At 42.9% G+C, this 144179-nt stretch overlaps 1 protein-coding gene across 2 annotated transcripts; it reads left to right on the forward strand.

Annotated features, from left to right (window-relative positions):
* The first annotated feature begins 52704 nt into the window (after positions 1-52704).
* On the forward strand, positions 52705-115280 carry TMEM74 (transmembrane protein 74). 2 transcript variants are annotated; one of them, XM_075827988.1, is made up of 2 exons: positions 52705-52855; positions 111454-115280. In XM_075827988.1, the coding sequence occupies exon 2, from the start codon at positions 111512-111514 to the stop codon at positions 112307-112309; it is 798 nt and encodes a 265-aa protein (XP_075684103.1). In that variant the 5' UTR covers positions 52705-52855; positions 111454-111511; the 3' UTR covers positions 112310-115280. The 2 variants fall into 2 exon arrangements, with proteins under 2 accessions (XP_075684103.1, XP_075684104.1); XM_075827989.1 differs by having other exon boundaries at positions 52705-52798.
* The last annotated feature ends 28899 nt before the right edge of the window (positions 115281-144179 follow it).

Genomic DNA, 144179 nt, shown 5'->3' on the forward strand with positions numbered 1-144179 from the left:
CGGCACACTGATACCAACAGGGACTATTCAAAGGGCATGCACTTGTGCACATTGGTATAACTACTAACGGCTATTTAACCCTATCCATGCATTGAAAATTTTACCATTTATGTTGGTTTTGTCTGTATGTCTGTTTGCTGTAATAGCACATTAAAGATTATAAATACAATTTATTGGTAGTTGGGAAATAAGGTCGTTTCTGCCTCTGCATTCTTGTTGTTCACGTTTTGTGTATTCAGACCCGGTTATAGCTGTGACCAAGCCGCTGAGGCTCCAATTGGGAACTCTTCACTCCGAACTGCTGTCGTTCTATGTCCTATCCAAAGCCATTAACCCTGTGTTGCTGGGCCTGCCTTGGCTCCGACTACATGCCCCAGTCCTGGACTGGAATTCTGGAGAGGTTCTCCAGTGGGTCCCTGACTGTCAAAGCCGATGCCTGGTGCAGATTCGTTCGGTTCAGCCTTCGCTGCCTCGGTCATTGGCAGCATTGCCGGGTGATTATGCTGTATTTTCGGACATCTTCAGCAAGAGGGAGGCGGAGACATTGCCTCCACACCGGGCGTATGACTGCCCTATTGAGCTGACTCCTGGTGCATCCCTTCCCCGTGGTACGGTATATCCTCTCTCCTTGCCAGAGACTCCTTCCATGTCCGCCTATGTGAAAGAGAACTTGGAGAGGGGCTTCAAACGGAGGTCTTCCTCCCCGGCAGGAACCGGGTTATTCTTCGTCAAAAAGAAGGATGGTTCTCTTCGTCCTTGTATGGACTACCGAGGTCTCAACCAGATCACTGTGAAAAATAAATATCCGTTGCCACTGATCTCAGAACTGTTTGATCCTATACGTGGTGCCAAGATTTTTTCCAAACTGGACCTGCGTGGGGCTTACAACCTAGTCAGGATTTACCAGGGTGATGAATGGAAGACTGCATTAAACACCCGTGATGGACACTTTGTGATATCTAGTAATGCCCTTCGGCCTGTGTAATGCTCCCGCGGTCTTCCAGGACTTTGTTAATGACATTTTCCGTAACCTCCTATATGTTTGTGTAGTAGTCTACCTTGATGATATCTTGATTTCTCCAGATCCTGTGACTCATCAGAGACATGTCCGTCAAGTTTTGCTGCGGTTAATTGAGAATCGTTTGCACGCTAAGTTGGAGAAGTGCGTGTTTGAGAAAGATGCTCTACCCTTCCTGGGCTACATCACCTCGAATCGAGGTCTCGAGATGGATCCTGAAAAGGTAAAGTCCGTCCTGGAATGGCCACGCCCTCAAGGCTTGAGGGCCATACAGCGCTTTTTGGGATTCACCAATTTTTACAGACAGTTCATCCAAAACTTCTCCTCACTGACTTCTTCTATCTCTATCCTCACCAAGAAGGGCATGAACGCCAAGGTGTGGACTCCTGAGGCAGAGTCCGCATTCAATAGCCTGAAGAATGCCTTCACGTCAGCCTCTATCCTCCATCATCCAGACTTTCCCTATAGTTCTCGTTGGAGGTGGACGCCTTCTCTGTCGGTGCTGGTGCACTCCTGTTCCAGAGAGCCTCCAAGGGCAAGTCAATGGTATGTGGATATTTTTCTAAGCTCTTCTCTACCGCAGAACGCAACTACTCGATTGGGGATCGGGAGATACTGGCCATCAAATTGGCTCTGGAGGAGTGGAGACATCTACTAGGGGACGCAGCTCATCCTTTCCTAATTTTTACAGAACACAAGAATCTCACCTATCTCCAGACGGCCCAATGGCTGAATCCTCGTCAGGCCAGATGGTCGCTGTTCTTTGCAAGGTTCCAGTTTGAGCTCCATTAAAGCCCGGCTGACAAAAATGTGAGGGCCGATGCCTTGTCCAGGTCTTTCAAGGCAGAAGACACCATGGAGATTCCACAGAACATTATTGATCCGTCTTGCATTGTCTCTGTCAACCCCCTGGGGACATTCCTCCAGGGAGGACTTTTATGCGCCTAGCTGACCGTGGAAGAATCGTCCGCTGGGGACACTCCTCTAGACTGGTCACGCGGGGACCCGTAAGACCCGAGATCTGATTGCCCATCATTTCTGGTGGCCCACGCTGCCCAAAGACATTATGGACTTTGTGTCTTCCTGTTCAGTGTCTGCAACTAACAAGGTCGCTCACTCCAAACCTGCTGGCCTGCTCCAGCCATTGCCTGTGCCCGATGCTCCCTGGCAGCATATAGCTATGGACTTCACCACTGACCTACCACTTTCTGTGGGATGCAGTACTGTCCGGGTGGTGGTGGACCGATTTTCGAAGATGGCCCACTTCGTTCCTCTGACCGGTCTTCCTTCTGCTCCTCAACTGGCCAAGCTTTTCATCCAACACATCTTCCGCTTGCATGGCTTTCCGCAGCATATTGTGTCTGATTGGGGAGTTCAGTTCACCTCGAGGTTCTGCACAGCCCTCTGCGGACTCCTAGGTGTAAAGTTGGACATTGCCTTAGCCTACCATCCTCAGTCCAATGGTCAGGTCGAGAGGATCAATCAGATCTTGGAGAACTACCTACGCCATTTCATCTCCAAGCAGCATGATGACTGGGTGCAGTTGCTCCCGTGGGTTGAATTTTCTTACAATAATCACACCAGCGAGTCCACAAGGAAGACACCGTTCTTTATTGTCTATGGCCAACACCCACGAATTCCTTTCCCGGTGCCTGATACATCCGAGTTACCAGCTGCTGACACTGCTTTTAGGGACTTTTTGCAGATACAGCAGCAGAGTCGATCCTTCATCCTGCTGGCAGTCGATCGCATGAAACGTTAGGCGGACACAAGAAGAAAAGAACCCCCTCAGTTTCTCCATGGCACGAAGGTCTGGCTGTCCTCCAGAAATATCCGACTGAGGGTGCCATCTTACAAATTTTCTCCCAGGTACCTCGGACCCTTCGAGACCCTTCGGCTGCCTCCTACCCTCAAGATCCCCAACTCCTTCCATGTCTCCCTCCTGAAACCGGTGGTTTTTATTTGGTGGATTGGAGGGGGGTTGGTCCTGAAGAGAGGTCCAGGGAGCCAGAGGAGAACCTCAATGCTCCTACCCTTCTGAAGAAGTTTCTTTCAGGCTCTGGTCCCAAGAAGAGGGGACATAAGAGGGGGGATACTGTCATGCCCATGGCCGCAGGCCGTCAGGCTTACTCACCCCCTGACGCCTGCTGCCATGGATCTGCGAGCGCTGGCCCCAGTCTCCTCCTCAGGAGACGCCAGCGCTCACTTCCGCTGAGCTCGGCCAGGTCCCGCTCTTAAAGGAGCAGCGCGCGCACTGGACTTTTATGTTTAATTAGCCCATAGCACCCTGGACTCTAAGAAGGGGCCAACCCCTTCCTCCTATACCTGAGCGTTTTTGTCATACCATAAGTTTGTCTATGCAAATAGTCTCTTAGTGTTTCCCAGTTCCCAGTGTTCCCTGTTCCTGTATCCTGTTACCTGTATCCAGTGCTATCCTGGTCAAGTGCCGTGCTGAGCTGAAGTCGTGCTGTTCTGTATACCACGCCTGTCCTGCTACACCACACCTGACGTCTACCTACTGCCTAGTCCCAGCCGAGCCTGCTTTGCTACTGTCCGAGCTGCCACAGATACCCTATACAAACTATAGTCTGTAACCGGTGCCCTGTTGGCCAGCTGCCATACCGCCAAGGCGGTACGGTCCAGTGGGTCCACAAACCCTATGTGACACTGAGCTTTGTTGTGGTGCTGTATATATGTACTGAGCTTTGTTCTGGTGCTGTATTTATATGCTGAGCTTGCTTCTGGAGTTGCATATATGTAATGAATAAAATTGTGTCAAACACTGTAAAGTAATGCACCACGCACGCACGCACGCATGCACGCACGCACACACACACACACACACACACACACATACACACAGTGCCTCCTGTAGATAGTGCCCCTCATAGAGACCTCTGTAGATAGTGCTCCCCATAGAGCCCCCTGTAGATAGTAGTGTCCACTGTAGAGAGGGCCCCCTGTAGTATCCCCTGTAGATAGGGCACCCTGTGGTGTTATTATTATCGTTCCTTGTAGATAATACCCCTGTGTCTTTCCCTTGTCTTTCCCTGTAGATAATGGCCCCTGTGGTGTCCCCTGTAGATAGTGCCCCCTGTAGCGTTCCCTCTAGATGGTGCCCCCTGCATCATTCCTTGCAGATAGTGCCCCCTGTAGCGTTTCCTGCAGATAGTGCCCCTGCAGCATTCCCTGCAAATAGTGCCCCCTGTAACATTCCCTACAGATAGTGCCCGATGTAGCGTTCCCTCTAGATAGTGCCCCCTGCAGCATTCCTTGCAGCTTGTGCCCCCTCTAGCGTTTCCTGCAGATAGTGCCCCTGCAGCATTCCCTGCAAATAGTGCCCCCTGTAACATTCCCTACAGACAGTGCCCGATGTAGCGTTCCCTGCAGATAGTGCCCCCTGCAGTGTTCCCTGTATATAGTTCTCCCCTGTAGTTAGTGCCCCCTCTATAGTCCTCCCCTGTAGTTAGTGCCCTCTATACAGCCCTCCCCTTAAGTTAGTGCCCCCTATATAGTCCCCCCTGTAGTTAGTGACCCTATATATTCCCCCTATAGATAGTGCCCCCTTTATAGTCCTCCCTTGTAGTCAGTGCACCTATATAGCCTCCCCTGTAGTTAGTGCCCTGATATAGTCCTCCCCTGCAGTTAGTGCCCCCTATATAGTCCTCCCCTGTAGTTAGTGCCCCCTATATAGTCCTCCCCTGTAGTTTATCTTCCCTATATAGCCCTCCCCTGTAGTTAGTGCCCCCTATAGATAAGGCTACCAACACTGCCCACAGTAAAAGAAAAAAAAACATTATATGCTTACCTGTCCCGTTTGCCAGGAATCCCCGAGAAGAACGACACAACAGCGCGATGACATCATCGCGCCGACTGCATCATTGCTAAAGCGCCGAATGTTGAGGCACCATGTGCCTCACCAGGGCAGCGCTAATCAACCTAATTGTATCCACGTCCTAAGGACGCAGATACAATTGAGCGCAGAGGACCGGTTCCGGTTTCCCGCTTCACCTCGGTTCTGCGAACCGGCTAGAATTTTAACAACCAGCTCGGGAGAATCAGAGGGAACTGGTCAGATCCCTCCCCTGCTGTTGCCCCATCGGCACCCCTGTTACGCTATAACGGGATGCTGATAGTTTCCATGGCAGCCGGGGGCATAACAAAAGCCCCTATGTCTGCCATCAGTGCATGCTTATTAGGCCCTGCCAGAGGCAGCTTTACACCGAGAGGCATAATAAACTGCAACACAAAAGTATTGTACAGGGTGGGCCATTTATATGGATACACCTAAATAAAATGGGAATGGTTGGTGATATTAACTTCCTGTTTGTGGCACATTAGTATATGGGAGGGGGGAAACTTTTCAAGCTGGGTGTTGACCATGGCGGCCATTTTGAAGTCGGCTATTTTGTATCCAACTTTAGTTTTTTCAATGGGAAGAGGGTCATGTGACACATCAAACTTATCGAGAATTTCACAAGAAAAACAATGGTGTGCTTGGTTTTAACATTACTTTATTCTTTCATGAGTTATTTACAAGCTCCTCTTTGTTTATGGGTGCCGGGTCCGAGCATTCCTAGATTAACAGTTTCCTGGAAAGTGGATTGGTCGTCGTGGGCCAGTTGATTGGCCCCCTAGGTCTCCCGATCTGACCCCCTTAGACTTTTATCTTTGGGGTCATCTGAAGGCAATTGTCTATGCTGTGAAGATACGAGATGTGCAGCAACTGAAACTACGGATACTGGAAGCCTGTGCTAGCATTTCTTCTGCGGTGTTGCTATCAGTGTGTGAAGAGTGGGAGAAGAGGGTTGCATTGACAATCCAACACAATGGGCAGCACTTTGAACACATTTTATAAGTGGTCAGCAACTTGTAAATAACTCATGAAAGAATAAAGTAATGTTAAAACCAAGCACACCATTGTTTTTCTTGTGAAATTCTCGATAAGTTTGAGGTGTCACATGACCCTCTTCCCATTGAAAAAAACTAAAGTTGGATACAAAATGGCCGACTTCAAAATGGCTGCCATGGTCAACGCCCAGCTTGAAAAGTTTCCCCCCTCCCATATACTAATGTGCCACAAACAGGAAGTTAATATCACCAACCATTCCCATTTTATTTAGGTGTATCCATATAAATGACCCACCCTGTAGTGTAATATAAAGATATAAAATGATTGCATAGTCAAGTCCTATAGTGGGATAGAAAAAAAGTTAAAAAATAGTTTAATAAAATTACTAATAAATAAATGAAGATTCCCTAGTAAAAAATAAATAAAAAAAATCGACTTTTTCCCCTTACAAAATGCTTTATTATGAAAAGAGAAAAATACAAAAGCTACACATAATTGGTATTTCCCTATCCGTAATGACTCAAACTATAAAACTGTTATGCTACTTAACCCGCACAGTGAAGGCCGTAAAAAATAAAATAAAAATCCCCGCCGGAATTGCTGTTTTTTGTTCATTCCAAAAAATGCAATAAAAAGCGATTAAAAAGTGGTATGTACCTGAAAATGATACCAATAAAAACTACAAGTCGTTCCACAAAAAATAAGCCCTCACACAGCTACATTGGTGGAAATATCAAAAAGTTATGACTATTAGAATATGGCTATTAGAAATAAATACTTTTAAAAAAACAGTGTTTTTATTGTGCACAAGTAGTAAAACATAAAAAAACGATATAAATTTGGTATTGTCATAATCATAATGCTCCGCAGAATAAAGTTATTATGTTATTTATACCACACGGTAAACTATGTAAATTTAAGAAGCAAAAATTATGACAGAATTTCCCATTACCCCTTAAAAATCAATATATTATATGTACCCCAAAATGGTGCCATTAAAAAATAAAATTTGTCCTACAAAAAAGCCTTCACATAGCTTTGTCTACGAAAAAATTCAAAGTTATGACTTTTGAAATGCAACGATCCAAAAACAAAAAAAATTAAAGGGAATCTGTCACTAGATTGTCGGGCACTACACCACCATCATGTCGTTATACTGCTGGGAAATAGCGTCCTAGAAATGCTCCTCCCAAAACTGTCCATTTTAGGAATTTGTCTAAAAAGAAGCTAAACTATAGCATGAGCTGTATGTAAATTGCCAGAGGAGAGCCCCGAGATGAGTCCAGGTGTACCGGCCTCGGCTTCATCTGAGCACTAAGCATGTGCAGAATGCCGATGGATGCACACTTCTTTTTAGACAAAATACTAAAATAGACAGTTTTAAGAGGGGCATTTTTAGCATACCGCCCAACTTTCAAGCACTGAAAAGAGGGACAACCGATGCGGCCACGCCATGCCTCTAACCCCACCTAATCCCTGCCCATACACACTCAATTAAGCCCACACAGAATATTGTCCAATATTGCCCCTCACACAGTATCATGCTCCCATAGTGCCTTCCCACAGTATAATCCCCCTTATAGCTGCCCCCACAGAGTATAATGCACTATATTGCCCCCACACAATATAATGCTCCCGTAGCTGCCCCCACACAGTATAATGTCGCATAGTGCCTCTCACACAGTATAATGCAAATAGCTGCCCCATTACAGTATAACGTCTACACAGATGCCCCCATATAGTATAATGCCCCATAGCTACCATCATACAGTATAATGCCCACACAGGTGCCCCCATACAGTATAATGTCCCCCACAGGTGCCCAATACAGTATAATGTCCCCCACAGGTACCCCATACAGTATAACGCCCCCTTAGCTGCCACCATACAGTATAATGCCCCCACAGCTGCCCCTATACAGTATAATTCCCCCACATCTTTAACCACCTTTATGTCTTGGCATACAAGAGCAGAAGTAAAATGGGGGGTCACCCTTTGAACGTATCACTGGACATCCCAGTACCTTCTATGAGCAGACAGCCCAAGGTCCATCTACTAAAACATTAAATAGTTAAAGGGGTATTCCCATGATGACTCAGTGTGTTCTATGTGTAAAATAAATATCCTTCCCGATTACATTCTATTTTAGCAAATGTACCAATTTTCAGTACAATCCTCAAAAACATATGGCAACTCATTGTTTTTCCTCTGTTACTACTGGGCACGTCCTCCAGGGGTTCTTCACTTGACAGCCATTTGCACTATTTGCCGTCGCTTGCTTTCTATTAAATAGCTGACTCCCCACACATGCGTGGTATCCCCTTCTTCACTGCACAGGGCGAGCATAAGCAGAGAAGACTGTGGTGGTGGGGGATATCTTAGTTTTGAAGCCACTTTCCGAAAGTGGTGACAAAAGGAAGCAGGGTTTACCGGAAGGAGTGGGGCCTCTACCAGAAAGACAGATTTATTATAATTTACACCAGAAACAGGCATAAGTTATGGTGCAAAGCTACACCTACACATAGCAGGCATACATTTGCATTTCTGTCGCATGGACAGACAGAAATGCGGCAAATATACTAAGAAGTATGCACCTTTTAATATATTTCGCGCATTTACCGCGGATGTAAATCAGTTTAAGATTGGCATTTAAAACGCCAGTCTTGATATATCCCCCCCTGTATCTACTGTCTCTCTTTCATACAATTGCTATGCACAGCTTGACTGTTTGACAGCTGCAGCTGAGCATGCACACAAGAAGATCCATTTGAACCAATAAAATAAATATAGGGCATGCATATAATAAACCTTTTACCTGTAAGGAAGGAGATGCCTGCACCGAGGAGGAGATGAAAGTCGCTTCTGGAAACTGTAGTTCCCAAGTTAGAATCGGCGGCCACGTGGTTAGGAGCAACAGGAATAAACCGTTGGCTCTGTAAAGAAAGCTACACAAACAGGAGAAGAGGGATCGAAATACGTAGATGGAAAGTTGAAAGTAGCTTAATTTGTACATGAGGTAGTTAGTTTCTGAAGTGTACTGTCCTTTGGGCAATACAATTGATCGGGGGATTCTATCTAAAAAAAATTAGGATTTAAAACTTTTGTTGAAAAAAAAAAGTAATGGTAAAAAAGATCAGTAATGAAAAATAAATTGATTGATGCCTAATTACACTCAATGGGAAAATTAGTAGGAATCCATGGTCACGGATGCAATGACATAAGCTTGTACACTTTTCACAATTAAAGACTATGGACACCTTTTGATGGGCATTTTTTTTTTTTTTTTTTAATTAACAGGTCAATCAGTGTGTTTGGTGTAAATTTTAATGAGTTTTTACTTAAAATTTGTTTTACTTTTTGAGATACAGCTGATCTGTATTCTCTATACAGAGCAGCTGTGGCATTTGCTATGACCTAAATCTGTCAGTCCCACGGGCCAGACTGATTCAGTGACAGCGGGTCCTGCGTGTCTGTGACCAGTGGTGTAACTACCGCTGTAGCAGCCGTAGCGGCTGCTACAGGGCCCACGGCATGAGGGGGCCCGTGCCACCCGCTGACACGCCCCCCCATATGCCCGGCAGCGCCACTAGCAGCCATTATGGCTGCTGCAGCGGTAGTGCCACTACTACGGGGCCTGTGCCGCCGAGCCTCTAACATTTATGGGCCGGGCGACATGGGCCCTCTCATGCCCAGTAGCATTGCCAACACCGGAGGGGCCCCAGTAGTAGCAAATATATGCATAACATATACATGCATTAGCGCTGAATGGCCGGGCACGTTCCGCGCCCGACCATTCCGTGCCTTACAATGCCGTGCCACCTGCATCGTTCAGCTCCAGCAGACCTGCTCAGAAGAGAGCAGATCTGCATTGCCACCAGACGGCACGGGAACGGGATCATGTGAGTATGTAAAGTTGTTTTTTTTCTACTAAAACTGTGAGTGGCATTATCTACAGTGGGGGCTCTATCTACAAGGGGGTCTATAAGTGGGGAGGTGGAGCACTATATACAGGGGGAGCTATATGTAGGGCACTATCTATAGGGGTGGGCTATATGTGGGACACTATATACAGGGGTGGTCTATATGAGGATCACTATCTATAGGGGGAGCTATTTGTAGGGCACTATCTGTAGGGGTGGGCTATATGTGGGACTAGGGATGTCACGATACCAGAATTTGGACTTCGATGCCAATACTTAGTTTAGTATTGAGATTTCGATACCAATTCAATACATTGCCAACAGTAATAAAAACAAAAGTTCTTCCGTTTTCTGATGTGAGGCGCGTAGTGTGATGATGAATTTAACATCCATGTGCCTCACATTAATAATAATTAATCCCATCATGTTTCTCAGTCATAATGGGTTAATGTGTAAGGTACATGATGGGGTTAATTACTATTAATGTGAGGCACATGGAGGTTAAATTCATCACACCTCGTGCCCCACAATAAGTGATAGAAAGCCGTTTTTTTTTTGTTTTTTTTACAGCGTACACATCATAAATAATGCAAAAAGATCGTTGTGCAGGTTATTACGCCCGCGCCAATACCCAATATGTGTATGTTTTATGTATTGAGACTTATTTTAATGTTTATTGTAAAAAAGGTGTATGTGTATTTTTTTTAAATTTAACATTACTTTGTTTTTACTTTTTTTTTTTTATTATTGAAAGCCCGAGCCGTGCTTTCTATCACCCAGGTGCAAAAAAAAGTGCAGGGGTGCCACAAAAAAAGTGCACAAGGATGCGGTCTATCGCAGCCCTTCTCTTAAAAGAGAGAGGCCCCGCAGAACCATTCCCCAACCCTCCAAGCCTTAGGCCAAGAGGATCGAGGATCGATGATCCCCAGTGTCCACCTTGGAGTCTGCTTCTACTTGCACCTCCCTTCCGAAGAAGGGAGGCCGGGTTGCAGGGGAAAAAGGAACCAGAAGGCCACACATTTTCCCCCTAGACCTTGGAAGGGTCCCAAAAGGGCACCGCATCCGAAATCCTGTGACAAACACACAGTGAAAAACAACATTAAATAAGTAGATGTGCGCTGTGATACAGCCTGGACATCCGCCAGGTATAAAAATTCCTCATCTCCCAGCCAGAAGGCCGGGAGAATAAAGGTGTGTGCTCAGAAGTGTGAAAGAGAGTGCGTGCAAATGTGCCTTCACTCAGTGGGTTCCCACCCCCAGTGAGTTAAGGCACCCCAGGGTCACCAGCCCTGGGGCACAAAGCAACTCGGGCTTCCAAACTACCCGACCTCCTGACCTCGATCCGGCGGTCGCCTGGTCACCTACAAATGGTACCTTTAAACCAAATGTGTACACCAGAGCGATGACCGTTGTGGTTCCCTGCCCTCACCTCGGCGTTCTGTCATCCCCATACGATGGTCCAAACTTCTACTGGCAGGGATGATTACTAAACTCAGCTTGAGCAGGTACTACACTTGATCTTAGCCAAAAGACCGAGAAGCGAGTTTGTAGGAAGAACTACCGCGGTTAGGACGCAATGAACAAAACACACCTTCGGTTTGGGTAACTTTTTTACTGCAGCGAGCAAACAACAATAACTTCTTCACGATGGAGCAGACAGGGAGCCTGAGGTTGAGGACTTCGATCCCGCTGGAAGTCCCCCGGAGTGAGGTTTTGCCTGACCCCACGTTGCCGGCTTGGCTACGGACACGCCGCTGTCAGTCACGGCGGGAGCTACCCGCTACTGACAGCCTACCCTAGGGTAAGAGTCACACTCTAGGCCCACGGATCGCGCCGTGGGAATCAGCGACTACCGTACCTACTAGCACCGTCACGGGTCCTTGCGGAGCTATCCGCTACCTTTCATGACAAACCCTCTCTCTCCTCAGTCGGTGGTCCGAGCGGTGGACCACCTAGGACGCAACTGAACTGGCGGGCTGACGCTACGGGTTACACGAAGTCCAGCTAATAGTCCAACAAAGTCCCGTCAACCCGACCGTTCCTTCTGTCTGCTCCTGCTCCAACAAGCTTCATAAATAACAGTTCCATGCAGGGTTACATGCAGTGTTTTAGCAATAACAGTTCCATGCAGGGTTACATGCGGTGTTTTAGCGATAACAGTTCCATACAGGGTTACATACGGTGCTTTTACTCTGGAGGACACGCCGCGACACTGGTGCGGTGAATATGATAGCAAGTCCGCCTGTCTTTGGGCTTAGCTCAGGGTGAATTGTTTGACGGTAGCTAGCGATGGACGTCACAGAGTGAAACAGTCCTGATTAGGACAAGGGCCCTATCTTCTAGGGCGGGACTCTAGTCCTTGATCTGGGGTCTTGGGGTCTGAGCACGGTACCTGTGGCTGTTGGCACACTCCTTGTGCTCCGGCCGGTCCTCTGTCCTTTTTCTAGCCCTTAGGAGAGCCCACGTTCTGCCAGGCTCCTGCCTTCTCTTGCCTCCTGAGGTCTCCAGTGACAGCTCTCACTGTCACGGTCACTGGCACGGTCCGGACCCCTGTTCTTCCCTGCTGGTCTCTCTCGTCCTCTTCCCGTCCTGCTCCTCTTACACCTCTCCCGCTCTCCCCCACTCCTTCTTCGTGCCACTCTTTACTCCGCCCCCTCTCTTTTTGTTGCCCTCTCTCCCTTCCTGCCGAGTCCCTCCTCTTGTCCCGCCGTGCAGACCTCGCCTTCCTTGCCGTCGGGCGCATGCGTCATGGCTCTCGGCGGTGCGGCCGTTGCCATGACGCCACAGACGCTCCTTCCTCCTGAGCCACCACCTCTTCAGCGCCCTACAAGCCCGCGCTCCTGCGCCGTCCTCCGAGAGGGGTAAGTCCCGTTGTAACCCTCACAAGTTTTTACTTTATTTTTAAACTTTAATGTACTGGTATATATCTATATGCCAGTACATTAGCCTGTGTACTGATAGTACACAGGCAGTTGTTAGGACATACCTAAGTATGTCCTAACAACAGGAAATATGGTAGTACAGCCCTCAATTTCTGTGACGCAATCCAAGGGGCATCCCCCCTTCTCACTTCCTCTTGAACGCTGCAGTCAGCTTTGATTGCAGCATTCAGGGGAACAGCGGCGGAGATGAGAGGTTTCTCTGATCTTCGCCGTTATAGAGCGGGGCTGCGGCTGTGTAATACAGCCATTGCCCTGCTCCTGACAGGAAGTGCGCGCGCGGTCAGCATGAGGTGATGCGGCCGGCGCTGCACTATAATAAGCGGCGGTGCAGGCACTGAGGACAGAACAGGGGGGTGTTTTGCAGTGTGCCCGCTATGTTGTGTCTTTAGTGCCGCTGCCCATTAGTGCAGCGCCGGCCGCATCAAATCATCCTGACGGCACGCACATGTCAGGACTCAGGAGCGGGGCAATGACTGTACACAGCCGCAGCCCCGCTCTCATATACATTCATGTGTTACTAAACTGAACTGTGCGGACGCACAGCTAAGGATCGAAATACATGAAATAAATGAAATAACGGTATCGAATCATTTGGGGATGCAGAGTATCGAAACAGTATCGAAATTTCGATGCATCGTGCATCCCTATGTGGGACACTATATACAGGGGTGGGTTACCTGTGGGGCACTATCTACAAGGGGCTTTATGTAGGGCCCTGTCTACAGGGTTGGGCTATATGTGGGACACTATATACTAAGGCATTATCTACAGAGGTGGGCTATATGTGGAGCACTATCTACAGGGGGAGCTATTTGTAGGGCACTATCTACAGGGGTGGGCTATATGGGGGACACTATATACAGGGGTAGGCTATATGTAGGGCACTGTCTACAGTCGTGGGTTATATGTGAGGCACTATCTAGAGAGGTGGGCTATATGTGGAGCACTATATATAGGGGAAGCTATATGTAGGGCAGCATGTTGGCTCAGTGGTTAGCACTATTGCCTTGCCGCTCTGGAGTCCATATGTGGGCACTATCTACCGAGGGCTGTATGTAGGGCACTATCTACAGGGGCTTCTATCTAGGGCACTATCTACAGAGGCTATATGGGGGGTCACTATCTACAGGGGGCTATGGGGGCACTATCTACAGGGGGTATGGTGTGTGTGTGGGACACAGTGTATGGCGTTATTATAGTCAGAGGTGCAGTGTATGTCGCTATTATATTTAGAGGTGTCGAGAATTTTATCTTCGTTTATAGGTGCAGAAATGTTTTAAAAGTGAGAAGCTGAAGATATCTGAGTGGAAAACTGCAGAAATGGGTCGTGGCCGTGAAAAATCCATCATAGAGGTCTGGACCGGAGGGAGAAGAAAAGAGAAAGAGAACTAGAATCTAGACGTCACCGGTGAGTCTCTAATCAGTAATGTAGTCACTGTATGATCTGCAGCGAGATGATGGATGGTATGATTTTTTTTTGGTGAAACAGTATCTCCCAGCATGTCCTTACCATTGTTCCGACCATGCTGGGAGCTGTAGTTTTACGCCGTGAGAAGCTGAAGATATCTGAGCGGAAAACTGCAGAAATGGGTCGTGGCCGGGAAAAATCCATCATAGGGGTCTGGACAGGAGGGAGAAGAAAAGAGAAAGAGAACTAGAATCTAGACGTCAGCGGTGAGCCTCTAATCAGTAATGTAGTCACTGTATTATCTGCAGCGAGATTATGGGTGGTATGATTTTATTTTTTTTGAAACATCGTCTCCCAGCATGTCCTTACCATTGTTCGGGCCATGCTGGGAGCTGTAGTTTTACGCCGTACAAACCTATACGGCAGGGGTTGCACTAAATTGAGCTGCATTTGTTCTGGTGTTGTATATATGCACTGATCTTGGTTCTGATGCTGTATTTATGTACTTAGCTTGGTTCTGGGGATGTATATATGTACTGAGCTTTGTTCTGGTGCTGTATTTATGCACTGATCTTGTTTCTGGTATTGTATATATGTACTGAGCTCGGTTCTGGTGCTGTATTTATGTACTGAGCTCAGTTCTGGGGCTGTATATATGTATAAGCTTGGTTCTGGAGCTGTAATTATATAGGATATATTTATAATAACAAAATTGCACGGCAGGTGGAATTGTTTTCAATTCATTGTATATATAATAGTCCTGCCTTCCAGTCCACCTTTCCATGTTTGATGGACATCCCCCTGGCTGATACAATTTTCTCGTATGCGCCATTGCCTTGTACTACTTTGGGGGCTGTGTGGCACTATATACAAGGGGTGGGCTGTGCGGCACAATATACAAGGGGGGGCTGTGTGGCACTATATACAAGGGGCTGTGTGGCACTACTATGAGGGGGGCTGCGTGCCACTATATAGAAGGGGGGGGCTGTGTGGCACTATACACAAGGGGGGGCTGTGCGGCACTATACGCATGGGGGAGCTTTGTGGCACTATATACAAGGGGCTGTGTGACACTACTAAGAGGGGGCTGTGTGGCACTATCTACTAGGGAGGCTGTATGGCACTATTTGCAAGGGGAGAGCCGTGGCTCTATCTACAGGGGGCTGTGTGTGGTGCAATCTACAGAGGTCCGTGTGTGGCACTATCTACTAAGGGGGTGCTGTGCGGCACTATCTACTAAGAGGCGGGCTGTGTGGCACTATATACAGGAGAGGGGGGCTGTGTGGCACTATATACAGGGGGGCTTTATGGCGATATCTACAGGGGGGCTGTATGGCACTATCTACAAGGGGGAGGTGGGGGGCATTATCTACAAGTGGGGTGTGACACTGTCTACAGGCAGGGCTGTATGGCACAATCGACGGGGGGGGGCACTATCTATAAGGGGCTGCGTGTGGCACCTGGGGGGGGCTCAATCAAGAGTTTTCTATAGGGCCCAGTTTTTCCTAGTTACGCCCCTGCCTGTGACATGCAGGATCTACCCGTAATCTATCACATATAAGTTATGAACTTAGATGTGATGGATAACAGGACATGTTGTCACTGAATCCCTCAGTCCCGTGGCCCTGACGGGAACAGGATTGAGCTCTACATACAGCTTCTCTGTATACAGAACAGTTGTATCTCAAAAAGTAAAACTAAATTTGAATAAAGACTAATGAGAAAGTTACACCAAACACACTGACTGACCTACTTATTTAAAAAAATGCCCATCAAAAGTTTACATGGCCTTTAAGCCCATGTTATTACATTTTACCATATGGTAAAATTATCATGAGGTTTTCTTGCAAGTAAATTGATCCTATAAAATAAATCCAGTAAACCTGCATATTTCACAAAACCTAATCCTCCAATAGTATCATTACAAATGTAAATAGGTGGAGAATTTAGTTGCTTGTGGATTCTGTCATTGACTTCATCTGGCCGCCATCCATCAATCTCCTCAGTAATTCAGACACTATTACTGCACAATTTGAGATGTTGCCAAAACATGTTTTTCATTTGTAATTTTAATTAGAGAATCTATAAAACTCTCTCTGCAACTCTTCGATGATTAATCAGTTTGTGGCATAAACAGACAAAACTTGAGCGTGTGACTAGAGCAGAGGCTGCCTGACTTCTCTTGTGTATACATTTCAGTCATAATATATGAAAGGGAACGTCTCATATATGTAATTTTAGTTTCATTAATTACATGAGTATGTAGAAAATAAATAATATGTCTGTTATTTATGTAAAAAAGGTTTCAATTATTTTTAGTTTTACAATTTTCAATGGAGGCGGACATATAGGAGACACACTTTTTTTGTATTGTCCGTACAGATAGTACAGCAGGGTGTGTTTGCTTTATGGTAGCGGAAATTAAAATGAGCCAATTGACTGAGAAATGTCATAGATTATTAAAAAAGTCACAACTTTTTTTTATCTTTCTATTGACAATCTGTATGAGGTCTTTTTTTTTAATGCATGACAACTTTCTATTTCATTTTTTTGGAAGACCACAAAAAACAGCAATTCTGGCACTGTTTTTTTTTAATTTATTTTGTACGATGTTCACCACACAGTATAAATGACATGTTTGCTTCATTCTGTGGGTCGATAAGATTATGGCCATACCAAATGTCTATAGTTTTCTTATGTTTTGCTACTTTTATACCATAAAAAATATATTTTCTAAAAAACAATGATGTTTTGCTGTTGGCATATTCTGGGAGCTATTACTTTTTTATTTTTCTGTTGTGTCAGGGCTTATTTTTTGCAGGAAGAGCTGTAGTTTTTATTGGTACCAATTTGGGGTACATGTGACTTTTTAAAAATTTTTATTCCCTTTCTCTAGAGTCAAGGTGACCAAAAATAAGCATTTCTGCTTGTTCATTTTTTTTTTACAGCATTTACCGTTTGGGATAAAAATACTTTTTCTTTTAAATTTTTTAAGTCCCACTAGGGAACCTGATGGCCTGATCTTCTGATCGCAGGTATAATGCATTGCACGACTTATTTAGTGCAATCTACTGTATTATAACTGTCAGTTTTACACTGACAGGCAGCCTATTAGACTTTGCCTCTGTCAGGGCCTAATAGGCTTCGGCACATGGCAAACCCAGGGGCCCACTATTAGGCTTTAATTTGCTATGGCAACCCATAGAAACCACACAATTGCTTGTGGGGGGAGGTGGCAATAGGGTACAGAGGAAGCCCCCTCCCTCTGTAAATTTAAATGATGCTGTCACTATTGACTGCGGCATCTACGGGGTTAAACGGCCGGAATCGAAGCTTGCTCTGATACCGGCTGTTGCATCGGGAGCCCAGTTGTATATTATAGCTGGCTCCTGCTGTTGAAGGTACAGGCTCAAGTCTTGAGCCAACATCACCGCATCCCGTAACTATAGAGAAAATCGTGGGAACCACTTCCCTCCCATCACGTACCTGTATGTCCTGGAGCAAGAAGGGGTTAATAAATATTGATATAAATTAAATATGAAACAAAGCTAATAGCAAAGATTAAAAAACCACAAATAATATTTTATTGGCAAAAGCCAAAAATAATGGGAAAAACAGGTACTCTAATAAATTTTTTTTAAAAAGTTTGAATACTGAGTTAATAAAGCAGAGGTTTTTTTTCAGGTGTCTCCCCTATTAGCCAGAACAGAGAGCATCCATAATGAGGCGCTCTCTTTCTCTGGAGGACCCTACATGTCTGTGAATCATTACAGACAGCACATTGATTTAAATGGGAACTGTGTAATACTTATTTTCCCCTCCGATGGCGCACCAGGTGAATTGAACACTTGCTGCCAGGATCCCCTACTGATTGCGCCTGATTTTTGTGAAGAGCTTATGTTCAAGGGACCCTTTTAACATAATTAGGGGGACAGCCCTGTATGATGTCCATATGCCCTAATAGGCCAGTAGCCTCAGGGGGAAAAAATGGCCATTAAAAACTGATCAACTGTCAGTTTTTCATGGCTGTTTTGCATCAGTGTCTCCAAATTTTCATCCATTTCCAGTCCGTCTGTCTGTTTTTAATGGCCATTTGACATCCATTTTGCATCCGTTTTTCATGGCCGTTAAAAAAACTGATGAATTTCAATGGTCAAGCTTTTTTTGTCCCAACCCCTTGAAAACACCGAAAGGAAGGTCATTGTCATGATTGTTTTACAGCGCCCCTGTAGATGATTGCACACAGATCCCCTGTATATGATGCCACACCCCTCCATGTAGATTATGCCACACACCGCTCTGTATATGATGCCACGCATCTCCCTGTATATGATGCCATACACCTCCCTCTATATGATGCCACACAGCTCCCTGTAGATGATGCCACACAGTCCCTCTGTAGATGATGCCACACAGCCCCCTGTAGATGATGCCACACAGACCCCCTGTATATGCCACACAGACCCCCTGTAGGTGATGCCACACAGCCTCCCTGTATTTGATGCCACACAACTCCCTGTATATGATGCCACACAGACCCCTGTATATGCCACACAGCCCCGATGTAGATTATGCCACACAGACCCCCTGTAGATGATGCCACACACACCCTCCCTGTAGGAATTTTCAGTTACTGTCTCTTAAAATTCTGGACAGTCCCGGAAAATTCACTGCAGTTGACCACTATGTACAATGCCCCCTGTTCTAGCGCCACACTACCCTTGTAGTGAGCGCAACAATACACTACATTTTACTTTCGTATACCCTACATACTCACTGATACAGCGCCGTCTCTCGTCTTCTTCAGGTGTGGTTTCTCGTCTGCATGGGATCTGCCAAGGCGGCGCGATGACGTCATCGCGTCGCCTTCGCAGAACCCGTAAAGACGTGAGACCACACCTGAAGAGGACAGTGCTGCTTCGGTGAGTATGCCGCCGATTGCCAGCAAGGGAACTAGTACTTCCCTTGCCAATCCCCATGTCACAGATGCGTTTTTAACGGTTGTTACATGTATTGACAGCCGCTAAAAACTGATCCATTGACTTCTATGGGGGCCGTCTGGCCGTGAAAACGGCCAAAAATAGGACATGTCCTATTTTTGGACGGCCATTATACACGGGCCTAAGGGTTTTCTAAAATAGTTGGATAAATAAACTTTGAATTTCAAAAAAAGAAACGTTTTATCTTCACAGAATCAATAAATTCTGGTTGTCACGTAGAATCTGAAGCCAAAACACATTTTTCTTTCTTCCATGTGAAGTGCAAATTGTAAATGTGACCTCGCAATCTGTTCTAAGTGTTGCTATGGAATCTTTTATTTCCAGACTAAGCAATGACACAGAATCATAGCAGCTTTTACATTAACTATACAATGAAGATGAATGTTTACACCAGCAATTAAGGTTGGGATTAGCACTGATATTTGTCCTGAACGCTTAAAGTGACAGTTACAAAAACAGGGCATAATATTTTTGCATCGAATAGCATGCGGCATGGTAAAAATAACAGAGGATTGTGAAGAATTAAAGGGGTGATTAAGATAATCTGTCATAGGGGTGTTGGGGAGAGTTCCCAGCCCTTAAAGGGGACTTCAATTGTCAGGGTATAATTTTGTATACTTTTTGTATATGCCAGTGTTTGGTCTATTTATTTATGCCTTGTGCCTTTAGGCCGGGTTCACACAGGGTTTTTATAGGCGGAAAATCTGCCTCAAAATTCCGTTTGGAAGTTTGAGGCAGATTTTCCTCTGCCTGCGTGCCGATTTTCACTGATTTTTTCGCCCGCGGCCATTGAGCGCCGCGGGCATAAAACGCAGTGAAATACGCTTTCTCTACCTCCCATTGATGTCAATGGGAGGTCAGAGGCGTAATCGCGTGAAAATAGGGCATGTTGCTTCTTTCTACCGCGAGCCGGTTTTACCGCTCGTGGGAGAAAACCGCCTCCGCGGTATGGGAGGCATTTTCGGCCGATTTTTGGCGAGTTTTGCAATGCGGATTCCGCGTCAAAAAACTCAGTGTGAACATACCCTATTGTGTGCTATTGTGCTGTTTTTGCCCCTGGCTGGCGCTCTGGGTGAGGATTGGTCTGTCCGGCCTGCTGCATTTATGTTATTTATGTGGCCAGTCCGGACCGTTTACTTATGTTGTGCTGTTTATTTTTGCATTGCACTATAACATTGTGACGGTTTCTTTGTACACGCAGGTGATGGTTGGCTCACTGTGTATCTAAATTCCTTGGCCCTGAATTGTATGGGCCAGACGCCATCTTTGCCTAAGTTTCTACTATGCAGGGGGGCACGACGGCAGAAGTCATCGCTGTCTAAGTGTCATACTGTCAAAGTGTCCTGGCAGTTATACATGGCAGTTGCACAGGGTCAGTGACAGGTAAGCTGCATTACCAAACCAGACAAACTAGCCCACGCTCTCAATATTAGATTTCTAACTATCTGTAAACAAACATGTTTGCCACCGCTCTCATCATTATAGCTGCTCTTGGTTTTCAATCCTATCGCCCATTTAAGACTTGCCCAAAAACAGTCCGCATCAGTCCTTCTCTCCTGGCCTCACCTCACATGTACAGCTCCCATTCACTATTCACTTTTCTCAGTCAACTTAACCCATCTCATCCCACTGCCCAACATAAAAAACGCTCTCATAAATCACAGAACCATCTGCTGTCTCTCTCCATTCTCCTGCTATTAGCTGCAGGGGAAATCTCTCCCAACCCTGGGCCTCCCTTTTCTTCTGCCAAGCTCAACCACTTACCTGCCACACATAGAAACCCTGCAAATCTTCTTGCCATTCTTTGTATGTCTTCTCTTGTCTCTTTTAACTGTGCTCTCTGGAACTCTCGGTCCGTGTGCCACAAACTCACCTTTATTCATGACATTCCTTTCTAACTCTCTCAACCTTCTGGCTCTTACAGAAACATGGCTACACCTGTCTGACACTGCTTCCCTTGCTGCTCTATCTTATGGTGGTCTCCAGTTCTCTCATGCCCCCAGACCTGAGAACAGGCAGGGTGGAGGAGTAGGTATACTTCTTTCCCCACACTGCACTTTCCAGGTCATTCCCCCGGTCCCCTCACTCACATTTCCCTCTTTTGAAGTCCACACCCTCAGACTCTTTCACCCTTTCTCCCTCAGAGTGGCAGTTGTCTACCGCCCACCGGGCTCACCCCGCCAATTCCTGGATCATTTTGCTGCCTGGCTTCCACAATTTCTATCCTCTGAAACACCCACTCTCATCATGGGTGACTTCAACATCCCCATTGATAACCCAATCTCCTCATCTGCCTCCCAGTTTCTATCTTTAACCTCGTCCCTCGGTCTGTCACAACTTACTAACTCTCCTACACATGAAGACGGGCATTCACTTGACCTGGTCTTCTTCCGGCTCTGCTCAGTTTCTGACTTTATTAACTCTCCTCTCCCGCTTTCTGACCACAATCTTCTCTGCTTTACTATCAAATATTCTCTGCCTCCTCAGGTCATCCCTACGTATCAGACATACAGAAATCTACATGCCATTAACACTGTGAAACTCATAGACAGTCTACAGTCCTCATTGTCCCCTATCTCTTCCCTCTCCTGTCCCAATCTGGCTGCCAAACTTTATAATAACACTCTCAAAAATGCATTGGATGAAGCAGCCCCCACTACACTCCGAACCACCCGACAAAGACGACGACAACCCTGGCACACGCCTCAATCCCGCTTTCTTCAGCGGTGCTTGAGATGTGCCGAACGACTGTGGAGAAAATCGCATTTGGATGCAGATTTCCTCCATTACAAATTTATGCTCAAAACTTACAACTCTGCCCTTCACCGCGCCAAACAAGTCTACTTCACTTCTCTCATCTCCACACTATCTAATAATCCAAAACGCCTCTTTGATACTTTTCACTCCCTCCTTAGTCCTAAAGTGCAGACGCCAATCACAGATCTCAGTGCTGAAGACCTGGCCAATTATTTTAAACTTAAAATTGACAACATCCGGCATGATATTATCTCCCAGTCCCCTAGTAACATCGATCCCCTTCCCCCCGCACTCCCTCTTCTTCACTCTCAGCATTTGACCCAATAACTGAAGAAGAAGTCTCAAGGCTCCTCTCTTCTTCTCGTCCTACTACCTGCCCTAGTGATCCTGTCCCCTCACACCTCCTCCAGTCCCTCTCCCCAGCTGTCACTAGTCACCTCACTAAAATATTTAACCTCTCTCTTTCCTCTGGTATCTTTCCCTCCGCTTTTAAACATGCCATTATAAACCCATTATTGAAAAAACCAACACTTGACCCATCCAGCGCTGCCAACTACCGACCAGTCTCTAATCTGCCCTTCATCTCCAAACTCCTGGAACGCTTGGTCTACTCTCGCCTTATCCGCTATCTCTCTGCTAACTCCATTCTTGACCCCTTACAATCTGGTTTCCGCACTCTACACTCCACAGAAACTGCCCTTACTAAAGTCTCAAATGATCTCTTGGCGGCTAAATCGGACGGTAAATCCTCTCTCCTGATTCTTTTGGATCTCTCTGCAGCCTTTGACACTGTAGACCACAAACTCCTACTTAACATGCTCCACTCTATTGGCCTCAAGGACGCGGCTCTCTCTTGGTTTTCCTCCTATCTCTCTGACCGCTCATTCAGAGTGTAATTTGCTGGTTCCACTTCTTCTCCTCTTCCCCTTGATATCGGGGTTCCTCAGGGATCAGTCCTAGGTCCGCTCCTCTTTTCTCTCTACACAGCTCCTATTGGACAAACCATCAGCAGATTTGGCTTCCAGTACCATCTCTACGCTGATGACACCCAATTATATACCTCTTCCCGTGACATCACCCCTGCTCTAATACAGAACACCAGTGATTGTCTGTCCGCTGTCTCTATCATCATGTCCTCTCTCTATCTGAAACTGAATCTTTCTAAAACTGAGCTCCTTGTGTTCCCACCATCTACTAACCTCCCTAAACCTGATGTCTCCATCTCTGTGTGTGGCACTATCATCACTCCTAAGCAGCACGCCCGCTGTCTCGGGGTTATTTTTGACTCAGATCTTTCCTTTACTCCTCACATACAATCACTTTCACGCTCCTGTCATTTTCACCTCAAAAATATCTCCAGAATCCGCTCTTTTCTTACGGAGGAAACTGCCAAAACTCTCATTGTTGCTCTGATTCACTCTCGTCTTGACTACTGTAACTCATTACTAGTCGGTCTTCCCCTCACTAAACTCTCCCCTCTCCAATCTATCCTCAATGCAGCAGCCAGGCTCATCTTTATGACCAACCGCTACACCAACGCCTCTAATCTGTGCCAGTCACTGCACTGGTTGCCCATCCCCTTCCGAATAAAATTCAAACTTATTACTCTCACCCACAAAGCTCTCCACAGTGCTGCACCTCCTTACATCTCCTCCCTCATCTCTGTCTACCACCCTACTCGGGCTCTACGTTCTGCCAACGACCTTAGATTAAAATCCTCCATAATCCGAACCTCCCACTACCGTCTCCAAGATTTCTCTCGTGCTGCACCCGTCCTCTGGAATGCGCTACCCCAGACAATCAGATTAATTCCCAATATCCACAGTTTTAAATGTGCCCTGAAAACACATCTATTTAGACAGGCCTATAACATTCCCTAATCTGACTCCTTTCCATGGCCCTCCATTTAGATTAGTCATCAGAATAAGATTCCCTCACACTCCTTCTCTTCATGTCCGTCATACACGGATACTGGCTGGTGACCGGCTCATGCAGCTTTATGTTACCACCGCATGTGTATAAAAATTGCCGGACTATTGTACAGAACAAACACTATTACACTTTGTGTCTCCCTTATGTCCTCATAGATTGTAAGCTCTTGCGAGCAGGGTCCTCACTCCCCAGGTTTGAATTGTAAATGAACTTTGTCACTATGTAATGTCTGATATTGTTTGTTTCATGTTCCCTCTAAATTGTAAAGTGCTGCGTAATATGTTGGCGCTATATAAATAAAGATTATTATTATTATTATTATTATTATTACTACTATGTCATAACAGTTGTATCCATTGTCGATGCCTACGCCATGTCCTGACGCTGGAGGCATTGCCTATCCCATTAAAACAACGGTGTTTCTGCCAACCAGTGTTCAAATGTTCGACAAGAAGAATAGGAACCTGGCTATCGCTGTGCTGAGAGCTCACGGAGAGCTACTGGGTAAAGCGAGCTGTGGAGCTGCTGGAGAAGCGATGGGCACGAGAGGTTGGGCCTGAGTCTGTGGTGCTAAAGCCAGCTGCGAGTGATGGGCCTATCCGTCGTGTTCAAGTGTCGTGTGAGCAATGGTGGGTGATGGGCTGGAGCCTTCCCTTGTGTACAGTGTGCCTGAAGTTGCCAGACCACTACTGTATTAGGGCAGCATAAACCTAGTGACAGATTCTCTTTTTTAAAGGCCAGGCCTTTTTTGGGTTTTTGGCTTTTTTTTGAAGAAAGAGGGATTTTTTTCAATGGTACCATTTTAGGGTACATATAATTTTTTTGCGTTTTAAATGCACACAGTTCACAGCATAAATGAAGTTTAAACGTTATTCTTTTGGTCGGTACAATTATGGCGATACCAGATATGTATAGTTTTTTGGGGATTTTATTACTTTTTTACAAAATAACCCTTTTTAAAGGGAATTTGTTTTTGTATAAACGAAGTCAATGGATTAATAAAAAAAGTTATGGCTCACGAAATGGGGCAACACAAAAAAAATGTTTCAATAAAAAGTAAGTGCTTATTTATGGAAAGTGGTAAATGGTCAAACAAACTATAGATATTTGCTACTGCCAAATTCGTAGCAACCCGTAGAATAAAGTTAAGATGCCGTTTATACTGCAGGGAAAACGCCATTAAGCAAATCTAAAAAAAATATGGTGAAACAAAAATTAATCATTTATATGTACTCAAAAATGGTGCCATTAAAATATACAACTCATCTTGCAAAAATCAAAAAACGTTTGGGCTCTTAGGCCCCATGCACACGGCCGTGCCCATAATCATGGCCCACAATTGTAGGCACGGCCGGCAGCTGACAGCCTCTCGTATTTTCGGGTCGTGCTCACATACAAAGTATGGGAGCACGGCCCGTAAAATGCAAAAGGACGGACATGTTCCAAATTTTCCGAACATTTCTACGGCACGGACACCCATCCGTAGCGATACAGATAGGTGTCCGCGCCCAATAGAACCGAATGGGTCCATAATTGCCGGCCATATTACAGTCCGCAATTACGGAGAGTTTTTACGGACGTGTGCATGGGGCCTTAGAATGTGGTAAACTAAAATAAATTACTATGTCATAAAGGATCACAATAGGCCGCGACCTGGAGGTGTTAAGAAACAGTTGAAACTGACAGGACAATTCAATGGCCCACATTTATAAATAATGGCGTATTTTGTGCTAATGAACTTGAAGACATTACAGTAGTTGGCAGGTATTGCAGCTGATTTATTAAAAGTCACATGCCTCTTAATAAATCTGGTGCATTTAGAATTATTTGACTGTTTTGAGTCTCTTTTTACACCTACTATTTGTTAACCATTTGATAAGAGTCTACAAGAACATTTAGATCTTGACCACCGCAATTTTGTCACTTTTTTTTTTTTGAGTGAAAAGACAAATGTCACAAATTTTGCCGCAAAATTGGCCCAACTTTAGATGTAACTTTTAAACTTGTGGAATTTCCTATAGAATCTGTTGGTCTGCATCGTGGTTTCTGTTTATAACAGAAACCACAGTGTAGTGCCATATCCGTCATATGATGGATACCACCGCCACGCCAAACAGATCCTATTGACTTATAAATGGGCCCCGTCGGGTCCCTTTGCGGTGTCTGTCATTTTGACGATCATTTGTCAGTCAAATCTGCAACGGAAGCTCTGACATACGGACATAGACTTCCTAAATGTGGGCCAATAACTTCTATTTTACCATTATACTTACTGCTCTTTTTTGTTTTGTTTTATCATTCAAGGTGTAAATTCTTGCGGAGATGAAAGAGGATAAATGTACTCTTTTTAACACCGTTTTTTCATTCAGCCAAAGAACATTGTAGAGAAATACTGAATAGATCCAGGAAGAAAAATAACTTGTGAAAAATACAGGTGTCCTAGAATAGTATACGGCTGAGGTAGAAATAATGTTTTTCATGTACTTTTTGTGCCCCAGCTGGGTGTGATATTTATTCTCTGGCTGCCGCGTCATATACGTTATATTCAGTACATCAGCTGCTAGACTTCTTAGCAAAGCAATGAGAGGACATAGGTCATGAAGGTTAATCTACATATTTAATAATCCACTAAGTGCCTGTAAAGCTTTAAATAGACGATTTCTAAGGTAACTTGGATTTTATTTTTTTTCCTCAACACATGCCAGGGATAAAGTTAGGAGTCAAAAAGTACAGCTAGATAGTGTACTGTATATGTATTCATTTACCATTGAGGAATGAAGAATATAGCACTTCCTGGGGAGGCGTCAATTGTGTCTCCCTCCGCCAGCTACAGCAAAATGGGCGGGGCTTAGGCTATTTTGTCTCCTATTGGGAGGCAGCTTGTCCCGCTATTCTGTCTGCAATAGAGACCAAGCAAGTCTAATAACCATCAATTAATGTACATAAACCCTGCCCCCTTCCAACGACTATTGATCAAGCGGTCCCTATTTCTTTGCCCTATTTCTTCTAAATTATCTGAGATGGCCATTTCCTTTCTATTATTTTTCTCCCATTCATTTGTTGGTTTAATATCTCTTTAAAGTGTCGTCCCCCCATAGATTGCCATTACATGTGCAGCATTGCTTTCTGATGAGAATCATAGTATTTATTTTTGTTTAAAAAATATATTAATCTTATAAGTTAGGCCGGGTTCCCACGTAGCATAAACGCTGCAGAATTTCTGCAACAGAATTCTGTGCGGAAATTCCACAGCATTTACAGTAGCAGCAAAGTGGATGAGATTTAGAAAATGTCATGCCCACGCTGCGGAAAAAAACCGCAGTGCAAATGTTAATAAATTCACCTGCAGTGCAGAATTTAATTCCACAGCATGTCAATTTATGATGCGTTTTCCTTGATTTTCTGTTGCGGGTTTTCCCCATTGAATTCAATGGGGATGCAAAACCCACAACAGAAAACCCAGTATTGTGACTTTTGCGGCGTATTCTCAGCGATTACGCCACAAAAATCGGACATACGGAAAATAAATAAAAAATCATGCTTAACCAGAACCCCCTCCTCCTTTCTGCAGTCCGGCCTCCTGGGATGATGTTACTTACTATGTGACCGCCGCTGCAGCCAATTACAAGCTGCAGTGGTCACATCGACTGCAGCATCATCCAGGGAGGCCGGACCGGACTGTGATGGAGGGATGCGTCGCCATAACAACGACCTACGTAAGTATGAGCGGTTTTTACTGCTGCTTTCAGCAGTCTAAATTCCATACGAATAAACACAACTTGAAGAAAGGAGACTGCACGGCACTCACCGCTTTCCAAAGGTGCTTTATTTCAACAAACAGAGACAGGCATAACAACGGGAGACACGGACAAGATAGCTGGCCTATGGCCGTTTCATGTCCTCCAAACGTTTTCTTAAGGCCTCCATGTGGTGCGGTTTTCGGATGGAAGATGCTGCGAGTTCCAGGTCGGATACGCTGCGTGGCTTTTATGCAGCGTATCCATCCCATGGGAACCCGGCCTTAAACTTTCGCCATGCACTTCAGCATTATGGGTGGGACCTATAGCACTGCTCATACTTTTCCTCCTGGTACATGAATATAATGTCAGAAGTAAGGACCTGCTAGAATTACTCTTACAAGTTCAGGGCGGTAGAAGAGAGGAGCGATTTCATCATGTTGATTCATATGTCATTCACGGGCCTGCAGAAGTCTTGGAAGATATGGATGGTTTCTGATTAGTTATATTATTTTATTACTTCTAATTAATTTAGCCAAAGTGGAAGCTGAAATAAACACAAAATATTTAAAAACTCCTTCCCCCACTGCAACTTACGAATAGACTGAATTTTTTTTTTTTATAATTTCTTTTTCGTAGGGATGTTCTAGATTAAACTGCATGCATGTCTATACAATTTACACAACAAACAGCCCTCAGGAAGTACAAATATCACATATTGAACTTTCTTGTTCAGATACCAATGTATTTGTCTAAAAGCCAAGTTGCATGTGAGTTAGAAACCGGATAAGCTACTGGAATCGGGCTTGGGAGGTGGAGAGAGCCTGGCGACAATCTGGTCCTCCACAGGGTCAACCCAACTTCCTCTGTCATCATAATTACAGCTGTGTAAAGCACCACAGCCCCTGATCCTGAATGGTGGTGGGATGGGTGCTGGGGTGGGAGGCTGATGGTCAGCAAAAGGTGGCTCGTGGTGGACTATGTACACCACTATAACATTGGGCCGTAGGTTTAACTTAAAGGTCCTGGGCCCTGCAAATAAGAGAGAGCTAAACAGGAGCAGATTATTGCAGGTCTGGCCATGACAGTGTTTTGGACCATATAGGCGGTCAGGGTAGGGTTAACTGGAGGGTGAGCAGTGTCTGATGGGTAACCCCCTATGGAGCAGGGGAATAGGAGGAGGTCTTAGGTTGAGTAGCTGTGTTTTTATCTGTCGCAGCAGCCTGCAGTGAGAATGTTGTGGATGACAATCATTGAGGTAGTCTTATCGGAGATATCGTCAACCCTTTCCAATTAAGTGATATGGTCAATGGATGGTGTTGTGCCCCCTGGGGTGGTCCCAGGGAACAGGTTTAAAAAACAATGATTTGTCTTCACCAGAGTCAGTGCGGTGCAAATGGGGAGCAGGTTTTATGGTACTGCTGGGAAGATGGCCATCCAAAACCTCCTAACTGGACAGTACTTTTTTGCTGCTTAAATAGGTATTTCCAGTTTAGACACATTTATCAAAAATGTGGTCCACCCGACACCCATTTCACCAGGTGGGGCGGCCGCTTTTAAAGTGGGCCGTGCGGCTCCCCCCATTCTACTCTATAGGATTTACGGAAACAGCCGAGCATGCGCTGCTCGACTGTTTCTGTGTCTCCCATAGAACAGAATGGAGAGCAGCCCCCCTCCACTAGTCCCCACCTGTAATCTACAGATAGCAGACACCACACCAGATGCAATGGGAGTTGGGTGACCCCCTTTCTTGATATTGGTGCAGGTCCCAGAGCTAGGACTCGCATCTATCAGACATTTATGGCGTATCCGGTGGATATGCCATAAATGCCTAAGTTGGGAATACTCCTTTAAATGTTTCTTTATGTTCGTTATGTTAATGATGCTTTTCCATTGCTGAGTTATATTATGCAAAGTAATTTTGTAAGTTAGTTACTCAATAAAGGGGCTGCTGTGGCCATTATTTTTCCAACGTCACACAGTGTATGAAGTCTTAATTTCAAGATGGGGTAGATAATTTAGAGAACATGGATGGATATTTGCTTCGCCTAGCATGTCTACATTACCGTAGTCATGTACAGTAACTGGGCCCATCGTACTGTCATGTACCATTTATAGTACTTGTGTCCTCTTATGTTGTATAGGGGCCATTAGAGCCCTCAGACTCCAGGGTCCAGGTGTTACTGCATTTTTGCACCCCCTATTGTTATGCCCCAGTATAGGTCCCTTTCTCATTACTTATTTATGTGGTGACACTGTCAGGGCAAACTTCCTTTTCCCTGTTATTTCACACCGATAGCCACCTCTGTAAATTGGAAACTGAGGGCATGCGTGGAAGAATTATACCAGGCAGACAAATGTTGGTACAGATCCTCCCACAGTGAAGTAGGAAGTGAAGACTAAACTTTATTGAACAAAGAAACACAAAAGTCTCCTCCCTAGAGATGTGGGACGTGCTTAAGCCCCATTGGCTCTATTCAGCTGTAAGTTCATCTGTACACTCCTCTTGCATTCCAGGGGCGGTGTCTTCCATAGGCGTGTTCCTCATACAGCCTCCATTGTTCCGTGGATTCAATTTCTTTGTGAAATATACTGATATATATATATATATATATATATATATATATATATATATATATATATAAAAGGATAATATTTTTGCAAACAATATACATGGTAATGATCCCTGACAACACCATTATTATAGTGTTTGCTGGATCTTTTATGTTGTTTTGCTAAATAAGTTTTCTCAGGTATTGGATTTAGAGATACACTCTCTTTGGTTTAAATGTACTTTAATAATACTTAATTCAGAATAATTTATCAGCCCAGCAGAGTGCAACATTGTCTATCATTAAGGCTCATTCCCTAACTGCACAGGAGAGCATTATTTTCTGTATAATACTTCAGTTATCTAACTACGGCCTGTATTAGAATGGGTTAACACTATAAAGAAAGCTGAATCAGAGTGATAATTATTGTGGATAAATAAATATTAGGTCCCATACACATGACAAAGCTCAGATGGATTCCCTGCGGCCCGTACTACACAGCCATAGGTTCTTCTGTGCCGCAGTATGGTTCAACTGGATGGAACCGTCAGTTTTTGTGTGCCTCCAAATAAAAAAAAACCAGTATGGCAGGGGCGTACTCAGGATTTTGTAAAGGGCAGGTTCACAGCCATGCCTGCAGAGAAAGTGCATATATACACAAAATACATATACAATATAAAATACACACATATATATATATGTATATATATATATGCTGTATATATACACGCACATGCGCCCATATAAACACTGTGACACACATACAAACACACATACGCACATATACACTGTGACACACGTGTATACATACATGCATTCACACACACACACGCACACACACACACACACCATGATACAAACATGCACATATAGACACGCTTGCACATATATATTGTATACACACTGTGACACATACACATATATATATATATATATACATTCACACACCAAAACATATATACTGCGACACACATACACGTACGTACGTATGTACGTACGTACGTACATATATATATATATACATATATATATACATATATATATATATATATATATATATATAGTCACACACATATACACAATGTGACACATACACACACCTTCTGCTAAATATTTGTCACAGAGCGGCTAGGCACGGGACAGCTCCAGCCAGCAGTGATGTGGAGACACTGGATCTCTTGGACTACTGCCTGTATTTGATGCTGTCGGCCATCTGCTGATGAAAGGTGAAGATCTCCAATTTAATGTTCACCTTTCACCAGCAGATGGTAGATAGCATTACAAACAGACTATTTAATGTACAACAATCTGAGAAAAGCTGCAGGGATAGGCCAGGTGTGGTGAGTGCACAAGGGAGAGGTTTTAACTCCATAAACGTATGGCCCTTCAGTATGGGATCATAGATTGGGTGTTGTGTATAAGCAATAACTGCTATTGCTATGCAGTAGGCAACTACAAAAGCTGGGTTACAACCCTTTTTAGGCATTGTTCCCTAACCAGTGACTATTGTAGCTCTCATGCCCCCTGCATGTGGTTCCCCAGCTGATGGCACTTGTATGTAATATTGTGCACTAGTGGCATCAGGGAGGTCATAGCATTACTAGAACTTAATGGGGTTTGCCTAGTTATTTAAAACATTGTCCACGGTAGGAGGGATGCAAAGAAAAAAAAAAAACATTGCTCACCTCACGGATCCCAGTCGTTCCAGCACCGCCGCTTCTGTTCCTCCCTGCCGCTGTGTATTGATATAGCTGCAGCGGCAGCAATGATCTGCTTGTATACCCACATGATAGCTGCAACCAATCACTAGCCTCATAGGGTATACGGCACAGGATCGATGAGGCCAGTGCTTGGCTGCGGCGATCACGTGGGTATACGAGCACGTCATCGCTGCAGCTATGTCAATAATCAGCGGCGGGGAGAAACGGTGTGGTGGCGCTGGAACAACGAGGTTCTGTGAGATAAGTAATGGCTCTTTTTCAAATGTTTTTTTGATCCCTCCTACATTGGCCAATTTTTTAAATAACTCGGAAAAACCCTTTAATTCAAAACCATATCACTGCCGGTTACCACTAGAGTAATAGCCATATCACTTGCTTGTTTCTTTAATAGACTTTTTCCCTTAATATTTGGCATGGCTCATCACTATCTGTCATGTTTGATAGTGGCTTACGAACAACAAAAGATTAGGGTCCTCTGGTTTAAGGGTTATGATATTGTTTTAAATTTGTTAATATTATATTACAATGTTTTTTATTTATTTTTATTTATCTTTTTGTTATATAACAGCCAGTTTTTCATCTTGCTTCCATTAGCTGGGGAAACAAAAAAAAAAGAAGAAAATCACCATGGTTACTATTACATGTTCATAGTACTCCAACAAACTACCATGTAATATATTCATGTAAATCTCCCGAGTCTAGGGACAACCAATCTGTATACTTTCAACTGAAGCCGTGAAATGTTATGGTAGAATTGTTGCATTTTTCATTGCATTTTTTTTTTTTTTATAATTCACCACCTATTTAATGAGGCACTATAATAAATGTATAAAAAATATGTTGTAGATATGTAATAAACACATTACACAAAAGTTACATGTTTTTTATTAATTTGTTTGTTCTCTATATCTACTTTTCTGGGGTTTGTCCTATGTTTAATTTCCTCACCCTTGAGCAAATATCACAGCAAAAGGTTTAGATTTTTTTCTAGGATTTTATTATAATGGAAATCTACGGATCTGACTTCAGATCTCATTACTACGATGTGATAATTTTCTCTTTGGGGCCACCGTCCTATGTTGAGACCTGCAATAGTTTATATGGTTGTGTTGTAGAAGCCATTACAAATATGAGTTGTACCCAGTGGCGGATTAAGTAGACCATGGGCCCTGGGCTGTTACCCAAACTTGGGCCCCCCTTCCTCACCGCCGCGCCGTAACTATTTTTGACACTACTTTTTTGGGCAAGCATTAACAGTGTTACGATTTCCCTTGTCACAGGGCTGTGTCCCTACATACTGAGAGTATCACACTGTGCAGGGACACAACCTCCTGACAAGGGGAATTGTCTATCAGTCCTGGACTGCAGAAAGACTTTTTGTGAAATACAAGGATTCCTATAATAAACATGTCAGGAGAGGTGACAGATTCTCTATAAATCTAGTGACTCACAGGTGACGACGTCTCAGATTCTAGTGTTTTTTTTCCTCTTTTCTTCTCCATCCGGTCCAGCGCTCATGACGACTACTCCCGGCCATGACTCATTTCTGCAGAATTTGCCACTCAGACGTCTCCTCACTTTTCCAACATTTCCACACCTATAAACGAAAATAAAGTTATCATGGTGCCACATACTGTGCCCCTAAATATAATAGCACCAAACACTGCGTGCCTGAATATAATAATACCACACACTGTAAAACACCACATACACACAGCCCCCTGTACATAGTGCCACACACAGCCCCTGTAGATATTACACACCCCCATAGATATCACAATACACAGCCCCCTCTATATATCACACATCCTCCCCGTAGAGAGCGTTACACACAGCCCCATATAGATAGTGCCATACAGCCCCCTGTAGAGAGCGCCACACAGCCCTCCCCCTCTTGTAAATAGCACCAAAAAGCCCCCCCTATAAAGAGCGCCACACACATACCACTGTGGATAGCACTACACAGCCCCCCTTGTATATAGTGCCACACAGCGCTCCCCCTTGTATATAGTGCCACACAGCGCTCCCCTTGTATATAGTGCCACACAGCGCTTCCCCTTGTATATAGTGCCACACAGCGCTCCCCCTTGTATATAGTGGCACACAGCGCTCCCCCTTGTATATAGTGGCACACAGCGCTCCCCCTTGTATATAGTGCCACAAGGTTATGTACACATTTAAAAACTTTATATCATAATTTTATATATATATATATATATATATATATATATATTACCCAATTACCCTAATATAGACATGTAATATATTACAATTTACGGTAAACAATGACGATTACAAATAAAAGGTCTATTTTAGGGTAAAACTATGTTATTACCAAAAAATATAGCTGAAACGTAAAAAAGCTTATTTGTTTACTATTATTTTCAAACTTTATGAATAAAAATTGTAAAATAGCAAAAAAGGTGTGTATAAAAACGATAAGAAACGAAACCTGCATTGTCTACGGAAAAAAACGTCGCAAAAATCACGTCGTTTTTATTTATTTTTTATAAAAATGTGTGTTTGGTGCAACTTTGTAATTACGTTTTATTAAAAAATATTTTTACTTTTTGAGATACAGCTGCTTTGTATCCTGTATCCGTCAGGTCAGCAGGACTGACAGGATCAGTGACACGCAGGATCCACCTCAAATCTATCACATCTAAGATTATAATTTAGCGCAGGGCCCGTTTCACTGATCCCGTCAGTCCTGCTGACCTGACGGATACAGGATACAAAGCAGCTGTATCTCAAAAAGTGAAAATATTTTTTAATAAAACGTAATTACAAAGTTGCACCAAACACACATTTTTATAAAAAATAAATAAAAACGACGTGATTTTTGCGACGTTTTTTCCGTAGACAATGCAGGTTTCTTTTTTTTTATCATTTTTATACACACCTTTTTTGCTATTTTAGAACTTTTATTCATAAAGTTTGAAAATAATAGTAAAAAAATAAGCTTTTTTACGTTTCAGCTATTTTTTTGGTAATAACATAGTTTTACCCTAAAATAGACCTTTTATTTGTAATCGTCATTGTTTACCTTAAATTTTAATATATTACATGTCTATATTAGGGTAATTGGGTCAGCGCTTGCGTTACAACAATGATTGGCGGGGGGGGGGGGACGGTTTTTATTGGGGTGGGTATTTTATGTGTATTTATTATTTCATTTTTTTTTGCACTTTACTTTCCTATTTTTTTATTACTGTGGTCTGTTCCTCAAAGGTCAAAAAAGACCTTTGGGGAACTTTATATATATTTTTTCTTTCTTTTACACCATGTTTTTCCACTGTAACTGGAGCTGCACAGCAGCCCCAGTTACAGGGGAAATCAGCCCTCTCATAGTGACGATTGTCACTAATAGGGCTGTGCTGGGTCTAGTTAGACCCAGCAGCAGCCTGCCACTAACGGCACCCGGCGATCATGTGACCAGTCACATGATCACCGGGAGGAATAGAGACAGCGCCGCTGCTGCTGTCTCTATTCCTATACACAGCGTTCATTGAACGCTGTGTAAGAAGACATCGGAGAAGACAGAAGCAGCGAAAGCTGCTTCTGTCTTCTCCTCAGGGTCCCCGGCAGTCATTGACAGCCGGAGACCCGACATTCAGCTGCCCGATCGCGCGGGCAGCAAGTTAAAACCCGAGCCGTAGAAAGTCTATGGCTCGGGTTTTAAGGACCCGTCCCTGACCGCTGGCCGTAAAAATACAGCCAGCGGTCGGGAACCAGTTGGGCAGGAGGATAAGCCTGCTGTACTGACCTCAGCGCCGGTGACCGACCGCCCGGCTCTTGTCTTGCAGATTCGGAGTAACAGAACAGCCGTCCGTCGCTGTTCTGTTACTCAATGGCGGCGGCCCGCACTTGTCAGGGAGGCGTGTCCTACCCCTTTCCCGGCCAATTCCCTGCTCCTCCCCTCCTCATCTTCGTTAGTTAGCAGCGCTAGCGCGCTGAATAGGTACCTTTGCAAGATGTGCGGTTCGGGCTGCCATGGGCCCCCTGGGAGCCTCGGGCCCCGGGCGGCCGCCCGAATCGCCCATATGATAATCCGCCACTGGTTGTACCCCTAGGGGATTTCTGGGAATCAACATTGATGGCCTGTACTTCGTATAGACTATCAATGTGTAATCGATAGGGTTACAGACCCAGGACCCATGTCAATCTGCAGAACTACAAATTAATGGGTTTGACCTGTATTGGCAGGTACAACTGCATGTACAGGGGAACCGCTGAGATTGGATAAACATTAGTTCGGCTGATTGAAAGGGGTCCTGTGGGTCAGAACACCGCCCATCACACATTAATGGCCTATCCTAAGGATATACCCCATTAATAAGGTCTAGTAGGTTATTTGTAAATCATTCCATAAGAAAAAGTCTCTAGTGACAAGTGATTTTCTCCATAGCGAGCTCCAAATGGGGTTGTCTTCAGCCGAACCTTTGCATCCATTTCTAGGCCCCCAGGGGTTCCTATAGTACTCTGGTGGGTTAGTCAAACCCTGTACCCAACTATTGCCTATAATGCCTAAGTTTTTGGGTTACTTTGTTCTGGTGTATTTGGTTTGTCCATTGAAAAATCTAATTGGCAGCCGGACTCATATCTTGCTTTGAAGGTGTAAGAATTAGGGTATGTTCCCATAACAGGTTTTTGGAGCTCTCTTATTGTTTTTTTTTTTTTAAATGGCAGAAAATAATGTTGCAGAATTGTAGCAGAATTGTTGCAGAATGTAAAGTGTTGTTTGAAGGTGTATTTGACAGTGTTTTTGAATTAGCTTTATACAGCTAAAAAAAGCGCAGAAAAAAAAGGGGGGAAATAAAAGCTTAAAAATACACTGGCATTTCAAAATCTTCCACAAAATTCCTGAAGATGTTTTTGCCAGACAAAATCGCAGTGTGAACTACCCCTAATAAGCTACAGTGTGTGTGAAGCCAGAGACACAATAATGAGCCTTCTGTTCTACCAGTTGGAACCCGAATTAATAAAGTGACCATGCGGTGGCAGGACAGGCTCACAGACATTGATAAAAGTGTGCGCTTTAAAACAATGGGGAACAAGTATCAATGTTCTCATAAGATGCATCATTTTATTAGACGTTGTGAATAACTCCAATTGCGCCACATTTATGAAACTGGTGCACAATGTGTCAGAAATTTGGTGCAACTCGCTGGACCTGTTAGATGCTTTTCTCTTACTTCAGCCGAATTCGGACGAACGTGGGGAAAATCACGTCCGAGTTGCCCTCGTGCGGCTCCCGTTTTCACGGATCCCTATCGAGGGATCCGTGAAAACTGAAAAAAAAAACGTTCTAATTTTCAACGGACCCTTCGCATGGTTTGTTGAAACAACGGCCGTGTGGGCGGCCCCATTGAACTATATGCGTCCGTGTGACGGCCGTTGTTTTAACGGCCGTCACACAGACATATACTATGGTCGTCTGAATTCGGCCTTACACCTCCTCATAGCTGACATTTGCTCTGTGTGATCCCCAGCCAGAGTGCGGCTATGATTGACATTTGCACTCTGGGTGTAACAGGCAAAACGGGAAAAAACTCTGGTCATGGTCATTTAACCTCTTGGATGATGCGATCAATACTGATTTTGGCATCTAAGGAAACGTAACAAATGGACAGGGCATTGTGATCGCGTGGCTGATGATTTGAAAGAGTCAGCCCGGGCCTTACTTAGGCTGGATTCACACGAGGTCATTACGTCCGTAATTGACGGACGTATTTCGGCCGCAAGTCCCAGACCGAACGCAGTGCAGGGAGCCGGGCTCCTAGCATCATAGTTATGTACGATACTAGGAGTCCCTGCTTCGCTGCCGGACAACTGTCCCGTACTGTAATCATGTTTTCAGTACCGGATGTAATGACCTCGTGTGAATCCAGCCTAAAGCTCCCAGGGCTGTCCTGTAGGGTATTTTTTTTTGCCTTAACAGGCAGTAATATATTAGACTATACAGATATTGAAATGCATTTTAGTTAAAAAATTATCTAAAGTCAAAAGTAAGTAAAGTAAAAAAAATAAAAAATAAAAAATATAATGCTAAAAAAAATAATATAAATGTCATAAAACCTCTACATATTTGGTATAACCGTTATCTTTAGTTGTGTTGAATGGTGAAGAGTGTAAAAATGAAAATTAAAAAAACAATGGAGGCAATTGTGTTTTTATTGACCCACCGCTCAAAAGAAAATGAATAGAAAAGTAATAGAATGCTAACTTATATGTACCTCAATATGGGGCAGAAAATACAGCTTGTCCCACACACATTGTCATACATGTACGAAAAAAAAGGAAAAAAGTTACAGCTGTCAAAATGAGGGGAGGCAAAAAATCAAATGAAAATCTCATCTGTAAGGCCAATTTTTTTTTTCCTAAAGGGGATACAAGGGCCAGATTGGAAAAAGGAGCTAGGTTCTGCAAAGCTATGACGATACAGCAAAGTTAATGAGGCTCTGTCACCACATTATAAGTGCCCTGTCTCCTATATAAGGAGATTGGCGCTTAATGTAGGTGACAGTAATGCTTTTTATTTTAAAAAACGATCTTTTTTCACAAAGTTAGGAGCGACTTTAGTTTATGCTAATGAGCTTTCTTAATGCCCAAGTGGGCGTACTTTTACTTTCGACCGAGTGGGCGTTGTACAGAGGAGTGCATGACGCTGACCAATCGGCATCATGCACTCCTCTCCATTCATTTACACTGCACTAGCGATATAGATATATCGCTATGTGCAGCTACATACACAAGCCCTAACATTACTACAGTGTCCTGATAATAAATACACATGAAATCCAGCCGGGACGTCATGTGTACTCACAATCCTGACACTTCTGACTCTTTTTTTGTGAGATTGAAACCAAATCTCGTTTAGCTCCGTGATCTCGCGAGATTTGGTTTCACTTGCCAGAATCTCTCAAAAAAAGAGTCAGAAGTGTCAGGATTCTGAGTACACATGACGTCCAGGGTTAGGGTTAGTGTATGAGGCTGCACATAGCGATATATCTATATCGCTAGTGCAGTGTAAATGAATGGAGAGGAGTGCATGATGCCGATTGGTCAGCGTCATACACTCCTCTGTACAACGCCCACTTGGTCGAAAGTAAAAGTACGCCCACTTGGGCATTAAGAAAGCTCATTAGCATAAACCAAAATCACTCCTAACGTTGTGAAAAAAGATCGTTTTTTTTAATAAAAAGCATTACTGTCACCTACATTACAGCGCCGATCTCCTTATATAGGAGATAGGGCACTTATAATGTGGTGACAGAGTCTCTTTAAAGACTGCAAGTGGAGTTAGGCTTTAATTGAAAAATGTTTTAGAGCAGGGGTATAACTATAGGGGGTGCAAATGGGCCCCTCTGTCACATACAGTAAGGAGACACCTGTATTATAAATCCACATGGTAGGTGGGGGACCTTGCTACAGATTTTGTATTGGAGCTCAGGAACTTCATGTTACGCCTCTGCTGAGGGTCATTCTGCCATATACAGCAGTGCTATAAATGGAATGCAATAGTTCAGGGGGCCCTGTTATAGGTTTTGCATTAGTGCCCAGGAGCTTCACGTTGCTGGAATGGGGAGACTGTGTTCCTCACTGATTGCTGGTCCCGGATATGGGGTAATTCATAAAATATTACTACATCACAGTATTCACAATCAATATTTGACTATGAAAGGACATTAAGAGAAGGACACATCTGGTTGTTTCCATTGTGAATGTAGTGTGTCACTATGTAACCCCTTAAGGACGCAGGGTAGTTTTGGCCTTAAGGCTCAGAGCCCATTTTTAAAATCTGACATGTTTCACTTTATGTGGTACTAACTTCGGAACGCTTCTACCTATCCAAGTGATTCTGAGATTGTTTTCTTGTGACACATTGGGCTTTATGTTGATGGTAAAATTTGGTCGATACATTCATTGTTTATTTGTGTAAAAATAGCAAAAGTTAGAGAAAATTTAGAAAACTTTGCATTTTTTATTTATTTAAATGTATCTGCTTGTTAGGCAGATGGTTATACCACACAAAATATTTACTAATTAACATTACCTCATATGTCTACTTTAGCTTGGCATCATTTTTTGAACATTCTTTTATTTTTCTAGGACGTTACAAGGCTTAGAACATAAACAGCAATTTCTCATATTTTCAAGAAAATACTTTTTTTTTTAGGTACCAGTTCAGTTCTGAAGTGGCTTTGATGGGCCTATGTATTAGAAACCCCCATAAACACCCCATTTTAAAAACTAGACCCATCAAAGTATTTAAAACGGCATTTAGAAAGTTTCTTAACCCTTTAGGCATTTCACAGGAATTAAAGTAAAGTGGAAGTGAAATTTGCAGTTTTTTCACAGAACTTATTTGAATTGGGCTGTGAATTAAAACAAAACTATTTTAGTTCTGGCTCAAAATTTCTTATTTTCACAAGGAATAAAATACCCCATTTTGTTGCCCAATTTGTCCTGAGTGCGGCAATACCCCATTTGTGGTGATAAACTTCCATTTGGGCCCACGGGAGGGCTCAGAAGGAAAGGAGTGCTATGTGTTCTTTGGAGTCCAGAAATTGCTGGATTGGTTTTCGGGTGCCATGTCGCATTTGCAGAGCCCCAGAGGTATCAAAGCAATGGAAACCCACCAGAAGTGACCCCATTTTGGAAACTACACCCATCAAGGAATTCATTTATGGGTGTTGTGACCATTTAGACCCCACAGTTTTTTCACATAACTTATTTGAATTAGGCCATGAATTTAAAATTATTTTTTTTCCAATGAGATATAGTTTTGGCTCCAAATTTCTTATTTACACAAGGAATAAAATACCCCATTTTGTTGCCCAATTTGTCCTGAGTGCGGCAATACCCCATTTGTGGTGATAAACTTCTGTTTGGGCCCGTGGGAGGGCTCAGAAGGGAAGGAGCGCTATGTGTTCTTTGGAGTCCAGATTTAGCTGGATTGGTTTTCGGGTGCCATGTTGCATTTGAAGTGCCCCAGAGGTATCAAAGCAATGTAAACCCACAAGAAGTGACCCCATTTTGGAAACTACACCCCTCAAGTAATTCATTTATGGGTGTTCACTTAAGCCTTCATCTAGAGGTGTAGTGAGCATTTTGACCCCACAGGTATTGTGTAAAAAATAATGTGCAGCCGATGGTGCAGAGTGAGATTTGAAATTTTCTTTACATATATGCCATTTCAGTGTCCGATATAGTGTTCCCAGCATGTGTCACCGGAGACATACACCACATAAACTATAATGCGGATTCTCCCGGGTACGGCAATACCCTACATGTGGCTGTTATCTGCTGCCTGAGCACACGGCTGGGCTCAGAAGGGAAAGACGAGGGGGATAAGCTTTGCGGAGTGCATCAGGGTAAATTAAAAATCAAGGGATGTATGATAAATTTTAAAACACTCTTTCATACAGAGCCCTGGTTTTTCAGGACACGTGTCATATTTATATATTGTGTCCTACCTTATCCCCCTCTTATAGCAGACTTTGCACCTCTTTTGATTCTTTCCCTTCTTGCCAGTTTGGGGAACTTCACCTGGAAAGTGTTGCCCTGGTACGATGCGTGTTGCCTCGCTTCCAGAAGTACTGGGTAGAACTTTCCTGGAATTTCAAGAGGTGGTTATCAAGAACCTAATCTTTGGGGACAAGGAAGGGGGGGCCCTTCCTTGTCCCTAAAGATTAGATTCTTGATAACCACCTCTTGAAATTCCAGGAACGTTCCCCTCCGGCCTGCACATCGATGTAGCATGTTCGCATTGTACAATGCCATCTATATGATGTGCACGGCCAGCTTCTTATACCACACCCTCGATTTCCCCATGGCGCTGTAGGGCTTCAGGACTTGATCTGACAAGTGCACCCCTCCCATGTACCTATTGTAGTCCAGGATACAGTCTGGTTTGTGGGTCTCTGTACTGGTACCTCGTACAGGTACATGGGTACTGGTGTGGCCATGTATTGTTGTCAATACAAGGACATCTCTCTTGTCCTTGTACTTGACACACATTATGTTGCTGCTGGATTGTGCCCTGCTCTCAACTCTGGGACCCGCACCTATCTCTAGAACGGGGCCCACTAAATCCCGTTTTACCTTGCCCGGCTCTTGCTGCTTCCCAGCCACTTTCTAATTAGGTGGTCGGGAGCTACAAAAACAGTTGAGCATGCTGAGCTATGCTGTTTCCATAACTCCCATTGAAGTGGCTTTGAGTTACAGAAACAGTGTAGCATGGTGAACTATGCTGTTTCTGTAGCTCCTGAGTTCTGGAAACAGCGTAGCTCGCCGTGCTGCTGTGTTTCCGTAACTCCAATTCACTTCTATGGGAGTTACGGAAACAGCATAGCTCAGCGAGCTCGGCTGTTTTCATAACTCCCAGCCACCTAATCAGGAAGTAGTCGGGAAGCAGCGGGAGTCAAGCAAGGTAGAACGAGGTAGAGGGAGCCCCGTTCTAGAGATAGGTCAGCGTTTCCAACCGTCCGTAGATTAACAGACAGTCCGCAAAAAACCCAGTCCGGCAGATAAAAAACACTGTCCGGGATTTCTTCCGTTCCCGCCAATAATTTGCACTGCGCATGCGCCAAAATTTACATGCGCAGATGCAGTGCAAACAAGAAGGGAAGTGGACCTGCGACTGCCCGTCCCACAGCCGGCAATTAGAAGGAGACATGGAAATTAGCGTAGGAAAGCTACAAGCAGGGCTGGGATTGGTGTGTCTCACTTTCACTCCCAGTACATAATGAATGCAACAGCAGCGGCAGCCAGTTTGACTCTGAGCCTCGCTCTGACCAGTTACCACCCCCACGCAGCAGACAGACCTCGCAAGGGGGAGAGGCGGAGACAGCGCCCGCCGTAATTTAATTGATCCCCATTTTTTGCGGGAGGATTTGTGGGGTGGAATTAGAAAAAACTGTAATTCCTCCATTTTCTTTTGGGTTTCGTTTTTACATCTTTCACCATGCAGTAAAAACAACAAATTAACTTTATTCTGCTGATCAACATGATTACGGCGATATCAAATTTATATAGTTTTTTTTTAATGTTTTACTCCTTTTACAAAGAAAAAACTATATGTTAAAAAAAAACAAATTTGTGTTGCCATATTCTGAAAGTCATAACTTTTTAATTTTTTTCATCGATTGAGTGGTGTGAGGGCTTATTTTTTGTGGCACAACCTGTGGTTTTTATTGGTACCATTTTTGATACATAAGACTTTTTGATCACTTTTTATTACATTTTTTTAAGTTGACCAAAAAACAGAGTTTTTTGACAAGTTTTTTGACACGGAAACCGTGCCGCAAAACTCGTCAAAAACGGCCCTAAAATGCCTCCCATTGATTTCAATGGGAGGCGGGGGCGGTTTTCTCCCGCGAGCGGTAAAACCGCCTCACGGGAAAAAGAAGCGACATGCCCCCATTGACATCAATAGAAGGCAGAGAAAGCATATTTCGCTGCGTTTTTTGCCCGCGGGCGAAAAACGCAGTGAAAATCGTCATGGAGGGAGAGGAAAATCTGCCTCAAACTTCCAAACGGAATTTTGAGGCAGAAATTCTGCCTGCAAAAAACTCAGTGTGAACATAGCCTTATATTTTTTCCGTTTACGGCGTTCACTGATAACGCTATATTGTAATAGTTCTGACTTTTACAAACGCAGTGATACCAAGCTTTTTTTTTTTGTTTTTTTTTTTTACATTACTTTAAAAAAAATGTTAAACGTTTTTTTTTTTTTACTTCTAATATTTTTTTCACTACTGAAAGCTTTATTTTACTTTTTTTTAGTCCCCCTAGGGGACTTGAACCAGCGATTGTCAGTTCAATACCCTGCAATACTAATGTATTGCAGTGTATAGTCATTTTTATGGGCTTCTGTTAAGCCCTCCCAGAGGCAGGGTTTAACAGAAAAAGAGTGAATGTGTAACGTCCGTGGTCGCTGACCACGAACTCCTCTCATCCTGCTGACGCCTTTCTCTCCAGAGATGCGAGCACATGCGGTCGTCCTGTTCTGCAGTGACCACTAGGGTGCACACGCGAGCTCAGTCCAACCTTAACCCCTTCCCGACATTTGACGTATCCATACGCCAAGGTCGGTAGGGGAAGTATAGAACGGGCTCACGGAGTGAACCCGCTCCATACGATGCGGGTGTCGGCTGTTTGTTACAGCCGACACTTCAAAGTAACGAGCGGCATCACGCTCGAGCGCGATCCCGCTCGTTTAACTCGTTAAATGCTGCTGTCAATAGCGACCGCAGCATTTAAATCAGAGGTCTCAAGCACGCTGCCCGCGGGCCGCATGCGGCCCCTGGGGCTGTCATCTGCGGCCCACGGGACACAGAGCCGCTAGTATAGGCTCTGATCCGAGACTCTGGAATTCCCTGACATCGCTGTCCACATATGAACAGCGATGTCTGGGGATTCCCCAGAGCCGGAGTCCCATGCAGAGTGCTAGTACAGGTTCTGCTCTGGGACTGTGGAATTCCCTGACATCGCTGTCCATATATGGACAGTGTATCAGGGTCTTCCCCAGAGCGGAGTCCCGGGCAGAGCGCTAGTATCGGCTCTGCTCCAGGGATTCTGTGGAATTTCCTGTCAACGGTGTCCATGTTTGTACACACGATGTCTGGTGCTTCCCCAGAGCGGAGTTCCGGGCAGAGCGCTAGTATAGGCTCTTCTCCGGGACTCTGTGGAATTCCCTGACATCACTGTCCATATATGGACAGTGTGTCAGGGTCTTCCCCAGAGCGGAATCCCGGGCAGAGCGCTAGTATCAGCTCTGCTCCGGGACTCTGTGGAATTCCCTGACATCGGTGTCCATGTTTGGACACACGATGTCTGGGGCTTCCCCAGAGCCGGAGTGCCGGGCAGAGCGCTAGTATCGGGTCTGCTCTGGGACTCTGGGGAAGCCTCTGACATCGCTGTCCATACATTGACAATGATGTCAGGGGCTTCCCCAGAGCAAGAGTCCCAGTGATGTCAGGAGCACAGCTGGAGTCCCAGGAAGAGCCTACTAGCGCTCTGCCCGGGACTCCAGCTCTGGGGTTGCCCCTGACATCTCTGTCCATATATGGACAGTGATGTCTGGAGCAGTGCTGGAATCCCATGCAGAGTGCTAGAAGCGGCTCTGCTCCGGGACTCCCACTGTGGGCAAGCCCCTGACATCACTGTGGCAGCATCTGCAGAGGGCACTGTGGCACCATCTGCGGAGGGCACTTTGGCAGCATCTGTGGAGGGCACTGTGGCAGCATCAGCGGAGGGCACTGTGGCAGCATCTGCGGAGGGCACTGTGGCAACATCTGCGGAGGGCACTGTGGCAGCATCTACGGAGAGCACTGTGGCAGCATCTACGGAGGGCACTGTGACAGCATCTACAGAGGGCACTGTGGCAGCATCTACAGAGGGGGCTGTATGGAGTTCTCTACAGTGGGGGCTGTATGGCGCTATCTACAAAGGGGGCTGTATGGCGCTATCTACAGGGGGGGCTGTATGGCGTTCTCTACAGTGGGGGCTGTATGGTGCTATCTACAGAGGGGGCTGTATGGCGCTATCTACAGAGGGGGCTGTATGGCGTTATCTACAGAGGGGGCTGTATGGCGCTATCTACAGAGGGGGCTGTATGGCGCTATCTACAGAGGGGGCTGTATGGCGCTATCTACAGAGGGGGCTGTGTGGCGCGATCTACAGAGGGGGCTGTATGGCGCAATCTACAGAGGGGGGCTGTATGGCGCGATCTACAGAAGGGGCTGTATGGCGCGATCTACAGAGGGGGCTGTATGGAGCGATCTACAGAGGGGGCTGTATGGCGCGATCTACAGAGGGGGCTGTATGGCGCGATCTACAGAGGGGGCTGTATGGCGTTATCTACAGAGGGGGCTGTACGGCGTTATCTACAGAGGGGGCTGTATGGCGTTATCTACAGAGGGGGCTGTATGGCGTTCCCTACAGGGGGGTCTGTAGGGAACGCCATACGGCCCCCCTGTAGGGAGCGCCATACAGCCCCTCACTGTAGGGAACGCCATACAGCCCCCCCTGTAGGGAACGCCATACAGCCCCCCCTGTAGGGAATGCCATACAGCCCCCCCCTGTGGATAGCGCCATACAGCCCCCCCCTGTAGGGAACGCTATACAGCCCCCCCCCCTGTAGGGAACGCTATACAGCATCCCCAACACCCCAAAAAAATGCGACCTACAGTGTGAGAAGACAAAAGACATGTATCCCCTATCCACAGGATAGGGGATACATGTGTGATCGCTGGCAGCGATAGGGAGAACGGGGGACCGAAAGTCCCCCAAGCTCTCCATGACTAACCTCTGACTTCCGGCGTCTGCGCAGCTCAATAAAAATGAAAGGAGCGCTGGTCACGCATGCGTACAAGCGCGACCGGCGCTCCATTCATTTCTACGGAGCTGCCGACACAGACCCCGGAATTTCGAGGTTTGTGATGGAGAACTTCAGGGGACTTTCAGTCCCCCGTTCTCCCTATCAATGCCAGCGATACACATGTATCCCCTATCCTGTGGATAGGGGATACATGTATTTTGTTTAATGGCAGAGCGGGGAGATACCTCCCTGCTCTGCCGTAGTGTTCAGTGGCGTCCCGCTGTAGCAGCCATAGCGGCTGCTAGCGGAGCCTCCGGCCATGGGGGGGGGCCTGTGCCTGCGGGCGACACGGGCCCCCTCATGCCGCGGGCCCCGTAGCAGCCGCTACGGCTGCTATAGCGGTAGTTACGCCACTGATTGCAGTATATCGTGCAAGTGATCTAAAGATCGCTAGTTGAAGTCCCCTAGGGGGACTAATAAAAAAAGTTAAAATGAGGTCAGCATCTACAGAGGGCACTGTGGCAGTATCTACAGAGGGCACTGTGGCAGCATCTACAGAGGGCACTGTGGCATTATCTACAGATGGGACTGTGGCAGTATCTACAGAGGGCACTGTGGCAGTAGTTACAGAGGGCACTGTGGCAGTATCTACAGAGGGCACTGTGGCAGTATCTATAGAGGGCTCTGTGGCACAATCTATAAAGGGGCTGCCTAATCTTGACATTTGTGTGTCTGCCAACTGAGCTGCTGGACTGCATTTAGTGACACTTAAACTGTAAAACTGGATTGTGGAAATAAGCACGTGGAGAAAACTCACAAATTTCCGTTAAGGTATTATTATAGTAATGTAGTATTATTATAGTAATGTAGTATTATTATAGGAATGTAGTATTGTTATAGTAATGTAGTATTATTATAGTAATGTAGTATTATTATAGGAATGTAGTATTGTTATAGTAGTTCAAATAACTAATTGATTAACAATAATTTTGTAATGTATCAAATTTGAAAGTAATGCGGCCCGTCAACTTCACATTTTTTCTATATGCGGCCCACTTACCCGGCTGAGTTTGAGACCCCTGCACTAGGGTAATAAAGTACCTCTCGTTTTTTCACTTATATCTACGGAGTGCTGCCTATTTTTTTTGCTTCTATCTATCTATCTATCTATCTCATATCTATTTAACCCCTTCCCGCTCCTTGACGTACTATTACGTCATGGCAGCTGTATCGTTCGCGCTCCATGCCGTAATAGTACGTCTCGGGAGTAACGGCCGTTTCGGCCGTCCTCCCGACACATACAGGAGCTGTGACGCTGCTGTCTTGTTCAGCAGCTGTCACAGCTCCTACAGCGGGGACCGATCGCTGTGTCCCCGCTGATTAACCCCTTAAAAGCCGCGTTCTATAGAGATCGCGGCTTTTTAGGGGTTAAGCTGCCATCGCCGGCCTGCTACGCGATAGCGGCCGGCGATGGTGACTATGGCAACCGGACACCAAACAATGGCGTCCGGCTATGCCATAGACGGAAGCCTAGTGGGTCCTGACAACGTCAGGACCCACTATGCTTGCTGTCAGTGAGTAGCTGACAGTTCTAATACACTGCACTACGCATGTAGTGCAGTGTATTAGAATAGCGATCAGGGCCTCCTGCCCTCATGTCCCCTAGTGGGACAAAGTAATAAAGTAAAAAAAAAGTTAAAAAAAGATGTGTAAAAATAAGAAAATAAAAGTTTTAAAAGTAATAAAAGTAAAAGTCCCACTTTTTCCCTTATCAGGCCTTTATTATTAATAAAAATATATAAACAAACAAATAAACTATACATAATTGGTATCGCCGCGTCCGTAACGGCCTGAACTACAAAATTATTTTGTTATTTATCCCGCACGGTGAACGCCGTAAAAAAAAATATTAATAAACCGTACCACAATCACAATTGTTTGGTCACTTCACCTCCCAAAAAATGGAATAAAAAGAGATCAAAAAGTCGCATGTACCTAAAAATGGTACTGATGGAAAATACAGTTCGTTACGCAAAAAATAAGTCCTCGCACGGCTTTATTGATTGAAAAATAAAAACGTTATGGCTCTTAGAATAAGGTAACACAAAAAGTGAATGATTGTTTACAAAACGTATTTTATTGTGCAAACGCCATAAGACATAAAAAAAAACTATAAACATCTGGTATCGCCGTGATCGTATCGCCCCGCAGAATAAAGTTAATATATCATTTATAGCGCACGGTGAACGCTGTAAAAAAAAAAGTATACAAAAACAATAGTAGAATTGCTGTTTATTAGTCACCACGCCACCTAAAAATGGAATAAAAACTGATCAAAAAGCCGCATGCACCCCAAGAAAACTGCAATGGATTCCTCAAGGGGTCTAGTTTCCAAATTGGGGTCACTTTTGGGGGGTTTCCAATGTTTTGGCACCACAAGACCTCTTCAAACCGGACATGGTGCCTAATAAAAAAGAGGGCTCAAAATCCGCTAGGTGCTCCTTTGCTTCGGAGGCCGGTGCTTCAGTCCATTACCGCCCGAGGGCCACATGTGGGATATTTCTCTAAACTGCAGAATCTGGGCAATAAGTATTGAGTTGCGTTTCTCTGATAAATCCTTTTGTGTTATAAAAAAAATGGTATAAAAAGAGTAAATGTCACCTCTACTTTGCTCTAAATTTCTGTGAAACACCTAAAGGGTTCATAAACTTTCTAAATGCTGTTGTGAATACTTTGAGGGGTCTAGTTTCTAAAATGGGGTGTTTGATAGGGGTTTCTAATATATGGGCCCCTCAAAGCAACTTCAGAAATTAACTGGAACCTAAAAAAATAAATAAATGAGGCAATACTTCGCTTCTTACATTATACTGATAATGAGCCGTGCCCACTCCGAGATGACCCCAGTTTTGACCGTTTGTATAAACGGAGACCCCTATTAGACCGTTCCAGTGCCCGGTTTTCCCAAGCATACACCCCCGAGAAGTGTTTTTCTATTGATGAGTCCCTGGTACATTTTAAAGGGAGGGTTCAATTCCGCCAGTACCTGCCAGGTAAGAGGGCAAGGTATGGCGTGAAGATGTATAAGCTGCGAGAGTGCATCAGGGTATACCTACAGATTTAGGATATATGAAGGAAAGGCCACCCCCAAACCAGACTGCATCCTGGACTACAATAGGTACATGGGAGGGATGGACTTGTCAAATCAAGTCCTGAAGCCCTACAGCGCCATGCGGTGAGGTATAAGAAGCTGGCCGGGCACATCATACAGATGGCTTTGTACAATGCGTATGTGCTACGTCGATGTGCAGGCCAGAGGGGAACTTTCCTGGAATTTCAAGATCTAATCTTTAGGGACCAGGAAGGGGGGGCGCATCGTACCAGGGCAACACTTTCCAGGAGAAGGTCCCCAAACCGGTGGAAAGGGAAAGAGTCAAAAGAGGTGCAGAGTCTGCTATAAGAGGGGGATAAGGAAGAACACAATATACCAATGTGACACGTGTCCCGAAAAACCAGGGCTCTGTATAAAAGATTGTTTTAAAATGTATCATACATCCCTTGATTTTCAATTTACCCTGATGCACTCCGCACAGCTTACCCCCCTCATCTTTCCCTTCTGAGCCCTGCCGTATGCCCAGGCAGCTGATAACAGCCACATGTAGGGTATTGTCGTACCCAGGAGAACCCACATTACAATTTAAGGGGTGTATATCTCCGGTGGCGCATGCTGGGCACACTATATTGGACACTGAAATGGCATATACATATATAAAATTGCAAATCTCACACTGCACCATCTGCTGCGCATTATCTTTTACACAGTACCTGTGGGGTCAAAATGCTCACTACACCTCTAGATGAATGTCTTAAGGGGTGTAGTTTTTAAAATGGGGTCACTTCTCGGGGGTTTCAACTGTACTGGTACCTCAGGGGCTTCTGCACACATGACTTAGCACCAGAAAAGCTCCAGTAGGCCAAATGGTGGTCCTTTCCTTCTGAGCCCTCCCATGGGCCCAAAGGGCAGTTTATCACCACAAATGGGGTATTGCCGCACTAAGGACAAATTGGGCAACAAAATGGGGTATGTTGTTCCTTGTGAAAATAAGAAATTTTGATCAAAAATGACATCTTATTGGAAAAAATATCATTTTTTTCATTTCACAGCCCAATTCAAATAGGTGCTGTGAAAAAACTGTGCGGTCAAAATGATAACAAAAACCATAAATGAATTCCTTGAGGGGTGTAGTTTCCAAAATGGGGTCACTTCTGGTGGGTTTCCATTGCTTTGATACCTCTGGGGCTCTGCAAATGCAACATGGCACCCGAAAACCAATCCAGCAAAATCTGGACTCCAACAAACACATAGCGCTCCTTTCCGTCTGAGCCCTCCCATGGGCCCAAACGGCGGTTTATCACCACAAATGGGGTATTGCCGCACTAAGGACAAATTGGGCAACAAAATGGGGTATGTTGTTCCCTGTGAAAATAAGAAATTTTGATCAAAAATGACATCTTATTGGAAAAAATATAATTTTTTTCATTTCACAGCCCAATTCAAATAGGTGCTGTGAAAAACCTGTGCGGTCAAAATGATAACAAAAACCATAAATGAATTCCTTGAGGGGTGTAGTTTCCAAAATGGGGTCACTTCTGGTGGGTTTCCATTGCTTTGATACCTCTGGGGCTCTGCAAATGCGACATGGCACCCGAAAACCAATCCAGCAAAATCTGGACTCCAACAAACACATAGCGCTCCTTTCCTTCTGAGCCCTCCCATGGGCCCAAACGGCAGTTTATCACCACAAATGGGGTATTGCCGCACTAAGGACAAATTGGGCAACAAAATGGGGTATGTTGTTCCCTGTGAAAATAAGAAAATTTGATCAAAAATGACATTTTATTGGAAAAAATATCATTTTTTTCATTTCACAGCCCAATTCAAATAGGTGCTGTGAAAAAACTGTGCGGTCAAAATGATAACAAAAACCATAAATGAATTCCTTGAGGGGTGTAATTTCCAAAATGGGGTCACTTCTGGTGGGTTTCCATTGTTTTGATACCTCAACGCCTCTTCAAACCTGGCATGCTGCCTAAAATATATTCAAATAAAAAAGAGGCCTCAAAATGCACTAGGTGCTTCTTTGCTTCTAGGGCTTGTGTTTTAGTCCACGAGCGCAGTAGGGCCACATGTGGGACATTTCTAAAAACTGCAGAATCTGGACAATACATATTTAGTAGTGTTTCTCTGGTAAAACCTTCTCTGTTACTAAAAAAAAATTGAATAAAATTGAAATTCAGCAGAAAAAATGAAATTTGCAAATTTAATTTCCACTTTGCTTTAATTCCTGTGAAATGCCTGAAGGGTTAAAAAACTTTCTATATGCTGTTTTGAATACTTTGAGGGGTCTAGTTTTTAAAATGGGGTGTTTTATGGGGGTTTCTAACACATAGTCCCCTCAAATCCACTTCAGAACTGAACTGGCACCTTCAAAAAAAGGCTTTTGAAATTTTCTTAAGAATATGAGAAATTGCTGTTTATGTTCTAAGCCTTGTAACGTCCAAGAAAAATAAAAGAATGTTCAAAAAACGATGCCAATCTAAAGTAGACATATGGGGGATGTGAACTAGTAACTATTTTGGGTGGTATAACCGTCTGTTTTTCAAGCAGATGCATTTAAATTCTGAAAAATGCTATTTTTTGTAAATTTTCTCTAAATTTTGCAATTTTTCACAAATAAAGACTGAATATATCGACCAAATTTTACCACGAACATGAAGCCCAAAGTGTCACGAGAAAACAATCTCAGAATCGCTTGGATAGGTTTAAGCATTCCGACGTTATTACCACATAAAGTGAAATATGTCAGATTTGAAAAATGGGCTCTGAGCCTTAAGGCCCAAACTAGGCTGCGTCCTTAAGGGGTTAACTTCTGTTTATCTAATATCTATCGATGGAGGGATCTTTCTATATTCTACTGTATAAATCTTTTTTCAGAATTATTACATACACTTATAATGTGTTGTTTATTAAAATAGTTATTTTTTTTATCTAATTGTAATTGGTTTTAGTTTTTTTACTTTATTAATATATTCTATCATCTATCTATCTATCTATCTATCTATCTATCTATCTATCTATCTATCTATCTATCTATCTATCTAATCTATCTATCTATCTATCTATCATCATTACAAAGGACTGTAGACAAACCTACTACACTACATTAACTCACAGTGCACGCAAGAGACCATGAAATAACACATTTAGCTCTGCTACATCTGCACATAGCTTTCTCTCTTATTCCGAGCATTTACAGACTATGTATGATTCTCATGTTTTTTTAAATGCAAACAAGCATGCCATATATTGACAGAAATACGTTTCTGTTTCCTTAATGCATTGCTTTCAATATTCACATCCTCCCAGTCAATCATCTCTGAGCATAGACAGCACATGAGCATCCTAATTAAAACTACAACTCCCAGCAGGCTTTGCACACAACCACTCCCCAGCTAAGATCGTCCCTGCTGGAATATCTAGATGAGAAGAGCAAGCAGGCAGCCTGGGCTACAAGTGCTGGTGCTGACAGCTCAGATCCATGCTGCAGGCTGGGACAGGGGAGCAGCTCAGTGACAGTAAGTGCTAAGGTCTCTTTAAGAAAGCGCAACTCAAGATATTGTTACATTGTTACAGTAAGTAGCACATTGTGCATTGTTTGTTTCCTATATGATAAGACATGAGCTTTGCATGCTCCCTACCATGACCACATCCTTGTATATATGTGTTATTACATGACCCCATCCTTGTATATATGTGTTATTATATACTGTGCACTTTCTAACCCTGGCTCTACATTAATCGCAGTTTATCTAGACTTTTCAGATTTCTATGGAACGGCTGTAATAAATAATAGCCCTATTATAACCAAGGGTTAATATTACACATTACTTTTGGCCGCATATTTACTATTACTACAATGTCTATTTAAGACTTAATATTAACCTTTTGTGTATTTTGGATACAAATTTAATTAGAGATGATTCTTAATAATGTCTTTACTGTATTTCTGCTGTTGAAGCATCAGCGCATCCCTTGGGATTATCAAATTTCCTCCGAGAATCCTCAGTATCTCTGGGTTACAATACCAGCTCCACACATTTCTATTTATCACATGCTTGCAACCTGCTCTAATCTATGTAGTGCTCATTCTTCTCTCTCCCTGCAGGGACTATGTGGACAGTGTGTCTTCTGCCCACGTTCATTAGTCCCTATAATGTCTTTTTTTTTTCCTATATGGACATTTTTTTTTAAGTGGCGGCATTAAACAGCTGCCATTGATCTGATTTATGAAGGTTAAATGTATCCTGACTTTCAGATCCTGCTTTTCCCTTCCAGCCGTCATTAAGTTTCCATCTTGGTTATGGATTTGGAAGTGCTGTATGAGTAATAAGTGACTGGTAGAGGAAAAGGCAGGCATGGATAAGGGATGGTATTGTAGTGTGTGGCATATAGGGGTTTGCATTGTTTTAGAAAATTCGACATTGTCAGAACCAACTTGGGAAGTTTTTCGGAAATCATCCTTTCCTTATTCATTCCAAGTTATCTGGAAACTGTCAAATGTATTGTAGTGAGAAAATGTTATATTGTTACTTAGCACAGTCATTTGTACAGTGGGACTAGGGGGCAGAATTATAGGAAGGGCAAAAGGGGCAATTGCCCAGGGGGGCTTAATCACCCAGGTCTCTCCAACCCTTACCAGAACTCCCTGCAGCAAGTCATTGGAGTTTGAAATTAAGTCTGTTTTAGAAAATACTTACATTCTCCATAAAATGATTCACGAAAAACTTTTCATAGAACTCATTGTGTTGTTGCTCGGTTATTCCTCCTGGAAATGTTTGAACACATTGACAACTGGGCTATACTATTCCTTTTTATCAATGAGAAGTGTATGACGCTGATTGGTCACTGATTGGTCAGCGTCATACACTTCTCTTTACAACACCCACTTGGTCAAAAGTAAAAACACGCCCAGTTGGTCTTTAAGAAACTAATTAGCATAAATCTAAAATTGCTCATAACTTACTAAAAAATGATCGTTTTCAAAATAAAAACCACTGCTGTTATCTACATTACAGCACTGATCAGACGATGTAGGAGATAGGGCACTTATAATCTGGTGACAGAGCCGCTTTAAATACAGGGCAAGGGCAGCTATGACTCTGACTCAGCTTCCCAATAATATAAACTGAATAAATGGCGTAACATAGGGATTTAATAACAAGAGCACTGACCCAGCTATACCTGAGATTACAAATTTCTTTTACTCATGTCAGTTTCAATTTTTCTTTGTAGTAGTAATATAGGAAATAGGCCCTTCTATTACAGAAAAGCTTTGTTCTATAGATATTTTAGAATTTAATTGAAGCAGTGAATGCCTCGAAGGTTAGCATTGTCTTCATTCTTTGGCAAAGAAGGGCCATGAAACCATGGAAACTTCTAGGATAAGCAGTGGAAAAAAATGTATAGGTACATTAATGTGCAAAAGTTTTAGGCAGTTGTGGAAAAACACTGCAAAGTAAGAATGCTTTAAAAAATAGAAGTGGTAATAGTTGTTTTTTTTTTTATCGATTAACAAGATGCAAAGTGAATGTACAGAAGAGAAATCAAACCAAATCAATATTTGGTGTGATCACCCTTTGCCTTCAAAACCGCATCAATTTTTCTATGTACACTTGCACACAGTTTTTGTCGGAACTCGGCAGGGAGGTTGTTCCAAAAGTCTTGGAGAACTAACCACAGATCTTCTGTGAATGTAGGCTTCCTCAAGTCCATCTGCCTCTTCATGTAATCTCTGACAAACTCAACGATGTTGAGATCAGGGCTATGTGGGGGCCATATCATCACTTCCAGGTCTCCTTGTCCTTCTTTACACTGAAGATAGTTCTCAATGACATTGGGGTCGTTGTCCTGCTGCAGAATACATTTGGAGCCAATCAGATGCCTCCCTGATGGTATTGCATGATGGATAAGTATCTGCCTGTATTTCTCAGCATTGAGTACACCATCAAATCTCCAACCTTGTTTGCGGAAATGCAGCCCTAAACTTCCAAGGAATCTCTACCATGCTTCACTGTTGCTTGCATACACACAATATTGTACGACTCTCCAGCCTTTTGGTGAACAAACTGCCTTCTGTTACAGCCAAATATTTCAAATTTTGACTCCTCAGTTCAGGGCACCTGCTGCCGTTTTTCTGCACCCCAGTTTCGTGCATAGTTGAGTCCCTTGGCCTTGTTCAAGCGTCGAAGGTATGGCTTTTTGGCCATAATTCTTCCATGAAGACCACTTCTGGCCAGACATCCCGCCGAACAGTAGATGGGTCTATCTGGGCCCCACTGGTTCCTGCCAGTTCTGAACTGATAGCACTGCTGGACATCTTCCTATTTTGAAGGGAAGTAAGCATAATTTGTCTTCAATCTACTGCACTTAGATTCTTTGGCCGACCATCTACAGTCCTCAAAGTTGCCAATTTGCTTTTTGCTTTTTCAAAAAACCTTTAACAGCGTATCTTGAAACCCCGGTCTGCTTTGAAATCTTTTCTTCGGAGAGGCCTTGCTGATGTAGTATAACTACCTTGTGTCTTGTTGCTGTGCTCTAATCGACCTGTGATATGAAACCGTCTTCCACAACCTCACCTTTGTAGCAGAGTTTGGCTGTTCCTCATCCAGTTTTAAGCGTCTTACACAGCTGTTTCTGTTACAGTTAATGTCTGTGTTTCAACCTACATATGAGAATGATGATCATTATCACCTGTTTGGTATAATTGGTTAATTATATACCTGACTATAACCCTGCAAAATCCATGACTTTGCAGGTGTATCTAGCAGAATTTATGCTGTCTTGAAGGCAAAGGGTGGTCACACAAAATATTAAGTTGATTTAGATTTCTCTTCTGTTCATTCACATTGTATTTTGCTAATTGATTTAAAAAAAAAAAATATTAACACTTCTAATTTTTTGAAAGCATTCTCACTTTGCAGCATTTTCCACAACTGCCTAAAACTTTTGCACAGTACTGTACATAGCCAATACTAAAAGAAGAGAATGGACTGGGTAAAGGTACATGTAAGTTTATAAGAATATCACAAAGCTTTGGTTTTATCCTCCACCAAGTTGCTTAATTTTTAGATTTTAAATATGATGCAATATTTTTCTATAGAAGCAATTTCTTGTTTCCCTTTAAGTGTTAATTTCTTCAGCATTCAGTAATTTAATATCCTACATAACAATTTTGCATGCCAATGCAAAAATGAGACTTTATTATGCATTACAAGATCAAAGGCATTTAATAAAACCATTGAGGGGGAGTTCCCTATTCTACAGGGTGCAACCGAGGATTTACCCTGAATGAAGCCGCACATCAGGAAAATTAAAATGAATGAAAAAATAATGATAAAATGGTATTCGGCTAGGGCTTCACAGCAACATCTGCTATGCATGGAAATGAGATTCACACTGCATGCTGTCGAAGCCCAATAATACCAGTATGCATTTGACAGAGTTGGGATAAGTAGGTTATTGTTTTACTTAAGCCACATTATTTACACATGTCCAAACAATAGTGCCATACAATGCCCACATAACAGTGCTAGTATACAGAAATAATAGCAATAATAATATTGTCACATAGCAAACACATTATATTACAATACAGCAAACAGCATGGTCATATACTGTTATTCCCCAAAAATTATTTTTAAGTAACTTCCATGTACATAGCAGAATATTGGGGTAAGAAATTCTAACTATTACAAAAGACAGTGTAGTACAGACAAGAGAAACAATTTTGTTAGGAAATGTCCGTCACTTTAAGGTTGTCATGACTACTAGCTAAGCTTCTGGGTGGTCCTGCATTGAGATGCAAAGCCAATCTCATTTCTCTTTCTGCAACCCATCAGGACCAAGATTGGAGTATTTGAATCTGTTCAGTTTTCTCAATGTTGCTTGTGATTTTCTTGTGTATGCATGTGTCTGATCAAGCTTCTGATTACACCCTGAATCTCCTTGACTATTTGGACTCTTTGAATTGGACTTTGGCTTTGTCTTTTTGGATTTACCATCTGTTCACTGATTTGGACATTTTTGCTCTCAGCTGGTTTTGACCTCTGCAACTCATGGTATTCTTTTGTTTTACGATCTGGACTTTTAGTTTCTCCTGGTTTTGAACGTTGCTTGTTGATTACCCCGAAGGCTTGTTTGGTTATACAGTCTGGTATTACCTGCATGTGCACCTCCTGTCCAAGACCTTATTCTGTAAAAGCAACCTGGGTTCTATGCAGCCAAATCCAACCTGCCTTGCGGTGGGCTCTGGTGAAGACCATAGAGTAGCCTTAGACTCTTGAGGTTACTTATTTTACCTGTGCGCTTGATCCATACAGTCTCCAGAATCCTTTGGGGAATTGCTCGTATAGCAATTTCCTAAACTTGCACTCTGGGGAATTGCTCAAGTAGTGATTCATTGACTCAATTGGTTACATAGGTAGAAGAGGTTAGTGAAAGGAGTAATCTACTCTAGTCATGTCAGGTGGAGGCAGAGTTGGAATATTGGTTGAGCAACTCTTCATGCTATACAATGTTTACTTTACAATATCATGTAGTGTCCAAATACAGTGAAACCTCTTTGAGCAGACCCCCCAAAATTGCACGGAAAAGTGGTCTTTTATGGAGATGGTTCTCTCAAAGAAAAGAAATATACAGAATGCAGGTTAAAGTGTCTGATGCAGTCAGTAAACATGTACAGCACACACATAAACAGCCCTCTCGTTATTAGTGCCCAGAATTGCTCCCCTCTCATTCTTAGTCACCTGCAGTCTCCCCTCTTATTTCTAGTACCCAACATGGCTCCCCTCTCATTCTTAGTCCCTAGCATGATCCCCCCCCCCCTCCCCCCGCCCTCGCATTCCCGGTCCCCAGCTTGGCTCTTCTCTAAATCTTGTTTCCCCAGCATGGTTTCTCTCTTGGACCTCAGCACTACTTCCCCCTCATTCCCAGTCCCCAGGGTTGCTGACAGCTTCTCTAAGCTAATGTGTCAAGCAAGTCTCCTCCTCCTCCTGCCCTCTCCGGTCCGTTGATGTGGCGCATACCCGCATTCCGATTATTTACATCACATTCAATTCCAATTTATGGTCTTTTTCAAGGGGTTCTCATCTAATTGTACACTCAAAAATTGGTCTTGTTCAGATTAATGGGTGGTCTGCTTATAGAGTGTCAGCTTCCATAGAATATAATAGTTGATAAAAATCAGTCGCAGAAAAATTCGATCTGGGTGGGGAGGGTCTTCTCAAAGGGCTAGTTGTCCGGGGAGGTTTCACTGTAGTCCAATATAGTGTTATTTTCTAAATTGCAGCTGCTGTGTGTAAAACGAAAATATATTTAGTTCATAAAAAAAAAACGTTACAAAAAGTTTTGCATGATTTTTTTTATTAATGGCCTATCGTCGGCAATGATTGTGTGGCTATGTGTCCATGTGTGATTGCTAAGCATATTCAGGTTTTCAGAGTTGAGCTACAGTACCATACACAGTGGCATGAATATGTGTGTTGCTGTATCAGTACTACGGTGTACTGTAGCTCCTCCTTTGTTTAGCTACACCCACGAGTTCTTAAATAACTTAGTTCAGTTATATCTGTACCCCTGATTATATTATTTAGAGATTCTCTGGTGACTGGTATAGTGCCAAAGGACTGGATCAGGGCAAAGCAAATGTGGTGTTTATTTTCAAAGAAGGCTCTGGGTCTGCCTTCTCCTAGTAATTATAGACCAGTAAGCTTAATATCTATAGTGGGAAAAATGTTTGAGGGGTCTTTTAAGAGACCACATACAGGAGTATGTGAAAGAGAAAATATTATAAGTGACAGGCAGCATGGATTTACAAAGGACAGAAGTTGTCAAACTAACCTGATTTGTTTTTATGGAGCAGTAAATAGAAGCCTGAATGGAGGGGCTGCTGTGGATATAGTGTTTTTGGACTCTGCAAAGATATAGATATAGAGATATTATCACTGAAATCAATATGTGTGTTCCTCAAAGAAACCTGTAGTATCACGGAATGGAAACTCTTAAAAAAAAACATAACCTTTATTCATTATTCAGATTAAAATACTCTGGGTAATTCTTTTGAAACACAAATACCCCTGACACAAACAGGGTTGAATCAATAAGCAATTCAACAACGATTACCTGCAGTATCCAGAAAATGATATCTAGATGGCGTCGTACCGTACACCAACTATGGACAAACTACAGGGATATGAAAATTCTATCACACACAATTAGTGTCATTTCTAAGCACCAAATATTGCATAAAATAATCACAACACTGATACTTCATAACCCTCACAACAAACTTCCCCATCCTAGTAGGTTCACCAGGGGACAATATTGGATAATTTTGTGTGTAATTTGAGACCTATGAAGGTATAGATAAATATTTGCTTGTATTGGAACATTTGTGCCAGATAACAACTCACGACTCCTGGGAGTAAAGATGACAAATGGTTGAGGAAGGGACAGGTGGATGAAGATAATCCATATTACAAAACATGCTGGTTTGTAGAAGCTGTAGATGGAGGCTTGGCATTCCACATGATCTGCGATGGCTTCCTGGGGAGGTGTGTGCCATTCTGTGATACTACTGTCCCATTATAGATGCCTAATTTGTAAATTTAAGGACTATAGGTTTAGAAAGTATAGTCTGTAATTGGACTCAAAACTGGCGCACAGACCGAATCCAGAGAGTTGTGGTCGATGATTCCTGCTCTGATCAGCTGCATCTAAAGCCAGCAGGATACTGTCATGTATTAAAAGAGGCATGGACTCGTGGGACAAGGATATAATATTACTAAAGCATTAGTACGGTCGCATCTAGAATATGCAGCTCAGTTCTGGGCGCCTGATCATAGAAAGGATAAAAAAAATACAAAGAAGAGCAACTAAACTAATAAGGGGCATGGAGAATCTAAGATTAAAAGAATTACGTTTATTTAGTACTGAAAAAGGATGTTTAAGGGGGGACATGATTAACTTGTATAAATATATTAATGGACCATACAAAAATACAGTGAAAAGCTCTTTCAAGTAAAATTCCCTCAAAATACAAGGGGCACTCCTTCCATTTGAAGAAAAAAAGGTTAAATCTCAATAGACATCAAACCTTTTTTACCTTAAGAACTTTGAATCTGTGGAATAGCCGACCGCAGGAGCCGGTCACAGCCGGAACAGTAGATGGTTTCATAAAAGGCATAGATAATTTCTTAGAACAAAACAATATCAAATCCTATGTCAATGTGTAGAATTCTTGTTTGATCAGGTCTGGTCGCCACTTGGGATCAGGAGGGACATTTTTTCTTTTTTATGGGCAGATTGGTTAATGTTTTTTTCCTTCCTCTGGATCAATAGTGGTAAAGGTTCTAAAGTTTACCCATATCTCTTCTCTTTCTCCCATCCCATGGTTGAACTTTTTCAACCGTACTAACTGTGTAACTCTGTAACTTTATCGATAGCTTCCCACAGATTACACATTAATCGCATATATGCATGGTCTGTGTAAAGTCTATGGCCGCGGACCGTCGTCCTAACTTATCCTCTGACGACCGCGGCCATGGATGAGCGAGTTCCCGGTGGCATCTCCCACCTGGGAGACGCCTATACTCACTTCCTGTTTTGGACACTGTCTCCCGCAGGGTGCGCACGCCCGCGCATTCACGGCCTTAAAGGGACAGTGCGCGCACATTTTGCAGAATAGCTGCAATTAGCCCAGAATGCCTCTGGACTATTAAAGGGGCTCTGCCCTCTCGATCATTGCCTGAGCGTTGGTGTGTTACCTTAAGTTTTGTCCTTCTCAAATGGTCTCCTAGTGCTTTCCAGTTCCCAGTGTTTCCCGTTCCTGCTGCCTGTGCCCTGTATCCCGTGCCTCTGTGCCTTCAAGAGTTCGAGTCGTGTTATGCCCTCTGCTGCATCTATTGTGTCGCACCCCGCTGGGTGTCTGTCTACTGTCGAAACCTCATCTTAGCCTGAAACCACCGCTACTGTCTACATTGCCTCAGGTACCCTTTCAGAACTATAGACATTGCATTATACCTGTTTGGCCAGCTGCTATCCCGCTACGCGGTACGGCCCAGTGCGTCCACACCGTGCCGTGACAGTCCGTTTCATGTTATGGTCAATCCTGAGTATATCTAAATAATGGGGTGCACTAAATTTATATGCTATTCGACAATAATGAGAGAAAATTTTGTTTTTAATGCTAGTTAAATTTCAATTACTCACATACCCTCTGATGTGTTTAAATTGTTTTCATCTTCAATGAATAGCATTACTACAAGACTAAAAAGTATATAATGGAGAAACAAACCTTTAAATGCAAAACATGTTCCCATTAAAAGTCACTTCATTCTTTTCATTTGCAAGAAAATTCTATTTGTTAATTAAAAAATTAATGGAAAACCAAATGCTTCCTGCACTCATTGCTCAAGATGTTTTTAATAGATTCCATTCTTTTGTGTCCTTTCTCATTGAATGCTAAGCTCTGCATGTTATGTCTTTCAAATGGTTATGTCAACAACTAAGTGACTATTTACAGGAACATAGCCGGCAAGTGTATCGTAAATAAGTTCATATGTCTCAATATTTTCATCAGAAAATAACATATTATTCAGGATTTTATTATAAACATTTTTTTTTTAAATTTTGATCCATAAAAAAATCCAGAAATATTGCATTTTACAATAGAGCAGCCTAAATAGGCTAGCACTTCCTGCTTTCTGCAGCTCACTTTTCAGCTTTGCGGTCTAAACTGGTAAATGGTCTACCGAGTCATCTCATTGTCATTGGACTTGGAACATTTACTTACTGAGCGCACTGCGCTCTTATCATATGGCGTGGGCTCAGGAGCTGAGTTCATATCATATGTAGCGGGTGCTGGCTGTTTTACAGCTGACACCCACCTGCAATGGCCGGAACTGAAGATAACTTCAATCCCAGCTGTTTAACACCTCAGGTGCACTGTTTAATAGTGATTGCCAGAATTTCCTTTTTTTAGTCACCTCGCTTCCCCCAAAAAATGGAATAAAAAGTGATTAAAGAGTCTTATGTACCCAGGGCCGAATCTAGATTTTCTGTTGCATGAGGCGAAAATTTAAATGGCGCCCCCCAGATATTGATTGACATCCCCCTGGCTGTTCTACATCACTAGCAGCCTCCTCCAACTCTTGCGTATGGCCGTTGACTTGTACTGGCATGCACGGTGCAGCGATGAAGCTGGGCAGAGTACACCTCGCTGCACAGTACATGCCCAAGTAGTACAAGGCAATGGCACATCCGAGAAAGGAGGAGACTGGTAGTGATGTATAACAGCCAGGGGGACAACAATCAAACATGGACTATGACTCTTCAGGATAGTGGCACTGCCCCATGACCCTTTAATGAGTAATTAGCATATAGTGTGTGCCGTTTAAAAAGTTGATTTTACAGATGTTGAGGCATCTGAAAAAAACATACAGGGGAATGTTTGGAAATATTGTCAGTTCATGTATTACCGCATGTTGGCGGTTCAAGGGGTTAAAGCTACCTGACAAATTCCCATTAAATATAAAATTAACTGAAAACAATTCCATCTGTCCTGCAATTTTTGATATTATAAATATATCCTATATAATTACAGCTCCAGAAGCAAGCTCTGACATATACGCCTCCTAAACCAAGCTCAATACATATATACAACACCAGAACAAAGCTCAGTACATATATACAGCACCAGAACAAAGCTCATACATATATACAGCATCAGAACCAAGCTCATACATATATACAGCACCAGAACAACGCTAAGTACATGCATACAACACCAACACAAATACAGCAAAATTTAGTGCAACCCCTGCCGTATAGGTTTGTACGGCGTAAAACTACAGCTCCCAGCATTGACCGAACAATGGTAGAGATATGCTGGGAGTTGCTGTTTCACAAAAAAAATCATACCACACATCATCTCACTGAAGATCATACAGTGACTACAGTGCTGATTAAAGGCACAATAAACATTTACATTAAGTGACTCACCGGTGACTATCTCAGATTCTAGTTGTTCGTTTTTCTCTTTTCTTATCCATCCGGTCCAGACCACTATGACGACTTGCCATGGCCCATTTCTGTAGTTTGTCGCTCAGATGTCTTCAGCTTCTCACTTTTCAAACATTGCTGCACCTCTAAACGAATATAAAATTCTCATAATGCCACACACTACGCCCTAAATATAATGGCACCATACACTGCACATATAATTTTAATAGCACCATACACTGTGTCCCACACACACAGTGCTCACTGTAGATAGTGCCCTACATAGATCCCCCTGTAAATAGTGCCCTACATAGCTCTCCCTGTAGTTAATGCCCCATATATAGCTCTTCCTGTAGATACTGCCCTACATATAGCCCCCCTGTACATAGTGCCCCGCATATAGCCCCCCAGTATAGTGCCCCGCATATAGCCCTCATGTATATAGCGCCCACATATAGCCCCTCTGTATATAGTGCCTCACATAGCACCCCTGTATATAGTTCCCTACATATAGCCCCCTCTATAGATTGTGCACAATATATAGTCCTCCCCTCCCCACCTGTAGATAATGCAACGCACACTTTTTAAAGAAAAAAACAACTTTACATACTCCCCTTGATTCCGTCCCCGCGCCTTTCTGTGTCCATGCAGGCCTGCTCAGCTCCAGCAGACCTGCTCAGAAGAGAACGATGCAAACGACACAATGTCGTCATCGCACCACTTGCATCATTGAAAGGAGCTGATTGGCAGGGCAGAATGACTTGCCCCGCCAATCAGCGCCTTTCAACAACGTATGCGGCGTGTGTCGTCGAAAGGCGCTGATTGGTGGGGCTAGTCATTCTGCCCCGCCAATCAGCGTCATTGTAAGGTGCTGTATGGTTTCAGTAGTGCCGCCGCCCCCTCAGAGAGGCAGCAGGCCACCACCTGAGGCGAGATGCTCATCTCGCCTCGTTTACGATGCAGCCCTGTATGTACTAACAAAAACTACAGCTAGCTCGGCAAAACACAAGCCCTCACACTGCTCAATCGACAGAAAAATAAAATAGTTATGGGTCTCAGAATATGGCGACACAAAACAGATTTTTTTTTTTGGACATAGCTGAATAAAATTATAATTTTATTGATTTTGAAAACAAATGTAATTAGGTTGTTCCCATATAAAAATCTGTTACTAATCCAGATGGTATTATTTCTTCTAATATACACCTCAGCTGCTGCAAAAGCTCTTTTTGAAGAGAAATGGGGAGTTTACTGTCCGCCATTGATTGATTGGTGTGAAACACCTTCAACCTTTTAAAAAAAAAAAGGTCTGCAGCAGCTGAGGTGTGTGTATATATAATAATGTTTTGCAGCAACTGGGACACAGTACTGTATAATAGAAACTGCAGCTGCGGTAGAGCCTCTTTATTTAAAAAAAAAAAAAAAAAGAGGGAGCACTGCATTTCAGTTTCTGAGTAGTTGGCACAGAAGAAGGAACTTCATAAAAAAGTAATCTGTCACAAATCTGAGCTGCAGGAAGAGGTAAGCACCTATGATGCGCCGCTAATCTCTGCATAACCTTTCGGTTCTGACATTATAATGTGATAGGTCAGCAAATAAAATTTGTGTAAACACTATCAATGCAAAATTGCGTATGAGCGCACACCTCCCAACTTTCAACGATCGTAAGGAGGGACATCTCATGCAGCACATTAAGCACCCGGACCTCTAACCCTGTCCAGTCGTTCCTTTGGGTAACAAACCGTCATAGTGCTCCTTTGGGCTTCACTTTTATAATGCTTTTTCTATAGCACACCATCATAGTGTCCCTATACAGTTATAAAACCTTCTTAGTGCCCACACAAAGTATTATGCCCCCATAGTGCCCCTTACACAGTATCATGCCACGGTTGTGCCCCCATACAGTATGGTGCCCCTATAGTGCCCTCACACAAAATCATGACTTGATAGTTGCCCCACACAGTATCTTGTCCCGATAGTGGCCCCACACAATATGATGCTATTATAATGCCTCCCACACAGTATCATGCCACCACACACCGTATCATGTCACTGTAGTGTCTCCCCACACAGTATGGTGCCAGGATAGCACCCTCACACAGTATCATGCCCCTATATTGCCCTTCACACAGTATAATGCCCCACACAGTATAATCCTCCTATAGTGCCTCCTAAAAATAAAGTAAATACTCCCCTTGCCCCATTCCCACGACGAATGGAGATCCCTTTGCAGGTCTTCTCTTGCTCTGTGCTGTGTCTGGTGCGCCGCATGCAGGCGTAATGACCTCACCGCATGGTGCCTGTGTCATGTAGGGTTCGTGGACCCACTGGGCTGTACCTCCTTGGCGGTATGGCTCCCTGTTCCACCAATCTATTTAAATATATCTGCATTCTGAGGTCACACATTTTAAATGAGACATGCCTCATGCCTCCCAGGACATCGGGACATCGCCCGGAATTCAGGACTGTCCCGCTGGATTCGGGATGTTTGGGAGGCATGTTATAAGTAGTTATCACTTCTATTCTCAATCCATATAACTCATCTACAAAATTAACGTGGGCCAATGTACTACCATAAACGGCTTAGATTCATTGTACCTAGTGTAGAAGATAAGATAATTAATAAATGCCTTTCCAAAAATTCAACAAGAAAAAATAGTTCTCTCTTCCCGTTTTATAAGTTATTGTTATCACCTGCTAAAAATAAGCGAAGCTGTATCTAGGTATATGTCTTCTGGCGTGCCTGGGGGATGGTATCATATACGCTTCTATGAGGTGTTAGAACCTTTTCTGAAATGAGGTGTAAAAATAAATATTCTCCCTGCATTTACTAATTAAATGTCACCTCGCCAACGATGACGCCGTTTGTCCTGGTGACTACAGAATGTGAATATGATTTGTTAGCATTTTATACAGAGATTTTCTATATAGTAATAAAATAGAGTAGATGGTAATACAGTTTAATGTCATTGTATCTAATATCTATAGTATCTATTAATTCCCATTATCTTTATTATAACCTTTACATATAATGTATCACTGTATAGAGAATATCACTCATTCAGTTTCTAGCAAGGCTCATTGTAAAGGATCTGCCAGGCACAACTTCTGTGTATACGCCCATAGGTAATCAGTCTGCACCTGAGTCTATGTCTCTGAGACTGACTCCACTTCAACCACTCAGGATGGCAGGCTTAGGAGTGGGAGAGCCTATCGCAGCCTGGACAGACGGAGCTAGCTCCCGCCCTCTGTCTATTTATACCTGCCTTTCCTGTTCCTCCTATGCTTGTGATTCTTCTCGTGTGGTTTCCTGGCCCAGCTACAGCTTCTAACTATTTGATCCTGCTCCATACTGACCCTGGCTTACTGACTACTCTCCTGCTCTGCGTTTGGTACCTCGTGCACTCCTGGTTTGACTTGGCTCGTTCACCACTCTTGTTGCTCACGGTGTTGCCGTGGGCAACTGCCCCATTTCCCTTTGCTTGTGTTCCCTTGTCTGTTTAAACAGTGGCTGGATCTCTTATCTCGACTTCTTCAATGACTTTTCAATGGCTTTCGTTGTGTGATATCACGCTGCAGCAAGTTATAAGAATCAAGTTAAACATGTCTACATCTGTATGCTGAACTAATCCATTGACTTCCATAAACCCTACATATACCAAAAGGTGTGTCCTTTTGGCATATGTTTGTCTGGTATATGCCTGTATACCTTTTCAACTGACTATGCTTTTCAATACAAAAGGATCCTGCAAAAAAGTGTGTTTTTACAATGGGAGTCAATGGATAATGTACGTAACTGTAATTTTCCTGGCATATTCACCGACCATGCACTGTAAACACAGTGTGAACAGAGCCTTAAAGCTGCCCATTCACCTAGGATTGATACCTGCCAAACAATCATTCATTCTTCCAGGACACCCCCCATAAACACGTATATTCTGCTTGGCTGGGCATGCATGTTGTTCTAATAGTAAGAGGGAGGTAAACTCAACATTTTGCTTATGAAATGTGAAACACAGCAAATTCTTAAAACAGAAGGTATTTACACAGCTCACATCTATCACATATCCAAAAACCGAGGAGGAAACCCTTTAGATAATTTTATAAAATGTGTTAATTGAACTGTACAAAAATAGTTCTGTACAACTTAAGTTAAGCTTTTCACTGTCCGTTTTAAAAAAGGATGAATTTCATTTGTAAATTTTTTTTTTTGGGTCCCAACCGACTAAAAACACCCACAGGAAGGTCACATGATCGCCCAGTCAACATTTTCTCTTGCTTTCAGAGTATACAAGGCTTTGTCTGATCCCTCAGCTTCTTTGCCTTGGTTTCTGGCTTTTTCTCTGCTATTTTTTACTTGCTACTATGTCCTCACAACCATTGAACCGTGTATTGCAGCTTTGGCTGATTTCTCTGCAATTCAGACAGCAGTCTGCCATCTGTAGATAGTGCCACGGTGCCCCCTGTAGATAGTGACACACAGCTATATATATATATATATATATATATATATATATATATATATATATATATATATATATTTATATTCGCTTCTCCTGGAGAGGAATCCCCGGCCAGAGTGACGGCAACGCTGCCGCCGGGAATTCCGCTTCAAGAGTTGCCCCTGGTCCATATATGGATAGTGACGTCAGGGACTTCTTTTGGAGCGGAATCCCCTGACACAGTGTCTGCATCTCACGAGATTACGCGCGGCTTGCTGGAATCTCACAGAAAAGATTCAGAAGTGTCAGGATTCTGAGTACACATGACGTCCAGGCTGGAGGTCATGTGTATTCGTTATCAGGACACTTGTGTATGTAGCTGCACATCGTTCTAATAAGAACACTATGTGCTGTGTAAATGTATGGAGAGGAGTGCATGATGCCGATTGGTCACTGATTCGTCCGCATCATACACTTCTATTCACAACGCCCAGTTAGTGAAACAAGTAAACACGCCCAGTTAAAAACACAATATACGCCCAGTTGGACATACGAATAAAAAAACGCCCAGTTGTCCATTTCAAAGCTCATTTGCATATATATAAAATAGCTCATAACTTGGCCAAAAATGAACGTTTTAAAAAAAAAACAAAAAAACTTTACTGTTCTCTACATTGCAGCGCCGATCACATGCAATAGGAGATAGGGGTTTGAGAATCTGATGACCGAGCCTCTTTAACCCCTTAAGGACACAGCCACTTTTGGACCTTATGACACAGCCTCATTTTTTAAATCTGACGTGTCACTTTATGTGGTAATAACTCTGGAATGCTTTTACCTATCCAAGTGATTCTGAGAGTGTTTTCTCGTGACATATTGTACTTTAAGTTAGTGAAAAAATGTGGTCGATTATATTCATTATTTTTGTGTGAAAAACACGAAAATTTAGAGAAAATTTGCAAAAAATTAGCATTTTCTAAATTAAAATGTATCTGCTTGTAAGACAGGCAGTTATACCACACAAAATAGTTACTAGCTAACATTTCCCATATGTCTACTTTAGATTGGCATCGTTTTTTGAACATCCTTTTATTTTTTTTAGGACGTTACAAGGCTTATACGTTTTTAGCAGCAATTTCTCACATTTTCAAGAAAATTTCAAAAGCCTATTTTTTTAGGGACCAGTTCAGTTCTGAAGTGGCTTTGAGGACCTTATATATTAGGAACCCCCACAAATCACCCCATTTTAAAAACTGCACCCCTTAAAGTACTCAAAACAGCATTTAGAAAGTTTCTTAACCCGTTATGCGTTTCACAGGAATTAAAGCAAAGTGGAAGGGAAATTTGCAAATTTCATTTTTTTTTTTGCAGAAATTCCATTTTTCCTGTAATACTGAAGGTTTTTACCAGAGAAACACAACTGAATATTTATTGCCCTGATTCTGAAGTTTTTAGAAATATCCCACATGTGGCCCTAGTGGGGTACTGGACTGAAACACCGGCCCCAGAAGCAAAGGACCACTTAGAGGATTTTTGGGCCTTCCTTTTCTTAAATTATATTTCAGGCACCATGTCAGGTTAGAAGAGGTCTTGTGGTGCCGAAACAAAGGAAACCCCCCAAAAGTGACTCCATTTGGGAAACTATACCCTTTGAGGAATTCATCTAGGGGTGTAGTGAGCATTTTGACCCCACAGGTGTTTCATAGATTTCATTAGAATTGGGCAGTGAAAATGAAAAATTACATTATTTTCCAATAAGATGTAGCTTTACCTCAAAATTTTTATTTTTTTCAACAAATAAATGATGAAAAGCACCGTAACATTTGTAAAGCAACTTCTCCAGAGTACGGAAATACCCAACATGTGGTCATAAACGGCTGTTTGGGGAAGCGGCAGGACTCAGAAGGGAAGTCACGCCATTTAGCTTTTGAAGTACAGATTTTGCTGGTTTGATTTCTCGGCACCATGTCGCATTTGTAAAGGTACCAGTACAGTGAAAACCCCCCAAAAGTGACTCCATTTGGGAAACTACACCCCTAGAGGAATTCAACTAGGGGTGTAGTGAGTATTTTGACCCCCCCCCCCCCCGAGGTGTTTCATAGATTTCATTAGAATTGGGCAGTAAACATGAAAGATTTCATTTTTTTCCACTAAGACATAGCTTTAGGTAAAAAAATGTCATTTTCTCATCAAATAAAGGAGAAAAATCACCGTAACATTTGTAAAGCAACTTCTCCAGAGTACGGAAATATCCCATATGTGGTGATAAAGTACTGTATGAATACACATCAGGGCTCAGAAGGGAAGGATGGCGCCATTTGGCTTTTGGAGAGCAGATTTTGCTGGATTGGTTTTTCTGCACCATGTCGCTTTTGCAAAGCCCCTTAGGTAGCAGTACAGTGGAAACTACCCAAAAGTGACTCCATTTGGCAAACTACACCCATTGAGGAATTAATCTAGGGGTGTAGTGAGCATTTTGACCCCACATGTGTATCATGTATTTTATTAGAAATGGGCAGTGAAAATGAAAGATTACATTATTTTCCAATAAGACGCAGCATTAGTTTAATTTTTTTCATTTTCTCAACAAATAAAGGAGATAAAGGACCGTAACAATTGTGAAGCAACTTCTTCAGAGTAAGGAAATACCCCACACATGGTCATAAACTGCTATTTGGACACACAGCAAGGCTCTAAAGGGAAGGAGCGCCATTTAGTATTTGGAGTGGAGATTTTATAAGATTCGTTTTTTGACACCATGTTGCATTGAGCTATAGTATCAGTACAGTGGTACCCCCAGAAAAATTACCCCATTTTGGAAACTAGATCCCTCAAAGAATTGATCTAGGGGTGTAGTGAGCATTTTGACCGCACAAGTGTTTAGCAAAAATGAGTAAACAATAGATGTTGCAGATTGAAAATTGCTGTTTTCCACAGATATGCCATTTCAGTGGCCAATGAGTTGTGCCCAGCTTGTACCACCGTAGACACACATCCTATAAATTGTTAAGCGGGTTCTCCAGAATACAGTAATACCCCATATGTGGTATCAGGGCATATGTAAGCTATGAGGAGTAAATCAGGATATATGTAATATGTGTGGGTACATCAGGGTATATGTAATCTGTGAGGAGTACATCAGGGTATATGTAAGCTGGGCGGAGTACATCAGGGTATATGTAATATGTGCGGAGTACATCAGGGTATATGTAATCTGTGAGGAGTACATCAGGGTATATGTAATATGTGTGGGTACATCAGGATATATGTAAACTGTGCGGAGTGCATCAGGATATATGTAATCTGTGGAGTACATCAGGGTATATGTAATATGCGCGGAGTACATCAGGGTATATGTAAGCTGGGCGGAGCACATCAGGGTATATGTAAGCTATGTGGAGTACATCAGGGTATATGTAAGCTATGTGGAGTACATCAGGGTATATGTAAGCTGGGCGGAGTACATCTGGGTATATGTAATATGTGCGGGTACATCAGGATATATGTAAACTGTGCGGAGTACATCAGGATATATGTAATCTGTGGAGTACATCAGGATATATGTAAACTGTGCGGAGTGCATCAGGATATATGTAATCTGTGGAGTACATCAGGGTATATGTAATATGCGCGGAGTACATCAGGGTATATGTAAGCTGTGCGTTGTACATCAGGGTATATGTAAGCTGTGCGGAGTACATCAGGGTATATGTAAGCTGTGCGGAGTACATCAGGGTATATGTAAGCTGTGCGGAGTACATCAGGGTATATGTAAGCTGGGCGGAGTACATCACGGTATATGTAAGCTGTGCGGAGTACATCAGGGTATATGTAATATGTGAGGAGTACATCAGGGTATATGTAATATGTGAGGAGTACATCAGGGTATATGTAAGCTGGGCGGAGTGCATCAAGGCATATGTAAACTGGGCGGAGTACATCAGGGTATATGTAAGCTGGGCGCAGTACATCAGGGTATATGTAAGCTTGGCGGAATGCATCAAGGCATATGTAAGCTAGGCGGAGTACATCAGGGTATATGTAAGCTTGGCGGAGTACATCAGGGCATATGTAAACTGGGTGGAGTACATCAGGGCATATGTAAGCTGGGTGGAGTACATCAGGGTATATGTAAGCTGGGTGGAGTACATCAGGGTATATGTAAGCTGGGCGGAGTACATCAGGGTATATGTAAGCTGGGCGGAGTACATCAGGGTATATGTAAGCTGGGCGGAGTACATCAGGGTATATGTAAGCTGGGCGGAGTACATCAGGGTATATGTAAGCTGGGCGGAGTACATCAGGGTATATGTAAGCTGGGTGGAGTGCATCAGGGCATAATAGGATGATGTAATAATGGGGAGAATGAATAATCCATGGATTGGTGTGGTCACTTTGAACCAATCCTTTATGCACAGGCCGGGATTATTGGGTAATATACAAAATATCTGCGCTCCAGTATTGCCTTATATTTGACTTCTTCACTAGCCCTATAAGCTGCACAAGGCCCTAAAGTTTCCTCATCTCCGCTGCGTCTACAAGGTCCACCTGTGGGGTCCAGCAAATGACGATGTCGGGTATTTAGTGAAATTCTACTGGACCTAAAAATGAGTCTGGGCCGTCATTTAGAGTCATTTTGCATCATTGCGTTTTGAGAGTCCTAACGTGTTATTTTTCCGGTGACGGAGCTGTGTGAGGGTGCGTTTTTTGTGGAACGAGCTGTAATTTTTATAGGTTCCATTTTGGGGTACATTGCGTTGTACATCAGGGTATATGTAAGCTGTGCGGAGTACATCAGGGTATATGTAAGCTGTGCGGAGTACATCAGGGTATATGTAAGCTGTGCGGAGTACATCAGGGTATATGTAAGCTGGGCGGAGTACATCACGGTATATGTAAGCTGTGCGGAGTACATCAGGGTATATGTAATATGTGAGGAGTACATCAGGGTATATGTAATATGTGAGGAGTACATCAGGGTATATGTAAGCTGGGCGGAGTGCATCAAGGCATATGTAAACTGGGCGGAGTACATCAGGGTATATGTAAGCTGGGCGCAGTACATCAGGGTATATGTAAGCTTGGCGGAATGCATCAAGGCATATGTAAGCTAGGCGGAGTACATCAGGGTATATGTAAGCTTGGCGGAGTACATCAGGGCATATGTAAACTGGGTGGAGTACATCAGGGCATATGTAAGCTGGGTGGAGTACATCAGGGTATATGTAAGCTGGGTGGAGTACATCAGGGTATATGTAAGCTGGGCGGAGTACATCAGGGTATATGTAAGCTGGGCGGAGTACATCAGGGTATATGTAAGCTGGGCGGAGTACATCAGGGTATATGTAAGCTGGGCGGAGTACATCAGGGTATATGTAAGCTGGGCGGAGTACATCAGGGTATATGTAAGCTGGGTGGAGTGCATCAGGGCATAATAGGATGATGTAATAATGGGGAGAATGAATAATCCATGGATTGGTGTGGTCACTTTGAACCAATCCTTTATGCACAGGCCGGGATTATTGGGTAATATACAAAATATCTGCGCTCCAGTATTGCCTTATATTTGACTTCTTCACTAGCCCTATAAGCTGCACAAGGCCCTAAAGTTTCCTCATCTCCGCTGCGTCTACAAGGTCCACCTGTGGGGTCCAGCAAATGACGATGTCGGGTATTTAGTGAAATTCTACTGGACCTAAAAATGAGTCTGGGCCGTCATTTAGAGTCATTTTGCATCATTGCGTTTTGAGAGTCCTAACGTGTTATTTTTCCGGTGACGGAGCTGTGTGAGGGTGCGTTTTTTGTGGAACGAGCTGTAATTTTTATAGGTTCCATTTTGGGGTACATGCGTTTTTTTTTTTTTTTTTTGTTTTTTTTATCACTATTTATTCCATTTTTTGGGAGATGAGGAAACCAAAAAACAGCCATTCCAGCACGTGTCCTTTTTTTTTTTTTTTTTTTTTTTTGACCGTGTTCACCGTGCAGTATAAACAACATGTTAACTTTATTCTGCGGGGCGATACATTTACAGCGACACCAAATTTATTTAATTTTTTTACGTTTCACTACGTTCCCACAATGAAAATACTCTTTTCTAAAAAAAAATCATGTTTTAGTGTCGCCATTTTCTGACAGCCATAACTTTTTTATTTTTTAGTTTATATCGCTGCGGGACGGCTTGTTTTATGCGTGACTAACTGTAGTTTCTATTGGTACCATTTTGCGTTACTTGCAACTTTTTGATCACTTTTTATTACATTTTTTTTGAGGCAAGATGACCAAAAAATAAAATGCTGTCATTGTTTTTTATTAAAAAAATTTACGGTGTTCACCGTGCGGTAAAAATAATGTCATATTTTTATAGATCAGGCCGTTCCGAACGCGGCGATACCTATTATGTATAGTTTTTTTTCATATTTTCATTTTTTTTCTAATAATAAAGGAGTTGATCAGGGAAACAGGGCAAGTGTTGTTTTTATTATTAATTATTTATTAACTTTTATTTATTTATTTTTGTTTCACATTTTTTTTTACATTTTTTACTTTTTCTTTTACACTGACCTGGGGACTTGAAGATCTGGTCTTCTGATCCCCGCTACGATGCACTGCACTACTTATGTAGTGCAGTTCATCGTAACTGTCATTTGACAGTTAGCGTATTAGGTCCTGCCTCGGGCAGGGCCTAATAGGCTACCGTACCTGGGCAACCAGGAAGCCTAGTTACGGCTTCCTGGTTGCCATAGCAACAATCGCCACCCGCGATCCATCGCGGGGGGGCCCGGGGGTTACAGAGGGAGCTCCCTCCCTCTGTCAACCACTTCAATGCGGCGGCCGTCATTGACAGCCGCATTGAAGGGGTTAAATGGCTGCGATCGGCGGTAACAGCCATTGCAACGGCATGTCAGCTGTGTATAACAGCTGACAGCCGCTGAAGATAAAGCGCGCACAGCTCCTGTGCTCGCTTTATCTGCAGGGCGTAACTGTACGCCCGTCTGCGGGAACTCACTTGGTTTTCGGGCGTACAGTTACGCCCAAATGCGGGAAGGGGTTAAAGAGGTTGTTTCATCAAGACAACCCGTTCTTTAATGACAGCCAGTGATCAGCTAAATGCCACAGGACTATTTAGACTATTTAGACATTCAGACCTATGAACCCTGGGTGGTCCGTGCTATCACCGATTGAAGTTTTGTCCGACCAAATGTAGTATTCAGAGCTGGTCTTGGTTGGGGGCCCTGTGGAGTATCTTCTATGCATGTCCTCCTTATGTTGCACCATATAGTGTGCAAATAATACAATCATACATATCCCAAATAACATAGAGGTTAGGTGGCAAAATAGCACTGCCAGTTCCATAAACTAGGGAATGTAGCTGCATCCTATTTGGTGCGCATAAGTTTGGACACCAAGTGTAGGATTCGGGGTGAATGGTCTGGGGCCAGGGCCTTAAATGGACACTGCTTTTCAAACAACTTATGCTAATCTAATAGTGAACCTGATGTATATCAACTTTGTAATTTACTTGCTGGTAAAATTTTGTCGTTTTATCCATGCAAATTATGTGTGACGTTACTGCCACTAGGTGTCTCTCTACCTGTAATCTGCTGTCCACCTCCTGTAGTCAAGGAAAATCTGTCCCTGGTTACAAAGCAGAGAAGATGGACTGCAGGTAGTAGGGGGTTTTTTTTTTACAAACTGCCCAAAGTCTATGAAGAGAGCAGAGTGAAAAAGATACATACAGATGGAAAGGGGGAAGCAGGAAGAGAATCAAATGCTGTTGCCCATAGAAGTCTATGAAGACAGGAGGGGGTAAGCGGAGCAGAGAGGAGACAGGCAGCTGGTAAGATTTATATGCTGGATTCTCAGCTACTCTGCTCATTGCTTCTGTATAATCTCCATGCTGCTGCAGCTTCTATATATAAATGTAATAGAGATAGGAGAGCAGGATTCTCCTTTTACTATGTGTGCAGTGTATAGAAGAATTGATAGCAGTTAGGATCTGCAAACTAGCTCCGAGAACACAGAGAATTAGAGAGAGAGCCTGCAGAGGGGAATACAAGTCCTATAATGGCCAGAAATAGTGTTATTCCTCATGTACATACATATGACAGCTAATTCTGAAATGTCACCTGAAAAGTGCATTAAGGACCAGTAGCGTCCCTTCAGTACCAACAGGTGATATGCCTTCTATTACCACACAAAGCCAATCTTAAATAGGCCGGGTCTGCCAGAGAGGGAGCTGATTTTACATAGCGGATCAGTGCTCAAGCTCCTAAAGTTGGGCTTTGTGCAGGAGACCTTCCTCTGTGCCATTCTTATGCCCTAATAGGGCAGGACAAGACTGGATACAACGCGTAGGCTCGGGTATATACCCTGACTACTCCTGCCTTGGGACTGCGTCTCCCTTTCGATTTTAAGGATTTCTCCAATAAACATGGGACCTGCTTTTCCCTTTTAATTACTATCAGCGCTGGATCATTCTTTCCTCTACCTTGCTATTTCACACCGCGGGCCGTCGCGGGGATCCGAGCGACACTGCTGGAGGCGCAGACCGGTGAGCTGGAGGTTTCCTCCCTGTTTCAATAATATCTACAATATGTTATCAAGCAGATACACAGATATATATAAATTTTTTTACTTGGTTTAATTGTAACTAATGTAAAGAGCCACACAGGCAGGGGACAAGCGGAGAGGTAGGGACTACATTATCTATTTCCATATAAGTCAGATGACTCTGTCACTAAATAATAACTTCATAAATGGTAAAAATGGCCATTGTAACTTCGCTGCTTCCTGGAGTCAGATACTAGATTAATAGGTTAAGAGCATAACTGATCTCAAGGGGTTGTCCAATTTAGAAGACCAGTTTTCATATACCCTATTAGAGAATTCGGAGTTAACAGAGGGGTGTCCTCTGTTAAGAATCCTCATCTTTTTGCCAGAACAGACAGCGGTTACAAAAAATGTCTCTCTCGCTCTGGATGACCTTACCTGACCTGCATTACACAGATAACCCATTGCCTTGAACAGGCACTAATGTTTAATTCCCCCTATGTTGGCGTTGCAAGGAAATTGAACACTTACTGCCAGGGGTTCCTACAGATTACAGCTTAATGCTGGGGTTCCCAGCAGGCGGACACTTTGATCAGCTTATTGTCTAGTAGACCTTCTAAAAGAAGGAATTGTCCAAAGCGGAGAACCAGTTTAATTGTGTTTTGTTTTTTTTTTGTTTTGTTTTTTTTAACCCCCCTGTCTTCTTTTCCCCTTATCCAATTTATGGCAAAATTACATCTACGGCTCTATTCACTCTCATGTCTTTGTATATTTCACTGGGAGATAAAGGTCAAAAACTCCTACGGATAAAATCGTCTGACATCTTAGTGTAATATTAGAAGGTGAACCTTCCTTTTACAAAGAAATAGAAAATGGACTCGATAGTTACCAGAATAAGTGTTGGAAGTTTTAAGTCGGAGAAAAATAAGGAACTTGCTTTTATGTATTCTTCAAAAACTTTGTGCTGTTCTGCCTCTTAATCCCCAACCATAAATAACAAGATATAAACAATGTGGTCATGATCACATTTTGTCCAATATGGCTTCATGTCTAGTGCTCACATATCATGGTCCCATGACTGCATCCTCCAAAGGTGTAACTATAGAGTGCTGCAGAGGTATAAGTTGCACCTGGGCCCCGGTGTCTGAGGGGGCCCAATGACCCTTCTTCCACATAAGAAGACACCATTATAATGAATGGCAGAAGGGGCTTCAAGTTACGTCTCTAATCCTGAATTTGAATGTAGGGGACCATAGACCACTTCTACCTACCAGTAGAAATAGATTGGCAGGCAGCCCTACATGTCTTTAGCTCTCTACAAGTCAGCAGTGACAATAGTAAATAGACAGGTTTTAACTCATAACCTGCTTGGGAGAAGGTTTGTATAACTTGTAGAATGTGATGCAAATTAGTTCTCCTCCAGAAGGTAGAAAACTGTCCCTTTAGTACTACCTATAGGTAGCTGCTTTAATGGGTTGACTTTGACTTACAGGGTAGCTACCTATAGGTAGTAGTAAAGAGACAGTTTTCTTCCTTCTGGAGGAGAACAAATCCGAATGAGCATTGCCTGTAATACTCCAAACACCAGCTAGATCACCTCAGGAAGGACCAATACCTTCCAAGAGCTGCATCTAAGGCTTCTCACCCAGCCAACCAGTACCCTGCTAGTCCTCATGTTATGGGTTCCTAACAATGTCATTCACGGCCGCTGTAGTGTAAGACCTCTGAGATGCGCAGACATAGGCATATAGTTGCACATCGGGTGGAGCCCCACCAAGATTATAAATAGGTGAAAATGTTGGTGCCATGGGTTGTGTGTTATCCAGTGAACAGAAAGACTCTTCCCTCTCGCTGTGGAATGTGACACAGTGTAATTGAACAAGAGCATGTTTTTCCTGAGATGTGTGTGCAAATACCCCAGCTGTCGAACACCCGAATTTACAGAGTTAAAGACGTGCAGTGCTGAGTTGCCAAGCGGGGTGGAAGCCGCTGAGTAGACTTATTAAAAGCTGAGTTGCTATGTGGGATCAAAACCACAGAGGTCTGCGGAAAGCCGAGTTGCCAAGCGGGTCGGAAGCCGCTGAACAGGCCTATTGCATACGGAGGAGTTGAAAACGGGGGAAGTCATTGCCACCAACCAGCGTAAAAAAGTGTTCCATTGACAAAGACTGTGTTCACTTAATGTGTAATTTAATAAGAGTTCTGCCTCTAAACTAGTCAACCTTTAGTAAAAATTTGATTTGTTACATCACCCGTGTCCGTGACATTTATGTACTGACATTGGGGCTGGCAAGTTTCTCCTGGTTGTTGACGGCTCTAGCTGCTAACTCCTAGCTTTGCTTGGGGCTCATTACAGGTGTGTTTGTTTGGCCAATATGCCTAGTCATGTTTCAAGGCACTTTCATGTGTCAGACATTGACTTACAGGGTCCCTATCTATAGGTGGCACTAAAGAGACAACTTTTTCTTTCCCCTGGAGGAGCGTTAATCTGCATAGTTTTCCCAGTTTTCTCCTCTTATCAAGGAGGACCAGTGCCTGTGTGGGGAAAAGCCCATACATAGAAAAATATGCATAAACGTATATACAACTTTTGTAGATGGGAATTCTACCACAGGGCATCCATAACAGAGGAGAAAACAAAGTTTTCTGATCTTTTTTTTTTTAGGTCGGTAGAGCTTCCATTGTACAGGAGCAGTCCTGTCTGATCGTTCTGCTAGGGAAGTAAGGTGCACCCTGTGGATTTGCCTTACCTTTGCGACCGCACCTAAGGCACAGGGGCGGACTGGCCATGTACTATATCGGGAATTTTCCCAGTGGGCTGGCCGCTCCACTGCTCAGGGGCCGCTCTCCTGTACAGTCCTTCATACATCTGTGTATGTGGACACTGATCTGTGATATAAAGAAATCCCCACATACACAGATGTATGCAGGAGCCCAGGGGCGGGCTGGGCCAAGGGGTATATGCCCCCCCAGGCCGGTCTCCCAGTAAATGTTACGGGCCGCCGGAATATTACACAAGTTTTCCTTGCTAACTGCAGCGGTATAGCGTTATGAAAAAAAAACAATTATCTCCTGCTAAAGAAGTGACTGAAGTTGCCAAGACTATAGAAGAGTCGAATACAGGAGGAAGATCAGTATCAGTATATGGGATCTAAAAGGGTGACTGGAGTGTGCAATTACTGTGTGTGTAGTGTTTGTGTGTGTATATATAGTGTGTGTGTGGTGTGCATAGGTATGTGTAGTGTGTGTCTGTCTGTCCAACGTATATATGCATATGTGAACTATAGTGATATATGGGATCAGATGAGTGCTGCTGTATGGAAGGTTTGCCACAGGTTTTCTGTGGCAAAGTGATAATGTGTGGTTGTGGGAAAGCTCCTTTTAACGGCTCTCTGCACTGGTTCATAGAGGAGATGGGGTCACAAGCAGGTGACCCCCTCCCCTATAATGTGTGAATTCCCCTATATGGCTACGTTCAAATGTAGCGTAACTGCTGCAGATTGTCCGGATTTGCAGGTGGAAATAGAGTATTAAAGTAGCAGCAAATTGGATTAGATTTAAAAAAATCTCATCCACACACTGAAGAAACTGTGCAGAAATTGGCCTGCAGTGCAAGTTTTTTAATCCGCAGCACATCAATTTTTTTGCTGCAGAATGGTTGCATATTTGTTGCAGTTACCATTCAGTTCAGTGGCAAAGTGAAATTCCACAACAAATAGAAAATATTGACATTTTCACATACTGTCACATACTCCCACAGAAACTTTACCAAAGTCGGGAGTGTTAATAGATATAGCATCCTGTCTATTCACTCTCAAGACACTTCGGTAAAGTTACTGTGGGAGTATGTGACAGAACAGCGTGATCTCGCGAGATCACGCTGAGCAGCGAAAGAAGCTGGGCTGGAATTAAGAGAAGTATATGACACTGATTGGTCAGCGTCATACACTTCTCTTTACAACGCTCATTTGGTCGAAAGTTAAAAAACGCCCAGCTGTCTATTAAGAAACTAATTAGCATACATCTAAAATTGTTCATAACTTTCTCAAAAATTATAGTTTTTCAAAATAAAAACCACTGTTATCTAAATTACGTCGCCTATCAGATTATGTAGGAGATAGCACACTTATAGAAGCTCTGTCACCAGTTTATAAGTAATGTGTTGTTGTTTTTTTTTAAAACTTATTTTTGACAAAGTTATGAGCATTTTAATTGTTATGCAAATTTTTTCTTAATGCCCAAGTAGGCGTTTTTTTTTTACCAAGTGGGCGTAGTAAAGAGAAATGTATGACATTGACCAATCAGCGTCACACGCTTCTCTTCATTCATGTCCAGCTTAATCCACAGCACAGCGTGATCTCGCGAGATCACGCTGTGCTGTCACTTACTCCCATAGTTCCTTCACACAAGCAACGGGAGTATGACCAGACGTTGCCTACAGGTCAGGATTTTTTCTACCTGCAGTGGAAGCTTCTAAGGCGTCTTTCACACCATGGCTGGGTATGTGGACCAACTGGGCCATACCGCCTTGACGGTATGGCAGCTGGCCAGCAGGTCACAGTCTATAGTTCGTATAGTGTACCGCTCAGACAGTAGCAATACAGGCTCGGCTGGGACTAGGCAGAAGGCAGGCGCCAGGCGTGTAACACAGAACAGCATGACTTCAGCTCAACACGGCACTTGACCAGGATACAGGTAGCAGGAAAGGGAAACACTGGGAACTGGAAAACACTTAGGAGACCATTTGCATAGACAGACTAGGATAACGACAACAAGGCTCAGGCACTAGAGGGAGGGGCACAGCCCTTCTTATAGTTCAGGGTCCTCTGGGAGCAATCCGCTCAATATCCCACCTGTATGCGACCTGGCTCCTTGTCTGGACTGAGCTCGCAAGCACATCCTGGTGGTCACTGTGGAACAGAACGGCCGCATGTGCAGACCTCTCTGGAGAGAAGGGCGTCGACCGGATGGAAGGAGTTTGTTGTCAGCGATCACGGACGTTACAATGGAATTTATATTCGTTTACTGTATGTGGTGGGAAAGCTTCTGACACCTGTGATAAATGGATCCATAGACCCACATACACCCAACAGAGGCTAAAAAAAAGCTTTTTTTTTTTTTGTTTTTTGTTTTTTTTGCTGCGTGGCATAGCTTTTTTTGAAGACTGCGCTTTTCCAAGCATATGTATGTGCCTTTTTTAAATTATTTTTTTACATGGGCGCCTATGGAGGACGAACAGCAGACACATCCGTTACTTAAACCGTTTAATGCATCTCCTGGGAGCTTTATCAGCACATACATTATATTAATAGATATACTGTGGTGTGAAATGCGCCTAAGAATGTCCAATGCAGGTGTGGACACAGCCCAATGCTCACAATAATAATAAGGCTGCATTATTACATCTATCACCAATGTGGCTACAGCAAACGGTTTGCTAACTCCGCCTACGTGTTGGCCCCACCCATAACATGGGGCCAATTTTAGATTTTATTCCAGGGCCTCTTTAAACTCCCAATCCGCCCCTGCTAATGCACATGAGGATCACATGCGGCCCTCATTGGTGAATATTGAAGCTTCACTGATATGAACAAGGCAAATGTCAGGAAAATGCCCTTGCATTTTACTTACAACACTGTGTGCCCCAGTTTCTATAAGAGACCGTTATATGGAGTCCATATCTATAACCAATTTGTAACTTGCAAAAAAGTTGAATGAGTCAGGCTAAATGCTGGTTTGTCCTTTTTAGTCCTCAAATGCTGATGATAACCAAAGACATGGGGCTTTTTTGTAATATATTGTAAGATTATTAGTAACATAGTAATTTGAAGGCTAAATATACAAAAACCATGCAGGTTTTTACTGTAAGGCTTATTTCACCAAGACATTTCATTGATTATATACACACGCTATATTAGAGTCTGCGGGCTGCGTCTCTGTGTAGCATCCTGCAATGTCCTCACACGACACAACTATGTTACTAGCCGACAGATTCTCTCTGTGATTGTACAACATAATAACATCAAGCTCCTGATTTTTTGTTTTACTATGAGAATATTTGTTCAGTATATCTCAGAATAACTTAACATGCATTTCCCATAAAATGAAAATGTTTTCGGTCATACACTATGGCACTGACGGAAAATAGCGAGCCGTTGGTCTTTCTCTTTCTCTCTCTTTTTCCACCTTCAAACCAGCTTTTACAACTTTCTCCTCCTTCCTCTACTGTTCAGTATGTAGAGTTCAGGTCCACCAACTTCCTCCCAACACTGACCACTACTTTGTGGGCTCACCGCAATTTTATACTCGAAGTGCAACACCTAGATGTGATGACGCACACATGCTCATGAATTCGCCATCACCCTTTTACAGGACGGTAAACGAAGCCATCTAATATGGCGTCCGAATATACACTACCATTCAAAAGTTTAGGGTCACTTAGAAATTTCCTTATTTTTGCAAGAAAAGCACCGTTTCTTTCAATGAAGATAACATTAAATTAATCAGAAATACACTCTATACATTGTTAATGTGCTAATTGACTATTCTAGCTGCAAACGTCTGGTTTTTAATGCAATATCTACATAGGTGTATAGAGGCCCATTTCCAGCAACCATCACTCCAGTGTTCTAATGGTACATTGTGTTTGCTAACTGTGTTAGAAGGCTAATGGATGATTAGAAAACACTTGAAAACCCTTGTGCAATTATGTTAGCACCGCTGTAAACAGTTTTGCTGTTTAGAGGAGTTCTAAAACTGACCGTCCTTTGAGCTAGTTGAGAATCTGGAGCATTACATTTATGGGTTTGATTAAACTCTCAAAATGACTAGAAAAAGAGAGCTTTCATGTAAAACTCGACAGTCTATTCTTGTTCTTAGAAATGAAAGCTATTCCATGCGAGAAATTGCCAAGAAACTGAAGATTTCCTACAACGGTGTGTACTACTCCCTTCAGAGGACAGCACAAACAGGCTCTAACCAGAGTAGAAAGAAGTCGGAGGCCCCGCTGCACAACTGAGCAACAAGACAAGTACATTAGAGTCTCTAGTTTGAGAAATAGACGCCTCACAGGTCCTCAACTGGCAGCTTCATTAAATAGTACCCGCAAAATGCCAGTTTCAACGTCTACAGTGAAGAGGCGACTCCGGGATGCTGGCCTTCAGGGCAGAGTGGCAAAGAAAAAGCCATATCTGAGACTGGCTAATAAAAGGAAAAGATTAATATGGGCTAAAGCACACAGACATTGGACAGAGGAAGATTGGAAAAAAGTGTTATGGACAGACGAATCGAAGTTTGAGGTGTTTGAATGACACAGAAGAACATTTGTGAGACGCAGAACATCTGAAAAGATGCTGGAAGAGTGCCTGACGCCATCTATCAAGCATGGTGGAGGTAATGTGATGGTCTGGGGTTGCTTTGGTGCTGGTAAAGTGGGAGATTTGTACAAGGTAAAAGGGATTTTGAATAAGGAAGGCTATCACTCCATTTTGCAACGCCATGCCATACCCTGTGGACAGTGCTTGATTGGAGCCAATTTCATCCTACAGCAGGACAATGACCCAAAGCACACCTCCAAATTATGCAAGAACTATTTAGGGAAGAAGCAGGCAGCTGGTATTCTATCTGTAATGGAGTGGCCAGCGCAGTCACCAGATCTCAACCCCATAGAGCTGTTGTGGGAGCAGCTTGACCGTATGGTACGCAAGAAGTGCCCATCAAGCCAATCCAACTTGTGGGAGGGGCTTCTGGAAGCATGGGGTGAAATTTCTCCCGATTTTACCTCAGCAAATTAACAGCTAGAATGCCAAAGGTCTGTAATGCTGTAATTGCTGCAAATGGAGCATTCTTTGATGAAAGCAAAGTTTGAAGGAGAAAATTATTATTTGAAATAAAAATCATTATTTCAAACCTTGTCAATGTCTTGACTATATTTTCTAGTCATTTTGCAACTCATTTGATAAATACAAGTGTGAGTTTTCATGGAAAACACAAAATTGTCTGGGTGACCCCAAACTTTTGAACGGTAGTGTATATGCAACGGATATTGAAGTATGACTCGAATTTGTTTTCCTTGTGCATTGGTTAGATTGCCTTCTGCTCATTTACTTTCTGATGTCTGTTAAAAGTTTTGAAAAACGATTGAAACGTAAAATGACGGTCGAGCCATGCATCCTGGTGCCTAAATTTAGAAGTGAACAAGCCAAGCACCTTGCCTTAAATTTTAAAAACAATAAATAAACTAAAGCGGATGCAGCATGTACATGTCGTCTTCGGTGGCCAGATTAACCACCCTCTTCTCCTCCAATGCAGCATATCGTGGTATATATTTTCCCATCATTGTCAGACGGTGGCCAGTTTCACCACTGCACAAGTGCCACCTAGTGCCTGGTGCTGCAGCTCAGTCAAGTAAAAGCAGGTAAATAGGACTGAGCTGCGTTATTAAGCACACTTTCCTGTACGGACACGCCATGGCTTGTTTGTTCTGCAGGTCAGCGGAGGTGCCAGGGGGTCGGACACCCACAATCAAATCCTAGGGAAAGGCTGTCAATATTTGAGTATTTCTATAAGAAATTAATTAGCAGTAGATTAAAAAAGATGGAATTCAAGGGTGGACAGTCACTTTAAGTCTGTATTGAGAATCCTGGCTGAGACGCTGAGGTGACCACCATCATGGATCGAAGATGAAAGAGTATTCGTATCAATGTGAATTGCTGGAGCAGAGGGAAAGGTAAGTACTGTATAATACAGGATATGCATTTAAAAAATGGGACGGCGTCTAAGTAAATAGTCATTAGTACCATTACAATGACGTGACCTTGGATCTTAACATGAATACTAGCAAAACATTTCACAAGCAATGAGTCTCAGGAGAAGGACACCAGGATGTGGGTGCATGGAGAAAAGTGGAGGGTATTATTTCTGCAGCAATGGGAATATGTGATTCATTCAGCAAGAAGCAGAGACTCAGCATTAAATCATATTCTCTAAGAGAACCGGAGACAAATACATCAAGATGATCAATACCAAGGGCAGGAAGAAATGGGGGGATGGGACAAAGCCAAGGTTAAAGTTTAGGTGATATTTAAAGATTATCAAAGAGACATTGTCTTATAAAAATAATGCAGAAGTCGGATTTTGTTACTTTTAGTGACAATTTCATAAGGGATTTAATTTGTGACCCATGGGATTTTCATATTTAATGGTAAATATTGGCTTATTCTCTTCTGGTCTGTCATCAGCATTTAAGAAATCCGGACAAAAAATAATAGGCAATAGATTAGCTACATGTCTGTTTAAATGTGGCTCTATAGAAGCAGATATGTCTTGTATCTTTCTATTAGGGTACATTCATGTTTTGATGCAGTTCTGTAGCAATTTGTATGCCTTTTTTACGTGTTTTTTGGTATAAATTACAGGAAAATATTTCCATTTTTACCAAAACGCACCAAAATTCTGTGGAAGACAATGATAAAACTGCGACAAAATACTAATAAACTCGCATGTGCAAGTTATCAACATTTGGAAATCTGATTGTGTGATGATGTGGCTTTCCAATAATCTGAACCAATCCACGTCTTCCTCCGCCACCACTCCCTTCTATGCTGTTCATCGAATCAGAGCGAAGGGCCATTTATTTAAATGGTACCATATTGTGCATGTGTGACACAGGATCCTAAGGGTATGTTCAGACATGGTGGATTTGCTGCGGAATTCCACTGCAGACCGACCACATCGGAAATCCGCAGTAGAGTTTTCTTTCACTGATTTCTACAGCCTTTTAGTTTACTTAGTGCAGACATTGCAGAAAAAAAAACGGTGCCAAAAATAGCTTGTGGTGCAGAATTTACATTACCATTACATGCTTAGTCTGTTGAAGAGAAGCAGCTGATTTTCAATGCAATGCAAAGGCTAAAACATCTGGCAAGTCCGCTGTGAAATCTGTCACGTCTGGATGCACCTTCACATATGAAGATTTTGCAGCACATTCGTTGCGTAATTGCTGCAAATGTCCGGCAAAACCCACAGTGGAAAGGTTTGAACGTGCCCTTATGCCTCCTCAACTCTGTTTTTTTTTCTAGTATTTTAAACGAAATGAAAAACAGCCTTTTTTTTTATAAATGTAATGCGTATTTTATGCTATTCTTTACACACCGTTTGGTGGTGTTTTTTAAAGTAGTGACATTTTGTAGATGTGTTTTTCCTAACTTTTTGGTTTTCTTGGGAAAATAGCACCAGCAAAAACAAAATCCTACCTAGAGCATGCGGAGTTTTGATAAAAATTTCACTGTTCCGAAAAACGCTACATAAAATCCCTAAACGCTATGTATGTATGCATTTCCATATTTTACTATAGACATTAAACTAACATCTAGCTGCAGCATTTTTACCCCCCCCCCCCCCCAAAATATAAAAAAGCAGCAAAAAATGTCTACTGAATAAAAATCTGTACTGGTCACGTGATGGACACACAGGGGCACTGCTTGTTACATACCACAGCGCTGATAACTGTACTGTAACAAACCAAGCACCTGTGTCCAAAAGGCTGGCTTCACATACAATGTTTACTCGCATTTTCGGTGGTAGTTTTTTCAGCTTTTTTGGGGGTAAACCTATTATTTTTTAAAATGTCAAAAAGAAAAATGGCATAAATGAAAATGTTAAAAGCACTCAACAGCTTCAATATATGATATAAGATGATGTTGTCGATTGGTAATTATTACATAATTTTTTTCTAAAATCTCCAAATATAAGGCAAATAGCAAATTTCTCATAAAGTTTTTTTTTTCTTTTGCATAATAATAGGTTGAATTTAATGTACTTTGTGTCTTTATTCAAACCTATTCTGTTACTTGGAGTATGATGTAAAGTAAATCAATTAGTAGATTGTTCTAGTAATAATGTAACTTGGTCCTAGATTTGAGCATTTGTTATGTGTTTAGTGCTTCAAGCTGTTGTTTTTTAGATGTTTCTGAATGGAGACAAAAACTTGTGTCTCTGTAATAGGTTGCATATTATTTATTATTATGTATATTGTTTTATCTATTAATATTATTCTAAAATGTCATGATTGTTGTCATTATTTATTATAAAGATATATGTATATATATATTTTATTACTATTTCATTTATATTGTATTTAATTCATTATAATTAATTGTATTATTTATTATTATTGTTGTATTCATACTACTGTATTTTATTTTTATTTGTTCTTCATTTTTATTTTTGCATTCATATTTTTTATTGTATCTTATTATTATTTTATTGTATTTTTATTTAATGCATTATAATGAATATTATTATTATTATTATTATTATTATTATTATTATTGCAAGGCAGATGAAACCCTTGTTTTCTATAAATTTGCACGGTTTAGAATTTGGCATAAATATACCCCCTATCACGAATGGAATAGGTCCACCCACTTAAATTTATTTACATATGAGTATTCTGTTGGCATATCTTAAGAGAACATTACTTTGTGTGTATGTGGCATTGGTCCAACTCTTAGTACTTATTTATAATTGCTTGTACTGCATTAACATAAATTTTTGTAAAATCATAAATAGCAGTAATTTAATAAGCAGGAAAATACATTATATATCTATAGTTTTATCCACTAGCTGCAGTTTTTTTGTTTTTTTTGTTAAACGGGTATCTGTGAGCCAAAAATATATTCTAGCACATCTGTCTGCCAAGAGCCACGTCCCGAAATCTGTGACTTAGACCGCTCACTCTTGCAGGATATTGTTTTCAAGCTCGAAATACAGTATCATGAATTAATAACAAAGCCATTGCCCTAGAAACTTGTGACGTCTTATGGTTATCCAGTTAATTATATTTGCATACAATTATTTAAGTTCATTTTGTAAATGGACCATATTTTAAATAAATAGCACTACTTGTACAGTTATTACTTTGATCGTTCTTATGTAGATATAGACAATGCCAGATTGTACGTGGATGTGAATATATACATCTAATTTAGGAGTTAAGTTGTATTCAAAAAATGATTTGTACTACTGTTATGGTGCCAATATTCTTTTTATTTTGGCAAAATTTGAATAACAGATTGAGGTTTTTTTTCATATCCCCCATTTCACTTTTGAAAAAGATTGAATCTTAAAGGGGTTGTCCCTATTAGGGCATACAGTTAGGTTCAGAATTATTTGGACAGTGACAAGTTTTGCCATTTTAGCTGTTTACCAAAACATATTGAATATACAGTTATATAATCAATATGGGCTTTAAATGCAGATACTCAGCTTTAATTTGAGGGTATTTGCATCCTAATTTGAGAAAGGGTTTGCCGTTATCCCCTCTCCTAAACTCCTCCTCAGACCGTAAAGAACAGTCTGCAAACATTTTGCGCCTTTTATGGTAATAATCCGGGAGTCTCCTTCACTCCTCTTCATATGCCCGCCCACGACAAACGGGCCCACCCTAAATGCTGTCAATCAAAAGTGAGTTGTCAATCAAAAGTAAGGAGGCCGAGGTTAACTCGGAAAGGCTTGAGAAATTAAGATATGACTCTTTTCAAACCAAGATATGACTCTTTTATGCTCAGTAGCATACAGTGTTGCAACACTGAAAAACTGAATACTAAAGCTACAGAACTACTTAGAAGATAAATTATAGGTTATATAAAAATTATTTGCTGGTAACAGGGAAATGCTGGTGACCGGTTCCCTTTAATATGTAGCTGTCTCTTTTTCATGTGACCAAAGGTAATTGGACAATTATCTCAAAAGCTATTTAATGGTCTGCATGATCTATTCCCTCCATCAATTAAGCAGGTAAAACTTCTGGAGTTGATTCCAGGTGTGGCATTTGTAGCTGGAAGCTGTTGCTGTGAACCCACAATATGACGTCAAAGGAGCTCTCAATGCAAGTGAAATAGAACATCGTTAGGCTGAAAAAATGAAGAAATTCCTCAGAGAGAGAGCAAAAATGTTAGGAGTGGCCAAATCAACAGTTTGGTACATTGTTGAAGAAAAAAAAAGAGCATTTTCACGGCCTACTTCCAATAATTTCTGCAAAAATCCTGTGGGGCCAGAATGCTCACTAAACCCCTAGATAATTTCCTCAAGGGGTGTAGCTTCCAAAATGGGGTCACTTGTGGGGGGTTTCCACTGTTTTGGCATCACAAGAGCTCTTCAAACCTGACATGGTGCCTGAAATCTATTCTCATAAAAAGGAGTCCCCAAAATCCTCTAGGTTCTCAATTGCTTCTGAGTCCGGTGCTTCAGTCCCTAAGCAAACTAGAGCCACATGTGGGATATTTATAAAAAGTGCAGAATCTGGGCAATAAATATTTAGTTGTGTTTCTCTATTAAACCTTCTGTGTGACAATTTTTTTTATAAAAAATTAATTTCTGCAAAAAATTTTTAATTTGTAAGTAAATTTCACCTCTACTTTGCTTTAATTCCTATGAAATGTCTAAAGGGTTAAGAAACTTTCTAAATGCTGTTTTGAATACTTTGAGGGGTGCAGTATTTAAAATGGGGTGACTTATTGGGTGTTTCTAAAATATAAGGCCCTCAAAGCCACTTCACAACTGAACCGGCCCCTGAAAATATAGCCTTTTGAAATTTTCTTGAAAATGTGAGAAATTGCAGCTAAAGTTCTAAGCCTTGTAACATCCTAGAAAAAAAGAATTTTCAAAAATGATGCCAATCTAAAGTAGACATATGGGTGATGTGAATTAGCAACTATTTTGAGTGGTATAGTTGCCTGTCCTACAAACAGATACATTTAAATTTAGAAAAATGAACAAATTTTGGTGTTTTTCACAATTAAATACCGAATGTATCGAGCAAATTTTGCCAGTAACATAAAGTCCAATATATCACCAGAAAATATTCTCAATCGCTTGTATAGGTAAAAGCATTCCGAAGTTATTACCACATAAAGTGAAACATGTCAGATTTGAAAAATTAGGTTCTGTCAGGAAGGTCAAAAGTGGCCAAAGAGGGAAGGGGTTAATCAGCCTCAAAAATAAAAAGACCAGATTAGACTTTGCCAAACAATATCTAAAAAAGCCAGCCCAGTTCAGGAACTGCATGAAACTAAGATCAACCTGTACCAGAATGATTGGATGAAGAAAATATGGAGAAGGCTTGGAACGGCTCATGATCCAAAGCACACCACATCCTCTGTAAAACATGATGGAGGCAGTGTGATGGCATGGTGGAGGCAGTGTGATGGCATGGGCATGCATGGCTGCCAAAGGCACTGGGTCACTAGTGTTTATTGATGATGTGACTGAAGGCAGAAGCAGCCTGATGAATTCTGAAGTGTTCAGGGATTTACTTTCTGCTCAGATTCAACCAAATGCAGCAAGGTTGATTGGACGTCGCTTCCCAGTGCAGATGGGCAATGACCCAAAACATACTGCGAAAGAAACCCAGGAGTTTTTTTTAAGGCAAAGAAGTGGAATATTCTGCAATGGCCAAGTCAATCACCAGGTCTCAACCCGATCGAGCTGCATTTCACTTGCTTAAGACAAAACTTAGGGCAGAAAGACCCACAAACAAGCAACAACTGAAGACAGCGGCAGTAAATGCCGGGTAAAGCAACACAAATGAGGAATCCCAGCGTTTGGTGATGTCCATGGGTTCCAGACTTCAGGCAGTCATTGCCTGCAAAGGATTCTCTACAAAGTATTAAAAAAACATTTTATATATGGTAATGTTAATTTGTCCAATTACTTTTGAGGCCCTGAAATGAGAAGACTGCGTAGAAAAATGGTTGCAAATCCTAAACGTTGCACAGGATATTTTGTCACGGTGTGGGGTGTGGACCCACTGGGCCGTACCGCATAGCAGGGTAGCAGCTGGCCAAACAGGTATATATGCAATGTCTATAGTTCTGAAAGGGTACCAGAGGCAATGTAGACAGTAGCGGTGGTTTCAGGCTAAGATGACGCTCCGGCAGTAGACACCCGGCAGGGTGCGGCACAGTAGATGCAGCAGAGGACACAACACGACTCCAACTCTTGAAGTCACAGGCACGGTAGCACGAGATACAGGGTACAGGCTTATGAGACCATTTGCAAGGACAAACTAGGGTAACACAACAACGCTCAGGCAATGATTGAGAGGGTAGAGCCCCTTTTATAGTCCAGAGGAATTCTGGGATAATTGCAGCTATTCTGCAAATGTGCACGTACTGGCCCTTTTAAGGCCGAGCACGTGCGGGCGTGCGCACCCTGCGGGAGACAGTTTCCGAATGAGGAAGTGAGTGTCAGCGTCTCCCAGGAGTGGGATGCCGCCCGGAACCCATTCATCCATGGCCACGGCCAACAGAGGGTAAGTCAGGACGACGGTCCGCGGCCATAGACGTTACATTTTTGTTTAACCCCTTGAATTAAACCTGAAAATCTATACTTCAATTGCATCTCAGTTGTTTAGTTTCAAATCTGATGTGGTGGCATGCAGAGTCCAAATCTTGAAGATTGTGTCACTCTCCAAATAATTCTGGACCGAACTGTATGGAAATCATAGAGAAGGGGTTCCTTTACTTGGGATCCCTCTATTAGCCAGAGAGAAGAGTCACTGCAAAGAGCGACTTCCACTCTGGAGGACTTACAAAGACCATATATTACATGTTTGCATAATTATTTGCATGGGCTTCATGTAATACCATATTGCTCCTGCAGTGGCCACTGCAAGATAAATGTGTGATGGCCCGTAGCTTCCACCAGTGATACTAGCTGATTACAAATGGTTTTAACTGACAGATCCTTGGTGATCAACTTGGTCCCTATTATATAAAAGAAACAACCTCTTTAAAGGAATACTAAAGTCCTCCTCAATGTCACTAACCAGAAAATGTAAATTACAATATCAGCTTCACGACCGTGTGTTCCACCTGAGTCCTGTCCATGATCTGTGGAGATATAGGACATGTCCTATAATTCCACGGATCGGAGAGTCAGGTCCTTTTTCACGGACCCGATTCACCCGTTAATGTAAATGGGTCAGTGAAAACTATCGGGTGCCACTCGGATGCCGTGAAAAACTGCCACTTGGGGACACTTAATAATAATAATAATAATAATAATAATCTTTATTTATATAGCGCCAACATATTACGCAGCACTTTACAATTTAGAGGGAACATGAAACAAACAATATCAGACATTACATAGTGACAAAGTTCATTTACAATTCAAACCTGGGGAGTGAGGACCCTGCTCGCAAGAGCTTACAATCTATGAGGACATAAGGGAGACACAAAGTGTAACAGTGTTTGTTCTGCACAATAGTCCGGCCATTTTTATACACATGCGGTGGTAACATAAAGCTGCATGAGCCGGTCACCAGCCACTATCCGTGTATGACGGACATGAAGAGAAGGAGTGTGGTCGAGTGCAACTTACATTGTGTCCCAGGAGGCAGCCATTGTATTTCCCCCTCCTTCCTCTTCCCTCCAGTGCTACTGCATGTAATACAGAAAGTTTGGGATAAGGGGTGGAACTTAGTCTGGTCCACTGCTGGACCTTTATTGGACATCAAGCATGCTAAGCCACATCCCTTTCATGAATCTCCACCATCTTCGCTAATCCTTAGTCAAAATGGAAAAGATCAGCAGGAAATGTAACCCTTTTTTCAGCAGAACCGCAGCAAGTGACCATTACATATTAATTTTTTATGTTGTTCCCCCCCCCCCCCAAATATCATTTCTAGGCTTCGTACGCCTTTAAAATGTTTTTGTTGTTTTTCTTCTTTATTAAGATGCCGTTTCTAGTAATTGGGACAGAGCGTGATTATATACATTTAATTCCTGGCGTAAGAAAAAAAAATTTTTTACTTTCACTAATTAACTTAGCGAGCAAGTGTCAGCAAGATATTTTATGCAGAGAACGAGCACTTTCTTTAATTAAACCCATAAAAACCTTGATTAAACCTGTCTCTGTTTCCACGGTGATTACATTATTTTGAGTATTTTTTCCTACTGTGTTTATCCAGCTCTTGTATTAAAAGATGACAGGGCCCGGTTTTTTATACTCTTGGAAGATCATTTTGTCTGGGAATGAATGGATCATAAAGTTTCATTGACAAGTGTTATAAATCATAGACACACACAGAGGACATTGTGTGCAGTGGAAGATCGTCAAATATTTATTTTAATTCAGATTCTTTAGTTACAAAGTATATTTGATGGGAATGCTTGACAAAATTATTTTCAGTACACATTTTTGGCACAAAGGATTTATCAATTTCTCAGAATAGCCTTTATTGTAGAGCATATGGGTCTTAGCATCTCAAATCGATTTGGATAGGACATGCAGGTTCTGTGGAATGCATAGAATTCTTGCTTTACCATTTTTCTTATGTAAATAGGTCCAAAATTAAACGACTAAATCTTTTTCTGAGTGTCACGTTGGGTATGTGCACAGGCAGCAGCTGGAGCAGGCCCGCCGTTTTGAAGTGGGCAACTTTATTTGCTGCGAACACCATGCAGGAGGAGACCAAGTCATTGATGTCTTTGGGCAGCATGGGCCACCAGAACTGATGAGCGATCAAGTCTCTGGTCTACCGGACACCCGCGTGACCTGCCAGTTTGGAACAGTGTCCCCAGCGAAGGATTCTTCTTCTGTCTGCCAGACGCACAAAAGTCCTCCCCGGGGGGATGTCTCTAACTTGCAGAGGGTTGATAGGGATGATGCAGCATGGATTAATAATATTCTGTGGAGACTCCATAGTGTCCTCTGTCTCGAATGACCTGGACAAGGCATCGGCCCTCACGTTCTTATCAGTCGGACGGTAGTGGAACTCAAACTGGAACCGGGCAAAGAACAGCGACCACCTGGCCTGATGGGGATTCAGTCATTGGGCCGTCTTGAGATAAGTGAGGTTCTTGTGGTCCATAAATATCAAGATGGGATGAACTGCGTCCTCTAATAGATGTCTCTACTCCTCCAGAGCCAATTTGATGGCCAGTAACTCCCAATGCCCAATCGAGTAGTTGCGTTCTGCGGAAGAGAAGAGCTTGGAATAATAGCCACATACCATTGACTTGACCTTGGAACCTCTCTGGAGCAGGAGTGCACCAGCACCAACAGAGGAGGCGTCCACCTCCAATGAGAACGGTCGAGAAACATCTCAGTGATTGAGGATCGAGGCGATGTGAAGGTACTCTTCAGGCTATTAAATGCGGCTTCCGCCTCTGGAGTCTACACCTTTGGCGTTCATGCCTTTCTTGGTGAGGTTAGAGAGAGATGTCAGTGAGGAACAGTTTGGAATGAACGGTCTGTAGAAATGGGTGAATCCCAGGAAGTGCTGTATGGCACTCAAGCCTTGAGGGCATGGCCATTCCAGGACGGCCTTTACCGTTTCAGGATCCATCTTGAGACATTGATTCGAGATTATGTAGTCCAGGAAGGGTAGAGCATCTCCTCAAACACGCACTTCTCCAACTTGGCGTACAGACGATTCTCCCTTAACTGTAGCAAAACTTGACGGACATGTCTCCGATGAGTCACTGGATCCGGAGAAAAAATCAGGATGTCATCAAGATAGACCACAACACATACATAGAGGAGGTCATGGAAGATGTCATTATCAAACTCTTGGAATATCGTGGGAGCATTACACAGACCGAAGGGCATTACTAGATATTCATAGTGTCCGTCATGGGTGTTAAATGTCATCTTCCATTCGGCCCCCCTGGCAAATCCGGATTAGGTTGTAAGCCCCACACAGGTCTAGCTTTGAAAAAATCTTGACTCCACGTATGCGATCAAACCGTTCAGAAATTAAAGGCAACGGATACCTAGTTTTTACCGTAATCTGGTTGAGACCCCAGTAGTTGGTGCAAGGACGCAGAGAACCATCCTTTTTCTTAACGAAGAAGAACCCAGCTCCTGCCGGGGAGGAAGACTTCCGTATGAAGCCCCTCTCCAAGTTCTCCTTAACATAGGCTAACATGGACAGAGTCTTTGGCACGGAGAGAGTATATACCCTACCACGGAGTAGGGATGCACCAGGAACTAGGTCGATAGAACAGTCATACGCCCGGTGTGGGGGCAGTGGCTCCGCCTCTTTCTTGCTGAAGACATCTGAAAATGCAGAATAATGATAAGGCAATCCTGCCAAGCACTGAGGCAGAGGAGGCTGACCCGAACTAATCTGTACCAGGCAGCATTTGAGACACTCGGGACTCCACTGGAGAACCTCCCCAGAATTCCAGTCCAGGACTGGGGCATGTAGTCGGAGCTGGGGCAGACCCAGCAGCACAGGGTTGACCACCATCAACAGCCTCTCCAGAGGGGTTGTGGGCAATAAGAGAAGATCCACCAGGTCTCTACGAATGAAATTAGCAGCGGATCCAGAGTCCAGATACGCAGAGACCCGATGCGTTTTCTCGCCGGACACTATGGTCACGGGGATGGACAATTTAGACGAAAGTCCTTCTTTACCCAGGGTTGTCCCTCCCACCAACCCTAGGCTCTGTGGCTTTTGGGGACTCAGACGCACAAGATGGCCTCCGAGGCCGCAATATAGACAGAGTCCTGAGGTGCGTCTGCGTTGTCTCTCCTGGGTAAATTGGTCCATCCTCACAGACTCCATAGGAGGATCAGCATCTGAGGACAGCAGGGGTTGCTGCAAAGTAGGAACCGGACTAGGGAGTCCGCCCTCCCGATGAGCTTCTTGGAACCGTTCTCGGATCCTTATATCAAGGTTATCAGGGTAGATGGTAGATCTCTGGCAGCCAGCTCGTCCTTAATCCTAGGAGACAGTCCCTGCCAGAATGTAGCCACCAGGGCCTCATTGTTCCACAACTGTTCTCCCGCGAGGGTGCGGAAGTGGATTGCGTGCTTGCCCACGGAGGTGTCTCCCTAGAGTAGGCTCAGCAAGGAGGCGGCTGCCGACGAGACTCGTCCAGGCTCCTCAAACACAGTGTGAAATGTCTGTAAGAACCCCTGGAAGTCACGGGTCTCTGGTCCTTGTCTCTCCCAGATAAGGTTCGCCCATGCAAGGGCCCTGCCAGTGAGGAGAGAGACTATGAACGCCACCCTTGCACCATCAGACGAGAATGCCCTTGCATACAGGCTAAAGTGTAACTGGCACTGGTTCAAAACTCCTCGGCAGGTCCTCGCGTCTCCATCATAGCGGTAAGGAAGCAGCAAAGAAAATCGGGGATCAGCACTGCCAGGAGGTGTAGTCGGAGGATCAGTACTGCCAGGAGGTGAAGTAGGAGGAACGGCAGCTTGCACCTCAAGCTGACGTGCAATAATGTTCAATGCCTGGAGTTGGTCCTGTTGAGACCGGAGGTCTAGCATATCCGCCCGCATCTCCTGTGATGTCGTCATGGTCTTGGATTGACCAGAGGGGTCTATGGCCTGAGCCTACTGTCACATTTGGTATGTGAACCCACTGGGCAGTACCGCCTTGACGGTATGGCAGCTGGCCAACAGGACACAGGTCACAGTCTATAGTTCGTTTAGTGTACCTGCGGTAGCTCAGACAGTAGCAAGACAGCCTTGGCTGGGACTAGGAAGCAGGGAGGCGCCAGGCGTGGCGCAGCAGGACAGGCGTGATACACAGCACAGCACGACTTCAGCTCAACACGGCACTTGACCAGAATAGCACGGGAAACAGGTTACAGGTAGCAGGAACGAGAACACTGGGAACTGAAAAACACTTAGGAGACCATTTGCATAGACAGACTAGGAGAATTACAACAAGGCTCAGGCACAAGAGGGAGGGGTGCTCAGGCACAAGAGTTCAGGGTGCTCTGGGAGCAATCTGCTCAATATCCCACCTGTGTGCGACCTGGCTCCTTGTCTGGACTGCGTTCGCGAGCGCACCCTGGTGGTCACTGTGGAACAGGACTGCCGCATGTGCAGACATCTCTGGAGAGAAGGGCGTCGACCGGATGGAAGGAGTTTGTGGTCAGCGACCACAAACGTTTCAGAGAGAGTTAAAAAAAAATAATAATAATCCTGGCTACTGGATCCACCACTAGAGGAAGCTTAGGAGTTTACTGCATACTGTTAAGGGCTTAATATTAACAACTGCCCACCGTATTTTAATGGCAGGCAGTATAGGCCCTTAGTCTACAGCAGGAGCTGTTACAGCTAAGATTGGAGAAAACTCTGACCCCAGCTGTTTAATCCTTTGACTGCCGCAGTCCATGACTGCGGCATGGTCAAAGGGGACGCCACTCTTCATTTGCGTCACTGGAAATCCGGTCATTTGCGTCACCGGAAACCCCAACTCAGAGCTGTGTTATTTAAGAAGCAATGCCCCTGTGCGTCCATCACATGACCAGGACAGATTTTTATTCAGTAGAGACATTTCCGTAAACTCCCATGGAAGTGAATGGGAGTTAGGAAAACCGCATAGCACGGCGAGCTACGCTGTTTCCGTAGCTACCGTGTTTTCCGGAAACAGCGTAGCTAGCCGTGCTACGCTGTTTTCAGTAACTCTCATTCCCTTCTATGGGAATTACGGAAACAGCATAGCTCACCGAGCACCTGGCTGTTTCCGTAACTCCCAACCACCTAACCAGGAAGTGGCCGGGAGGCAGCGGAGCTGAGTAAGCTAGAATGGGGTTTAGGGGGCCCCATTCTAGAAATAGGTGGAGGTCCCATAGTGTAACGTTCGTGGTCGCTGACCACGAACTCCTTCCATCCAGTCGACGCCCTTCTCTCGAGATGTCTGCACATACGGCCGTCCTGCTCCACAGTGACCACCAGGGTGAGATCAGTCCAGACTTAAGAAGCCAGAGCGCACGCATAGTGGTGATTAAACTAATTGCTCCAGAGCACCCTGGGCTATAAGAAGGTCCCAGCCCCATCATCCCACGCCTGAGCTTTGTTGTTGTATTCCAAGTCTGTCTTTCAAATGGTCCCCTAGCGTTTCCTGCTCCTAGTGTTCCCTGTTCCCTGTACCTGTATCCTGATCTAGTGCTGTGCTTAGCTGTAGTCGTGCTGTGCTGTATACCACGCCTGTCCTGCTTCTCCACGTCTGACATCTACCTGCTGCCTAGTTCCTACCAAGCCTGCCTTGCTACTGTTCGAGCTGCCACAGGTACCCTATATAAACTATAGACTCTGACCTGCACTCTGCTGGCCAGCTGCCATACCACCAAGGTGCTACGGCCCAGTGGGTCCACGAACCCTAAGTGACACAGAGGGACTACAGCTCTTTAATATGTAGCTGCCTCTTGTTCAAGGGACCAAAGGTAATTGGGCAATTATCTCAAAAGCTATTTAATGGGCTGCATGGGCTATTCCCTCGTTAATCCATCATTAATTAAGCAGGTAAAAGGTCTGGAGTTGATTCTAGGTGTGGGATTTGCATTTGGAAGCTGTTGCTGTGGACCCACAACATGAGGTCAAAGGAGCTCTCAATGCAAGTGAAACAGACCATCGTGAGGCTGAAAAAAATGAAGAAATCTATCAGAGAGAGAGAGCACGAACGTTAGGAGTGGTCAAATCAACAGTTTGGTACTTTCTTGAAAAAAAAGAGTGCGCTGGTGATCTCGTGGCCTGGACGTCCATGGAAGACAACAGTGGTGGATGATCGCAGAATCCTTTCCATGGTGAAGAAAAAACCCCTTCACAACATCAACCCAAGTGAAGAACACTCCCCTGGAAGTAGGTGTATTAGTATCTAAGCCTACCATAAAGAGAAGACTTCATGAGAACAAATACAGAGGGTTCACCACAAGGTGCAAACCATTAATCTGCCTCATAAATAGAAAGGCCAGATTAGACTTTGCCAAACAACATCTAAAGAAGTCAGCCCAGTTCTGGAACAGCATTCCTTGGACAGATGAAACTACGAATGGGGCCTTCTTTACCTTTTACTTTTAACACATTAAATACACAGTGGCAAGATCCTTTATCTTGAGTTTTTCAATGGCTTTTGTTTTGTGATATCACGCTGCAGCAAGTTATCAGAATCAAGATAAAGATGGCTACATCTGTAAGGTCAACCTGTACCAGAATGATGGTTAGGAAGGACGTATGGAGAAGGCTTGGAACGGCTCATGACCCAAAGCACACCACATCCTCTGTAAAACATGGTGGAGATAGTGTGATGGCATGGTGGAGGTAGTGTGATGGCATGGGCATGCATGGCTGCCAAAGGCACTGGGTCACTAGTGTTTATTGATGATGTGACTGAAGAGAGAAGCAGCCGGATGAATTCTGAAGTGTTCAGGGATTTACTTTCTGCTCAGATTCAACCAAATGCAGCAAGGTTGATTTGGACGTCGCTTCACAGGACAGATGGACAATGACCCAAAACATACTGCGAAAGCAACACAGGAGTTTATAAGGCAAAGAAGTGGAATATTCTGCAATGCCGAGTCACCAGGTCTCAACCCGTTCGAGCATTCCACCTGCCCTAAGACAAAACTTAGGGCAGAAAGACCCACAAACAAGCAATAACTGGAGACCGCTGCAGTAATGGCCGGGCAAAGCATCGAAAAGGAGGAAACCCAGCGTTTGGTGAACAGTATGCAGTAAGATTTGAAGCTCCATCAGAATAACGGTGCACTGACTTCTATAATCTATTAAGACATGAATTAGATTCAGAACCTGTATAGAAATAAAAACATGATTTTATTCAGGGATAGACATTCAATTTAAGGTTTTATCCACATGATGGAGTCTCTATGGCACCGTACTACAGAGTCATATGTATCCTTTGTAACAACGTATGCTGTAATGCTTCTAGGGAACAATATCTTTGCACTACAGAAATAAGTCATATGCCACAATTGTTTTTTTCTGCCGTATGAAATCCTCTAAGGAAGCCGTATTATAGCTTCATACAAATCAGAACTTGTACAGTCATAATAAAGCCTAAGGCTTCGCTTTAAAATGAGTCAAACTGCGTAATGAAAGCTATATAATAGTCTTATATATTTTATGCATCAATTCCTCAGAATCTTCAAGATCTCTGCTTGTTGTTATTGAATAGGAATCATTATTATTTACTTCCAGGAGATGAAAATCTGGTCATGTGATGATCACACAGGTGAATGACTTGTTACAGTAGAGTTATTAGAGCAGATACTTGTAATGAATGATGCACATGTGTGCCCATCACAGGACCAGTAGTGAGGAGGAGCTTAAATGTTGCGGTGGTCGAGCATGCTCTCGCCGCTCTATTCAATGTCTATGGGAGTGATGAAAACCGGCAAGTGCTGTACTTGGCTATTTCCATCATTCCCATATACTTTGAATGGAGCAGCAGCGTGCAAGCTTAGAGTTGAGCAATGAGGAGAAACGGGGGATTAGGGACTAGCGATTGGTGGAAGTCCCTGCTTTGCCCCCCCCCCCCCCCCCCCCCCCCAGCGATTAGACAGTTATAGCCTATCTTGTGGACAGGTGATAATTGTCGAATCTGAGCAACCCCCAGCAAAGATCTTGAAAATCGTGCAGACTTGATATACCAATTATATTAGAAAATTTCAGAACTTTACATTATTCAGTCAACCGCTTTATTTGCTTAAAGAAAAATACCACTTTAATCACTATCGGAGGCTCACCTTCTTACCTCCATGAACTTCAATGAGTGCAGTATTTGGTATATATATTTAATGTGAAAAGAATTTAAAAAAACAAACAACCATTTAGCCTGTTAGGAAGTTTCCGCAAAAAATAAGCGGATCACAGAATGTCACACTGCTGGCACCCCCAGCAATCCGCTGTAATCTGCAGGGGAACCCGACAACAAGTATTCAATTCCCCTGCAGTGCCACCACAGGGCAAAAGAAGCATTACATGGTGCCTATTGAAATCAATGGTCTGTCCATGTAACCTAAAGAAATGTTGGGTCCCCCAGAGCAAGACATGCTCTTTGTAGCTATTCTCCACTTCACTTAATTGATGGAGGTCCTGAATGAGTGAGTGAGTAAAGAATTCGCTGTTATGGTGTTTGTCAATTGATTTTTTTTAACCTGGCAACTTCTTTGAATCAGAAATAAGTTAATTGTTTAATTTTGATAAAATATTAACCAGTTGAGGTCCTTGATATACATTATAGTACCCATCATTCTGGTCCCCTATCAAATACCTGACCTTTGGAAGGTATCACCAATGATATTACAACCATATTGTATGTTTGCTTTATTATTGGTTCATCAACTTAGAACTGTATGCTAGTAGTAAAGTAAAAAGCGGTGTGTCGGCTAATTACTTGTAATGTGGTTGGGGCATCACCTGATTAATTCTGTATGCACAAACAATGCAAACACTTTCTGCTTTTTGCATATACATTAGCCTTTTATATATATTATCACATGTCATTCATTTCATTTTTCATCTCTCATCTTTCATCTTTTTCAAGGTCTCATGCAATTTATTGTATAAAAATACAGTACCATATGGCACTCTGGACAGATACACAAACTGCACCACTCAAGTTCTATATGGTACCGTATCCTTTTTCTGTATTTTTCAGTTTGGTGTCCGTTATGGGTACCATATTTGTTCATTTTTGTTCTGTATGAGTTCCGTATGTAAACAGACAGAGACCACTTATTTTATCAAAGCTTTTTCTCCTTGGTGTATTTATAGGTTAGGGATGACAAATGTTAATTATTCACTACCTGTACGGATCCATGGACACGAGTCCCATTTTTTTGGTCTCCATTGACGTCTATGGGGTAAAATTGTGTCCATACAAAACCAATAGAGCCATGATGTTTTTATATGTCTCACATGTATAAAAAAAAAAAACAATCTGGGTAAATATATGATGTCATGTAAAGGTACAGAAATGTCCATAGTGTAGCTTTGGCACTGTATTATGGATATGTGCCATGTGGTACTGGTATAATATAATATAGTCATGTGCATGAAGCTTTAGGCCCCATGCACACGAACATGCTTTTGCGGCCCCATTCATTCCTGTGGGCCCATGCACACGACCGTGGTTTCCACGGTCCGTGAATGGCCCAGGAGCCCGGACCGCAGAAAGAACGGGTATGTCTTATTACGGCCGTGTTCTGCAGTCCAGGCTCATAGCAAATAATGGACGCGGCCATGTGCACGGCCCGCGATTTGCGGGTGGCTCGCAGGTGACATTTCACTGCCTGTCGACCCGAAAATCATGGCCGTGCACATGGCTACGGGCATGTGCATGAGGCCTAAATCTCATATATTTAAATAGGACATATGGACGTCATAGAGAGGGGTCCCTAGTTCGCAGGGTAGGTTTAATTGGGAGGCAAAACCCGAACTATTGGACCCTCACAAGCCACCTTAGAATAGAGCATGTAAACCCTAATTTCCCTGAACCACCTGGGACTTTAATGTTAAATCTTTTACTGTCCTAGTGCACTATGGACTTTACTATTAACCCATTTTATATTTAGGCATTGTATGGCTGTTTTATTTAGGTATTGAATGGTACTATTATGTGGGCACTTTATGGCAGTATTATTTGGATACTGTATGGAGGTTTTATGTAGGCATGGTATGGCAGTATTATTTGGGCACTAAATGGCAGTATTCCATGGTCATTGTTTGGAAGGATTAAGTATTATATAGCAGTATTTTGGTATAAACATGCATATGTATTTTATTTTTGACACAAAAGTATTTAATATTGCATATTGTTTCTGGCTAACACGGTACTACACTATTTTGTACTATACATATGTTTTAAAATTATGAGAAAAATGGTAAGTAAGGGAAAAGGGTCCCTAACTCCCTACATTGCTTGTTGACCAGGGCAATAAAACCAGTCCTGCCTGCTCAGGACAGCCCTCCATGAGCCAGAATTATGGCCCTGGCCCGTTCATGCATTACATGGATCGCCATTTATTTGTATAGCTGTCATGTGATGCATCTTACCAGAAGCAGCCAGAGTTAGAGAAGCCGGACCCAAAGATTTCATATCAAAAGGGGTTGTCATGAAACAACCACTTTAAAAAAAATATAACAAAGGAAAGGATTAAATTATTCAAATTGAATATGACACACATAATATTAATGATTTAACAATTCATGAGTGGCAGTAAAGAACTTTTTGAGTGTACAACTTGAAAAAATGGTAATATCAGGAAGGTGTCACGTTTTCTAAGAATAGAATTTCTCTACTAAACACTTAGGCCCAGATCTACCAAGAGTGACATTTCATATGCCAGTCTAAGGGCCCTTTTACGCTGGCCAATTATAGGGCAAACGAGCATTTACAGAACACTCGTTCACAATATATTTCCTGTGTAAACATGGCAACGATCAGCCGAAGAACGAGCTGATTGTATCGTTTTCAATGCCGAAAATATTATCTTTGTTGGCAGCACATCTCCCTGTTTACATAGGGAGATGTGCTACTGACATTATAGAAATGGGGACAAGCCATCAGAGTAACAATCATTTGGCCCCATACATTACTAATCATTTTTGTATAGAGAGGTGTGCCAAAACAGTCAGTAACATACTGGAAATAAAGAGGTTCCAATGGAGAGTCCATCCTCACTTCCAGTTCTGGTAGAGACTCTTTTAAAACCATTAAAATCACAATGCGTGAGCATGATAGATGGAAATCAGAAAATACACAAACGTATGATACGCATGCCTGCCCTTCCACTATATGAAACCCATGGCCCAGGCATAGAACCCAGAACTTTAGTATTTTTCCGTCCATGGTGTTGTGTGAAGGCTTGTTTTTTGTAGGGCAAACTGAAGTTTTTATTAGTACCATTTTGGTCACTTTTTGTTCAATTTTTTTGTGATTTAAAGTGACCAACGAACTGCAATTCTGTCTTTTTGTTTACGGCATTCAAGCCTGCGGGTTAAATAATGTTATATTGTGATAGTTTGGACTTTTATGGAAGCGGCGATTTATCAATTTATGTTTTTTTTAAATCTTTTTTTAGATGAATTTGGGGGGAAATGGGAAAAGGGGGGTTTTGACATATTTTTTTTTCCTCTATTACTAAAAACTTTAAAATAATTTTTACTTTTTCTTTTTTTTTTAATGTTAAGTCTCCACTAGGAGACCTCAACAAGCAATTGTTAGTTCGCTGGTACAATACAATGCAAATACTTATGTTTTGCAGAGCATTTTGCATTTAGGACTTAAAGGGGTATTCCCAAGAGCACATTGGTGTATCAGTGTGGTTTACTCATGAAATAAAAAAAAACATACAAAATAGTTATTTATTCTAAAATGTAGTGTTACCGTCCCCGCCCCCCTCCCAAAAAAAGACCCTATGGCACCTCCCGGTTTATCGGCCATTACTACTGGAAAAGGTCTTGGCTCAGCGGACAAGCATGGGCAGGTACTCCTCCTAGTCTTTCTTTAGTATCTCAGTTTCTCTCCTGTGCAGGGAACACGTGCATGCTTAGTTTCCCCATCTTTAGCACAGACGAGCATGCGCAGAGAGAACCTGAATGTCTCCCTGCTTTTCATCTCTTTTTGCTGTCCCGCTTAGCTGTCTGATCGCTGCGGCTGAGCGTGTGTTACACCTCACAAGAACTGTCTGAGCCAGCAATTCCCCACACTCTCATCTCTCCACCATTTGCTCTCTTTACACTAGTATTATACTAGCCTACTAGTCACCGCAAGACTGGTCAGCAGCTCTTACCGATGGCTCCGACAGCTGCTGTGCTGTGTAACATAGTGTTTACTCTCTGGCTACATAGCACAGGAGCTGTTAGAGCCATCAGATCTGTTGATCACCTCTAAAGGCGGCTAGTACAGTAGTATAATACACGTATACAGAGAGCAAATGGTGCCTTCAATGGGGAGAGATGATGGAGAGATGATAGTGTGTGGAGGCACTGGGCGTACTTTCAGCTGGCGGAAGCAAAGAGACTGAGGTTCCTGGAGTCCATGGAGACTATGTGTGCTGCTGGGAACTGTAGTTTCCTGATGGTCACATGGCATCAGAAGCCGGACTGCCCATTCTGCTCTATGAAGAAGGCTGCACAGATGGAGAAAGGGAAGCAAAATGCATAAGAAGGAAGAACAAAGTATTTATTTTTTTGGGCATGGGACTGTCTATTTAAACTTCTAATGAGGGTCCTGCCCTTTTTGTAAAAACTACTGATTGTGAGAGAACCCAATTTTAATAGGAGGACCAAGATGCAGACCTGAGGGCCTTCATTAGGCCCCTAGTCTGCCATGTCAACCATCGGCACCCCGCAACCTGGTGACATGGTGATGTGGAGACTGGGGGCTATCTAAGCTATTTAAAGGTTTTGCTGCTGCAGTCACTATTTACCAGGGCATCTATGCAGTTAAATGTCTGGGATCGGAGTGATCTCCAATCCCAGGCTTTACTGTAATGTGAGGTGTCAGCTGTAATGTATAATGTTCAGCCCATGAGTCCACTCCATACTCCCCCCACCGACAATGACCTACATTACAAATGCATCCAACCTTAAAAGGTGTGTAGCAATTTGCACGTCCACCTTATGAGTGCTGGTGGACAGGCATGCTCAGCCACTCTCCCCAGCAGCCAGTGCTCTGCCTAATTCTTCCTCTATTCACTGCAGAGCAGTCAATAAAAATTGCTTTCTGCCCTGCTTGTCAGGGAAGGAGCAGAGTCTCTGCAGTGGCATGGCAGTATAGCTGAGGAGACTACTTCTTCTCAGCTTGTTAGGACTGTAAAACTATGCGTTCTGACCACAGATATAAACCTTGAACATTCCCACTCAGTCTTTATTGTTTTATTCCATTATATTTTCATTGGTTTCTAAGAAAGTGCATATTGTGGATATCACACATTATACAGTATATCTTCACAATTCTGGATCCCACGTTAACTATCTGCAGGGGAATTAAGAATAGACTGTATAGTAAGCTGCCGAAGGGGGAAGGATGCTGATTATTTTCACAGCCCCTCCCCGAGCAGCACAGATTAGCTGCACCAAGAGGGTCACAGGGAAGCAAAAATGCTCGAAAAATGGCAAATTACTTTAAAACAGCTATTAAAAACATTTATAGACATCTGGTATGAAAATGACTCCTGAGAAAACCCCTTTCAATCAATAAATGGTCGTGTCCAGTCTCAAAACCACAAATCCATACACAGGTGAATTAATATTTCCTTCTTTGGTAATGGCCATTGTTGCTTGTTTGTTTCCATAGAATAGTCAAATCTACTCCTTGACTTTGCCTTGACACCTCTTACTTCTGTTGAACTATTTTCCTTACCCCTGAATGCTTTTTTAGCTTTTTGTGCCTGAAAAACCTAATGGCTTGAGCCTTCAAAAGACTCTAACCATCTGCTGTTGGCAGAAACATGGATTAGACAGGTTTTCTTTTACCTACCTAATCCAGTTGTTTCCCCTGGAGATAAGCAGTTGGTTGGCATCGACTCCTCTTTCTGTCCTCTAGAATTACCTAGAAAAAAAGCAAATACTAAGGACCTATAGATTTACTATTTACAATGTATGTAATAAAAAAAAAAGGTTGTTAATTAGTATCCAACATTCTCACCCTAAAAAAAAGAATGCAAAATTGTGGACGAGAACATAAAAATACAAAATCTCAAAAACGAAATATAGAATTTTTCAAACAGAAATTTGTTACAATTTGTAGCAAAAATGACTGTGATAAAATATTCTAATTACTTACTGTGAGAAATTTTAGATCAATTACCATAGCACACAACACACAAAGTAATAATGGCCATCTACCAAGAAAAAAAACCATAAAAAAAAAAAAGAGGAACACAGGTTATTAACAAAACAAAGCTGCCAATTGAATTATATACGCATTTACATTATTCTACCTTACTCTGTATGGGTGATAAACCCAAAGAATGTTTTTGTCTCCTCTTATTCAATTAATTATTATTGTGATTATTATTATTTTGCTGGGGAATACATTGAAGAACTATTCAGCCATTGTTGTTTTTTTGTATATATATTTTAACCACTATTAACTGTGCGCTATAAGGCCGAACTATCAGACAATTGTAGCATATGTCCGTGTGATGGCCGTTAAAACAACGGCCGTCACACGGACACATGTATTTCAATGGGGCAGTTCACACGCCCGTTGTTTCAACGGACTGTGTGAAGGGGCCTTTGAAAAATAGAACATGTCCTATTTTGTTCACAGATCCCTCGATAGACTCAAGCCTATGGGGATCCGTGAAAATGGGACCTGCATGGGTACAACTCGGACGTTAAAAAAACAGCCGATTTTTACGTCTGAGTTCGCACTCGTTCGTGTGAATCTGGCCTAAAAAATATTAAAATTAATAGATTAATAACTTTTATTGTATGGTGTTTTTACGGTTATGCGGATATTAGATATGTATATGTTTCACGACATTTATTAGTTAAAATTTTTTTATTTTTTTATAGTTTATTTTTGCAACTTTTTTAACATTACATATTTAACTTTTTTGTGTTTTTTTTTTTTTTTTTTTTTACTATAATGTATATCTTGTGTATAACAATGTATCATTGCTTGTACATATAAAATACAAAGGCATCTGTAAGGATATATAGTCGCACAAGACAAATTTCATGCTGAAATTTCTGTGACTTAAAATACGTCCAATACAGTACGCCTGAATGGGGTTGTTTCTGCAGCATGTGCATGGATTTCTGCAATCTCTATTCAGATAAATAGGACTGTCGCACAAATTTGGAATGGGATTGGATTAAATTTAAGTTTGACAATGCAAATGGGAAAAGTCCAGAATGTCCTCTATATTTTCTAATGCAAATAATTAAACAGGCAATAGAAGCGAAAAAAAGATTAGCAGTTTTGACAATTTATCTTTATTTGCAAATCTATTTCTGATGAATGCATTTTGACATTTTTGGATTGTAGAAACATCTTTACGTTTTCTTTGCTCTTCACATCACAGTAGCAACTGTTGTTTTGGATAAGCCAAGTGAATGTCAATGAGCCTTGAATTAATCAACAAATGTCCGTCCCTATTGAGCATCACAAATGAGAGCCCTTTAAAAAGAAGCTCCATTTTTTTTTTTTGCTAAGATGCATGCAAAATGAAAAGTGAAGTGATTTTACAAAAAATGTAAATAAAAAATTGCATGTTTTTTATGTCTACAGCTCCTATGCAGATCTATGCATCTCCGTGGTAACAGACCGCAGTTCAGATTACACAGGGTTTATTTGCAGTCCTACTCCCTTCCATCTGTCCCCTTATTCTTACTAACTTACATTTGGTAGGATAGCAAGAAGTAGGGGACAGATGGAATACAATACAATTGCAGGATCAGACTACACAGAGTTTGTTTGTTGTCTGTTACCATGTAAACCTATAGGTCTGCATAGGAGCTGTATACACAAAATTAAGAAAACACTTTAAGACTACTTGCAAAATTGATTAATTTTAGATGCATTAAAACCGTAAAAAACAAGTGTTGGTGGAGCTTCCCTTTAAGTATATCAAGCTTATATTTTTTTCCATTTTCCTTCTGCTTCAGTCTTTGCAAAACTGTTAATCAAATTGAAGCTTTGTCCTAAATTTGCCAGAGAACATCTAGGCTTGAGATAAATATGCCACACTTATGATTGTATTGAGAATGTGCCAAGACCCATTTAGATGGAATTAAACAGAAAACATGAGAAAAAAAAATCCAAGACCGATTTAAGGAAGATGCATAGCTTAGTGTTCATATGGATGTTCTCGGCTCACATCTAAGAGGTGATAAAAATAGAACTAGACGTTACTCATCTGCACCGATACTGACCCTCCTGCACAAAGTGAATAAAAGGTGCCTAGTGACCTGCATATAGAAAGTAACACAAAGTGAATAGCGATTAGTACAGGAAGAATGATGTAATGCTCGTCTGACATTATAAATCCATGTTGCTTAAGGATCTGCATGATTGCTGCTCACATGCTATTTTAGAAACATTATGTCATTTGATTGTCTCCATGGAGGCCATAACAAATACCTGTTTTTAAAGGGACAACCCCTGTCCATATGCCTGCTTGGGACCCCCTCTATGTACCAGAATTAAGAGATGCTTTGTATTGATCCAATTCAGGCTACCTGCAGCCACCACCAGAAGGAGCTTACTGTCTGTATTGATACATTTAAGGGTCTGCTCACATCAGCGTTGCCTTTCCGTTGAGGGGTTCCGTCAGAAACCATAGCTTCCTTTGCATCACCATTGATCTCAATGGTGACGGATACTTTGCTAATGGTTTCCATTTGTCACTGTTGTGAAAAGGTTCCGTTTTTTTGACTGAATCAATAGCACAGTCGACTATTAGCAAACCATTAGCAAAGTGTCCCAATGAGAATAACTGCTCTCCCGCACATTGTCTAATTTTATCAGAAGGAGAATTGGATGTTGATACAAGGGGGAAGGGTAACATTCCCTTAAATTTCCTTAAAATATGTTTTCCATGTCTCTTGTGGCAGATCTAATCGGTAGAGCCAATCCCTAGAATATTATATGCAAGGGTTTTAAAGACTGACCATATATTATATGACTGGACATTATCCTATCACTTGACCATCAAATATGGCCAAACTAGGTGTTTAGCTTTTCTAACTATAACTTTGTAAGTTTGCACCTTTAACCACACATGGCACCAGGGCCAGACATATAGCCTGGGCACAGGGACACAAAGGGGGCCTGCTCTACAAGTATTATGCTTCTCTCACCCCTCCGCCTTCTCAGACTCTCCACCCTTACACCGACACTGCATTATCCTAGTCAGCCAATTACAGAGCCTCTGTGATTGGCTGTTAGATGATTAAGTATTTGTGTTTGTACAGTCTACAGTAACAGATGGAGGAAGAAGGAGTTGTGTAGCCTTTAGTACAGGAAGTTAATCTCTTCTCAAGGAGTTGATGCTCTCCCTGCCCTAGACCCCCAGGGATGTAATCATTAACCAATTTAGACCATCATGCGTGTTATTATTAAATATTCCACTACCCTATTCCACCAGTGATGCGATCATTGACCCTCTTTAATGTCCTAGACTAGGGATGTTATCATTAAGCTATGTAATACTATAGACCACCATAGATGTTATCCATAGCCCTTTCACTGCCCTAGCCCACCAAGGATACTATCATTGACCGCTTTATTGCCCTAGACCACCAGTAATGTTTAATATTGATGCAGGGGAAATTCAGACTATATGACTGTTTACCGTAGAGATGACAACCATATTTTTTCAGTCAGTTTTTTCCTTAAATATGGGAATGTGTAAATTGTGGGTATGTTAGCACAACGGGGCCTGTTTGTGCACAGAGGCCCCCAGTTGTCTGTGTCCGCTCCAACTTGGTACTATGGTTGACCAAGATGGTCCATAAACCACACCCCAAACATATTGAAAGTTAAATTGTATGTACACCTTTGCAGGGCATATTATTATTTTTTAAATATTTTTTTAGAATCCGGTTGGTCAGTGTGTTTGGTGTAAGTTTATAAGTAGTTTATATTAAAAATTAGTTTTACTTTTTTAGATACAGCTGCTCTGTGTTCTCTATACAGAGCAGCTGTATCATTCGCTATTACCTAAATCTGTCAGTCCTGCGGACCTGACGGGTGCAGTGTCAGTGGGTCCTGTGTGTCTCTGACACGCAGGATCCAACTGTAATCTATTACATCTAAGTTTTGAATGGACCTGACAGAAGCAGAATTTGACGCTAGATACAGCTGGTCTGTATAGAGAATACAAAGCAGCTATATCTAAAAAAGTAAAACGAATTAATTTTTAATAAAAACGATTTAGAAAGTTGCACTAAACACACTGACTGGCCTGTTTATTTAAAAAAAATGTAAAAAAATGCCCTGTAAAGGTGTATATAGGGGATTTCCAGTGAGCAACAATTGATGGCCTATCATCAGAATAGGGCCATCAATATCTGATTGGTGGGGGTCAAACTCCCGGTTCAACTGTTTTGAAGGGACCGGAGAGCTCATCCTTCACTTCTTAATTATTTTTACTGCTTTGTGAATTGCCGACACACTTATAGCGGCAGTTCACAGTAATACAGCCTTCTCCCGTTCACTTGAATGGAGGAAGGCTGTAATACTGTGAACCGCCACTACAAGTGTGTTGAGATTTCACAGTACCAAGCAGTGACCGGAATGAAGGAGAGCGGCCCCTTCAAAACAGAGGATAGGCCATCAATTGTTTCTCACTAGAAAACCCCTTTATCTTGTAAAACAAAAACTAAATGTCTATTAAATATATGTTTGTGATTTTAGCTAAACTTTTTAATTGTATTTTCTTCAATAGATCTTTAAGAGTCATGGATAAAGACTTCTATGATATGTAGAGAAAATCTATAGCTTGCATGGAGCTCCTTCACATTAATGGTCAATCCCAAAGACTTGATGAGTGCAACAATGTGGACTGGGGTTATAATATCAAAGACCCAAAAGCCTATTGCTATGAAAACCACTGTGTGTCCTCTGCCTTGTCGCCAGATCAATATGAGTCTATATCATTGGCGACATCAGATGACGTATCATGTTCTAAACTATCCCAAGAAGATGATGGCAAAGAAAGAAGAAAGGTGTGCTGCGTTGAAGAACTGGAAACATCTTTTACATATGTAGATGAAAATGTGAACATAGAACATGTGACCCATCCACCAGTTAAGAATGGCCACAGGCATCAACATAGAGAAATCCAACAAGATAGCATTCAAGAAGTATCTATTATGTCTGATGATGAAGCCACCTCAGAAGCTTCTGGGAAGTCTGTAGACTATGGCTTCATCAGCGCAGTGACGTTCCTCATCACAGGGTTTCTTCTTGTCATAACTTCATACTTATTCCCAAGAGACACTAGATCAGATCCAAGTTCCATCACGGCGAGAGAAATGGAAAAAATAGAGAAGAAGAATGCTATTATCGGGGCACATTTGGATAGGTGTGTGATTGCCGGGCTGTGCCTTCTAACTCTCGGTGGTGTTGTGTTGTCAGTATTATTAATGATATCCATGTGGAAAGGCGAAATCTACAGGAGGAAGGTGTTTGCTTCTAAAGACTCTGCTAAACTGTATGGATCTATTAATTTTAATCATTCCAAGTCTGGTGGAAATGAAAATACTTTGGTGCAAGAAGAAACCATTGACATTGTTAACTAACGATTTTTTCTAACTTTGATGTTCATCTGTTGTTTCCGTCAAGATGTGGCAAATGATTTTTATTGTCTGTCTGCTAAAATATATAGTGCTTTAGATCTAAATCTGAAAAACTTAAGTTTTTACTTCTTTCCAAGTATAAAAACACTAGTCGTGTGATAATCTAGTCTGTAAAATAAAGCAGTTATGAAGGAACATTTATGAGGGATATTTATACTGACCTAAGTAATGCTTACAATACAAAGTCTAAGCATTAAATGGGTTTTTACAATTGGTCAACCCTTGTATATATGCCCTAATTGAGCAGATGGACGTCATGGAGCAGGGTTTCCCACTTAGGATACCCTTTAATGACCTGGGACAGAGATATGATAAATAGCATTGGCTCTCGCTCGGATTGACTCGGTCATCCATGTATTGCATGGTCGGTGATTCATTGATTAACCGATGGCAACTACTCACAGCAATATTAAGATCTGTTTGCCATGGGTCTCTGGATCCAGACCAGTGGCGATCAACTGATCACCACGGCCGTTCTTTTTATTAACAGGGATGACTATGATGAAAGAACTCCTTTTAAATAAATTATAGGCCTATAATAGTGTCATAAAATGTCCATGATGTAAAGAGAACGTAACATGGTTTTTGACACACCACTTACATTTTATTGAGTTAATCTCAAGGAAATGGCAAGAATTTTGCCCAAATCAATGGTTCATATTAAAACTATTACTCACATTTAGTCTTTACATTTTTAATGTATGTGTTTACAGAACTCTTGATGCGGCCTTAAGCCCGATGGTCTCTAAACTGTGGTGAAAATACGACTCACAGCATACCCTGAGAGCCTGTGGCATGAATAAATTGCAAAAATCGTTAGTTATTAAAGATTTCAAGGATAAAACTTTGTATTTTTGCACTAACAATTGGGTTTTATAGGCTTAAGAAACATGGTCAATGGCCCTTCTCACTGACATAAGCATTGCAGTAAAGCGTAACTAAACTTTCAGAAAACTTCAGACATGGCATAGTGATATGTCAGAAGTTTTGATTGTTGGGGGTCTGAGCACTGAGACCCCATCAATCGCTAAAACTAAGCAGCAGAAGCGCTCACACGCTTAGTTTCCGATCTGCTTTCTTCAGAAAACCGAGCAGTTGGTGTATGGGCTCATAGACTTTCTATTGAGTCTGTACACCGTTACCCCGGAATTTCCGAAAAAAGACTATCAGAAACAAAACGGCTCAGCGTTCGCTTCTGCCGCTTCGGTTTAGCGATTGATGGGGGGTCTCAGTGCTCTGACATGTCATAAGTTTTCTGAAAGTTCAGTTACCCTTTAAAGACAAGATTCTGGCTGTTTTTTGTATTTGTACTAACTGGGAGTGCACTGGAGAGGAAGCTTAAAAGAACAAATGTTGCTTCTATAGAGCCTGCCCAGTACTAATCTATCATAAATTCCGATTGTGATAGTCACCGAAAATACTGTAGAAGGTGACGGATTCTTAACTGTTAAAATACGGGAATACGAATATATAGTAAAATTTGCAAATCTTCCAAACTTAGACTTATCCTAAAGAGGTAGCAAGGTATTTATTTTATTACCTTGCAAAAACTTTCCTAACTGCATACTCCTAGCTGAATTTGTATGACATACCCAGGTTTATCTCACTTCTTGCAGCTCTTCCAAAGTGTTTAATGCAGACTTCTTCATGTTACCCAGCAACTACTGGTTTCTGTCTGGGTGACCTTCATTTGGACACACCTAGGGAGATTCATCTGCTATTCAATAGACTGCCTCTCCATGCTCCACAGGTTTGTTTAAAGAAGCACTCCAGCAAAAAACATTTTTTTGCATGCCAATACCGGTCTTTTGCCAAAAAAAGTGGTGCCTTTTTTCATTGCTGTTGGGTCAAGTGACTGTAAGGAAACCACCTCTATTTTACAATGGTTTATGAATGAGTCAGGGGTCATTATCAGCCTGCCTGACCCACTTCTTGTTGCCTACAAGCTTACATCCTCCAAGTCGCGCTGCCTGAACACCACATCCCAGGCCACTAAACCCTCCTTAATGGCTGCAGCGGACATATTCCTACACTGACGTCACTTACCTTGAAATGGACAATGCTTTCTAGGCAGCTGGAGCCAATTTTCTGCAGCTCCACTCCTGCCTACACCCCGGGACCATCATCGCTCCCACCACATGAAACCCCTGGACCTCTATTGCCGCCACAAAACCCTGGAACCAGCACTGATCCCGACCAACACCGGTATCAGCACCAGCACAATGGGGCAGGTGATTATACAAAAGTAGTTTTGAAGTGCTTACTCAAATGCTGATGAACAAATTTACTTCCCTTGCCTTCTCATGAGTCTCTGATAAAGACATGCCTACTTAACTGGGCAAAATATTTTTTGCCGGAATGCTTCTTTAAGTCCCTTGTATTAGAAAGTAGACCGCATATGTATGAGAAGATTGTGCAGTCAATCATGCAGCTTCAAGAGACAAATAAGCAAGACAAGGGGAGAAAGGTGAAGGAACAAGACAGCGTATAAGCAAAAATAGTAGAATGCATTTTGGGGAACACAGGGAGAAAAGAATTGCTTAAAATTAGCTTATTGCTAATTATAAGTCATGCCAATTGCGTGTAATGTGCCGTCTGTGTGTTATAGGGGATGCTTGGAGTAAATCTTATATAGCAAACAAATAGCTTTTAAAATATGAAAAATTATGCTTAAAGGTATTAACATTATTATTTAGGTCTATTTTTTTTTCTTAATATACACTACCGTTCAAAAGTTTAGGGTCACTTAGAAATTTCCTTATTTTTGAAAGAAGCACAGTTTTTTTCAATGAAGATAACATAAAATTAATCAGAAATACACTCCATACATTGTTAATGTGCTAAATGACTATTCTAGCTGCAAACGTCTGTTTTTTAATGCAATATCTACATAGGTGTATAGAGGCCCATTTCCAGCAACCATCACTCCAGTGTTCTAATGGTACATTGTGTTTGCTAACTGTGTTAGAAGGCTAATGGATGATTAGAAAATACTTGAAAACCCTTGTGCAATTATGTTAGCACCGCTGTAAACAGTTTTGCTGTTTAGAGGAGCTATAAAACTGACCTTCCTTTGAGCTAGTTGAGAATCTGGAGCATTACATTTGTGGGTTCGATTAAACTCTCAAAATGGCTAGAAAAAGAGAGCTTTCATGTGAAACTCGACAGTCTATTCTTGTTCTTAGAAATGAAAGCTATTCCATGCGAGAAATTTCCAAGAAACTGAAGATTTCCTACAACGGTGTGTACTACTCCCTTCAGAGGACAGCACAAACAGGCTCTAACCAGAGTAGAAAGAGAAGTGGGAGGCCCCGCTGCACAACTGAGCAACAAGACAAGTACATTAGAGTCTCTAGTTTGAGAAATAGAAGCCTCACAGGTCCTCAACTGGCAGCTTCATTAAATAGTACCCGCAAAACGCCAGTGTCAACGTCTACAGTGAAGAGGCGACTCCGGGATGCTGGCCTTCAGGGCAGGGTGGCAAAGAAAAAGCCATATCTGAGACTGGCTAATAAAAGGAAAAGATTAATATGGGCAAAAGCACACAGACATTGGACAGGGGAAGATTGGAAAAAAGTGTTATGAACAGACGAATTGAAGTTTGAGGTGTTTGGATCACACAGAAGAACATTTGTGAGACGCAGAACAACTGAAAAGATGCTGGAAGAGTGCCTGATGCCATCTGTCAAGCATGGTGGAGGTAATGTGATGGTCTGGGGTTGCTTTGGTGCTGGTAAAGTGGGAGATTTGTACAAGGTAAAAGGGATTTTGAATAAGGAAGGCTATCACTCCATTTTGCAACGCCATGCCATACCCTGTGGACAGCGCTTGATTGGAGCCAATTCCATCCTACAACAGGACAATGACCCAAAGCACACCTCCAAATTCTGCAAGAACTATTTAGGGAAGAAGCAGCCAGCTGGTATTCTATCTGTAATGGAGTGGCCAGCGCAGTCACCAGATCTCAACCCCATAGAGCTGTTATGGAAGCAGCTTGACCGTATGGTACACAAGAAGTGCCCATCAAGCCAATCCAACTTGTGGGAGGGCCTTCTGGAAGCATGGGGTGAAATTTATCCCGATTACCTCAGCAAATTAACAGCTAGAATGCCAAAGGTCTGCAATGCTGTAATTGCTGCAAATGGAGCATTCTTTGACAAAAGCAAAATTTGAAGGAGAAAATTATTATTTCAAATAAAAATCATTATTTCTAACCTTGTCAATGTCTTGACTATATTTTCTAGTCATTTTGCAAATCATTTGATAAAGTGTGAGTTTGCATGGAAAACACAAAATTGTCTGGGTGACACCAAACTTTTGAACGGTAGTGTATATCTTTATAGAGATTGGAGATCTATTTTCCTGACACAGAGCTCCAAATCCCCTGCATAGACATTGCAGAGAATACAATTCTAAAACGTTGACTGTCTGACGCCTCCACCAGAGGGAGCTCAGGAGCTTGCTGTAAACTGTAATTATAGTGTTTAAAGGGAACCGGTCACCAGCATTTCACCTATTGAACTTTATTTATCCCTCACTGGCCGCTGCTATTAAAAGTTCATTACCGTTATCCCCTCTCCCAAACTCCTCCTCCGACTGTAAATAACTGTCTGCAAACATTTTGCGCTTTTTATCGTAATAATCCGGTGTCCCTTTGTGCGCACACACCAGAAAAGGACATCAATGCAGAAGCGGAGGATTTCGTGTGCTGTGGGAAGGCGAAGAGCTGTCAATCAAAAATAAGGACACGGGATAAACTCTGAAAGACTTGAGGAATGCAGATTTGAAGATTTGACTCTTTTATGCTCATTAGCATACGGTGTGGGAACACTAAAAAACGGAATACTAAAGCTACAGAGCCAACTAAGAAGACCATTATAGGTTATATAGAAATTATTTTTCACCCACTACCACCGGGAATTGCGTGTTTAATAGGTGAAATGCTGGTGACCGGTTCCCTTTAATGTATAAACAACATGGCATAAGCTTCTAAGCTCCCCCTAGTGGTGGCTGCAGGCAAACAGCATTTTATTATTTAAAGGGCTTATCCCACGAAAAATATAAATTTTTATTAAATTCCCCATGTAAAATAAAGTATATTTCCAATGTACATGGTGTTAGTAACTAACTTACATTGGCGTCAGTGGTAGTTCCACCCTTGTTTTCTGCTGGGGTCGAAATCTTTGTCCACTTTCTGCATCTGCCTGCGGTGGACACACGTGCAGTAGCTTCCCCTCTCTCTCAACCCGTAGCTCCCGAGTTCCGGAAACAGCATAGCTCACCATACAACACTGTTTCCATACTCCTATTCACTTCTACGGGAGTTACGGAAACAATGTAGCTCAGCGAGCTCGGCTGTTTGCGTACTCTCGACCACCTCGTCAGTCAGTGGCCAGAGAGCAGCGAGAGTAAGGGACTGTAATTTTATAAGAACTCTGCTCACCCCCTGCATATCAGATGATAGAACTCTTGAGGGAACAACAAATAATAACTTGTCTTTGCTGCCTCTGCAATACTCATTATAACTATATTTCACAATATCATCAGGGGCCCAATACATTTATCAGCCAATTTTTTTGCTCATTAAACTTAGGATAGAACTGGTATCTCAGCACTTTTGAACATGCTGGGATGATGAATGTAAGGATTCTGTGTAGTATTGTCATGGTTACCCTATCATTATGTCACAAGCTCCTACTCATTTGTAAAGCATTGCATAAAACCATTCTCGTTAGATGAGCGAGGAGGAAGGTTTATCATGTAAATGCACAATATTCCAAGGCCATGTATTATGCATGAAGAACGTTTTATACAAATTTGTCATCACGATAGACTATAGAAAATAGTATTAAAGTATCGTAGAAGCAAATCCTACGTTTTATTTTTTTTATTAATAAGAGGATTATTTTTTCAATAATACGAAAGTGACAACATCTTTGCAGTCTTTCACATGTTCAAACTAGTGCCCTAAAACAGGCAACCGGAAAGTTCTTGTTAAATTTTGACAGAATGTCCCTTGTGGAGCATTGGCTCATAGAACCTTCTTTAGTTTCAAATAGTCCAGATCATAACATGGCCAAAAGGGGAAATTGCCCCGAGGCATCTACCATTTAGGGGGCTCCACCAGCCCTTCACAACTGCCACATGCAACCTGCTCCAACGTTTCTCTTTAACGGGTTCCACATATCTCACCTATTTTGCAGCATATCCCCTTTTAGCATGTCTTCCACCTCTTTGCATTAAATTTTGCAGCATATCATTTACTCCTTTTTGGTAATACAAGATCCTCAGGCAGCATGGCATTTTAAATCTCCATTTCCCCCTGTGAACCCTATCCTAAGTTGTAGCTGCAGCAGAGGGAATGCCCAAGCATTTTCCTTGGGTGCTGGGTGAGGATTGGGTAGGGTGTACCATTGGCACTATTAGCAAGAGTCAATGATAAAGTCTTAAAAATGACAGGGATATGTACCATTTTGGCAGCAGACCCACTTTGCATGGTGAAGAATAGTTGGCAGCCATCCCGTAATGACAGGGTAGAGCAAGCTAATTGGGCGACTGAACTACAAATCCATGTAACATGTCAGAATACAGGGATTTTTAGACATTACTTTCTCGGTCATGGGCACCAAACTGAATTTTTTCCCCGTGGGCGAAAGGCAGCCTAGCTTCAACCTCGTCTCTATCCCCTACATTAATGCGTTTTTCCACTCAAGTTTGTTCCCACTGATTCACTGTCAACCGTATTTCTCAGTATTGTCAATAGAGCCAAGGATGGAAGCAAACCAGAATTAACCCCTCTCATTGTCTGACTGTGTGATGGGCAACAGAAGAAAAGACTATTCAAAAGCATATAATCGAGGCACGGAAAATATTGAGGACATGTCTACAAACCTGTCGACACTTCCATGCTAAAATATCAAACCTAACAGATGGCATTTGCTGTACAGACATGACAAATGAGCCACGTTTGCTCAAATTGAACAGCTCTGTAAATCCGACCTTAGTAGCTAACCTCCTATGTGAGTCTTTAAAGCTCTTTGCAAGTGTTAAATAAAAAATAAAAAAATTCTCCTGTAAAAACCCCAAGTATGAAATCTCTTTCTATTTTTAGCCGATGTGAGCAACCTGTGCCTATAAGATATAGAGATTGTCAGTTTGAAGTCTGCGAGAGGAAGCTGTGTGATCTAAAGAAGATGAAAGTGCTTAAGGGGACAACTTATCAGAGAATCCTGGAACAGGTAAATTCAGAGAAAAAGCAGCGGTTTAATATATGAATACAATTCTACAATAAAATCTAGGATTGGGAGAACTGAATCTTCTACCTGGCATGTAATTATTTTGACATTTAATTTCAGTACAGTGTACTATATTCTGTATTGCTGAGTATTTTAGGTTCCACAAATAAAAAGACAGCACTTAAAAACCTATATGGGTGTATTCCAGTGATGCAAATGACTTAATAAAGTGAAAAAAGGACCACCGGCGCTGCTATGGTAAACAATGTGGAGGCTTAGACAGATATGAAGAGAAAGTATTTAATTGTAAATATCAGAGGCTACGCGTTTCAACGCCGGACCGGCGTCTTCATCAGGCCAAAAGAAGGGGAAGCAGCTCTCTCATAAGCTCCATGGCCTCTTTAAAACTGCTGATCAGAGTCGGGCCGCCACCCATCAGAAATTGATGGTATATCCTGAGGACAGGCCATCAATTTATTCTAACTAGAAAACCCCTTTAAATCTCCAATTATAGTAATTTGCGTTCTCTGTTATCATTAATGCCGCCCCAGGAACTACTCTCTAGTCCAATTTGCCACATGTATGGCATATCTTTTGCAGCGCTTCTCTCCCTTCTTATCCCACCTTTTTAGTACTCCTCTTGTTTTCCCCCTATAAACTTCGCTACATGACTAAAAAGTCAGTTAAAGGAGCCTGAATTACTGAAGAAAGTAAATGCAACATGATCTGAACAAATGCAACATAAACATTATATAGTATGTATAGAAATAACACTACAGGCAGTGCTCATATGGACCATAAGAGAGCAGAATCCTGTAAAAGTTCTACGGATACATTATATATTTCATTAACGGGTAACTACACCCAAAATATATGTTACTGTGACAAAGGCAAATTTACCAAAAACACCACAAGACAATTCCTGAAGAAATATGATTAATTCTGTCAGGGTTCTAATAGAAACAAATGGAAAAAAATTATATTGTATTTAATTACATTCACATATGGACCCACCTTCATTCATATAGCATTAAATATTACTGTTTCTTTAAGTTTGTTGTGATGTGTTTCTACTCCCTTCCCATCTTTTCTAGTAGAGGCACAAATAAACAGTATCTCCCAGCTGTCTAAACCTTCAGAGCGCAGGAGATCCACTGTAATAGAAATAGATGTATCTTCACTTCCTTTATATCCTAAGGACGCCTGAGAATGAAGATGACAGATTCTTCACAAAGTAAGTGTGAGTGAGAAACATCATCTTTAATGTGATGAGATGGCTCTTAAACCTTTTTGTTTCCTTTGCACATTATTTATTTAGACATCTGTACAATATTTCATGTTCCTGCTTAAAATATATTGTGCGGTTGTGTAGTGATGTCACTGTAAGAAAGCACTTTTCTATTCTAACGGTTCTAAATGAGTGAAGGACTGCATAAAAGCACATTGGTCATTTTTAAGGGGGCAATTATGAGATCCACCATACTCACACCACTAATAAAGCTTAATAAAGAGGTTGTCACAGTGAAGGGAGTGAGGAGAGAGGCAATGACACACTCACAGGACTTTTAATGGCACAAAAGAATGACAGACGGACACGCAGTTCAAATGCATCAACTTTTACTCAATACTCAGGCAATGCCGGCTTGACAGTTTCAACTATATACACAGGTTAACAAGTGTCACTACTTTAAGCACTGTGCCCGGGCAAGGCCCTGATGTCATTGTCCATATATGGACAGTGATGTCACAGGCTTTCAACTACGGAGTCGCTTGCGTTGCTCTGGCCGGGGACTCCTATCTTGGGAAAGCCCTTGACGTCACTGTCCAAATATGCGTTAGGCACATTAAAAACCTGGAATCCATGGCCAGAAAACGGCAATGCTCTTGCCGGGGATTCCGCTACTGGAGGGAGCCCTGACCATATATGGACAGTTACGTTAGGAGCTTTAAGATGCTGAAATCCTTGGCCAGAGCGTCGATTTTGCTCTGGACAGGCATTCCGCTCTTGGGTAAGCCCTTGATGTCACTGTGCATATATGGACAGTGACGAAGGGGGCGTTAAGTTGCCAAAATCCCCAGCCAGAGGGTTGACAACGCTCTGGCCGGGGATTCTGCTACTCGAGGGAGCCCCTGACATCACTGTCCATATATGGATAGTGACATCAGCGGCTTTTAACTACGGATTCCCTGGCCGAAGCAACAAAAACACTCTGGCTGGGGACTCCGGGACTGGAAAAGCCCCGGACGCCACTGTCCATAGATGCACAATGACTGAATTGTGTACTGGATGTCAGCCACAACACAATGCAGGATCAAGAAAATCAACTGTTTTATGAGCATTGTAAGCTACTATTCTTTCAGCACTATATGGCAGTATTATTTGATCACGTTTTATCTAGTTATTGTGTGGCCCTGTAATTTGAAGTTTTATGGCAGTATATGTGAGCTGTATAACAGTACTATTTGGGATCTGTGTAGTGAGGTGAAGGGGGCAACCATACAGTGTTTTAGACGGGGGCCTTCAGCAGCCTTAAAGGGGTTTTCCAAAGCTCAGGCAATGATCAAGAGGGTAGAGCCCTTTTTATAGCCCAGCAGCATTCTGGACTGATTGCAGACTTCCTGCAATTGTGCGCGCACTGGCCCTTTAAGGCAGAGCACGCATGGGCGCGTGCGCCCTGCGGGAGACAGTCTCAGATCCAGGAAGTGAGTGTCGGCGTCTCACAGGAGGGAGACGCCGTAGAGAACTCACGTGTCCATGGCCACAGCCGTCGGAGGGTAAGTCAGAACGACGAGCCGCGGCCATAGACGTAACAGCTATCCACCGGATAGGTCATCAGTATATGATCGGTACGTGTCTGACACCCGGATGCTACACCAATCCGGCACTCCGGCTGCCTCTGGGCGCCAGACGATGTTGCTGGAAGCAGTTGGCTCCAGTCAAAGAATAGCGGCCAAGCTGCAGTATTGCAGCTCTGCTCCTATGCAAGTGAACAGGAGCAGAGCTGCAGTTCCGCCAAACGGCCGCTATGCAGTGGTTGGAGCCAACTGCTTCTGGCTCCAACCACTGCGCACCATTCGAAACATCCGGCGCAGGGAAACAGCCGGAGTTGTGGATCGGTGCGGGGTCCGGATGTCAGACATGCACCGATTATATACCGATGACCTATCCGGTGGATAGCTGTTACGTCTATGGCCAGTGGATAGGTCATCAGTTTTCAGAAAGTCGACAACCCCTTTAACCCTTTCCCGACATTTAACGTATCCATATGTCATAGCTGGGTAGGGGAAGTATGGAACGGGCTCACGGAGTGAACCCGCTCCACACGATGCGGGTGTCCGCTGTACGTTTAACTTCTTAAATGCCGCAGTCAATAGCGACCCCCTCTAGCAGCTCATCGCGCCCTCCGAAATGCAATCGTGGGGTGGCGATGGTTGCTATGGCTGCCTGGGGGCCTAATGAAGGCCCCCCCAGGTCCACCATCTTTGTGCTTCTACTAAGCCCTGCCTCTGCCAGGGCTTAATAGAACCCTGTCAGAAAAGACGATATACTGAAATACATTAGTATTGCAGTATATCATAAAAGCGATCACTGGTTGAAGTCCCCTTGGGGGGACTAATAAAAAAAGTAAAAATTAGTCAAATAATAATTTTTTTAAAAATTACAACTTTTCCCATTTTCCCCTAGAGCATAGTAAAAAAAATAAAAAAAAAATAAACATAATTGGTATCGCCACATCCGTAAAAGTCTGAACTATTATAATATATCATTATTTAACCCGCACGGTGTACGCCATAAAAAAATTGTAAACGCCAGAGTTGCTATTTTCTGGTCACCTTATCTCCCATAAAAAATTTAATAAAAAGTGATCAAAATGACGTAAAATATAGAAAAAACTATATATATATATATATATATATATATATATATTTGGTATCGCCGTAATCATATTGACCCGCAGAATAAAGTTAACATGTTGTTTTAATTGCACAGTGAATTCTGTAAAAACAAAGCGTAAAAAACAATGGAGGAAACACTGTTTTTTTACTTTCTACCCCACAAATAATTTTTTTCCCGTTTCCTAGAACATTATATGGCACAATAAATGGAGCTACAAAAAACTACAACTCGTCCCGCAAAAATCAAGCCTTCATAGGACTATATCGACGGAAAAATAAAAAAGTTATGGGTTTTAGAAGGTGGGGAGGAAAAAACTAAAATTTAAATCTGAAAGTTGTTTACGACAGGAAGGGATTAAAGGGGTTGTCGGTTCCCAAAGAATGTATAGCCTATCCTCAGGATAGGCCATCAATATCTGATTGGTTGGTATCCGACTCCCTGCACCCCCACCGATCAGCTGTTTTGATGGGGCCGCAGCAATCGTAGGAGCGCTGCTTCCACTTAATTTCCTTTACTGCTCACACTGTGAATCGCCCACACACTTGTAGCGGCAGTTCACAGTATTACAACCGTATCCCATTCACTTCAATAGGAGAGGGCTGTAAAACTGTGAACTATCGCTACATGTGTGTCGGCGATTCACAGTGTGAACTGTAAAGGAAATTAAGTGGAAGCAGCGCTCGTACGATTGCTGCGCCCCCTTCAAACTCTGATCGGCGGGGATGCAAGGAGTCGAACCCCGACTGATCAGATATTGATGGCCTATCCTGAGGATCGGCCATCAATTTTTTGGGACTGGACAACCCCTTTAATCTAGCACAGCGGTAGACAATACTAATGTCATATCATTTTTTTTTTATACATAATCTCCTTTAAATGCGTATGTAAAGACCTATGTATGCAATGATCTTATACTAGTGTCACTCAGAGAATAGTTGCTTTTCAGCACTGACAAACTTTAATTACCGATTTCCCTGTGAAGCTTCTTTCTCATACTCTCCAAGAAACACCTTTTGTAACTCCTAGGCAACTGTAAAAACTGTTTGCAAAAAGGCTTATCCTAATCCAAGTAAAATGACTCCAGAATTGGATTCAACAAAACTAGTAAAATTATAGAGTCCATCTGCAAGCATAGAGGCTGGAAGACCGATATCTCAACATTGAATCTTGCAATATAAATAGATATTTTCAGAAATACAATGTAAGAGCCCATTCACATCACCGTCGCTCTTCCGTTGAGGGGTTCCGTCGGAGGGTTCCGTCTGGTTAACCCCTCAACCAAAAGGCAAACGGAAACCTAAGCTTTTGTTTCCCTCACCATTGATATCAATGATGGCGGAAACCTAGCTAATGGTTTTCGTCTGTTACCATTGTGACAGGGTTCCGTTGTTCTTGACGGAACCAATAGCGCAGTCGACTGCGCTATTGATTCCGTCAAAACGACAGAACCCTGTGACAACGGTGACAGATGGAAACCATTAGCTAGATTTCCGTCACCATTGAGTTAAATGGTGAGGGAAACGGAAGTTGAGGTTTCCGTTTGCCTTTCGGCTGAGGGGTTAACCCAATGGAACCCCTCAGCGGAACACAGACTGTGATGGGAACACAGCCTTAGGATGGGCTCACACCTGCGTTGTGCCATTTTGTTGTTCTGCTCCTTCAATCCCGGCCATTTAACCTCTTAAATGCTGCATTCCGTAGCGACCATGGCATTTATGTGCTTTAACCCCTTAATGACTGGGAGGCCTTAATGGCCAGCTAAATTTTTCTGGTTTTGCCTCTCTGCCTTTCAGCAGCCATAACCTTTTTATTTTTTCATTGACGTGGTTGTATGATGCCTTGTTTTATAGGAATATGATTTTTTTTTCGCAGTCTGGGGATAGAAAATAAATATTTTTACGGCGTGAATACAGGAAAAAGCGATTCTCGACATAGTTTTTTTTACTTTTTATCTCATTCACGTTTCACGCATATAACCTATTGAATTAATTCTTCAGGTTATAACGGTCGTGTAGATACCTAGTATGTGTAGGTTTTTTTGTTTTATGTAATGTAGGAGCTATAAAATATATTTTATGCCAACTAACATTTGTTTTTTTTTAGCAATTTTTTTACTCCCATTAAGGGAAAACTTTATGTACAACTTTATCTTTTAATAGTAATGTAATGACGGGGTAAGGAGACAGACAGGTGAGCCCTAATCTACCCGCCACTCAGTCCCTGCCTACTTGCACGACCCGTCCTAGCCGACGGCATACAACTGGGCGACGGTACCTACGCTTAATACCTGCACGAGAGACAAACAGACAAGGGTACACAGAAGCTAAGGGAAATGGGGCAGTTGCCCACAGCAACACCGTAAACAACAAGAGTAGTGAACGAGCCGAGTCAAACCAGGAGTGTATGAGGTACCAAACGCAGAGCAGGAGCATAGTCAGTAAAGCCAGGGTCAGAATGAAGCGGAGGTCAATAGTAATAGCTGGAACAGAAGAGCCAGGAAACAAGAGAGAATCACAGGCAAAGACAAGAAGCAAATGAAGGTATACATAGACCGAGGGCGGGAGCTAGAACCGTCTGGCCAGGCTGTGATAGGTTCTCCCACTCCTCAGCCCACCAGCCTGAGTGGTAGCAGATCGAGTCACTCTAACAGACCTAGGATCAGATGCAGACTGATTAACCACGGGCGTCAACACAGAAGCTGTGTCTGGCAGATCCTTTACAAGTAATGTATTAGCATACTCTTGTATGCTAATACATTACACTGTGTCACTTTGACACAGGCTGCTGTTAGAGCAGCACATATTGTGGCCTAACAGCAGGGAAACTGAACAGACAGCCCTAGGGTCCTTTCTAGGTCCCCAGGGCTGACTGCAGAGGGATTCCCTGCTCTTTGATCACGTCACCGGGTTTCCGATAACGCGATCAAAGAGGGGAGTTTTCTTTGATCATGCCGCGGTCATGGACCACGGCGATCTAGGGTTAATGTTTTCCGACCCCAGCTGTATTTAGCAGGCTGCTCTAACACCAGGAGCCATCAAAAGATGGTGGGCAGTCATTAAGGAGTTAAAAGAGGGGGAAAACCCTCTGTCACCAATCGGCGGCCCAAAAACTTTTACTCCGGCCACTGATGGGTTGCCATGTCAGCCGGGGGACTAACAAAGGTCCCACCAGGCCTGTCATGGCTATGACTATTAGGCCAAGCCAGATTTCTGTCAGTTTTATAACAAAGCATTATATTAGCGAAGAAGTTCACATTGTAAAGTCTCCTAGTGGAACTAAAAAATAAAAATAAAATAGTTAAAGTTATGACTGAATGTGAAGATTATTAAAGGGGGCAGTCCCATAAGTACAATGCTTTTCCATTTACCCTATTAGGGCATACAGACATCATATTGGAGACCCTCTCAATGGACCAGAGGAGGGAGACACTGCAGGGCAAATGGGTGACTGCAGTCAGCTGACCCCAAAAGAACTGCAGATTGCCGGAGGTTGGAGTCGCGGCCGGTGTTCAGCTGATCACTAAGATCGCTTTGTTTTCAAAAGGGGTTACCCAGTTGTAATTATCCCTTACGACATGAATCTTGTGAAGATTGCCTCAGAGATACTATGCTATAATGTCATACCAATGCTGTAGAAAGACATGCACCGCACATACACCAAAAAAAATGTAAAACGCCAGAATCACTCTCTTTTTTTGGTCACCCCATCTCCCACAAAATGTGTAAAAAAAAAAAAGTGATCAAAAACTCACATGTAGCCAAAAATAGTAATATTATAAACTACAGCTCGTCACGCAAGAAATATGCCCTCATACCACTCAATCAATGGAAAAATAAAAAAGTTATGTCTCCCGGAATCTCGCGACACAAAATACATTTTATGTTTTACAGTTCGTTTTTTCCTTGTAAAAGTAGTGAAATATAATAAATCTATATAAATTTGATATAGCCATAATCGTATTGGCCAACAGAATAAAGTTAACATGTTGTTTTAATTGCACGGTGTACGCCGTAAAAATTAAGCGCAAAAAACAGTGGAGGAATCACGTTTTTTCATTTTCCACCCCACAAAGAATTTTTTTCCTGTTTCCTAGTACATTATATGGTACAAAAAACTACAACTTGTCCTGCAAAAATCAAGCCTTCATACGGCTTTATCGATTGAAAAATAAAAAAGTTATAGCTTTTGGATGGAGGGGAAGAAAAAATGAAAATGAAAAATGGCTGCAGCGGGAAGGGGCTGATTAGGGAGCGCATGTACAGTTGAGCTCATTCTATCTGTTCACATGTTGTGGTGCTGTGTGGGGGTATCTGTTGCTCTTGTGCTGCACCTGTGGGGGGACGTGGCCCTGAGCCAAGGTGGCTTGGCCTGGCAGCATGGGTGCTTTGTGCCTCTGGGTTGCTCCCTCTTCAGGTGAAATATTGCAGGGGGCGAAGGCCGCCAACTTATAGATTAGGGATCCGCTTTAAAGAGATCGATGTGAATGGGCAAGTGAGCTTATACATTTTTATCAAAATGTTAACAAAGAACCTCATGTTTATGTTTATAAATTTTTGCGTAGCAACTATAGATCTGTGTGTATATGGTGGATGTGCGGTCCATGGCTTATTCTAAAGTATTGGTATGCTATAATGTCAGCACTACTAAGACAGTATAAGAACTGCCTCTTATATGGTAGGCGATGCGAATCCTGGGAACTGCTAGCCAAGTGCTCAGCTCTTATTATGCCAATGTCAACATGATGACTTTAACCCCTTCCTGACATTTGACTTATCCTAATGCCAAAGTCAGGTAGGGGAAGTATGGAGCGGGTTCACTCCGTGAACCCGCTCCATACGATGCGAGTGTCAGCTGTTTGTTACAGCCGACACTTCAGAGTAACGAGCGGCATCACGCTCCAGCACGATCCCACTCGTTTAACTCGTTAAATGCCGCGGTCAATAGAGACTGCAGCATTTAAATCGTTAGAAAGAGGGGGGCGACCCCCTCTAACAGCTCATTGCGCCCCCCGCAACGCAATCACGGGGGGGGGGGCGATGGTTGCTATGGCTGCCTGGGGGCCTAATGAAGTCTCCGGCAGGGCTTAAAAAGTGCCTGTCAGAATCACGATATACTGCAATACATTAGGGGGACTAATAAAAAAAAAAGTAAAAAATTAGTTAAATAAAGTTGTTGTTTTTGTGTAAAAAATAAAATTAAATATTAAAAGTTCAAAAAAAAACCTTTTCCCATTTTCCCCCTAGAGCATAGTAAAGAATTAAATAAATACACATAATTGGTATCGCCGCGTCCGTAAAAGTCTGAACTATTACAATATATCATTATTTAACTCGCATGGTGAACGGCGTAAAAAAAAAATTGTAAACGCCAGAATCTCTATTTTTTGGTCACCTAATCTCCCACAAAAAATGAAATAAAAAGTGATCAAACCGTTGCATATACACCAAAATGGTATTATTAAAAACTACAGCTTATCCCGCAAAAAATATGCCCTCCTATCACTTAATCGACAAAAAAAACAAAAACTTATGGCTCTCGGAATTTGGCGAAACAAAATAAATTTACTTTTTTACACTTAGGTTTTTACTTGTAAAAGTAGTAAAATATAGAAAAAACTACATATATTTGGTATCGGCGTAATTGTACTGACCCATAGAATAAAATTAACATGTTGTTTTAATTGCACAGTGAATTCCGTAAAAATGGAGCGCAAAAAACCATGGAGGAATCGCTGTTTTTTTCATTTTCTACCCCACAAATAATTTTTTTCCCGTTTCCTAGTACATTATATCGCAAAGTAAATGGTGCTACGAAAAACTACAACTCATCCCGCAAAATTCAAGCCTTCATAGTTCTATATCGACGGAAAAATAAAGGCGTTATGGCTTTTGGAATGTGGGGAGGAAAAAACGAAATTGAAAATCTGAAAAAGGGCTGCGGCGGGAAGGGGGTTAAAGAGGCTCTGTCACCAGATTATAAGTGCCCTATCTCCTACATAATCTGATCGGCGCTGTAATGTAGATAACTCACGAGATCACGCTGTGCTGTGTGAGTAAGGGCCTGTTCACATCACCGTTCGCTTTCCGTTCCGGGGTTCCGTCGGAGGTTTCCGTCGGGTGAACCCCACAACGGAAAGTGAAAGTGAAACCACAGCTTCCGTTTCAGTCACCATTGATATCAATGGTGACGGAAACATTGCTAATGGTTTCCGTTCGTCACCATTCCGGTAGGTTTCCGGTTTTCCGACGGAATCAATAGCGGAGTTGACTGCAGCGTCATACACTTCTCTTTACAACGCCCAATCGGTCAAAAGTTAAAAACCGCCCAGTTGGGCATTAAGAAACGAATTTGCATAAATCTAAAATTTGCCCAAAAATTATTGTTTTTCAAAATAAAAACCACTGCTGTTATCTACATTACAGCGCAGATCACATTATGTAGGCGATAGGGCACTTATAATGTGGTAACAGAGCCCATTTAACCAATGAATCTAGTGTAGAGATTTACAATCCCTCTGTAGCTGTCTTCTCAAATGTTATTGTAGGGAGCGAGCAGGAGACCCAAGAATGTATGGAAAAGGTGTAAGCCCACAAAAAATGGCGGCCGGCGGGGCTCTCAGTGTGGATCACGATGGCTGACAGGCCTTCCCACTCTCTCAGGACTTGCTCACAGCTAGTGATGAGGGGTTTGTACGGGTTAATGAGGATGTCAGTCTCTAAATCCCCCGGCACATCCCTGTGTCTGCTCCTCTCCTGATGATATTTGGGGTGTCCTTGATGTTAGGTGCACAGGAAGACATGAGGCTGCGGTGGCATTAAACAGACTCGGCTTGCAGCGGACTTTACTTAGTGGCAAAATGTCAGTTACAAGTCCACACAAAATGGAGATACGAGGTCCTGTGATAATGTCAATCTACCACACAGCGCAGGGTCAGCATGGTGTTCTCCAGGTTATAGTAGTTCTACTCGGCTGCTACCCGTGGTTGATCCCAGGAATATACAGTATGCTGTATAGGGAGTCTCTAACCCACATCCAGTGGCGGATTATCATATGGGCGATTCGGGCGGCCGCCCGGGGCCCGAGGCTCCCAGGGGGCCCATGGCAGCCCGAACCGCACATCATTTTACAAACCTATTCAGCGCGCTAGCGCTGCTACAAGCCGAAGAAAAGAAGGGGAGAAGCAGGGAATTGTTCGGGATCCAGGGGTAGGACACGCCTCCCTGACAAGTGCGAGCGCCACCATTGAGTAACAGAACAGCGACGGACGGCTGTTCTGTTACTCCAAAGCTGCAAGAAGAGCCAGGCGGGCGGTCACTGGCGCTGAGGTTAGTTGGCTTATCCTCCTGCCCAACTGGTTCCCGACCGCTGGCTGTATTTTTACGGCCAGCGGTCAGGGACGGGTCCTTAAAACCCGAGCCATAGACTTTCTACGGCTCGGGTTTTAACTTGCTGCCCGCGCGATCGGGCAGCTGAATGTCGGGTCTCCGGCTGTCAGTGACTGCCGGGGACCCTGAGGAGAAGACAGAAGCAGCTATTCTGCTTCTGTCTTCTCCGATGTCTTCTTACACAGCGTTCAATGAACGCTGTGTATAGGAATAGAGACAGCAGCAGCGGCGCTGTCTCTATTCCTCCCGGTGATCATGTGACTGGTCACATGATCGCCGGGTGCCGTTAGTGGCAGACTGTTGCTGGGTCTAACTAGACCCAGCACAGCCCTATTAGTGACAATCGTCACTATGAGAGGGCTGATTTCCCCTGTAACTGGGGCTGCTGTGCAGCTCCAGTTACAGTGGAAAAACATGGTGTAAAAGAAAGAAAAAAAATATATAAAGTTCCCCAAAGGTCTTTTTTGACCTTTGAGGATCAGACCACAGTAATAAAAAAATAATAAAGTAAAGTGCAAAAAAAAATTAAATAATAAATACACATAAAATACCCACCCCAAAAAAAACGTTCCCCCCGCCAATCATTGTTGTAACGCTAGCGCTGACCCAATTACCCTAATATAGACATGTAATATATAAAAATTTCCGGTAGACAATGACGATCACAAATAAAAGGTCTATTTTAGGGTAAAACTATGTTATTACCAAAAAAAATAGCTGAAACGTAAAAAAGCTTATTTTTCTACTATTATTTTCAAACTTTATGAATAAAAATTCTAAAATAGCAAAAAAGGTGTGCATAAAAACGATAAAAAACGAAACCTGCATTGTCTACGGAAAAAAACGTCGCAAAAATCACGTCGTTTTTATTTATTTTTAAAAAAATGTGTGTTTGGTGCAACTTTGTAATTACGTTTTATTGAAAAATATTTTCACTTTTTGAGATACAGCTGCTTTGTATCCTGTATCCGTCAGGTCAGCAGGACTGACGGGATCAGTGAAACGGGCCCTGCGCTAAATTATCATCTTAGATGTGATAGATTTGAGGTGGATCCTGCGTGTCACTGATCCTGTCAGTCCTGCTGACCTGACGGATACAGGATACAAAGCAGCTGTATCTCAAAAAGTGAAAATATTTTTTAATAAAATCAATCAATCACACACCTACTAATATATATATATATATATAATTATGATATAAAGTTTTTAAATGTGTACATAACCTTGTGGCACTATATACAAGGGGGGGCGCTGTGTGCCACTATATACAAGGGGGAGCGCTGTGTTCCACTATATAGAAGGGGGAGCGCTGTGTGGCACTATATACAAGGGGAGTGCTGTGTGGCACTATATACAAGGGGGGGCGCTGTGTGGCACTATATACAAGGGGGAGCGCTGTATGGCACTATATACAAGGGGAGTTCTGTGTAGTGCTATCCACAGTGGTATGTGTGTGGCGCTCTTTATAGGGGGGGCTTTTTGGTGCTATTTACAAGAGGGGGAGGGCTGTGTGGCGCTCTCTACAGGGGGCTGTATGGCACTATCTATATGGGGCTGTGTGTAACGCTCTCTACGGGGGGATGTGTGATATATAGAGGGGGCTGTGTATGGCGATATCTATGGGGGTGTGTAATATCTACAGGGGCTGTGTGTGGCACTATGTACAGGGGGCTGTGTGTATGTGGTGTTTTACAGTGTGTGGTATTATTATATTCAGGCACGCAGTGTTTGGTATTTAGGGGCACAGTATGTGGCACCATGATAACTTTATTTTTGTTTATAGGTGTGGAAATGTTGGAAAAGTGAGGAGACGTCTGAGTGGCAAATTCTGCAGAAATGAGTCATGGCCGGGAGAAGTCGTCATGAGCGCTGGACCGGATGGAGAAGAAAAGAGGGAAAAAACGACTAGAATCTGAGACGTCGTCACCTGTGAGTCACTAGATTTATAGAGAATCTGTCACCTCTCCTGACATGTTTATTATAGGAATCCTTGTATTTCACAAAAAGTCTTTCTGCAGTCCAGGACTGATAGACAATTCCCCTTGTCAGGAGGTTGTGTCCCTGCACAGTGTGATACACTCAGTATGTATGGACACAGCCCTGTGACAAGGGAAATCGTAACACTGTTAATGCTTGCCCAAAAAGGTAGTGTTAAAAATAGTTAGGGCGGCGGTGAGGAAGGGGGGCCCAAGTTTGGGTAACAGCCCAGGGCCCATGGTCTACTTAATCCGCCACTGCCCACATCAGCACCTCTTTATTCTGTCAGACTCTCTGGCTCTGTCCCCAATTCCTGGGGTTCCTTATCTTCACATATTGTATAGTCAGAGGTCCTTGTAATGTGATGTCTCTTCTCTTTCCCTCTTTATCACCTCCTAGAGCTGCTCTAGACTGTCTTCAGGGGCTCAACTGCCACGTGCCGATACCAGCAGAACTGCTCACTACCGGCTCCAACTGCCACTCTGAGGGGGAGGGACCACTATATATAAACTAAACTCCTCCCACTTTCTGGAAACTTCCAGGAACATACCATCTTACACAACATCATAAAATACATATACAACATATTTTCTCACAAGTGTTTTGGGGGGGTCGGACGACACTACATTATTCTCCCTTATATCTTGTAATAGTCCTGAGTTACTGCCTGTAGAAGAGCTTGATTCACGATTCTGTAAGCTTCAGAGCTGAAATCTCTCAGTATTCCATGCTGGCTGAATGTTTTGCACAACTGTTGTTCTAAGTATTTGGATTCTGGGTAGCGTCATCTTTACATCAGATACCGTACAGTAATAGGATACTGTAACGTCCGCCGTCACAGACCGTATACTCCTCATCCTGCAGACGTCTTCCTCCCCGGAGATGCCACCAGTAGTGACCACTAGGGTGTGTGTGCGAGCTCATTCATGGCCTTAAAGGGCCAGCACACACATGTTAAAGATTTGACTGATTGCTCCCAGATCACCCTGGACTATGAGAAGGGCCCTGCCCCTTCACCCATTGCCTGAGCGTTGTTGTGTTTTCCCTTGTCAGTCTAGCAAATTATCCCTTGGTATTTTCCTGTTCCCAGTGTTCCCGTTCCTGCTACCTGTATCCTGTAACCTGTATCCCGTGCTGCCTTGTTCCTGTGCCTTTAAAGAGTTGGAGTCGTGCTGTGTTACACCACACCTGGTGTCTGCTGCCAAGGTCACATCTGAGCCTAGCCATCGCTACTGTCAGAACTATCACAGGAACCCTTGCTCGGACTATACAGTGCCCACCAAAAGATCCGGAAAACCCTCATAACTTTTGAACGGCTCGAGGTAGAGGGTTAAAATTTGGAGGGATTTAATGGGGTCCTAAAATCTACCAATTAACGCCAAAAAAAAACACCCCCATCCCCTTCGGGGCGGGAGCAGCAAAATCTTAAATGGGACGGGGGGTCGGGTGTCATTTGAAAGTTCTTTTCAATATGAAAACAATACCGCAATTCATTTTGAGATAGGATTGTTTTTCGCTGAGATATTAACTTTAAAGTTATCATCTTCATTATCAGCTGCTGCCGGTGTTGGCATTAACCAAAAGGTACCGCATGGATAAAATCCTAAATGTGATTAGGCGCGTGTGCGCGTGCGTGAGCTTGGGAATGTCACATCAAGGTGACTTTAAATTACGTATTATTACAATCGGCCTCGGCGATACAAAATGGACCTAGTCTACGATTGTAACATGATTTCATGTGTGCACATTTCAGTAGTCACTTATGAATTTCAGAGAGCGCTAATTCGGAGAGTAATTTTCATTTTTGTACATTTCTATTGTCAGATCACAAAATGCATTTGACCGAAACGGAAAGCATCACTTTATTGATGATGAGAGGGTATGGCAAAGAAAAAATAAGATCCTATCGAGAAGTAGCGGCTTTATTCAATGCCACTTATCCTATCCGTGTTCCAATTTCATTGTCAACTGTTAAAAGAACTGTTCATCGTTTCGAAATAACCGGTTCAATTAAAGACGCACCAAGATCCGGAAGACCCAAACATGCGAGTAATGATGAAAAAGCTTTAGATGTTCTGCTCACTGTACATGATAATCCTTATACATCTGTCTCGTGTGGAGCACAACAAGCGACTACCGAAATGTGTACACATGAAATCATGTTACAATCGTAGACAAGGTCCATTTTGTATCGCCGAGGCCGATTGTAATAATATGTAATTTAAAGTCACTTTGAAGTGACATTCCCAAGCTCACACACGCACACGCGCCCACACACACGCACATATATATATATATATATATATATATATATATATATATATATATATATATATATGTGTGAATATTTTTCTCTGTCCATACAGATTTCCATCTGGTCTAATCTATACTTTGCTTTACATTGACCATCATTGTATTGTATTACCATTGACTCCTTTTGTTATGTAATGTATAATTCGAATGTTCTCAAATGTACTTACCATTTTTTGTATTTGATATATCTTTCAATAAAAATGTAATGGAAAAAAACAAACAAAAAACTGATAACATCAGAAGGTATGTAATAGGTTTCATAAAACTCAGTCCTCCCTGTCTCCTGATATTTACTGTCACCATGCGACATGGAGAGGTGAGTAACAAGTAAGGCTTCGTTCACATCTGCACTAGGGCTCCGTTCCGACGTTCCATAGGAGCTTTCCGTCGGAACGGAGCCCTGACTGACACAAATGGAAACCATAGGTTTCCGTTTCCATCACCATTGATTTCAATGTTGATAGATCTGGTGCCAATGGTTTCCGTTTGTCTCCGTTGTGCAAGGGTTCCGTCGTTTTGATGGAATCAGTAGCGTAGTCGACTATGCTATTGATTCCGTCAAAACTACGGTACAAAATGTACCGAAAATGTAAAGCTCCAACGGAACGTCAAAACGGAGCCCTAGCACAGATGTGAACGAAGCCTAACTCCTTCACTGCCCTGGCCCTCCAGGGACTTCACCAATAAAGCTGTGGTCACAGCAAGTTTAGCTATAATGGGCCGTTGTATGCAAAAGAGTGTCCTTTTGGTATATGTTAGTATACCTTTTATTTCCCTATAAAGAAAAGCGCCATTAATTTAACTTATCAATACAGGGGAATCACGAAAAAGCAAAATGTATACCCAATAGTATAGTTTTCTTTTAGAATGAGAGTTAATGGCTGATGTATGCAATTGTATGGCATCAGTTGCATATGCCAGGGCTATATGTTTGATACATACAGTATGCTGGAAATTTTTTACAAAAGGGGGCGAAACTCCTAACCCTTTCACAATTTTGGCATTAAATGGCAGTAGGATGTGAGAAATAAATGACAGTATCAAATAGGCATTATGCGATACTATTACCTAGAAAATGTGTGAAGGCATTACTTGGGACCCATTCACATCATGTTATTGCCCCACATTTATTGTGTATGTCGGGAAAGTTCCTGTCGCACACGATAAACGTGTTCATCGGGCTCCATTCTCCCGATGGAAAACAAAAGAGTGTCCTTTTGGTTTGCGTCGGGCTGGTATACGTCAATATACCTTTATTTTGATGGATGGAACAGCGTAGTAGACTACACTATTCCATCCTGAGGGATCCCATATAAAAAGACTATACCACTGTATAGTATGCCATACAGTGGAATACGTTTCAGCCTTTCGCGGAGGTATATGTTCAGAAGATTCCTCTGACGGAAGGCCAAAATGTGATGTGAATGAGGCCTAAAGCATTGTATGACGGAATTATTTGGCCACTTAATGACTTTATTAAATGGGTATCATTATTTGGCAGTATATGGGTATAACTATTTGGTTGGGAAGTATTGGGACACCATAGGACCTCCTAATCATTGAATTCAGGTGTTTCATTCAGTCCCATTGTCACAGTTGTATAAAATCCAGCACTCGCCATGCAGTCGCCTTTACAAACATTTGTGAAATAATGGGTCGTTCTAAAGAGATCACGGAATTTCAGAGTAGTACTGTAATAGGATGTCACCACTGTAACAAGTCAGTTCATGAAATTTCTTCCTCCTAGATATTCCATGATCAACTGAGTGATATTATTGTAAATTGGAAGTGTTTAGGAACCACAGCAACTCAGGCACGAAGTGGAGACCGCATAAAGTTACAGAGCGTGGTCGCCGAGTGCTATGGCACATAGTTGATAAAAGTCGCCAACGCACTGTTGACTCAATTCCAGAACTCCAAACCTCTGGCATTAACATCCGCACAAAAACTATGCGCCGGGAGCTTCATGGCAAGCGTTTCCATGGCTGAGCAGCTGCATGCCAGCCATATATCACTAAGCACAATGCCGAGCGTCGGATGGAATGGTGTAAAACTGCCGCCACTGGACTCTGGAGCAGTGGAAACGTGTTCTGTGGAGTGATGAATCATGCTTCTCTATCTGGCAGTCTGACAGATAAGTCTGGGTTTGGCGAATGCTAGGAGAACGTTACATGCCTGACTGTATTGTGCCCGCTGTATAGTATGATGATGCTGGAGATATAATGCTATGGGGCTGTTATTCAGGGGTCGGCCAAGGCTCTTTAGTTCCAGTGAAGGGAAATCTTAATACTTCAACTTACCAAGACATTTTGGACAATTGTAGCTTCCAACTTTGTGGGAACAGTTTGAGGATCGGCCTTTTCTCTTCCAGCATGACTGCGCCTTAGTGCACTAGGTCCATAAAGACATGGTTGGGTGAGTTTGGTGAGGAAGAACTTGACCTGCCACAGAGAGCCCTGACCTCAACCCCATCCAACATCAGTTTCTGACCTCCCTTTCATCCATATTTTGTGTATGTATGTATGTGTGTGTGTGTGTGTATATATATATATATATGTGTGCGTGTGCGTGTGTGTGTGTGTGTGTGTGTGTGTGTGTGCATACATACAAACATACATGCATACATACATACAGAGAAAGAGAAACTGTCTATTAATGGTGTGTGAGGGGATCCTACTTTGTTTGTTGCCCAGGGCCCCTTTTTCCATAAAACCAGCGATGGATGGATGGACGGACGGATGGATGGACGAACGGACGGACATACATACATACATCTCTGGTGGGTATGACTTAGTCCCGGGGTGAATGCACTTATATTTTACATTGTGGACAAATAAGCCACCATTAAAGTCTTCCCATGTTTGTGTAACAATTTTCAATTACAGGAAATCTCAATAATTGAGCCGGTAGCCTGGCTTGTCTTCCTATAAATAGATAACCTCCCTGTAATTGTGGACACTGTGTTCTGTTCCGATCTTATTTAATCATTTCTATGGCTGAATAGAAATGTCAAGAGAAGAAACTGTTGCTGCCTGAATCTTTAGTAAATGGCATGTCACTTAGGGCAAGATTTTCCAAAAATGAAAGGTGACCAAGTATTGTAGGTTACAGTTTAGAAATACCAAGGAGAACAGGTCCCTTGGGTTCAATATAAAAGGGATAAAGAGAAAACCTTTTCATGTCCAAGTTATAAAGCTTTCTAATGAACTATATTCCCCATTATTACAGAAATATCCAATATGCAGTCCAGATTTACAAGACTGAAAAGTTTATAAATATATAGAAAGTAAGTCCAGTTTGTCAGAATAATGTCCAAAATTGTACCCAAGATGATGATAGATAGATAGATAGATAGATAGATAGATAGATAGATAGATAGATAGATAGATAGATAGATAGATAGATAGATAGATAGATAGATAGATGGAAAGATAGATAGATAGATAGATAGATAGATAGATAGATAGATAGATAGATGGAAAGATAGATAGATAGATAGATAGATAGATAGATAGATAGATAGATAGATAGATAGATAGATAGATAGATAGATAGATAAAAGAAAGATAGACAGATATTACTATGAGGTGGGTCCCTACCCTGCTCATACACCCAGAACTAGGACTAAAGGCCCTTTTACACCTGCCGATAAGCGGTCAGTGCATCTCCTGATCGTTCCCATGTTTACACAGGGCAATTATCGGCAACGAGCGTTTTATTAACGCTCGTCTGCCCGATAATCGTCCTGTGTAAAACCCCATTAAAACCTACATATCCTTGGCGATCGTAGGAACCAGCATTAAACTAATTAAAATCACCCAGGGAAGAATGAGAGGTGTGCAAGATCAAGAAATGGTGGCAGTCACTAACCCCACATATATGCAATACATGTATACCAATACATAACAGCACATTCCAACAAAATGAAAGAAAACGTGTGTCCAGGTGCAAGCAATTTGATCAAAATGTGCGCTAAGAACCTCCCTATTGTAAGTAGATTCAGCAGCAATGCATATTTATTTATTTATAGTGTTTAGGTGGCATTCGTGTTCGCAGGGTGCGGTCGCCATTTTGGAATACTGTATTGTTTAGCAGTATTAGGCCCTGTTCACACAGAGTTTTTTTACATGTTTTTTGACACCGAAACCAGGTCGGAAACCGCGCCAAAAACCAGCCGAAAATGCCTCCCATTGATTTCAATGGGAGGCGGAGGCGTTTATTTACCGCGAGCGGAGAAAGCGTCTCGCGGTAAAAAGAAGCCTCATGCCCTATCTTCCGGCGTTTACGCCTCTGACCTCCCATTGACATCAATGGAAGGCAGAGAAAGCGTATTTCGCATTTTTTTTTGTCCGTAGCACTCAAAGGGCGCGAGTGAAAATGCAGAGAAAAACGCTGCAAAAATCGCGGAAATCGGCGTGCAGGCATGTCAAAATCTGCCTCAAAATCCGAAACTGATTTTTGAGGCAGAATATTCCTCCTGCAAAAAACTCAGTGTGAACAGGGCCTTAGGCTTCTTTGCACCTGTATACACGTTTTCTTTAATTTTGTTGGAATGTGCTGATCAAACTTTGTTTTCTCTTGTAGATAGATAGATAGATAGATAGATAGATAGATAGATAGATAGATAGATAGATAGATACTGTAACGCCCATGGCCACGGACTGTCGGGATTACTCACCTCCCGACGGCCGCAGCCATGGATCTGTGAGCACTGGCCCGCATCTCCTCCTCAGAAGACGCAAGCGCTCACTTCCGCTTCACTCTGCTGTGTCCCTGAAAAGTATCGCAAATTAGCCCTGATCACCATGGACTATAAGAAGGGCCCTGCCCCTTCCTTCATTGCCTGAGCGTTGTTGTGTTCACCCGTGTTAGTCTTTGCAAATGGTCCCTTAGTGTTTTCCAGTTCCCAGTGTTCCCGTACCTGCTACCTGTATCTCGTGCTACCTTGTTCCTGTGCAATAGAGAGTTGGAATCGTGTTGTGCCATATACTACGCCTGCTGTGTTACACTGCGCCTGGTGTCTGCCTGCTGGCAAGGTCCCATCCAAGCCTAACCCTCGCTACTGTCTGAATTTCCACAGGGACCCTTAATCGAACTATAGACTTTGACTTGGTATCCTGTTGGCCAGCTGCTATTCTGCTGCAGCGGTACAGCCCAGTGGGTCCACACACCCACCGTAACAGTACGCTCAGGCCATGGACCCCGCTGGTCAATCCAAGACCATGACGACATCACAAACCATGCGAGCAGATATGCTAGTCTGGCAGTTACGACAGGACCAACTCCAACAGGCGGTGAATGCCATCACTCATCGGCTGGATGCAGGAGCTGCAGCTGTCTCAGCATCCTTTCCTGTTGCTCCGGCTGTTCCTTCTGCTACACCTCCTGGCAGTACCAGTGTTGATCCTCGATTCTCTCTGCCACTACCTCCTCGCTATGATGGAGATGCGGGTACCTGCCGGGGATTTCTGAACCAGTGCCAGATCCACTTCAGTCTCCAGACCAGAGCATTTTCTACTGAGAGCGCAAGGATCGCATTTATCATATCACTCCTTACTGGCAGATGGACCTGCTAAAACTGTCTGTCCAGCAGAAACTCAGCAGACGCACTTCTGGACTTTGTCTGTATTGTGGCCTCGGAGGCCATATTGTGCATTCATGCCCTCAGAAACAAAAGAGACTCCAATGACTAGGATTGGTTGGAGAGACAACACTAGGGGGAACGGTGCTAGATAAGAAGTTCTCCTCCAAACTGTCCATTCCCGTGACCATTGGGTCTGGGGAGATGACACATCGGGTCTCAGAATACCTGGACTCTGGGTCCACACCAAACTTAATTGGAAAAGATCTAGTGGACCTCCTCCAGTTGCCCACAGTCCCTCTGGAGACATCTTTGGCTGTGGCATCAGTGAATGGACTACATCTGCCCGACCCGATCGTGTCTGAGATCAAGCCATTGAGACTCCAAGCTGGAGCCCTTAATTCAGAGCTAATTTCCTTTCTTGTCTTGCCTAAAGCTGTCAATCCTGTCCTGCTGGGCCTGCCTTGGCTTTGACTACATGCCCCAGTTCTGGACTGGAATTCCAGGGAAGTTCTCAAATGGGGCTCTAAATGTCGCAGCCGCTGTCTGTTACAGATTCATCCTGCCCAGCCTCCTCTGCCCTGGTCATTGGCAGGATTAGCCTCCCACTTCTCTCAATTTGCAGATGTCTTCAGTAAAAAGTAGGCTGAGACGCTTCCTCCAAACCGGGCTTATGACTGCCCCATTGAACTGGTTCCAGGTGCGTCCCCCCCTTTCCCCCCATGGCCGGGTATGCCTTCTCTCCTTGCCAGAGACTCAGTCCATGTCAACCTACATCATCGAGAATCTGGAGAGGGGTTTCATACAAAAATCCTCCTCCCCGGACGGGGATGGGTTCTTTTTTGTCAAGAAAAAGACCGATCTCTTCGACCTTGCATTGACTACTGTGGTCTCAATGAAGTCAAGGTCAAAAATAAATATCCGTTGCCACTTACACCGAACTATTTGACCGCATGTGAGGAGCCAAGATCTTCTCCAAACTAGACTTGCGAGGGGCTTACAATTTAATTCGAATCCGTCAAGGTGATGAGTGGAAGACGGCATTTAACACTCGAGACGGGCACTACGAATACCTGGTGATGCCCTTCGATCTCGGTATCGCTCCCGAGGTCTTTCAGGAATTCGTCAATGACATCTTCCGAGATATCCTCTATGTTTGTGTTGTGGTCTGTCTCAATGGCATTTAGATTTTTTTCCCCAGATCCGACGTCTCATCAGAGACATGTCCGTCAAGTTCTGCTGCGATAAGGGAGAATCATCTGAATGCCAAGCTGGAGAAGTGCGTGTTTGAGAAGAATTCTCTACCCTTCCTGGGCTACATCATCCCAGATCAAGGCCTGAAGATGGACTCTGAGAAGGTAAAGGCCATCCTGGAATGACCACGTCCTCAAGGCTTGAGATCCATACAGCGTTTTTTGGCATTTGCCAACTTCTACCGGCAGTTTATCCCACACTTCTCTTCACTGACCGCCCCCATCTCTACCATCACCAAGAAAGGTATGAATGCCAAGGTGTGGACTCCAGAGGCAGAAGCTGCATTTAATAGCCTTAAGACTGCCTTCTTGTCAGCCTCAACCCTCCATCATCCTGATGTATCGCTACAGTTTTCATTGGAGGTGGACGCCTCCTCTGTTCCAGAGAGGTTCTAAAGGGAAGGCAGTGGTATGTGGCTATTATTCCAGACTTTTTTTTATCCGCAGAACGCAATTACTCGATTGGAGATCAGGAATTACTGGCAATCAAGTTGGCTCTGTAGGAGTGGAGACATCTATTAGAGGGTGCAGCTCACCCCATCTTGATATATACGGACCACAAGAACCTCACCTATCTCCAGTCGGCCCAACAACTGAACCCCGTCAAGCCAGGTGGTCGCTGTTCTTTGCTCGGTTCCAGTTTGTGCTCCACTACCGCCCTGCTGACAAAAAATGTGAGGGCCGATGCCTAGTCCAGGTCGTTCGAGACAGAGAACACCGTGGACTCTCCACAAATTATCATTGATCCGTCCTGTATCATCTCTGCTAATCCCCCGCAAGTTAGAGACATCCCTCTGGGGAAGACTTTTGTACGCCTGGCAGACAGGAGGAGAATCCTTCGCTGGGGACACGTGGGCGCCCATAAGACCCGAGATTTGATTGCCCGTCATTTCTGGTGGCCCACGCTGCCCAAAAACATTGTGGACTTTGTCTCGTCCTGCATGGTGTGCGCTGCCAATAAAGTTGCTCACTCCAAGCCTGCCGGTCTACTCCAACATCTGCATGTGCCCAACACTTCCTGGCAGCATATAGCAATGGACTTTGTCGCAGACCTTCCGTCCTCTGCTGGATGTAATACGGTCAGGGTAGTGGTGGACCGGTTCTCGAAAATAGCTCACTTTGTTCCACTGACCGGCCTACCTCCTGCTTCTCGACTGGCCAACCTCTTCATCCAACACATCTTCCGCCTGAATGGCTTACCTCTGCATGTCGTGTTTGATCGGGGGGGTTCCGTTTTCCTCAAAATTCTGGAGAGCCCTCTGTAAACTCATTGATGTAAAGTTGCACTTTTCCTCAGCCTACCATCGCCAGTCCAATGGTCAAGTCAAGAGGATCAATCAGATCAAGGAGAACTATTTACGATATTTCATCTCCAGGCAGCAGGATCACTGGGTGTAGCTTCTTCCCTGGGCTGAGTTCTCTTACAACAACCACACAAGCGAGTCCACTGCCTCCACACCATTCTTTATTGTCTGCGGTCAACATCCACAAATGCCTCTCCCTGTTTCTGCTACATCACAGGTGTCTGCAGCTGACACTGCATTCCGGGACTTTCTACGGATCTGGCAACAAACCCTGTCCTCTATTCTGCTGGCGGTCGATCGCATAAAGTGAAAGGCAGACACGAGGAGAAGAGAGCCGCCTCAGTTTCTTACGGTTACCAAGGTCTGGCTGTCCTCAAGAAATATCCGGCTGCGGGTGCCATCATACAAATTTGCTCTCAGGGTCCTCGGACCCTTCGAGATCCTCCAGCAGATCAACCCAGTCTCTTATAAGCTTAGGCTGCCCGCTATCCTCAGAATCCCCAACTCCTTTCACGTGTCTCTTCTGAAGTCTGTGGTCCTGAACTGCTACTCTAAGACTCTTAGTCCTGTATTTGAGGTCAAAGAGATCTTGGACTTCAAGAGGATAAGGGGAAAAGCCTTTTACTTGGTGGATTGGAGGGGGATTGGTCCAGAAGAGAGGTTCTGGGAGCCAGGGGAGAACCTCAATGCTCCTACCCTTGTGAAGAAGATTCCCTCCCGCTCTGGCCCTAAGAAGAGGGGGCGTAAGTGGGGGGATACTGTAACGCCCATGGCCATGGACCATCGGGATTACTCACCTCCCGATGGCCGCAACCATGGATCTGTGAGCGTTGGCCCGCATCTCCTCCTCAGGAGACGCCAGCGCTC

This window comes from Rhinoderma darwinii, chromosome 5, assembly GCF_050947455.1.
Source record: "Rhinoderma darwinii isolate aRhiDar2 chromosome 5, aRhiDar2.hap1, whole genome shotgun sequence".
NCBI lineage: Eukaryota > Metazoa > Chordata > Amphibia > Anura > Rhinodermatidae > Rhinoderma > Rhinoderma darwinii.

Excerpts from the sequence above, each read along its gene's own strand:
- TMEM74 (XM_075827988.1), top strand. The coding sequence starts at position 111,512 with ATGGAGCTCCTTCACATTAATGGTCAATCCCAAAGACTTGATGAGTGC.